The sequence below is a fragment of the Gymnodraco acuticeps genome, unplaced genomic scaffold, assembly GCF_902827175.1.
Source record: "Gymnodraco acuticeps unplaced genomic scaffold, fGymAcu1.1, whole genome shotgun sequence".
NCBI lineage: Eukaryota > Metazoa > Chordata > Actinopteri > Perciformes > Bathydraconidae > Gymnodraco > Gymnodraco acuticeps.
Window position 1 is genome coordinate 2,968,677 of NW_022991216.1, and position 136,047 is coordinate 3,104,723.

Below are 136,047 nucleotides of genomic sequence, written 5' to 3' on the forward strand. Positions count from 1 at the left end.
TCTATATGGCTCTGTTTGTTGATCCTGGTACAATGACAATCTTTTAAATTACTGCAACAAAAACAAGCCTCAGGGTTTGCTGCCATCATTCACTTGTATTTGTTTTGAATGCTTTGTGTAGTCGTTGTATTATGTGTGTACTTTTCAATTGTCGAATAAATTCACACATGGTCAACTTTGCAGCCCACTGGATAAAATGGTAACAATTAGCAAAAACATGTAATCAAGATAGAAAATGAACAGATACTTTAATCTGTTATAAATAAGGTCATACAGAAAATGTTTCATTGTGTGTGAATAGTGCAAATGTAGCCGTGTCCTGTTAAACTGCAGGGGTGAGAAGCCTCTCCCCCTGCTGTGTTTATTCTGGCCACACTTTTCTTCACAGACTCTTCATCTGATAGTTTGCCTCAGGTGTCGCTAACAGGAGTGCATGTTCCTGAAAACATTGCTCTCTGGGGTCACCGCGGCACGCACACCAGCTCCACCACGATACGGCTGCAATTTAAGAAGACAAAGGTGTTGTATTCAGAAGGAATCACAAAACTGACCTCCAGTTAAGGGCATCGGCTGCAGTAACACACACTTTGAATGGGAGTGTGGTTGTGAAACTCTCAGGTACATTTTAAATCAGATACTCTCCTCACAAGCTTTGGAAAGTGACCCAAAGATTGTGCACAAAGTAAATAAAATGAGCTTCTTCCAGAGGGCGGGTGACTTCTCTCTGCTTGATAAGGCGAGGGTTCAGCTGCAGCTTCCTCACATCGGCCCTCATTTATCAGTATTTACCATGGTATTTACACAAATGTGTGTGTGAGCGTAATCTGATCAGGTGACAGCAGCCTTCTATTTATCAAATATTTGGTGGCGTTTTCCGCTGTAACCATGTGTTTGGACTCTTTGAATATCAGAAATCATGTCAGAGAGGCTGAAAAATGACTCGTCGACGGAAGAGATGGAGGTATAATACATTTTGTTGATGTGAACCAAAATAAACAATAATTATAAGAAAGCAAAAAAGAACAAAATGTAGGAAAAGGGTGTATAAACAGGGTTGATTGATATTTTAGAGTTGAGATATTATCATTTATGTGATAAAAGTCAACAAGAGGCTTTGATAACACACTGATGTTTAGCGTGCAAACAGCTGAGGATGATTGTTTTTTGTATTTACACAAAATAAAATTGAGGAGGAATAAAAGGAGCCATTTTAGTCGTGATCCCAGCTGTTCCTGTCATTCCTTATGTTTCTACAGTTTTCCTACCTTCCTGTTTGTTCCCTATGTTTCCCTTGTTGGCTCTGATCTAGAATGCTGCAGGGATGAGTCCAAACACATTAACAAGTTAGCATTTAAGAGCTTCCTCTAAAAGTCAATGGGATATTGAATGGGAACCGCTTTATACTCTTATTTGTTTAGAGTTCCTAACTAATTGAAATTACCCAGAAGTGTTTAGTGGCAGCCTTGATAAGAACCTTTAAAATTAGAGAAGCTATTAGAAAGTGCTTCCTTTCTTATCTCCTTTTAGCACAGAAAAGGAAATGCTGTCACACAATTCCTTATGGCAGCAAAGTGACAGACCATTCTTAGTTGAATTAAGCATCTATATATCCTTTTGTACTGAGGAATTAAAAAGAGAGCTGTAATCTATAATCTTTTGGACAGGAAACTTGAATTATATAGCATTTAGTGTGTCAATGTATCCTATTTATGCAAACAAATTGAGGATATGACACACCCAAAGAAAACATCTGTCCGCCAAAATGTGGATTTTCACAGCAGCTTGGTTGACTTCTGCTCGGTCCTGATGATTTCTCCTTTACATAAGTCCTTCACAAATCAAGGGAAAATATATAGGACGTAATTGATGCTTACTATTGGAACACAGCCTTTTTGTGGGCGCGGCTCTTCACTCCGGCTGCCAATCAACATGCACACCTGCAGCTCATTAAGCTCCTGCAGTATAAAAGCCCATCTCTACCTGCCAGTTTGTTCAGTTTGCCAGCATCTTACCAACAACTCAGCCAAGCTAAACTATCTAACTTTTGTTCTACCTGAGATCCGAGCCCGCTGCCGCCCCATCACCTCATCAGTGTTTGGTAAGGAGAGTTGTTGCCACTCACGCATGCGCAGTTCGTACGTGCAACTTGGCCGTCGGCTGAAGTCTTTGCGGTGTGTTCTAGTGCGACACATGGCCAAGACGCAGAGACGCGAGGCGACGCAACAGTCGTGGGTCTGTCTGTGTCAGTTCTTTGGTGTCAGCTTGGTGTGTCCGGGCCTTTAAACTGTTTCCTGACCTTGTCCCAGTTCTGCTTTTGGGTCCAAAAGACACATTACAATCTATCCTGAGGGGCAGAAATGTCCACAATACATTTATATTGAATGTTTACAATATATATTATTTATATACTGTATACAGAATATTTCATCTATTAGCTGTCAAAACATTCCAAGCCAAAAAAGTCAACCTTGTGAAAAGTCAGAGGATCAGAGGATAAGGGAAGGAAACACTGAATGAAAATGATTTCATGTATTTATTTGTGTATGCGTACAGGGCCGCCCCTCACGCCAATCACGCAGGCTGCATGAGGCCCCGCCTTGCGCAGGGGGCCCCGCCCAGAGGGCCTCAGCTGCTGTGCGCAGTTCTCCGCGCAGTTCTCCGCGCACCCGCTGACACGCGAAAGTGAGAGGTGACAAGGGGAGCACGTCTGTAACCCGACACCGTTACAATGAATCGACATCTGACCAATCACGGCTTTGATTCGGCCACTAGTGCAGGTGAAGAGATGTCGGTGAAAAGACAGTTTCAGTCCGGCGCAAGCAAGAGGGAAAAAAACAAAACATGAAGAAACTAGAGCATCACTCGAAGGTGGGTTATTGTATGAGTCAAATGTACAACTTGCGAATGTATAAGTCAAATTGCTAATCGCCAATAAAACATCAGCTGCAATTCACGACATGAAGAAGGCAGTCTCTGCAGAGCATACAGGCTAATGGAGATGCAGTTATTTCCAGCATTCTTTATTTACCATTCATTCCAGTATGTTATGCCTTTTATCTGCTAATGTACAGGAGGAAGAGTAATAAACTGTCTGCAGGGCCGGCCCTCGGCATAGGCAGTATAGGCGAATGCTAAGGGCGCATCGACCCATAGGGGGGCGCCGAAAATTGGGGAGAAAAAAAAAAAGTTCGAAATGTATTTTTATTTTTTATTTCATAACAACACAGTTTCCCGATTTTGGATCAACAAAGTAAATCTTATTATCTTATACTAACAGAACTACGCCTATATTGCGTACAGCGCCCATAAACTATGGCACCCCCCCCCCCAACTTAAAATTGAACTGCCCCAGCCCCAGTAAAAACCAGAGGTTTGTGTGAAATTGTTCTTTTTTTGAAATAATGGTTTTAGTGTGCAATTATAGGTTTTGTATTTGTGTTCATTTAAAATAAATCAAACTCCCAAAAAACGTACACAGCTTCTGTGTGCTTTTATTAACATTGGAATTTACATTGTAAGCGGCCGTGGGGGGAGAGCTTTAGAAAGCTCTCGCCTGAAAGACTGAGAGGCTCTGATAACCTCAGCTCAGTGAGGTAAAGGCACACCTTTATATGAACATTATAGTTATAAAAAAATAAGAGAATAGGTGAAAAACAGGTATAAAATACTATATGACAGTACAAAAAAGTTGTTATTAATAAAAAAGAATACAGTTTGAAAGGAGAGTGATTTGTAAAATATCCATAAAGAAAAAGAAAATCTGCTTACAGTTCTGTTTCATATCGTGTTGAGAGATGTATCCATAGATCTCCTAATGCTGCTCTCAAAGTGCACCAGATTGATGCTTTTAACTTCAATATTAAAAAAAAAAAGTCCTCCCGGGGGTGCATTCCCCCGGACTCCCCTAGAGGAGGTGAGTTCCCCCCCCCCCCCCCCCCCCCCACTTAAATCATGTTCAAATGGATAGGAAACTAAATACAGTTGCACACATCTTGTGTCCATATCTTTCTGTTTTGGTGGTCATTTCTGACTTTCGCGAGTCATAGTGAGTGTCTGCATTTGGCCCTGACTGTCTGTCTAGTTGGCTTGCATAACAGTTAAAGTTTACGGCCTAAAAAACATGGAGCATTTGTTCCCCTTTTATTCATTTTTATGTCAATTTGCACATTTGATGGTGATGCTCAGCCTCTCCCCTTAACTCCTAACAGTCATCATCATGTCAACCACAACACAGAGAAATACGGATAGAAATGTGTGTAGTTGTTGATACATTGCTGACAGAGGGAACTACATTTGAATACAGATTTAAGAAATATAAGTTTTTTTTGAGCATGTCATAGGCATGTTTTGTCTTGACTATATTACAATAATAAAATAATATAGTATTTATAAAATTAAATGTTTCACTCCTGTCGGTTGGGGGCCTCATCTCACAATGTCGCTTGGGGCCCCAAGTTGGCCAGGGGCGGCCCTGTATGCGTAGATACTTATTTTATTTGAAGTATCTTTGAGTACTCTTTGAGTGAATTAATTATAAGGATTATTGTTATTAAACATGTATACAAATATAATATATTAAACAATTATATAAAAACTCATAATAAATAATAATTCAAAAATAGTAAGTAATAGTTAGTATAAAAAAGTTGATAATATTATGAAGTATTCATTGACCAACATGGCCTAAAAATATGATTTCACATTAGCCAGCTCATTCTGAAAAGGAGGCCAAAACATTATGATTTAGGTGATCATCATTTAAGGCTGTAAAAATAATGACATAAACAAAGTTGATGAATATTGGAAGTACTAATAATCAGGGAGCTCATCTGTCTCTGTTTACAAGGTAACACATCTGATTGAACAGATTGAAGTTAATTATCAATAACATGATATTAAGATAATTAGCCCAATTATCTGTTTGTAATTACTCTAGATCTGTTGAGATATTAGACCTGTTTGAGAGCAATACACGATCAAAAGATGTTCACGAGTACTTTTATATATATTTTCATGTCTTACATCCATATGCAAGACTTTAACAGTGGAGACATGAGATATTAAACGCCTACGTAATAAAGCAGCCCTTGAATTGAAGTGGAAACTAATCTTTTAAATACTCAGATTCAGCGAAAAAATATTAATATTACCATGTAATCCTCTGTTCAATATTTCACATTATGATAGATGTGTGGATTTACAGATTTGATCTAGGTTTAAGATGTATATTCTGACATTTATCTTTGTTCACTCAGCAGGAAACTCGTAGGTCTCTCCATCTATCAAATATGTGCTTAAGAGAGTCTGCAGAATTAGCAGGCACTTGTACTTCTACACTATGATGAACTGTAGTTTAATATTGTCAATATCACAGACTGTTTTGTATCCAGCATCTTGCATATATATCTCTGCGTTATTCTACCTAAGTATCATCTATTTCCTGTACCTTCAGCTTATGAAATGATGCAGTGTAAACACGGCTCCACTGTCAGAGATGGAGTGAATCAACGCTGCCCTCATGTGGTGCCTTTTTCTTTTAATTTTCACCAAAAAACATTGGATTTGGCTCAAATACTTTCCATCTGCTCGCTAAGGCTTGATACACTCGGTTGGGGATGTTTCGTTTATGCTCTGATGATGAATCACTAAAAGTAAGCAACACATTCACAGTTTGATTCTGTGTTTTCTTTAAGTAAACTCATCTGTTCTGAATCTAAATAATTATTTCAAGTCTCTATACACTAGTCTTTCCATACCCTGCTGCTCTTGTCTTCTCTCATCTTAAAGAGCCTGTGACACGAGTTTCCCCCATCATCCAAACCCATCAATTTGAGTAAATATTGTCCCCTTGAAAACCGTTACTGAACTGATTTTGGATATTTGTACTTTGATAACTATTAATCTGCCTTTCAATGTTGACCATTTTCTGGATCTTCTCGGGGATTCTTCAAGTCCCGCCAAATTACGTGTGACGTCATTGCGAGCACAGCGCTCCAGCTGCACCGTTCAGGATCTCAGCATCTGCATGTAAACGTACGAATCTGTTAGAAGTTTAGGAATTAGGTGCGTCAATATCGGCGATCATACGGTCATGTAGTGGTGGAATGGGACTAAAAATCATCCCGGGACTCTCGACCGGCCCACTTCAGTACCGCTAGTAAATTGTCAACGGGGGGAGTGGGGGATGTCAGGGGCGGCGGGTGCTGTAGATAGTAAATGTAAATATGTAAATATTTGTGTCACTGCATCCTGGTAAAATACAAATATAATGCAATGTCTGTGTCTTTGACATTAGCGCTGCCAGCCACCTGTGCCCTGTACTACGAAGCCAGTTCAACAGACCCTGGATATGTTTGAGTAACAAACAAACTAACAACAACAAACTAACAAACGAGATCTCGCTAAGCGGTCCTACGACGCCATGGTTATCAACTCGGTAAATCAAGCCAGGGTTTCTCTCTCCAGCTGAGAGCGCGTTCACGTCTAAGACACAAGTGGATCTGACTTTAATTACATTTGACTCGAGTGTTTCGTCAACATAATGTGTTGCTAAAAATAATACTTCTGCATACAGTCCAGTGCTGGAATTGGGCCGGTACTCACCGGTACGCAGTACCGGCACTTCTGGTTCTGACCCATGGAGTACCGGCACTTCTTGCTCAGTACCGGCATGCTGGCGGTACTCCGGTACTCATGCACCGTGCCAGTACTCAACACTCTCCCGCCGTTCTTATTATACATCCATATATATATATACAGCCGCCCGGTACTCAGTAGATGCGTCATGAGGTGCCGAACGGACATTCTCATCGCTCTAACCGCTGGAGTTTCACAGCGGCTGTCAGCTGTTTACTCCTGTCATTCAAACAGAACGTGCTGGAGAGGGGGCGGGGCTTATCTTCTCCATGTAAATACTGTGGTGGAAACGACTATGTCAAAATTAACCTATTTGACCGTGATTTAATAGTAATACACGTTTCAAAATAATAATAATAATAATAATGCCGAAGTAACAACATACTGAAAACTGTTAGTAAAACCATGTTTTAATGCTTTACAATTGACATACCTAGATGCACGTGTGTTGTGTTTATGCAGTGCAACTCCCACCCAGTGCGTGGCTATGTAGAGTGATAGAACAGAGCAGGCACGCCCCCGAGAGAAGGAAAGCAAGTCACGTCACAAATTAGCATTTCTAAAATGTTAGCGTGGATTAATAAAAGTGCAAAAAGACAGCGGTTGTCGCCGGAAGAAACTTCAAATACAGAGAATGCTGTGCCTGTGTTGGAAATTGTGTCTGATGGGGAGCTTTCTTTGGTTGATCCTCCTGCTCCAAGTTCTAGTGCATTAGCATTAGCACTAGCTCCGCCGCCTCCTCCAGAGCCTCTAACGTTAGCTGCTGCTGGCGCAACTGCCACCACCAACACCGGGCAAAGCGATGCACCTGACTGCTGGACAACGGACCAGGTGCAATATTTTTGCAAGACCAATGCATGGCTCCTTCTTAAAGATAAGAAGCTAGGATGTCGGATATGCAGAGATGTCAAATCTTTGGGAATACACACTGGACAAGGACTGAAACTGTCAACTGAATGGGGTGAGTGTGCAGTGTCTCATTTCGGTGTTGACAAGGGCAAACAACAAGCTAGCCTGAGAAAAAAAAATCAAAGAACATAAAGAATCACAAGCCCATGTAAAAGCTGCTGACATCCTTACATCTGCTTCACGTGAAACTATTCAACATCAAGTGCAGTCTATACATCTGAATTAGACACCACTATCAGAGTTTTTCGAACGGCATATACAATTGGCAAACATAGCCGGCCATTCACAGACATGCCAATTGATTTGAATGTACAGAAACTGAATGGGCTGAACGTGGGCAGGGTTTTGCACTCCAATAAAACCTGTGGTGAAATCATCGACCACATAGCTCATGAGCTGAAGAAACAAATGGCAAAAGACATTACAGAAAACCAAAGAAAACTCTGTGTTTTGGTCGATGAATCTACCACTATTAGTGGTAAAACGGTGCTTGTTGTGTGTCTACGCTCAGCATTAGCTGATGCTGAGCCCGAAACGTTTTTTTGGGAGCTGATCGAGTTGGATGGAACAACGGCTGATGACATCACAAAGGCGTTAATGGAGTGTCTTGGAAGAGATTTTAACGAGGACTTTTTAGGTCAGTGTTTCGTTTCTTTTGCATGTGATGGGGCTTCAGTCATGCTAGGGAAGAGAACAGGCGTTGCTACCCAGTTGTGTAGTAAATTCCCAAGCCTGTTTGTGTGGCACTGCTCCAATCATCGTCTAGAGCTGGCAGTTGGGGATGTGGTCAAGGAGGTCTCAGGGCTCAATCATTTCCAGATCTTTTTTGACAAACTCTATTCCTTGTTCCATGCCTCCCCCAAAAATCAGAGGCAGTTAGCGCAGTGTGCGCAAGCAGTCGGACAGCGTCTCCTGGTGATAGGGCGTGTTTTGTCCATCCGCTGGGTGGCTTCAAGTGAAAGGAGCGTCAGAGCAGTCTGGGAAAACTACCGAGTGCTTCATGATCACTTCACAAATGCTGCAAACGACACGAGCAGGGATTCCAGAGACAGAGCAAAGTACAAGGGCCTGGATGATGTGCTCACATCTGCAACGTTTGTCAGCAATCTGGGACTGATGTACGATGCGCTCACAGAGCTCAGTGACCTCTCTCGGCAACTCCAAAAAAGAGAGATGACACTGCCTACAGCAGATAGGCTCTTAACTCGAGAAATACGAGTTTTTGAATCCATGGTCACCATGCCTGGCCCACACATGACTACAGTTCATACAGCTCTAGCTGAGAAGTCCTTCAAGGGTGTTGCCCTGCGTGAGAATGGCAGGCTTGTACAGATTCATGCAGGTCAGTTTTTCCGCAGTATGGTAGAGAATCTGAGACACAGAATGACTTCCACAACCTCCTATCATGTCAGCACAAGAGAAATCCCATTACATGGCCGGGAGGCCCGGGACAATCAGCTAATCCAGGACATGAAAGTTATCCATCCTGGAAGTTGGCCTGAAGAGGAGTTAGACGTACAGTATGGGGACGTAGAGGTGCTACGTTTGTGCGAAGTGCTGAAAGTGGACAGAAGAGAGACTGTTCAGGGCTTTCGCGAATACAAGGAAACCAGGGCATCCCGTACACCTGCTGCCATGGAGCCTCTACTGAAAGCAGTCCGAACCATCGCTGTCTCCACTAGTGAGTGTGAGCGGGCATTCAGCTGCATGAACGATATCCTTACTGCAAAAAGGAATGCTCTCTCTGTCAGCCGACTGTCCAGCCTGGTTTTCATTAAATGTAATGGACCATCACTAGGACAGTTCAATCCGGAACAGTATGTGAGGTGCTGGCTGGCAAAGGGAAGGAGAAGTGCTGATGAAAGAGCCTGTCCAGCTCCAGCCCCTGATACTGATGTCCCCAAGGCCTTCTGGAGCCTTTTCTAACAATGTGAAGTATATTGCAAAGCAGCTCACCCAGTGAGAAGACTTTTGGCATAATGTGCCGATTTGTACAGATCCTGGAGATAGAAGGACTTCAGACCAACCAGGGAGTTATCTGATCAGCTTGGTGTTCAATGTAACTCTTTACCATGGCTCAGACTTTGTTACTTGCAGTTACAGTTTCTCATTTTAGATTGTGCACATTTTGCATTTGTTTTTACATGTTCTTTGTTCATGCTCTTTATCATTTTTCTGAGTTGGAAAGTTAGATTGCATCATAGTTTACTTTATACATATTTGTATTCTTCAGTGGTGAAGTATATTGCAAAGCAGCTCAGCCATGTGAGAAGACTTTTGGCACTTTTTCGTTTTTCGTTTTCTGAGTTGGAAAGTTAGATTGCATTCAAAATGTACAGAAATACTTAATTTTGTTAAAGCTTTTTATAAAAAATGCTTCTGACCAGAGCTTTGTTTCCTTGTCATTAATGTTGAACACCACCAGAGGGGCTCTCACCTGAAAGGTCTCTGCTTCATGTGTCTTCACCAGAAGATCTAGACTTTGATTGCTATATTTTCAGTTAATATTGACCTTACTGAGCTTTAGCCATATCCGCTGCCTATCATAAAAAATGTTAAGTACAGTGAACCTTTCTAAAATATACAGTAGTAAAGAGACAAACCCACCAGCATTATAGTAGCCAAATTCTTGTTTGTGGGCTGTATATATAAAATTGACTTGAAAAAGTTGCTGATTTTAGAGTACTGGCACCTTTTTCATTCCAATTCAAGCACTGTATGTGACACTGTAAGTGTTGCACGGCCAGATACGGCTGGAGAAGCTGACTCAGATAAGGAAATATATGATATATTATGATATTATATGATCGATGATCTGATTGATGATGTAATATGAATGATAAGTGTGACACGTCGGCGTCTTCTCTGTATTTCCTTTATCCTGTAATATGACTTGAGAGATTTAAACATCGCACACTGAGTTGATCTCTTTTCTATAGACGCCGGAGGCGTAAAAAAAGTTATTTAGCCGTCCCAAACCTGAGCCTCACGCGCCGCCTATGGGGGATGTGCTAGTGACTTATCCGACCGGCCCACTTCGGTACCGGGCCATCGGGATTCGTCCCGATGGCCATTCCGCCACTGCACCCAGCCCACGTAAACTGTCAACGGGGGGAGCCTCGCTGCGGGGAAACGGTGGACATTCTTTCACACACACATATGGGTTTTGGGCCGAGGGCGACACCGTACTTCCGGTATCAACCATTTCACGCGAGGTGCATACAGAATAATTATAGTCGATTGCCTTAATCAATATAGTCAACTCTAAAATACCACATATATGCATTGGCATGATAATATTATTGTGACAAGTGGGGTATTCACCTGGTGTTTCCAGAAGATAGACGTAGATGCAGCCAAAATCGACCGAAGGCCACTTTTGAGGGTCGTAATTCCATACATTGTACATCCAACAACCCACATAGCTATAGTTTACGCTGGTAACGACCTAGAGCACACCCCTCAAGTCCAGAGATGTAATCCGAAGACATGCAGCGATTTCTTCGGTCGTTAATTCAGAAAAAAAACCTAGTGCGCTCTGCCTGGCAACATAAGCTAGCTGTTTATATTAGCATTGCCAGGATTTTTGCACCTCCAGAAAAATTGCGTCTTTATAAAAAAATATATGGCGCGCGTTGCATTGTGGGTAGCTGTGTGAAATAATAGTTATTAACGTGCCTAAACTCAGTAATTCACCATTTCTACGCATGACAACACACTTTGTCCGTGTTTGGCTCTCTCGCCGCACAGTGAAGCGTTCCCGCATTGACGTCACTTCCGGCTTCCCCCAAAACTTCAAAATGAGTCGAAGGAATTTCCCCGCGATGTTCGAAATTATTGATATTTAACGGAACGGTATCGCTTTTTCTTTTTTAAACTGACGGTTCGAGATTACTAGTAGCCCAATATTTCATTGCACAACAGTTGTTGGGATGCGGTCACAGGCTCTTTAACACACCCATACTTTTCATTTCTCTTCCTATTTTCCTCCTCTCACTTTCTATATTCTGGTGAAACCTTTTCTGACCTCCTCCTGTTTCTCTGTTCACCGAAGAGTCTCAGAGAGATAGTTTGACACCCTGCAGGAATGCAATTACCCTTAACCCTTCACCTAATTCTCAGCTACGCTTTCTTATTCCAGTGACTCTGAATTAAAGAGGACATATTAGGGTCATTCTCAGGTTCATGTGTATTTTGAGTTTCTTTTATAATATGTTTCAATGCTACAATGATCAAAAATACATAATTTTCTCATTGGTGATTGAATATACTTGTAATCACCCTCTGTATGATGAAACATGTTTTGTTTCGGAGCCTTTCTCTTTAAATCCACCTCCCAAAAAAACCATTCTGCTCTGATTAGCTTGCAAGACGAAATGCAAAGTTGGTTCTCAAACACTGTGTTGAGACACTCAGTTGGGGGGTGATATATTTTGATGACATGCATGTGACATAGACAAGAGCCAGATCTGAATCTCATGTTATCTCATGAGGCAGCCCACAAAAACTGACATTCTCATTTCACAGTTTGTGGGTTGATGATCACTCTAGATACCCAGATATCTGTGTAGAAATACTGTAAAGGTGTTCTATGATATGTCGTCTTTTACATCTTTGTTCAGGTGACTAAAAACATATTTCTACTATACTTTGCAGCAAAAATGATCCGGTGGATGGTAATGTACCCAGAAGAGTGGGGTTTATCTGTCAAACAAACTGTGTTTTCTTTATGTTCCTAATGTTAAGATTTAATTCAACTTTAAAAATCTTCCTATTTGAACTATCTTTCCTAAACTTAAACAAGTAGGTTTGTGCGTAAAACCGATAAGCAGTTGTGATTGTTTTCAAAATGTTACTTTTATGTTGTTTTTATGTTTTTCACTTAACCATGTGAATGAGAGATACTAATCTGTAAATCTATTAGGCTGAATGCCACAAATAATAACACTGATTAAATCATCTAATCACATTTAAAAGGTGTGTTAAAAAACATGACAGTCTTCTTGTGAAACAATACAGTATATCACGATACTCACATCAATAGTTTCTCAAAAATAACGACCTTCCATTTGAGAAAATGGGTTAAAGGGCCATTTTAAAAGGAAACCAAGAATACCCACTGCCTGCAGGTGGCCTCCTTCCCCCCCCCTGTCAGATCATTAAATCCTTTAATTGTCTTTAATCTATAACACCTCTAACTGCCTGACAGGAATGTTTCACCTCCTCACACAAATGCTTGTCAAACCCAATTAGTCAAATGTAACTCCTGCTCAGAAACACTGATACCTCCTCCTTGTTGCAGCTCTCTCTCTGAGAACATCCTCCACCACATTGTGAACCTCCAGATGTTCAGTGTTGACCTGGGCTCTCTGGGAATTTATAAGAACAAAAAGACGCACGTGAACCTCAGCAGAGACAGTGAAGCTGTAGGCGCGTCTTTACATCCTGAATTTACAAGTCAAATAGCACAGCCCTCTAAACTTCATTTCCTATGTCTTTATGGCACTGTCCAAGGTTTATTTCGTTCAAACTAAAGATTGACATTTCTAAAATGTCGTCACAAATATACAGTCAAGCTTCATTTTCCAAAATAGCTGGATACTGTAGTTTGAAAGCTAAGTTGGAAATGCTTGCTCGCTAAGATGCCTGCTATATATTAGATAACAGCACCCGCAATAAATCCACTTTATTAAGTCCACATTTATGTCTGATAAGGTGGACTTTGTTTTGTAACACACTCGGGAGAAAATTGAATGAATTATGAAACTTTAAAGGTGGGGTATGTAATTTATTTCAGAAACACTTGTTATATTCCATGGAATGCTCTTAACATCCCGATAGCAATGAATACATTAAATGCTTTGACAAAAAATCCATAAAGAAATGTAATCTGTGGAAGCCGTGGCGCTGTAAAAAGCACGACCAATCAGCTGAGCCGGCCCGGCTAAAGTAACTGGATGGCCTACCTGCCTGTCAGCCTTCCATCTGTGCACAAACTGATCTTGTGCCCTCATTGGTCATGTGCGCGTTCATGTGTGTTGGAGGAGGGGCTCTGTAAGGAAGTGGCAGATTCTTTCCGGTTGTGTATTTTCAACTTCCAGCGCACTCGAGCTGATTTCTCCAAAATTACCTACCCCACCTTTAAGGGTTTAATTGTGCAATACTTTATTTTTGATAACCAAGTCATAACCATTTGGGTGTCTGGGGTGTATATCAACCTAAAAACTGTGATATACAACAGCATAATTATTATTTTATTTTGTGGGGACCATGGGATTCATCAAGCCATTCAGATTTGGCTTCCCTTTCGATGTCCTACCTGTTAGGGAAATAATTGTCCTAGACTCCTAGATATGACGTACAGGACCAACCCTGACGTCTGTTTACCTCCTTTAAGGACACAGGCTGTTTCAGCCAATAATGTTATTGTTCCATTCTGTGACCGGTCAATACTGGGTCACAGATGGTCTGTATTGTGGGTACACTGGGACACTTCCTTCTCTGTTGTCTGAGGACTCCAGGGCATGACATATCCAAGGCCATAAGTGGCGGAAGCTGGTAACTTAGTGTGCCCAAACTATTGTTGGAGATTTGGAGGGATAACTGGTCCGCTTTTCAAATCTCCGCGCGTTCCTATGAAGCTGGTTATAATACAGGAAGGACTCCATATCTACAAAGTAACCGTTAACAATAATCTACTTTAATGGCAATATGACAATGCAATACAATCATTACAATACAACATGATATATTACAGTTATATTGCAATGCTTAAGGAGTAATGCCGGCTTACTCCTGCTCTAGTCCGCATACTACAGAGCTACTTTCACCCGAGGGCAGCATGTGAAGAAGAGGCCGAACGCCAGGGATCCACCGGATATATACCAGAGTAAGAAGGAGGGGTTTGGTGTTAGGTCAGCTGGTCATCTTTTCAGGTCATCTCATTGGGAGACGCAACGCAGCAGGAAACGCAGCAGGAAACCACACAGGCTCACTTTACAACCAAAGGTCTCAAGGCCTGCATACCTACACCTCCCCCACAGAGCCATAAAACCCTGTTTACTCCAACCAGCCCAGAATGTTTATAGCCATTTGTAGTCCTTACATTTATGAAAGGATAAAACAGAGAAATCAATATAAAACACAAACACAGGTATTGTTTGAACAGTATTCACTTAACTGCTACTATTGATAACCACCAGAGAAACCCAAGGGACCTCTCTTAACATCACAACCACTGTAGCTCGTTCTAAGTTGAATGCAAATCAGGACATGCTCTCACCTTCCCCCATCTTCCTTTGTCCTCAAAAACACATGTCAACAGGCCCCAAATGCAGCTCACAGTTTTACCCAAATTATTCCCATTTTAAGCTTATCCATAGTTTGCTAACATGAATAAATACAAATATAACTCTACAAATCCCCCTTTTTATCTCCTTCTCCAGAGATAAACTTAGACAAGGCATTTTGAAATATACCCACGGTCATTCTTTTCTACTGTGTCCGTAAATCCATCCGAAGCTGGTATTCAGAGTACTTGAAACCTTCATGGAGACCGAACACCACTTTCCATGGCAGTGAAGGAACCATGAGGGGGTAGCTGAGTGCTAGAATCATCAGCCCCCCCCCCCCGGAGGAATAGCCCACAAGGACAGCTAATAGGGAGGGGGAGATGCAGCTTGCCCTTCACGGGTAGAACTGATCAGAGCGAAGTAGACTCCTCTGCTGCGCCGTCCTGGCTTGCCGTGTCTTTGTCCACCCAATCCGCTGACAGCAGCTTCTGGGCTGCCTGCTAGAGAGATGTCTTCCTCCTCCTCGTCCTCCGGCCCGCTGATGGCGGCTTCCGGGTCGATGCTGTAGAGATGTCTCCAGGGTCCTGCTCCTCCAGTCTGCTGCTTCCGAGTAGTCCACGTCTGCCAGGGCCACGTCCGTCCTGATGTCGTCCCCTGGTCCTAGTAGGTGGTTTCCCCGCCGCACACTGGCTCCCGTGGTACGAGCTGTCCCCCTTTTCTCCCAGGCAGACGGCATAAGAGGTCCGCTGGGTCACTCGGTCGGGGTCGGAGAGCCTGGGGTTGAGCCACTTTGTCCTGATGACTTCTCGGGTCCCCCTTTTGGCGCCGGTGACCTGTGTGGAGAAATCTGATACAACTCCCTCAAGCCTACGCTCAGCTGTTTTGCCCCACTTGGAGCCTCTTGGTGGGGTGTCTTGAAACAACAGCCGTCTGTGAACAGGTTTTCTAAATTAATTGTAGACCTCCTATCTGCCAGTGCAGCTTCAGAATCTTAATACTTGGATTGTGCCAACTAAATAAGAACCTCAACATCTTTAGGTAAACTAAATAACATATTTCAATAGCTCTGAATTTCTGACAAGCATCTGTGTTTATTTTTAAATGAAATCCTATTTAAAATCCAAATATAATATGAACTGCTAATGTTTCTGGTAAAGAAACACACTAATGTTATGGATTCAAAAACAACCAAAATCACGATGCTAACAAAGTGAATGATTTCCTGGTGATACTGCTTCTACCTGTCAGTGCTTAGATATTATCACGCTGAAAAAATGAATACAGAATTCCAACAAACTGTCATCAAATGTCTTTCTATTATAAATTTAGATGAAATGTATATCCCCATAATGACCTAAACAATAAAGTATATGGCTTTTACTTCTTTACCAGGCTAGTTACATGATGTTGTCTAAATTAAATTCTGTCTCAATACACTACTATGTTTTAGCTTTAACTGTAATATGTTCTTTCTACATTTCAAACCTCAGTTACTCTAATGTCTGTTAAAATATTACAAAATTGTTTCATTATCACAGGTCAACTTCTTCGGTTTCACAGTAGCCCCTTGGCCACTGCTTCTTTGTTACCTGTTATAATTCAAATCAATATTTAGAAACATCTCAACATTCATCAAACAGTATCTTATCCCCAGATATGGAGCAGGTTAATTACATTCAATGCTCAATCCTTAAAAGAAAAATGTAAATTGTGAATTTTACAGCCATGTTGACATTTATACATTATACTCACTCCCCCTTTTTACACATGAAATCATGTGTAACAAACCCCTGTAATGGGAGGGGAACAAAAACTGTCAGGTAATTGGTTAGGAACATAACGAACATTATTATCATTATTTCCATAGTGAACACTTCAGTGAAAAGAAGTGTTCCTCTCCGTCCTTCAGGCCTAAAAGAAACAGAATCTTCAGCTTTTACATTTGCAAACCGCCAACTCATGTGAGAGTAAAATATCACATGTGCGGTTTCCCCTTTTTGTGGAATTTTTAGGAAACCTCTCGTTTCCCTTGGAGCTCCAAAATAATATGTTAGTCCAAAAAACATGCTTGGTTAGTTATCGTTTTAGAATCATGCAGTTACACTGATCACATGCCGGCATACATTCACACTCACACTGTCTGGTTGTCATGTCAAGTTTGGTCAGGTTCACCCCAGAGTCAGTCATCCACAGTGCCTTGTCAAGTTACACTGTCGGTCAGGGTCAAAGGTCAGTTGGTCTCCGTCTTTTTTGGCCATGTGTCGTGCTCTGCAGAGACTTTGACATTTCAGCATAGGCCAGTATCCTTTGTCTACAAAAATATGTCACGATTTCAACTATAATTTTCAAGATGATTCTCACTTGTCATTGGGACTTCCGCCTCCCACTTTTCCTGAAACTTGGTACAAAACTCACTTCCTTCGAGTACCACTACTAATTAAAATGTCTAATGATCTATTTCAGAAACTTTTGTACAATAACTATTATCTTGAGTCAAAACATTACTAGGATCTGTGTCGCTCTGCATTTCATAGCTCATTATAATTCTGGTCTACTTAAAAAACGATGTTAAACTCTTTAGCAGTGTGTGGAACCTTGGGTGTCCGAACATGCAACAATTACTCCCTCCTTTATCAAGGATTTAAAACCGAAGTCTGGTAATAACTATGCCACAATGGTGAAATCAACACTTTAGATTGGAATTTAATATGTGGCTTGGCACTAGCCATTAATACAAACAAAGATTTGTCCTATAGAGTGGTTCCTAAAACTATCCTTTTAATGGTGATCAATATTGTAACCAATGAGATCACTACTTTATTCACACGTGAATAAAAATGTCTTAAAGAATGAATTGTTAACATGATGAAAATATTGAAGAATATGGTTCTACTCTGTCAGTGTGTTTTAGGATGATTATCATTTTACTTTAATAGTTTCCTCTTTACTGCTATTTTTAATTTACCAAATGATTAATAAATCTTTCTGTCTTTACGTATTTATGAAGTTAATTCAAGTTATTTAAATGTGCGTTTCGTGAATAAGTGTGTTTATGTGTAACTCACTCATTCCCGTTCTCCTTTTCTCCTCCCCTGGTTTTCTCAAGCCGTGACCCCGGCCTCCTCACTTCTAATCGACCATGCCAACTCCTCTGATTCTGTCTTCTCTTCAGTCCATCAGCTGTTGAATCCATCCGCTGTAACTTTTGTAGGCCGCCATTGGCCCAGTCACATCTGCAGCCCCATCATGCCACTGTTGTTGCACTCCTCCTTTACAGTCTCTCTGCTGTTTTTATGGAGGGCGGATTCTGCTCTCATGTCCTGTCTGAGGGGCTGATGAGAGTATCTCTCTGTATGTCAGCATGCTGGTTTGGTTCTGGATGCCACAGGTGGAGATAGTTCTGGCTGCAGTCTTGATGTAGTCTTGTTGTTGTTGTTGGTTCAGCTCTGGTTCTCTGTCTGTACGATGGAGAAGGAGGAGTCTCCTGTTGGGTTAGGTCTCGTTGTCTGCTTGGAGGGTCGGGATCAAAGCCTTTCTAACTCAGAGGGGGAGTCCAGGTCCCGGTACACATTACCTATAAGAAGTCTAGCACACTGATGTTAAATAAATCCAACCCTTTCCACTCTGTCTCTTTCTAATCATACTATCTGTCTTAGTTGTTAAATGCCATCTAAACAACATAATTAATGTCTACTTATGATATTACAAAAACTAACTCCAAAAATTGTCTCATCCATTGTTACATATTTACCCAACACAACTCTGAAATACTTACATGTTTCCAGCATCACATATTCCACACACTATGAAAGAACATCTCCATATCTTCTCTCATTTTAAATCCCACTGTTACTTCGAACAATAGTAAACCTGCAGAGCACACCAATCGGATCACAGTAATGAAATTTGAATCAAGTGTAGGCCTATGTCTTCTTTCTGAACATTTATTTATATTGTCTACATTTGCAAACAGTTCGAGTGTAAAATGTGTTTTGCACAATGTATTTACACTCTACAGATTCTTGAGTTTACTCATCTCCTGTTGCTGTCGTTGTAAAAAATGTTCAATCCCTTATTGTTTTGTACCAGTTTACCAAACAATACCGGCCAGCAATGTAATGATTAAACTCTAAGCTCGCATAAGTTTCAAGGGTGTGATACCCCCTTTCAGCCACTAGATGGCAGCAGCAGAAGTTTCAAGGGTGTGATACCCCCTTTCAGCCACTAGATGGCAGCAGCAGAAGTTTCAAGGGTGTGATACCCCCTTTCATCCACTAGATGGCAGCAGCAGAAGTTTCAAGGGTGTGATACCCCCTTTCAGCCACTAGATGGCAGCAGCAGAAGTTTCCAGACAAAGGGAAACGCTCTACCTTGGTTTAATATATAACAGACCTCTGGCTTTAAGCTTTTAGCATTGGTCTGTTATTTAAACCCCAGTTTTAAACGGCGACTCGATCTGATATATCGAGTTTTCAGGTTTTGCCGTGCAGGATTCAAACCTCGCATTCACACAAACTGCACCATTTCTACGCCACTCAGGAATAAACACCTGCAGATCCGCGCCAAACTGCTCTATTTTACGTCACGCAGGACTTTCGTCTACCTGTCGATCCACGTTTACGTTTTGTATATAACTTTCCTAACATAGTAAAATATGCATTGTATATTCCATTTAAACTATAAAAACACTGTGAAACGCCTACAGACAATCCTAAAGTTTTAGCGTATCCAATTACAGACAGGCGACTTTCATCGTCTGCTTACCTTATTTGCAGAGTTGCAGAGTCCTGCTGATTGTCTGAGATGTTTGAAAGCGTCTGAATTCTTCCTCAGCTTCGTTATCTCTAGACGTCGGGTCACCATTTTGTTGGAGATTTGGAGGGATAACTGGTCCGCTTTTCAAATCTCCGCGCGTTCCTATGAAGCTGGTTATAATACAGGAAGGAATCCATATCTACAAAGTAACCGTTAACAATAATCTACTTTAATGGCAATATGACAATGCAATACAATCATTACAATACAACATGATATATTACAGTTATATTGCAATGCTTAAGGAGTAATGCCGGCTTACTCCTGCTCTAGTCCGCATACTACAGAGCTACTTTCACCCGAGGGCAGCATGTGAAGAAGAGGCCGAACGCCAGGGATCCACCGGATATATACCAGAGTAAGAAGGAGGGGTTTGGTGTTAGGTCAGCTGGTCATCTTTTCAGGTCATCTCATTGGGAGACGCAACGCAGCAGGAAACGCAGCAGGAAACCACACAGGCTCACTTTACAACCAAAGGTCTCAAGGCCTGCATACCTACACCTCCCCCACAGAGCCATAAAACCCTGTTTACTCCAACCAGCCCAGAATGTTTATAGCCATTTGTAGTCCTTACATTTATGAAAGGATAAAACAGAGAAATCAATATAAAACACAAACACAGGTATTGTTTGAACAGTATTCACTTAACTGCTACTATTGATAACCACCAGAGAAACCCAAGGGACCTCTCTTAACATCACAACCACTGTAGCTCGTTCTAAGTTGAATGCAAATCAGGACATGCTCTCACCTTCCCCCATCTTCCTTTGTCCTCAAAAACACATGTCAACAGGCCCCAAATGCAGCTCACAGTTTTACCCAAATTATTCCCATTTTAAGCTTATCCATAGTTTGCTAACATGAATAAATACAAATATAACTCTACACTATCTAAAGCTATCTTATCAAAACATGTTGATGACTCTCTGTGGAACCAGTTAAATGGGCTGGCAAGAGAGAGGCTCTCCAGAATTGACGTGGCAACTCTACCGTGAAGTCAGAACCTCTGGCTCTTGGACTTGTGATGTGAATCCTCCGGCCGTTACTCCAAATAAACCATCAGTGTTTGACATCAAAGCTACTGCTCCTACCGTGTCTCCTTCCTGAGTCGGTGACTCCCACTGCATTGCTACACAGAAGTTTCCTCTACACTACCTAGGCTCATTCAAATATACCACCTCTCCTCACGCAGCTTTATATATTTATACTTTTGCAATGTTGGCCATGTCCTTCTCACAAGCCGATCCCATAGCTGGATACAGGTTTTCAGACAGATGTTTGGAGAGAAAGAATGTGCTTTGAACATATAAACATATTGCATGAGACAACGATTTGCCTAATTGTTATTGTTTTATTATTATAACCCTTTTCTTATATATAAGTATGAACCTGAAAATAAGTATAAAACGTGCTCTTTAATGAAGGTCTAACTGGTCGACTTTTCATTCAAAATGTACCAGTAATCTCATATTTGACCACTTGATTACACTTTAATTATATGGCCTTACATTTGTCCATAAGTACCTCAGACAAAGCATACGAGAGATTTAAAATCACTGGGAGGACCACTAATTTGAAAGTGTTTTGCAGTCGGTTTAATTTAACAGCAGACTGTTGTCTTCCCGAGGTCATGATATATTTAAAGCAGCAGGCCTGTGATCCAGCCCTGAGTTAATGCTTGTGAAACAGCTGTAAGGAGCTTCAGAGGCGCACAGATGAATATGATGCAGTCTAATCTCTTTAGCTGTTAAAAAGAAAGGCCTCCTCATGTAAATCAGAGCGGGGAGTGTTAAAAACGTCTCCTGTAATAAAACTAAATGCTCTGTGGTAAACTGAATAAACCGACTTTCATCTACACTCCCATAAAACACTCAAACTCGTTTGTCATTTAAATTCTGTATATTGTGAGGACAAAAGCATCATGCCTGTTTCCTGACGCAGAGTCAAATGCATGTGGATAAAAACGTCTTTATTATCACATAGAAAATAACTTCTGATTGAATCATTTTTTTTCTGATGCTTGGTCTGTTTGCTTTCTGTGTAGTTTTGGGATACATTCAGTAAAGTGGCCCTGAGAGTCAAAACATGCTGTAACATTTTATAAATAAAAAATAAGGGAAAAACAACAGGATTACAGATTATTATTAAAACAGTATCTACAGATTGTTACAGTAACTACTTTTCATTAAGACATGACCATTTCTCAACTTTAGAATTGGTCAAAAGTTCAAAAGAAATCTAACATACCTATTTATATTCTCTTTTTTTTATTTTTTTTATGATTATGGTGACATTAATTTCACACATGCTAAATGCTAAAGTCTCATCACATTTTTATTTAAATCTAGTAAAACCTATGAATTTACTGAACATTATTTACTATAAATAACTCTTCTGGTCATAATCCAAAAAAGACCTGAGGCTAGATTCATGCTATATAATAGATAATTATTAATATCAGTATAATTATAATGTATAAAAGCTGATCAAAGTTAATAACAATGATATTCTTATAAAGTATTTGTTAAACATAATTTGTAAAATATATATATAAATATTACAAAGACGTGGTTTTAAAATAAATAACCACATGGGGCGACAAACTAATCTTTAATTCTAACAACTAAACTAAACTTGAATATTATTATGTATTAGGGGATTTATTTTGTTTTTCTTTTTATCAAACATCCATTTTATATATTATATATTATTAATGTCACATTAGGATATCCTAAACATTTTTAAAATAATATAAATTAATTATGATAGATGCAAGATGTGTGAGGGAAATCATACATGTTATCACAGTTAGAAAAAGCTGATGAATGCTTATGATTGTAATTACATTTGTGTTATGCTAAAATTGTTTATGGTTTTGTGGGAAACACATATCATTAAACATGAATGATTACCATTGCTGCATTGAATTGCTGTTAAACTCATGTTGGGTGTTTTACTTTATTTAAAGGTGTGTATGCAGTTGATAGAGGTTTAAAAAAGACACTATGTTTGTGAACAGGAGGATTTGAATGGTTCTGCAGCAGGAAATCCTCCCTAATCGTTTGGAAATGTTCTTCCATCCAGAAACCAAAATGAATGTTGGAGCCAAGTGTGTCTTTATGAGGCTGAAATGACATCACATTAAGAGGATTAAAGCTTCATCTGAGGCATAATGATGTCAGAGCCAATCATAAACAGACAAAGAAACACTTCCGGACAAAGAGAATGGGAATTATCTTCATGCATGATCCATTTCGGTTTTGTTGCATATCCTTTGGCGTCATATCAGTGTTTACTACACATGTAGTGCTTGGAAAGACAGGCTCAGAAGAGTCGTTTCAATGCTGATTGTTGTTGGGGGATGAGAATTGTGGGAAATAAACATTTTAGATGTAGTGAATAATGCATTGATGTGAGCAGCCTATTTCATTTTCAGTTTATAAATTGTAAGGACCAGTCAGCTATGTTAAATGTGTCTTCCTTTTCTTTTTGGTAAATGATGTGTACTGAATAGATTTGACCAACATATTTTAATAGATAATTTCAGCGTGTTTTAAAAAAAAATACTCCATGTTGTGTGACTTTATGACTCCAAACACAAAAAGGGCACACCTCAATGATTTGGATTTCTGTCCACCTTTTAGTTCAGTTTTTATATGAAACAATCTGCATTTTTTTCAAATGAAATCTCTTGGACTTTTTTAATGGCTTACATGATGTGTGACTTTATGACTCCGTATGAAAACAAATATGTAAACACATTTTTCTTTTTCTATTTCATCTGATTGTTTTAAAGTAAAAATCAAAACTTTTCTTGGGAATGTTTTAAATAGCTTCTATATTATGTGACGCTAAGACTCTGTAAAACTACCCAAGACAAGTAGGCACAACTTTTTGATTGGATTTTGAAAGCTAAAATCATCTCGAGGCATAATGAATCCAATCATATGCAGACAATGAAATATTTCAAACAGTGTGAATTAAATTCATGCATGATGGATTTCAGTTTGGTTGCACAGCAGACTCAAAACATACTTTTAATTGTGGATTGAAACAGTTTATTGGCGGAATATGAATAGACTAAGTAATAGGCTACATGTTGTTGATGACTATGTGTTCATGTTCAGAGTAAGTCAGATGAGAGTCATCTGATGAGTCACAATAAAAAGCCATTGTACTGAAAAAGGCCAAAGGTGAATAACCAAATGAATCCCCCTTGTCATGAGGTCAGCTTTGATCAACTATATATATACTATATATAATGCGAGAAACCCTTAAAGGTCCCATGTCATGCTTTTCCGGTTATTAACCGTCCCCTTGTGTGTTATGTAGCTTTTTCTGCATGTCACAAACCCTCAAAGTAGGCTACACCCTGTAGCGAGTAAAACTCTAACACAGAAAATACCTGTCTATGCTGCCCCTGCCTCGTTGGAGATTGTTTGCTTGCTCCTCCAACAAGGCGTGTAGGACAGAGAGTGAATACACATAGCCTACTTCAGAGATGCTGTATGAGAAAACCAATGTGATTTTGGAACATTGAACAATGTAAATCTATTCTAGTAGACCTCAACAATGGAATTATGATCAGTAGAAATGGCCATGACATGGGACCTTTAAGGTCCCAGGAGAGAACACATTTCAATATTTTACAAGAATTTCTCAGACAGTGACCGACCTTTGAAGTCTTTTGTATCACACAGATAGGCCTTTAATGAGTTAAACTAGTTTCCTGGTGGAACGAGATGTGCCTGCCCACTGAGTTTGCCTGCGTAAAGCAACACGATCAGTAGAATTAGCATTTCCTGAATAGGTTTCTGCTCCAGTATTGTCTAAATTACTCCCATTATGTGCAGTTTCCACAACCGCCAGATGGTGGTGAACGCGAGAAAGAAATGACCCAGTTTACTCCAAAAGCATCATTCACTGATGAGGACAGTGCATCTACAATGATACCGGAATTCAGATGTTGCAGCCTTCACAATAAGAGTTACATCATAAAAGCACAACACAAGGGTATTATCTGTTTGTGTCCACTTCATTACAATTCCTTTGCACTGTTTGTGTTTGTTTCCAAATGACAGATACACTTATATACAGACATTGTATGCTGTTGGTTATTGTGGCTTTATATATATATATCAACCTGTGTTTGCCTACTTGTAACAGTCCAATGTTAATTTTATCTACTGTTTTTTTGTTTTGTTTATATATATATATATATATATATATATATATATATATATAATGTAATTCTATTTGAGGAAAAAGCCCCTTGTGACAACAAATAAATAATATAATTAAAATCGAATCCCTACTACTACAAGGAAAACAATCAGGTATTCTTTATGACATATAACACAAATATAAAGATATAAATATTTGCAATGTCAAAAAGCAACATTCATATGAAATATATTGAATGAAACCACTGTTAAAACGTTACAAATATTTCCAAAGTCTTGACCTTTGACCATTGCTAAAAGTGTGCTTTGTTCCTGTAACCTAAAAATATGAAAATTGATAAAATGAGATAAGATGGACCTTTATTCATCCCCGTAGAGACATTCACGTATCGTAACAGCAGCAGAAAAGAGAAAGAAACACAGATAGTAGGCCCTACACATAATAAGAATAAAAGTAAACAAATTGATATAATACAAATAAAACATGTAGGCCTATTAATGCACGAACGAGAGATGGTACTTGCACCATTATTTCTGTACCAGATTTCCGGACTCAAGACCAAGCTTAACAGTTGTGTGGCATTGTTTTAATCACGTTAAGTATAGTAGCCTATTTGGTAGTAGATTGGTTCATGACTGTAATAAATTGAAATGTTATCATTATTTTTTATTATTTGTATTTATCAAAATTACTATCATTTATTTCACTATTTTTTACTCAGCCAATTTTGATTCTGATGTTGGTTTTTTGTGTAAAGAATGGATAGAGAACTTGAAAGACGAAAGTATAAAACGGGTCAACGGTTTGTTTTGAAAAGCTTAACCGGATGTCCCTCTTATAATTGTGTCCGTCTTGACACCGGTACCTAGTGGCCCAGTGAGCCCGGTCTCTGACGGAGAACAGAGTATCGCCCCGGCGGACAGCAGCGGTAGCCTTCTGGCTCGGATATTTTTTCATTTTCTGGATTTTTTTCCCCCACACACAAACTCCAGGATGCCTTCAAATCTGCAAGGTAAAACACAAAAGAACAACAGCGGAATGCTTTATTGTCTGTTTCTCGGGTATTAATGTCTGCTGCTAGCTTGAGTCTTTACAATAGAGCATCAGCAGGCCGACCCCGACTACAATACGAGCTAAATCCTAATTAACCAGCATGCAATTAACAAAATGTGCTTTTTTTTCACAGGAGGGAAATCCTTTGGACTGTTAAAGGAGCAGCAAAGGGTAAAACTGGACGAAATAAACAAGGTACGCATAGTCCTCATATCTCCATGTGTCGTGTCTAACGTCCTCTCTCGGGAATTTGAATGTAATGAGCCTGCATACACTTGACTTGGCATTGGCCTCTCTTTGCACTGATGTATCAAGGCAGTTCGTGTAAAAGGAGTCCCCTGAACGCCACACAGGTTATTGTATTACTATTTTATTGGAGCTGGTAATGCATTTGATTGATTTCCCGCTGCAGTCTTGTGGCACTTGTTGAATGGCTGACACACATGGCATTTCCCTTCTGACCCCGTCATATCGATCAGTTGTTCCCCCGTGTTTTGTGGCTCCTCTGCCGGGGAACAGGTGTGTGAACGAGCCCTTTGTCTCACATCAGGCCTCGCTTGCTCGGACTCCTCCACACTGCTCTCCTCAGATTAACTGGATGTCTGTATAATCTCTCCCTCACTTTGATGTCATCGCCTCACATGAAAAACCAGGTCGCATCAAGAGGGCAGCCTGCAGCGCCTGTCACATTCCTGCAGACACACACACGCGCACACACACACACACACGCGCACGCACACACTCTCAGTTCCTTCATAGATATTCACCCAGTTATTGTGAATGTGTACATCTCTTAGTATAAGAGATCTAAAAAAACAGTTCCTGGGATTAAATGCTTGGTTTTTATAAACTGACATCCATGGGGGGATTATGAGAGATTGGGTTCCAGGGCGCAAAGACCCCACCACATACAGAGTGTATAGATGTTTAGCCTCTTTTTAATGTCATTGTGTGTCTTGTTGTAGATGTTCCGTGTCAATTTGTACTTTTTGTCTCTTTCTGTAGTTATTATGGGTTTCTTTTTCCCATTTGATCGTCATTCAGTGTGTCCTGTACTTGTTTTGTGTCACTTTAGTTGCTCTCTGTCTCGTTGTAGTCCTTTTTGTTACTCGTTGTAGTTCTTTTGTGTCAATTTGTAATCCGTTTGCGGTTTGCTGTAGTTATTTGTGCCTCTCCTTGTTCGAGCTGTTCCCTTCTCATAGATTTCTTTTGTCACTGTTAATCTTTTTGTTGATACATGTCTGAACTTGTTTTGTGAGTCTCTATTCTGTCCGGTTGTTTTGTGTCAGTTTTTAACTAGTTTGGTCCTTCTGTAGTTTTCCGTTTCTTCATAGTTGTGGTTGTTTCCCCCTTTTTATTGTTGAACTTGTGATGCGCTTTTTGCAGCTTTGTTGCATTCATTTTTGTCCTCTTTGTAGAATCTGTTTCCTTGTGGTCATTTGTATTCTCTTCCTGGTTGGTACGTGTCTCTTCGAGTTACACTTTGTGAACTGAAGGCCAGGGGGCCCCTGACACTTTGGACCCACGGTTCAGTAATCCGTCTATGTACATTATATTGACCTGGGTGCATATGTCCAAGTGGATCCTGTTGGGACTTCACTTAGAGTCGAAGCACTTTTATCTACGAACATGGCATTTCATTGGCTTCCTTTTTAAGCAAATTCCCTGTTCTAGCTCCTCCAATGTGAATTTGTAAACGTTCTTTCTATCGGGTTGGGCTTTGAGTATTTGTGATGGACATCCCTCAATATCTTCTGATATTTTATAACCCAAAAATGTATTCAAATCCTTGCTTGGTTTGGTTCGCGCAATAATAAATAAGGCTTTATTTTAAACGACAATAGGTCCTAGAATATGACCAGAGCATGGGTCTTTCTTAGGGTCATTGTCCAAACAATATTTAGATTCATGAACGTTACTGTTAATATGACATGAGTAATACTGGCTCAGCACTCGATCAAGATGCACTGTGACTGTGAGAGGACATTCCTTCATGTGGGGGGGGGGGGGGGTGTGTCTCAGTAGTGATTCAGCAGGCTGAGTCAGGCGTCTTTGATAAACATCCAGTTGTGGCGTTGCCGTTTACCCTCCTCACCCTAATGACATGCTTGACTGACACGCAGAGGTCAGTGCAGAGAACAGCCTCCCTCTCTCCCCTCCTCCCTCTCTCCCCTCCTCCCTCTCTCCCCTCCTCTCGGTGAGGATGGAGGCTCACTCCCACATGGCAGATTGCATCATTATCATTTCATTACGATGGCTCCCTGCAGGCTCTTTCCTCTTACACCCCTGTGAGGTGTTCCACTTAATGAACATAAGTAATGACAATGTGAGGGGGAAGGACATCTTAAGACTGTGAGTCATCATTCCCAAGACACTTTTGACCGAGTAGTGTAGGATAGTAAGGCTTTAATGTGTGCGTGGGCTTGTTTCATTTTTGTGTAGTTTGACTAAAAGCATATTGAAGTTTCTTGGAGAATTTAAGAAATGTGACAGTTTTTTAAAAACGTTGTATCTATTGACCTGGTTTGTCCTACATGTACTTTATACAAATTACAAACTCGTTTATTTGCATACAGTATACATAAAACAAAACAAGAAAACATGCCATGATCCTTCCTTCCTGCAGCAGTCAGATTTTAAAAACAGCCCCTGGTAGACATCACACAAATACAGACTCCTACAATCGTGTGCTGCACTAAACCTTTGTTTGTGGTGAAGGAAAGAACAAGTCTGTGGTTTTTCAGGGGTTTCAGTCAAACTTGTTTTCCTTCCTGATCACTTTCAGTGTATTCACCCCTTTTCTCTTTTTTTCAGGAATACCTGGAAGACCAGAAATACAGGGATGAAGAAGACCTGGCGGAAAAGTTGGAAGGTCTCAAAAGTAAGTAAATCCCCTCCGTCCCATCAGTAGTTTCAGTATCTAAGTATTGGTCTTTGTGAGGGTGTGTTCCTTTTTCCTGGCTTTTGTCTTCGCCTGAAAATGTGTGTTTGTTGGCAGTTTGCACACACACGAGTCTTCAGCATTTTGTTTTTCTCTGTGGGAAAGACGGACTGCAGAGATTTCTGAGAGCTTTGCAAGGCCAAATCCTCCGTGGCCCTGCAGGAATGTGCAGGGGCGTTCCTCTGCTTATTGTTACAATATTCAGAAATATGCTGGGTAAACGCATAGCTCCTGGGGATAGAAAACATCACTGCTGTGAGGAGATAAAAGCGGGAACAAAAGGACATGATTTGCCAAAGATCTCCTCCCCATTGCTCTGATATTACACATGTAGGCTCTGGGTGCATGTAGAGAACAAAGTATATTATCAGCGACATAAGGCTTTTTAAAAAACATTTTATAGAGGGCATATGAGGAACATGCCAACTGTCCTACTTATAATCTATGCTTGCTGGAGGAAATGGAGCAGCAATATATAAACTGAAAGAGGAACTGACACCCAGTTCCCTTGAGGATCGCTCTTTTTACTTTCTGTCATTCCCCTTCTGTTTCATACTGTTCCACTTAACCAGAGGTCACTAAACACAGCTTTTAAACACAAACCAAATCACATCAATTATTCTCATGACCATAACATTTATAAACATACCCTACTTTAAGGGTCAAATTACTTTTTTCAATTATTCATTTTTGTTTTATTATACAGGGTGTCCGCGGGGTCTTAAAAAGTATAAAAAGTTCATAAATCAATTTAGCAAAAATTATGGCTATTAAAAAGTATCAAATGGCATTTTCCAAGGTATTACATTTTGTAGCTTGTTTTCAATAAGTATATAAATTAGGGACGCTCCGATCGATCGGTCACCGATCGAGATCGGCCGATACTCACACTCCACCGATCGATCGGTGCTCTCTAAACATGCCGATCGCGAGAGCCGATCGCATGACGTAAAATACATGACACTTTTCTCTGTGCGCGGCAAAACAAGCTCGCCAAAATGGCTTCACCGGTCTGGCAGTATTTTAAGGTGTCCGAAAAAGACAGTAAAATAGCGGAATGCAACGTGTGTGAAGCAGAAATCCTGCAGCTCCGCCCGCTGTGACGGAACGGTGAGCGGAGAACTTGAATAATGTACATCATTTGAATGTAATAATTAAGTTGATTGTTGTTTTTGGAAGCGCCAGTGAATGAGCCCCATTAACTGAGTTTTAAACATCACTTTAAATGGAAGATCGGTATCGGCCGATACTGATTTCGGCGATCGGCCCCAAAATTGACGATCGGAGCATCCCTAATATAAATGATCCAAAGAGGTTGTATTCTAAAGTTTACCTGAATGTAATCATTGCGTAGGTGTGTGATTCTGTGTAGTTTATTTATGGCATCCCGTTGGATTTGACGTCATCTGAACTAGGGCTGAACGATTAATCGATTTTAAATCAAAATCGCGATTTTAAATTATGCGATTATCAAATCGCAAAGCCTGCGATTTAAACAAAACAAAAAAAAATCTTTTTTTAAACTTTTTTCTTGTGTGTCAGTCATCCACACCAATCAGAAGTGCTGTGCTCCACATGTACCAGCCATTGTTAACCAATCAGAAGTGGCCCATGATAGAAGGTGATAGACAGATTGATCCAATCACCTGCCAAGTATTTTTGAAAGTGCCTGCCCTTTCCAAACGGCTTCCAATGGAGCTCTCCTAGATGGTTTGGTGAAACAAAGCATCCGAGTCAGGTTAGTAATGCTCCATCACGTGTTTCTATTACAGGGTGAATCTTAAACTGAAGCTTGACTTTAAAGCAACCCAACGGAAGCTTCATGTAAGTTTAGTTCTTTCACTCGTAGCTCAAGCTGCGGGGGTGCTAGAGACGGGAGTACGTTGATGCGACCTTCCTAGCCGGAGATATGAACGTAAGCGTTAGAACGATTAACGAAGCACTTTTATACCAATAAAGGACTGGATTACCTAAAGCCAGTTGAGTAGCACTTGAAATGTTTGGCTCTATGAAACCTGATATACTTATATGATTCTGTTTTCTTCAAGGTTGTGTCTTCCTGGTCGAATGTACTTATTGTAAGTCGCTTTGGACAAAAGCGTCAGCTAAATGCAATGTAATGTAATGTAATATGGCCGCCTTTTACAATAAACTTCCGTTGGGTCGCTTAAAAACAAATATCGCAAATCGCAATCGCAATATTTGTCAGAAAAACATCGTGCAGCCCTAATCTGAACAGGAGATCGCACGCTCACTGCTTGAAAGCGTGCGAAGGTCCGTTAAACAACATCGTTATGGGGAAATGCAAGACTGCGTCCAAATGGTTGGAAGATAAGGAGGAAGGACAATCAATACTGTATATAGTCAATGTGAGGTGAAGTGTGTCACCAAGGTAACCGGTTAAAACTCGAAGTGGCGATGAGGTCTTAAAATGTGTGGAAAGGGTCTTAAAAAAGGTCTTTAAAGGTTTTACATTTGACTTCAGGATTCCTGCATATACCCTGTAATATGAAGGATGCTTATCGGGCTGTACAATTCGGGACAAAATAACTAATTTTATTTATTATGACTGATATTGCGATGATTGCGATATAGTAAGGGGAATGATCATTTAAAACATGTTTTATTAAAGGGGTCCTAATATGCTTATTTTCAGGTTCATATTTTGTGTCTCTACTGTGACATGTTTAAAGGTCTTTATTTTTCTCATACTGCATTTCTTTTCAGTATGACACACTCCAGGAAAGGGAAAACCCCAAAAAGCACAACAGGGCCTCCTTTCAAATAATCATGGTGTGTTTTTGTATGGCCATACTGTAGGATCAGTGTCTTTTAAAAGTGTGGGAAAAAAGTTCATTGTTTATTATCTGTTGGCCGGGCAGGGGAAGTTATTTCAACTATTTATCACCAGGGTTTGTTCTATTTCATTAAATGAAAAGCCCCTTCAAATGATATCTGCCACAACTGTAAGTATTCAAACTTACCAGCAGACATCTTTATGATGTCAAACAGAAGCAGATCAAAATCAAAATATTGTCATAAAATGGCTGTTATGTATTTTGTTACATCCTCTGCTGAAGGAATTTTGGTCAGGAGGATACGTTAAAGACATTTTAGTTTGGTCGAGCCATTTTCTGTCTGCAGATGATCAACAGGCTGCTCTGCGACAAGTGGCCCACTCAAAAGCTCGCTGTGTGTTTCTGTGTAGATGTGTGTGTGTGGAGGCCCCTTTCTCAGAGATTTTGAACAGGGTTAGCATTGTCCTGTCCCTCTCCCCTTGGGTTAACACAGTCCTCTCTCTTCCTCCCCAACACACACACACACACACACACACACACACACACACACACACACAGAGCTTTCACTGTGCGACAGAAATCAGTGTAATCTGACTGAAGTGGTCTTCTGGACAAAAGAGAATACTGAAATGTAGGAAGAAGCGGGAATGTTTCTTTTTGTTTTTTAAAGATAACCACATAATGAACTTAATAGGAATGCCTAAAGGTTGATTATGAGATTAGTCAAATGACTCCTCTTCTCTTTTGTCAGTATTGACTTAAAATTACCAAAATACATTGTAGTAGAGAACATATTTCCCATTTAAAGATTGTTTGACGAGCATCCCCTTACAAAGTGAAAATTTTTATAACACGATGGCTTGTGTCCGCTATTTCTTTAACCATCATTCAAAACCAGGCTAGCATGTTTCCCTCTGCTTGCAGTCTTTATGCTATGCTAAGCTAACTGACCCCAGCTCCTTATTTATCAGCAGATACGAGTGTGGTGTCGGTCCTCTCGTATAACTCTTAGTAGGGAAGATAACTAGTTTTATTTAAACACGTTCCAACTATTCCTTTAAGCTTAATGGCCATCTGCAGGAAACTTACATTGTTCTTTGCACATTTTTAGAATCAGGAAAAAAGTATTGAGTCTGTACAAGAAGGCTCCAAATGCGATTCTTACTTTCTGAAAAGTTGCAATATTATACTTCATTAATGTGGGATCTTCATAAGTGTTTTTTCTGCAGGCTAGTAGCACCAGATTTCATTTGTGACTGAGAGAGCAACATTTGTATCCAAGTCTTAAAATTGTCCAGCCAAGCCTTTTTGGTTTCCTTCCTTAGTGCTGTGTTTGAACTCTGAGTTCTCCTTTAACTTCCTGACCCTCTCACTCTAATATGTCTCCGATGTCAACCCCACTCAGCTGCTGACCACTGACAGACATCCAAAACACACACACAGAAAAACACACCTGTCATCATCAGCTGTTAGTGCCTGTCCTTTTAGACACTGAGGTCTCTGTTAACACTTTTGCTGACATGTAAGATGCCAGCTGGTGATTTGTTTGTTTAAATGTTGCTGAAGGCGATGTGGTGTGTGTGTGTGTGTATAATAATCTCTTATGTGTGTGTGTTTTGTTTTGCAGATAAATATGCCGAGTTTGACCTGAATGACCAAGGAGAGATTGGTGAGTTATAGTTGCACTAAAACAACAACAACTGTACCAGATAACAACTGTCAGCTGACCCCTGTGCAGCGCTGCATGAGGGAGCAGTAATTAATACTGTGTGTGTTGGGGGCTGTTCGGCTGTGCACAGGCCTGTAACAGGCTTGTGTGTCATGTTTGTTTCCTGTATGTAAAGTAAGACAATACTGTCCACCGCTGTGAGGGTGTTCCTGAGCAGATGTGAGTCGGACATGATGTCTGTCTGCAGGTAGAGAGAAGCTGCCGATTGTCCTTTATGTCAACTTGCGTTGTTTGTAGCCACGTTAGCGGCTAACAGATGGTAATGTCAGTTGCTTGGTCCCCCACTGTGGTCCAATCTGAAACATCTCAACAACTATAATTAGCTTGCATTAACAGTAGGTGCAGATGTCCATGCTGTCCAAAAGATGAATTTGAAGTACTTTGGTGATCCCTTAACTTTTATCTAGTGCTTTCATCAGCATTTAAATTAGAGTTGGGCAATGCAGTATGTTAAAACTTTCCAACTGATTGATGTCGGAACAACAACCAACAATATATATTTCATGTATTTGGGAAGGTTTGTGTAGTTTCATCTCTGTTTTCCAGAGGTAAGTTCAATATGTTCCCCAAGCTTTTATTTAGTATTTTAAAGTAAACAAAACCAATCTTCCTCATTAAACAGACAAATACAACCAAACCCCACCTGATATCAAGTTTTTTATTTTTTAACCATACTAAAACTACATTCTTTCCATTGTAACAACTGAGATGTACATTTTTCGACTCTTCCAGGCCCATATTAGTTCTCCACGTAATGCAGAGTAAACAGAGCATGTGTGGAATTACTGATGTGCCCATTCAAAATGCTTAAGATACATAAAACTAAGCATTTCGATAATGTTGTGGTTTCCTTACAGTCCAATATTTGTAAGGAATACAGATTTGCGCCTTGATAAATATCTAACCTGGTGACTGGTCCTCCTCAGATATGATGGGTCTAAAGCGGACGATGGAGAAGATGGGGGTCCCGAAGACCCACCTGGAGCTGAAGAAGATGATCGTGGAGGTGACGGGCGGCAGCAGCAACACCATCAACTACAGAGACTTCGTCAAGATGATGCTGGGCAAGCGCTCAGCGGTGCTCAAACTGTAAGTAACTGTTTGTACACACTTGCAGAGTTAAGGCCTTTACACAGAAGAAGGTTTTTTTTGTCCAATTAATCTTAACAGCATTATATTTTTTCTATAAGTATTTAAGTCTTGGTAGCTTTTACACTGAACGTGAAGAAAAGCAAAGCAATTTTTCGTCGGGAGAAGGTTGATTTCTTCGGATCATTTACACCCCAGATTAAGGCATCAAGCAGAATGGACAGTACATTAAGAAATGCACTATAGTGTGGCCAAGTGTTACGAGTTTCCTCTATACTAATTTGGATGATGAAAGTACAACACAGGATCTTGGTCCAAAACGTACCATTCTTTTCCACGCTGACAGCGGATCCACTCCTTTAGTTCTTTCCTTTCACAATAAAAGCCCTAAACTTATACTCTGCGTTTCTGTTTTCCAGAATCAGCTCTAATTAAAGAAAATCAAGTAAATGAATGATAAGTCCATTTTTATCTTAAAAATGAACTGCCGTAAATACATTTGTCGGCAATGGTTGTAACCCTCACACATTTGCATCACATGCTGTATGAATAGTAGAAGCTTAATGTTTACAGGCGAGTATTTTACATTTCCTTGTAATACATTTGTCACACCCCCTTTGTGTTAAATGGTGTCTATAAACCACCTGCTGCTGCATTGTGGGTCTGTGTGTGTAGGATGTGAATCATGTGTCGTGTCAGCCGATTGTTTCCTCCTGCAGCAGGGGATACTGGGATGACTAATGATGATGTCACTAACACGAGCTGCGTTAATCTCAATGGCAACAAACCTATCCATAGTCAACCCATCCTTATCCTGAGCTGGGATCAGGAGCTTAGGTAACTGATTACAGCGGATTAACCACTGACAGTCCAGGGAGACACGTTTAATATTTTTTACCACTGGAAATATGGACCACCAAGCCCCTAAGTATGGTGGCAAAAGTACATTCTTGGTGAATTTAGGTCAAAATGTATATAGAAAAGGCAACTTTAACAAAGCCTTCCTTAACTTGGACACTTTAATAGTTAAAAAAGGAATCAACCGAATGAAAATAAGTGTATTGTTATTATTATATGTTCAATTATGTATTTAAATGGAAAACTTACATTTTTGTTCTGTTATTGTCTCTTGTTTTAAACAACCCCACAGTAACATAGGACAAAAACACCAAATAACCTCAAATTCTGTCAAGCAAATTCCACTTTTACAATAGAAATGAATAGCTATAGTGGATATGGTATATTATTTCCGTTCTCACGCGGGTTAGTGAGGTGAGTCTAAGCCTTTTTAAAGCAGCCTTGCATTGAGTCACACTGAGAGAGAAAGTGTGTATTTACTGCAGCATGTAGACAAATCCTCATAATCCCACAATCACCCAGCAGAGGAAATGCATAACTTTTCTGCCTTTGTCCTTTACCATATTTCGAAAGTGTATTCAATAATCCCCAAGCCTCTATTTATAAGTGTTTCATCCCCTCCCCACCACTCCAGTCCACTTGGTAGCTTTCTAGAAGATAGACCCTGTATTTCAGAAATAAGCGGATGTCTGTCATTAATTCAGTTTGTCGAAGCATTTTTTAAATAGCATTGAAGTTAAAAGAGGATGAAGCAATGCCCCTCTCAGAAATCATTACCCAGTTATTTAAGATGGACCCTGTATTTCAGAAAAAGTCTGTTATTGAATTATTTTTAACTTAAAGGGGATCTATCATGCAAAATGCACTTTTTGATGTATTTTATACATAAATATGTGTCCCCTGCCCTGTGTGTCAGGGAACTCACAAAGTATCAGAAAATAAAACCCTCTCTCTTTTCCTCCGTACCCAAATCTCTAAAAACGGGGGTACAGCGGAGCTGATCCACATTTGTGTCCGATATGACGTAATATCGGAAATGTGGACCCACGGCACTATCAGAAACGTTGCTATCAGAAACAATGCCTGACGTGTTTTGGACGTAATATGGTCTTTGTTTACATTAGCAAGCATCGCTAACACTCAGAGCTAACCTGTACTGGAGAGAGTATGTGTAAAAAAGCAGGAAATACAAAAAGGAACTCACCTTGTGGTAAACCCGCAAGAGAAAAAGCATTTGAGCTCCATACTGTTTAAGAAATAATCCTTGATGTGGTTTGGAACATGATGGCGTTTCATCACTGCAGCATTTAGCTGAGAATCTGGGTAGAATTCTGAGCAGGAACAAGCTCCCCCTCCTCTTTTTTTAGTTTTCAAGCTAAGGACCCGAACCTGCAGTTCTCTAACAGGCCTGAAATAGAGATTTTTATATATTTGTATATATCTGAGACCCATAATATAAGCCTAAAAATAGCATGATAGGAGACCTTTTAAATGTTTCTTTTAAGAAATCATGAGCCAGTTATTCAACTTAATCCACAGACTTTACTGACAGCAGTTTAACATGGGGACTATTTTCTTTATACCCAACTACATCCGTCAAAGGTATCACTGCGCTAAAGGAAGGCACATTTCTGTTGAGTTTTAGAATTGTTTTGGCGCTTTGTGCAAGAGGCCAATTTTGTTCAATCAAATTTAAGAGCATTCAACAAAATCTAAAATTGGATAACTCACACCAAAATAATCTAGAGGATTGTGGAGTTGGCTATCTCTTATAGATCCACTGTACTGAAACATCACAAATGGTATATGAAAGAAAAGTAGATTTGAGTAAGCTTGTATTGGCTACAAACATGTTGTAGTGTATGAAATATGTACATGCGTAATCATTGATCTGATTAGGAAAGGAAACATTGGTTAAAGGCTTTCATAAAGCATCCTGCTGCTCCCCTCTCTGATATCTGAGTCTACAAAGCCTCTCTTGTGCGCTGTTTTTGTCTCCAGAGAGTAGAGAGGGGGGAGACGTTGAGGGGACAATACGCTCTAGAACAGATATATTTGTGGCATTTGGCACGGCAACAATTGATCTTCTTACAATCAGAGGAAACTGATTGAGGTCAGCTCCTAATTTCGGTCCAGTTTTTTAACTTCTTCTTTTGAATAGAGTTTATATTAGTGCGATTATGTAGGCAGGACACTCACTCACACTAGTTCTTTTTTACAAAGACTTCCATAATATGAGCCTTATCGTTTTTATATTTTCTACAAGCATTATCGGTTAACGGATGTGAGGGATCTTGACTAAAAAATCTAAATCCTGTATGTAGAGCTAGGCTTTATGAAGGAGCTCATGTATCACAATATTTATTTTTTTCCTAACTTGTTTACACAATGATAATTTTCATGAGTAATGTGGATTTTATTGACTAGTCAATAGCTAGAGGTGTCTGGTAATATCAGAAAAGGACTTCACACCTACTACTGTCCAGAAATAAAAAGAATAATCCAAGAACAAAAACAAAATAAAACCTTGCAGGGGATACAAAGGAGCAAGGGGCAAGTACAACGAAGACATAAGTCAACTATATACATTTAAAATAGAGTAAGAGAATAATAACAGAATGTACACTTTGATTTTCCAAAACAGTTGATTTGAGTTGTTTGATAAATCAGTGACTGGGGGGGGGGGGGGGGGGCTTTGACTGACTGCAGGCAGCTCTGTGTAGCAGACACCAGCAGTGTGCAGGAAAAGAAGAAGTGAGAGTGTTTGTGTCGGGCTCTGAGTCGCTGAGTGGCCGTTTCGTGGTCGGGATCATGGCTCCTTAAGAGCTTAGTGGAGCTTTGCAGAGTTTTCCAAAAAAGGAAATTAAAGACAGGCATTCGCCCTGAATAGCTCCCGTCAGATCACTCACTCCGCTGTGTTCAGTCTGAACCAGCATTCCCCTCACTCCCCTTTGTGCTTTCCTTCATTCCTTTCCTCTCACTCAGCGCTCACACACACTGTAGCTGTGGCTCTGTGTGTATTCTCTTGCACATCCTGCCTGTATCGTTTATACTTGTCTTTTTCACATCCTTTTACTACGGCCTTCTTTATATTTTACTTTCTGTATGCACAATTCCATGGTGCTGAGGGCATTAAACAAAGTATTTATATCTCTGCATGTTTAAATACATACTAGTTTCAGTGGATTTATGAAATAGTCGGTTGATAGAAGCGTTAAGATAAGATATTACTTTATTGATCCCAGTTTGGGAAACGTTTGTTGCAGCAGCATAAAAAGACAAGGCATTGTACAATAACAATTCAAAGACTAGAAATAAACAAGTACACATAGTGAATTGTTGCTGCTCTTTTTACTCGTGTGTGCTAATTAACCGATATTTCTATAGATCTTTGACTTTTTAATATTTATTTAAATTAAAAAATTGTGATCAAGGAGCAGACAAAATCACCCAAAACCATTTGAAGACGTCAAATGATGTCCGTTTTTTTTATGTTATTGACCAAATGATAAGTCTAATAATTGTATAAAAAATATATATAAATTGATAATGAAAACTAACATTTGTTGCAGCCCTTACTTTAATAAAACACATACAACAAATGTCATCACATTGAAAAACATGAAATAAAAAAACAAGAAATTAGCATCATGATTGATTGCTTTTATTGTGAGGTTAATAAGAGAGAAATAAGTAATCAACCACTTTATATTAATAAACATCTATGTTGGAATGAATCGTACAGTGTATGGACAATGTGTGTTCTTTTAAAAATTGCCAGTGCGTTTGTGTTTTATTTGCTAATGAATGCATTTCTCTCTCCCTCCACAGAGTGCTGATCTTCGAGGACAAAGCCAACGGCGGCGCCTGCAAACCGGACGGCCCCCCCCCCAAAGCGGGACATTTCCAGCCTGCCTTAACTTATATCAGAGTGCTGGTGGAGCAGAGGGACCGTCGTTGTCGTCGAGTCGTTCTCTTAACATGTGGAGTGTTGTGTTGTGTGGGACCAGGGATGGAGAAGTTGTGATACATGGTGTGTGCAGAGTGTTTGTTATTTTGGAAGAATGAGCCCACAACTCACTAAATGATGTTTGACTGTGAATATTCATCTTATTTTCCCTTTAATTGAAATGTAGCGTTGGTTAGTTGTGAATCTGCTTCATAAATGATATTTTGTAGTAAGTGTTTCATGGATACATTTTAAGGGAAGACTCCAACATTTTCCAGTTTTTTTCTTTCCTTGTTTCGTATTGAGGGCATTCATTTTAGTGAGGCGAGAGTAGGATGCTTTTGAGGAAGCACGAGGAAAATGAAAAGCAGTTTTCCGGCACATTTCCTGCACTGTCCTCACTCAGTGTTGTTGGATGGATTCCTGCCAGGCTAATCTTGGTCAGCTTCTCTCTTTAGATCAGAGATTAGGCCCAGCCCATTTCTTCGGGGTCAGAGTCATCAAGCTTTGGAGCCTAAATACTGATCTGGCATCAGTAACTAGGTTATCATGGCCACCTCATGATCTGAAAAACATTTTTTCTAGACTGTACTGCTATGCGTTTTTAACATTCACTCACTCGTTGGGAGAGGAATAAGAGATCATGTTGACCATGTGACTTTCAGTTTCAGTGTGTGGCTTGAATAACAGCAAATCTGACTTGTTTTTAACATCTGTAAGGCTAAAGCACAGGAGTTTTGGAAGGAGTGTGATTTAAAGTCACACAAATAAAAACAAATGTACATAATATACTACACTCAGTACAATCATATTCTTTCCAAGTGCCTCAACCTGAAGATACTGTAGAGCTCAAACAGATTACAAAAGGAGGGAGTGCACAGTTCAAGCAGTCCTCTTAGCTTACTAATTCAAGAGAACAGTGAAATAATTGTAATTTCTTAGTTTTGATGATGTATGTTGAATTATATTGACATGATGTTTCCACAACATTCTGAGTGAAGTGTTGTTTTTTCCCTTTTTCTTACCAGGATTTTATTTTTGTAACATCCCAGAAAGTGTTTAACCTGTTTAAGTGATTTAATGTTTAGTTTACCCTTCATTTTTCTTGCAATGCATACATATGTTATTTCTCTTTGTTTTAGGTGATTTTTTTTTCTCCCCACACTTCTTTCATCACCCCTCTGTGATGGGTTCATTGTCCTGTGAAATGTGTGCCTCAGTGTTCCCTTAACTCACTTACTGTGACTTTGGTACTTGTAGTATTTTTTTAACCCACTTAAAAATGTCTTAAACTATTATGTCAATTTTGTTTTCAGTTTGACAGATATATCACATCTTTTAATGTTGTTTAAATGCAAGTGTTTGCAGACACCAAAGGAATTAAAGTTATTCTTACACTGGCCTGTTAAGTTCTGAATTGTTTTTGAGATCTATTTCAAATTATTTGCTAATTTTGAGTCTGAAAAAAAGACATGTTTTGTTAAATGGGCAAACATGAGTGTCTCAATTGTGGTTAAATATAGTTTTGTATTCACTAGTAAACATCAGTGATTTTCAGAACCGTTGTCCCTTTTGTGTTTGTATGAGGAGATGATATTCTACATTCAGAGGGAGATTAATGTATTCACGCTATTTGCTGCAGCCTCCAATCTTGCATATAAAAGAAGAGTAAGACTCACAAATAACTCCATAGTCATAAAGACTGGCTGACCATGAGCTTACATACAAACTCCATGCAACAAATGCTTGGCTTTTGGTGCGGGTAAATGTATGAATGCATTATCACAATTGCATAAACATCCACCAATGTATCTAATGGCAGAATTATAGTGTGTGATTTTTGACCGACTGGTACATTTTGTAATAATGCTTTGATTCCATATATGTTGCTATCATTAACTCCATGGCACTTTATGTACATCTGTATGCACACCTCAGCAATAACATGTTTTAATGAAAAGTCACTAACTGCTAGTGCAAAGTAAACACTCACTTGTTTTATCTTCTGTAAAGGCCATTCATATTTATGCCATTATGAGAGCAGGTGCTTGAGGGTAGAATCGTGTTGGTAAGCAATAATGAAATTAGCATGCTTACTAGCGGGTCCAGTAGGATCAAAATAGAAACCTCTGCAATTAAAATGATAATTAATCGTTCATGCAATAAGCTGCCAGGACCTTCTGTGTGCACAGTGGAATAAATAACAGAGGGACAGTGCTGCACATTTGTTTAAGGAAGGATAATATATCCAGCTAATTAATTACACTGAGCCCTGGACCAATGTAATCTGCTGTGTTTGTATTAATATAACGTTTACATCTTTAGACAGGATTTTTGAAAGGATGTCTAATTACAGGATTCTGCTGCATTGCTGCTACATCAGACCATTTCACTCCCTTTTCTCTCACATAATACTATTTGTATGTTTCTGTTCATCCTCAGTCAGTGTGCTTGAGCAGATGTTGCACAATTGTTTCTCACCATTGACCCACTTGCTGTTTTTATAGCTCCAGAACAATTGCCAGGTATGGCTGATCAAAGTACTCAAAAGGTGTGTCATTCTGTATTAATGCTCCTTTATGGTCTATGGCTGAGTGGAACCTGAAGGCAACAACACTGCAGGGCATTTTAGGACAGGACCTCCTTCTCCTCCTCCTCCTCAGTATCTGCTCACATGAACAAACACTGCCATCTACTGTTGGCTCAGAGTCAGGACATGACTGAGATGACTGGTAATGAATGAAGACTGCTGATTTAACAAGATATGGAGAAAGAGATAAAGACTACTTGAAATTGATTTATGAAAATTAGAAGCTACATTATCTCCTTTAGTAACACAAACTGCCTGAATTGAATAACAAATATATCATTTTATGAACTAGGAGGGATAAAGAAATCAAGCTTGAGCTGTGGGCCTCCAATAAGACCATCACCAGAAGAAAATTACAACAAAATTATACACAGGTATAAAACAGTGGTAGATGTAAGGTGTAATTAGGCCTATTTCCCTCATATAACGGTGCAGTCGAAAAAGCGGTTCAGAGAAATTGGGACACATTTATTTTAAAAGAGTGAAACAAATAAAACGTAGGAGTAGTCGTAGTAGTAGTAGTAGTAGTAGTAGTAGTAGTAGTAGTAGTAGTAGTAGTAGTAGTAGTAGTAGTAGTAGTAGTAGTATAGTAGTAGTAGTAGTAGTAGTAGTAGTAGTAGTAGTAGTAGTAGTAGTAGTAGTAGTAGTAGTAGTAGTAGTAGTAGTAGTAGTAGTAGTAGTAGTAGTAGTAGTAGTAGTAGTAGACTAATAAAATAAACGTTGACTCAGATTGAGCCAAGACGTTTAACTTCTTTTAACAGAAATCTTGCGTGACAAACTGAAAGTGTGGAGTTTAAAGTAAGTATTATTTTGGAAGTACTGAGACTTCAATGAAAGACACAATTTGAGTTGCATTATGGGAACTGTAGGATTCAAGCGAGGTGTATGTGATAGGCTGTTTTGAGTTACTTGAAAACCTTTTTGAACTTGAACACCATATCTAACCTTTGACCTACTTCCTAAAGTAAATGCAAAAAAGAAAAAAACTCTGGATTCATCGTCAAAGAACATCTTAAGCAACTCTTCTTTTCTCATTAAGAGCCGAGCACAACCCTGACATGGTTGGTTTGGGGGTTTTGTATGTATGGCTTCCTGACAGAAAAAAATCCTTTATTTTTATCTTAACCTGACCAAGTGTAGTTGTTACCTAAAATGAAGGAGATTTCTACCTAAAATCAGACTTCTTCCATGTGCCAACAAGCTCTATTTGAATCAGCAAGATAAAGAAGCAAGCACAATATATCGCCAGTGAGAAGACTCTGGGTGATCACATCTGCAGGTTTTTTTGTATCTAAAGCCGTACAAAAATGTTTTATTGACAGACATTGATTGGCCTACACTTCTAAAGTTCCCACCTGATACATTGGAACATAAACAGAATTAGATATGCATGCACTTTATTGTAGTGATGCTAAATGACTTCTTGTGTCCTCAAATGGGGAAGTCTAAAACGGTTTAATCTAATCAGTATTCTTAAATCAGAAAACATATAGAGAGAGCAAAGCACACACACACACACACACACACACACACACACACACACACACACACACACACACACACACACACACACACACACACACACACACACCACACACACACACACACACACACACACACACACACACACACACACACGTGTACACCAAGTGTCATTGAGCAGGACTTTGGTACTATGTTAATTCCTACTAAACCACTCTGGGGAGCCATGGTTACTTTTCACCAGGCCAGACCTTCTTTAATAATTGCTCAATGACTGAGTGAAACATGTATTTTTCCAGCCTGTCCATTGTGTTTGAGAAAATAATTAGGGTATTTACTGTTATTTAAGATATCCCTTAAAGTGCAGAGCTTTGCTGTTCTTTAGGTGATGCTTTGTGGCTGTGTGGTCATACTATTACTGTCACTGATCAGTGCTTTACATCCTAACAAACTAATTGTTATTCACCATGTGTCTCACAGTCTTCCAGGCCATTAGATACAGTATTTGGTTCAAACTCAAGAATCATTGAGACCCAACAGCAACTTTTAGCTGCCTTTGACTTTCTGGAGATGCACAGAACAAAAATAAGTGATATATGTAGGATATCCAAGAAAACACAGGGAGTTCATGTATTTTAAATAAAAAAGTAATACATTATGTAAAAACAAAAGTGAAAGTGAATAGTGTGCTGGACTTGGAATCAGGGGGTAGCATGTTCGAGTCCCATTGCAGTCAGCATGTCGTTGTGTCCCTGGGCAAGACACTTCACCCCAAATTGCTCCTGTGGGGATTGTCCACAGTACTGAATGTATGTAAGTCACTTTGGATAAAAGCGTCTAACAATTTGACCGGTCCTGTTTTAACTGCTATTACATTAACACAAAAACCATTAATCATCACCAAATGTCATCACCCTTTCAAACTGTAAATATTGTATCAGACTACTGGTATACATGAACAACTGCAGTAAATATACAAATAATAGACACTGAACGTATTGCGTGTGCCAGGTGTGATCCATGTGGGGGGATGGGCACATAAGAGCGGGAAATGTGTCAAATTGTTCTCTGTGTGTGTGTGTGTGTGTGTGTGTGTGTGTGTGTGTGCGTGTGTGTGTGTGTGTGTGTGTGTGTGTGGGTGTGTGTGTGTTACAAAGTTGACTAAATCATCAACATTTCAATGAAAGTGGTGATCAGCAATTTATTATTTGTAAATGTCTACTGTGAAGGATAGGCTATCACAAAGCCTTAATGCAATCGAATGTAAAACAAACAAGTTATGATTGATGGAAGTAGTAAATCGGTCAGATTTGACCCGAACACAACAGAGGGTTACGTTAGTATGTTGATGGTATTACGTTTGTACTTTAACTTCAGAATACTTTTCTGGACTTTTACTTGTAGGCCTAACACAGTATTCCTACACTCTGGTACTTCTACTTTAAGTTAAGTATAAAATCTACTTCTGCACCTCTGAATATTTAAAAATATGATTCTGGAATGGGCCATTCTGAGTACTTCTGGTAGCCTACTTTATATATATTTTGATGCTTAGTTATACGTTAGTACTTTTACTTGACTTAAAATATAAAACCATACAATTGTTAATATAGGCGTTTCAAATTGTTCAAGTTAGAACTTGAAGGCACCATACTACGCCGCCTACGCTGCTGACGAATCGCGCAGCAGCCGCGGCGCCGCCTCCCTCCGTGTGGAGCGCAGCCGCCGCTTGAGTAGAGAGACGCACACAGCGGAGTCCGGCCCATCTCTGCTCGCAGCTAGCTAACCCCGCAGCAAGGCCACTGCGGGAAGATGGCGACGGAAAAACAGAAAAATGAAGGAAGAGTTAAAATTGGACATTACATTCTCGGAGACACACTCGGAGTGGGGACGTTTGGAAAGGTTAAAGGTATGTCTGACGGTCCTGACGTCTGTGCGTCCTGCCAACTGAAAGATGGTGGCTGTTAGCTGTTAGCCGCTAATGTTAGCATGCTAGGAAAAGGCTAACTTGTCGCAACGCCAGAAACTAGCTAGCACACTTGTTGTCATCTTAGTTAGCTTAACTTGTGTGTGACAAACGTGGCGATTTATGGGTGCTTTAGCTGCAGTTTAAAGCATACAGCCACACAACACAAGTTGTATGACATAAGTATTTTATTTAACAACATAATCAGTCAGCGGTGGTTGCGATGCGAGCTAGCCGGAGAGCCACAAGTCGCTTGTCAAGACCAAGACACCGGGAAGTAAACCCCCCTGACTGCTGTTAGTTAATATGTCTCAGTGCCTATAAATGAGTACCATTTAGCTATGCTGATTCATATCGTTTTTTGTATTTCTTTTATACGTAATATGTTAAAGTTATGCAGTTCTGCAGTCAGTGCTGTAACTAAGTACATGTTCTAAAGTACTGTACTTAACTATCATTTTGGGGTACTTTTACTTTACTTGAGTATTTTTGCTACTTTGTACTTCTACCCCACTACAATTCAGAGTTAAATGGTATACTTTTACTCCACTACATTTATTTAATACATTTAGTTACTTTGCAGATTTGTATTAATAATGTGAAATATAATCAACACATAGGCTATGGGTTGTGTTCTCTGACACTTGGTGAGTTCCCTGACACACCGGGGACACATATTCATGTATAACAGACGTACAAAAGTGCATTTTGCATGATAGGTCCCCTTTAAATAAGACATTAGTTCCACCTGGAGTAAATCCACAAGCTACCCTGCAGTATACAAAGTCATTAAAACTAGCTGCACCTTTACCAGCTTTGAGAACACTTTAATGCATCAATAATTATACTCGTAACAGTTGATATGTTATTCTGTAATAGACCAATCTGCATAATTAGTACTTTTAGTGGAGCAGAGAGAGGAGCTGTGGATTATTGTTATTGATGAATGCATCATTGTTTCTTAGGGTCAAAAACACTAAACTCACAACTTAAAATGAAAGTGTTTAGTTTATTTAATAAGATAAGTTGCAATTTGGTGCTAGATATATAGAAGGGGGGGGGGGGGGCTCCGTTGGCGGGGTGCAGAGCCCCTCCAAGACAATGGTAGGGGAAACACTGCTATTTACCTCTGAATTGTAGTGAGGTAGAAGTACGAAGTAGCCAGACATTGAAATACTCAAGTAATGTACTAGTGTATCGAAATTGTACTTAAGTAAAGTAGTAAATCTACTTGGTTACTTTGCACCACTGCATTATGAGTTATATTTGCCATTCTAATTAAAGACAGATTAATGGGTTTTCTTTGGTTGGGGAGGGTGCAGTGCAAACCCTGCAACTTGTACGCCCAATGTTGTCACTCCAGAGGGCGGTACGGTTAGTCAATACATAGCTTTGCTTGTATCAACACTTATTGGTCTTGCATATCAATTGGACTTACTCAAATGTTCCATCTTAGAAGTGCCTCTGTAATGGACTGATGTGATAGATAAAAGGCTCTTCTAAAAAAAACACTTCTGCGGGCTGCTTTCTGCTTCATCATGCAGGGCATTGCGTCTCCTAGGAACAATTGATTAAGCCATAATATACCTAAATGAAGTAAACCAGCCAGGCACTGACACAACAACCACAAGCTTTTTCATTTTACAGTCAGTTAAATCTCAGTGAGTCATCTCTGCACTAAGCGTCTTGTTGTTGTTAGAAAGAAGACCACAGTCTTTGGTCTTTGATTATGGTTTTGCTTACTGGAGACATTCATAGTTTGCTTCCAGCACAACTGGTAAATCAATAACAGCTGTAAACTAACTCCCACTTCTTTGCACAATCCCTTCAGATGTTATTTGGTTTTTCTGTATTTGTCTGTTGGATTGTTATTTTAAGATGTTTTAATAGTTCTTGGTCTTTAGAGATTTGTGTCAAACTTAAATATATAGCCTATTACTTTATATGAATTAGGTAATGCAATCACAAAAAAAAAACACTTGGACTTGGAAGTTCCCCTTATCTTAACAGAGCATTTAAGTGACTTTTAGCTCATGGTTTTCATTTTCAGGCCCACAGCTTCATTTTGGTTAATTGTCTAACTGTCTCAGCCTCACCCCCAGATGCAACAGGCTGCTGCTCTGTGTATTCTGTGTAAAAAAAAAAGAGCAACAGTTTGCAAAAACAATTATCATATCAACTTTATATAAGGCTATGATATATAATATGTCAATGTTGTTTTCACAGCTTGTGTCTGCGACACCCAAGTGGTACAATTATAAGTTACTGCAGGTCTAAAAAGTCTTGCATTGTTCTATAACGATGCTCCTTAAATTCTTAAATACTTTTATACGTCCTGGATTGTAATTGCATTTACTCATGTATGTTCATTTTGTTTTTATCCTGCAGTGGGTCAACATGAGCTGACCAAGCACCAAGTGGCGGTGAAGATCTTGAACAGGCAGAAGATTCGCAGTTTGGACGTGGTGGGAAAGATCCGCAGGGAGATCCAGAACCTCAAGCTTTTCAGGCATCCTCACATAATTAAACTGTAAGTCCTAGATTACACTCTGCTCGCTGCTCCATAATCCCCCTGCCGGTACATTAAAGCCACCCACTGAGCTATTTTCAGGCGTTACCCTGTTAAGCCCGGAGCCCCCGCCCCCGGGGGCTAAAAACAACAATATTCACAAAACTGTGTCTCAGGGCTTCTTAACCTGTTGAGCCTCACGGCCCCGCGGGCGGGGGCAAAAACGCAACATCTGCAAGAAACAGAGTCTGAGGGCTTCTTAACATTTAACAAACTATGTATGTGTCATACCCACTTAACGGGAAGAAACTCAGCTAACTGACGATACGAACCATTTTTACCGAAACAAAACACAAGTCTACTTGTGGTACTACTACTACTAATAATACTACTACTATTATTACTACTACTACTAAATGAGCCCTGTGCGAAAAAATGCTAGTTTTTTTTGGATTCCTAAAGCTTTTAGTCTGCTATCCCATCATTCAAGAGTGGTTTTCACAATAAGTAATGTTTTGTTTTTTGGACGGACACTATCATTTACATTTCTTTACTATGTTCAATCTGAATTTACTTTAAAATAAAAAAAATCGATATTGATTCTGACTTTCCTCTATCCAACTCACAGGTTTATCATTACTTTGAGAAAACAGATTATTAATGTAGCCCGTTTAGAAGGGAAGATATAGTCATTTGTTCTGGGAATGTCATTTTCGAGCCTGAGACCTGAAAAACAGACTCGGGGCTTAACAGGTTGATGGAGTGTTTTAGAAAACACCCCTATCCCAGTCTGCGTTATTGCATCCTCCCTGTTGACCTTTCATGTTAATATCAAAATTGCTTTATCATTGTTTTTCATGGAACTTGCTGAGAGATCAACTACACTCAAATGTATTATTCACTGAGGGTGCATTCACTATGTATTTACAGAACCCATAGGTCTGTATTGAGCATTGTAATACAGCAGGAAATAATAATAAACTCCATCTTTTATCTGATTGTTTTAAAAAAGCTCAGGCACTGCTGACAACATCGACATGTGTTGATGCAGATTGATACATGACAGCGTGATGTTCATGTTTCTTTCCAGGCCCCCTCACTGACTGCATGGTTTTGACTGAGTCATTGTTCAACCTCACATGTCCAAACTGACTGCGACAGTATTTAGCGGCCGGCTCATTACACTGTTAGTCAAGCATGTATTGTAAGCACATCAAGCCTGCAGTAAACACTGTTCATTTGGAAACAGGAAGATGCTCTGTTGAGGTTACACTGCTGCTGAAAGAGACACTAATCAGTACTTCATACTAGCTATTTGAATGTCCAAACAAGCAGCAGAGGACCAAGGCCAAAGCCACAGGCTTGTCAAAACGACCATGAGGTGTGTCTTATTGCCTGAAATACCATCTGCATGTCCTGCATGCACAAGAATGTCAACGCCATTGAGAGAAAGAGAAAGGGGAGATCACATCTTTGACAAACACTCGGGCTGAGGGCATGGCGTTGCCTGTCTAGAGTGAATAATGTCAAGTGAAGCAATACAACACATTACAGCTTCATTTGGTTCACAGGATGTGTGTAGTGATTGTGAATGATTAGATGAGCAGTTAGTCAACATCTGTCACATCTGCTAAGTTGCATTTCTTGTTGGCTGTACCACAATCCCTATTGTCTTTACCTTTGCACGGACAATGTAATGATTGGAGATTACACATGAGACAGACACTCTTATTCTCAAATATCTAACACTGTCACCTTGTCATGACTTTGATTTAAGTCGTTTTAAAACATCTCTATTCAGAGCTACAGGGATTACAATGCTGCTGACAGAAATGTCAGCTTTTAGCTTACTCTGCTGCTTGATGTTGACTATGAAAATCACAGGCCTCTTAGCCAGTGTAGTGTAAATAGAGAAAGGTATGATGGGTGCTATTGTTGATTCTGAGGTTCAAGAATTTCTAGCTAATCCCTGCACTGAAGGGATTGGTTGCTGTCCAATAACACATTCTTCAGTCACTTGATCAAGTTTGAACTAATGCTGCTGCAATACAAGTTATCTGAAATACTCTAGAGGGTTGATGCTGTACTTCATACCTTGCAGCCTAGATAAAACCACAGATGTGCTGAGTCATGGATGATTTACATAGTGGTATATGTAGTAAACATATATGGATGTTTGTGTTCTTTTGGTTTCACGCCAGACGTGAGAGACATGTCAATACGTCGCCCATTCGTTTGCCATGAATTCTCCGGACAATAACACTGACTGTGTAGAAGGTAGTTGGCAGGGTTAACTCTTTTGAATGTACTTGAATTCTTATTTATAGCTCTACAGGGTAATTACTGGATGATTTCTGTATTGCAGTACATGTGTAAAAGGGCCTTTGGGGTGCTCTCACTCCTGATGTTTGTTTCATGGGGCCCAGTGAAGACAAGCATGAGATGCTGCAATGAAACGGGTTCATTAATTATGTCATACGGTGTCTTCATTTAAAGGAAGAGTTTCATTAAAGCAAGGCATAAATTACCAAGATATTCTATTTTAGCCAAACTGCTGCATTGTCGTTTTACCTTACCTAAACAAAAGCACACACATGGGTCTAGATCAGAGTCCTGCATCGGGTCGGGTACCCGCGGGTACCCGACGGGTGACCCGCAAAAAAGGTGATTCGCGGGTGGTATTTTTTTCAAATGCTTTTTTCCGGGTTCGGTTCTGGGTAAAACAAAGATGATGCGGGTCGGGTCGCGGGTATTGCATAATAAATATATTAAAATAATAATAATTTAGTTTAATGTTTAAAATCCTCAGACCTCTCCCCCGCGAGACCGCGCATAATCATAACCTCTGCAGCGCATCAATCTGCTGCATTCAAAATGGCTGAGCTGAAGCTCTCTAGCGGAGAATACAGCATTTTCAATAACACTTCCTCAAGAGCGAAATCCAACGTCTGGGAGGCTTTTGGTGTCATCCTAGATGGAGGAAATAACCAACATCCCACGCTTTTTGAGACAAATTTGCAACTGCGTGTGTTAATAATTGCACGTTTTCACTGCTCATAGGCTATGCGGGTTCGGGTCGGGTTGCGGATCTTGTGCCGACGGGTCGGGTCGGGTTGCGAAACTAATTGGCAATATGTGCGGGTAGCGGGGCGGGTTCGGTATTGCACGTCGCGGGTGCGGGGCGGGAGCGGGTCTTGAAAATCAGACCCGTGCAGGACTCTGGTCTAGATTAGGGCTGCACGGTATTGAAAAAACTGACATCGCGGTTTTCCCCCCCCCTGCGGTATATATTGCGGTTTTTTTAACCTGTTAAACCCCAAAGTCCCGGCGGGTACTTTACTTTTTTTTTTCACGACAGTGTCTCAGGAGATCGTAATATTTAAGAACCTATTAATGTGTTATACCAGATTAATGGAAATAATCTCAGTTTACTGACGATACAAACCATTTTATACCAAAACAAAACACAAGTCTCATAAGAAGCATCTAAATGACCCCTGAGCGAAAGATGCTAACGCACTTTGGCACAGAACTCAAGATAAAAGTACCCTTATTACTTATCGTAGCTGCACTTACAAGATATCCGATTAAAGCTGAGGTTCCACAGATTATTTAGGTATATAGTATCATCACTGAGTCATCCGAACTCGGACAGGGGAAGCAAACACAGACATCACAACACGTACCTTTACGTAGCTTCGAGGGGAGATGTCTCACCGTAGCTGTCAATCTGATCAAAAGACGTGTTCAATGGCATTAAAACGAGAAAGAAAAAACGCGGCTGAATCGGTTAATCCATAGGTTTTTAACGTCTCTGTATAAAAAAATGATTTAATTTATAATCCATAATTCCATTTTTATGTAAATATCGCAGAGCAAAAGTTAGCTGCTAATGGTAGCCACCAGAGTGGCTGCTGCTTCCGGTCTTGGCGATGCGGAAGTCTCTCACACACACATTACCAAATAAGGACTGTGTGATTTCCCCTCGATTCCATTGGCTCTGACGGTCAGAAAGAGATGTCACATGTCAAAATCCAGCAAGGTGGGCCAGAGATATGGAAAATCCACCCAAATGGAACCAAAAGAGTTTTTTTTGTGCTAAATCTGTCTAAAAAGGTCAAATATCAGGGGAAGTTCTACACACACCAACACATGAACAAATAAGGAGTGAGAGTGACGACGCGTAGCCCAAACCGGAAGCTGCATACCACCAAGGTGGCTACCATTAGCAGCTAACTTTTGTGATCCGATTTTTACATAAAAATGGAATTATGGATTATAAACAATTGCTTCAAAGCCACATATACATTATCAACCTATGGATCAACCGATTCAGCCGCGTTTTTTCTTTCTCGTTTTAATGCCATTGAACACGTCTTTTGATCAGATTGACAGCTACGGTGAGACGATCTCCCGTAAAAGCTCCGTAAAAGATACGTGTTGTGATGTCTGTGTTTGCTTCCCCTGTTGCGAGATCGGATCGCTTAGATACTATACTTAAATAATCTGTGGAGTCTCAGCTTTAATCGGATATATTGTATGTGCCGTTTCGATAAGTAATAAGGGTATCTTTATTTTGAATTCTGTGCTAAAGTGCGTTAGCATTTATTAAAAAAAAATGAATAAAACCGCATGTCCCTGCGGTGTGAATACCGCGCATGCGCATACCACGGTTATCGCCATGACACGGTATATCGTTCAGCCCTAGTCTAGATATACTTTGTGTTCATTTTGTTGAGACATAGAGAAATATTTCCTCTGGCCACTTTTCTTTTCTTCTCTCACTTATTCCACAGTTGCATACCAAATCAGGGATATTTATTTTTCAATTTTTTTTACAAATGATGAAGTAATTGGAGCAGTGTTACATATGTAATTGTTTATGTCCCACAAGATTGTCATGTTGTGTTTCTGTCTGCAGGTATCAGGTTATCAGCACCCCGACTGATATCTTCATGGTGATGGAGTATGTCTCAGGAGGAGAGCTATTCGACTACATCTGCAAAAATGGAAAGGTAATACACCATGATACTGGAAAAAGTCTTAATGTCTGTTTTATGGATGTACCATATTTTCTTTCAGTCTTTCCATTTTTTCATATATAGCAGATGTTGTATATTTTATAATCAGTGAGGGTACCAGATCATAAAAGTGCATTATGTACTTTTCAATGTTATTGCCAGCTTTTGGTAGAGATACATCAACCTGTCAACCAAAAACCAACGGCGGCTGGAAAAGATATCGAAGCCCGACAGGAAGTGCTGCTTAGTCAGCTGTGATGTGCCAACTGAGTCACAGAGAAGATCACACCTAATGGATAATTTCTGCTTTGACAGTTGGAGGAAAAGGAGAGCCGTCGGCTGTTTCAGCAGATTATTTCAGCGGTAGACTACTGCCACAGGCACATGGTGGTGCACCGGGACCTGAAGCCTGAAAATGTGCTGCTTGATGCACATATGAATGCCAAGATTGCAGACTTCGGTAAGTGAGTCTCATCCTAAACTCAGGTCTTCACAGGTGATTACGTTAATGTTCAATTTAGGACACACGAGTACAGGACTTTGTTCACTAACTCGAAATGAAATGCACAATAAAAAGGCTAGGGAGCAATGTTTTAATGAGCAGGTCCCCGTTTTGATCGGCATCATATGTAGAGATAAACCAATCTAATATGCCTTAATGCGATAAGGCTGATACTGACCTTATTATAACAGTGAACAACTCTGTGCAGGACTATCAAACATGATGTCAGATGGAGAATTCCTGCGAACGAGCTGTGGTTCTCCAAACTATGCTGCTCCTGAGGTCATCTCAGGAAGGTAATGTTTCTATATGTCATTGGAAGGTGATATTGACTCGGGACTCAAACACTCTCCTACTATGTTGCTAAGAAGTTGCTTTCATGATCAAAAGATTGTTTATTTTTCTCATTCTCAGGTTATATGCTGGTCCAGAGGTGGATATCTGGAGCAGTGGGGTCATTCTTTATGCCTTGTTGTGTGGGACGCTTCCCTTTGATGACGACCACGTGCCAACACTCTTTAAGAAGATCTGCGACGGGATCTTTTTTACCCCGCAGTATCTCAACCCTTCTGTAATAAGCCTCCTCAAACACATGCTGCAGGTGGACCCCATGAAAAGAGCCACCATCAGAGAGATCCGGTAAGCCTGACGTGATTTACTACAAATCAAACTATTTCTTAAACCACCTTATCTATATTAGTCCTACTTTCAGTGTAGCATTCACAGTATGTGCTGTGTTTAATACAACAAATATGGTGTCTTTCACAGAGATGATGATTGGTTCAAACAGGGCTTACCAAAGTACTTGTTCCCTGAGGACCCCTCCTACAGCAACAACATGATTGACGACGAAGCCCTGAAGGAGGTCTGTGAGAAGTTTGAGTGCACAGAGGAGGAGGTCCTCACCTGCATATACAGCCGCAACCATCAGGACCCCTTGGCCGTCGCCTACCACCTCATCATTGACAATCGTCGCATCATGAGTGAAGCCAAGGACTTCTACCTGGCGTCCAGCCCTCCGGACTCTTTTCTAGACGACCAGCTCCTGACCTCCACTGGTGCCACTGTGTCCGGCATTGTCAAGCCCCACCCCGAGCGAGTGCCCTTCCTCTTGGCGGACACTCCCCCCAGGCCTCGCCACACTCTGGACGAATTGAACCCCCAGAAGTCCAAGCACCAGGGAGTAAGAAGGGCCAAGTGGCACCTGGGCATCCGCAGTCAGAGTCGACCCAACGACATCATGTCTGAAGTCTGCCGGGCCATGAAACAGCTGGATTATGAGTGGAAGGTAAAAAAGAAACTAAGAAAGAGGACACAAATAAACCTAAGAGAGTGCTTTCATTGTATCTTCACATTATTGTAAATAACTATTTGTCATATGAGACTTCCTTTTTAAAAAGATTCATACAATCATTGTTTTATTCACCCTTTGTAACGCTTGCAGGTTGTGAATCCGTATTATCTACGTGTGAAAAGGAAGAATCCCATTACTGGGATGCAAACCAAGATGAGCCTTCAACTCTACCAGGTGGACAGTAGAACCTACCTCCTCGATTTCCGTAGCATAGACGGTAAGTTACTAAACTATTTTCTATCAGTTACTTTTCCTAAGATGTGAAGCTTTCTGTGTTTCATATTAAAGAACAATTATCAAAGCTTTGGAACTAAGAAAAAGTGGCTTTTTGTCTAAAAAGACAGTTCACCCAGAATCAAAACACATTTTCCTCTTACTTTTAACATGTATTTTTGTGTTGCTTTAAGAACTGCAAAGGATTGCCTTTGAGTCCCATAAAGTTTGAGAGAATGCATTTATACGTCTGATACTTCCAATACTCCAATAACTTAGACCGAAACAATCTGAGACATTAAATAGCATGAATATACCTTATTTTTTACTTTTCATGAAACCTGTACTGTTAAAGTAGAAACATGTGTTCTTTAAGCCCTGATTTCAGCTCCCTGTATCTAGGTAATGTTTACCTGGTTTCTGTCCTGTGGTATGCTGTGTCAGTGTAAACTTTATCAATGATTTACTACGGGGTTGAGGGCTTTAGCCCAGTCAGTGTAGGTGTGCAGCGGTGCCTCAAAGGCAGAGATAAGAGTGTTGTTATGAGCAGTATCATGGTGGCACAGGCATGCTGTGTAAAGGGCATGAGACTACATTTTGGCCCCAAGTCAGCCAAAGAGTTAATGTTTAGCTGCAGCTGTAACTGATGGCTTTATGGAATTGAAGGCTGATTAGTTTCGACATTAGAATTAAAGCTTATGAAGCGCCTTAGTAACCGATTTGTTTCAGCGCATGCCACATTACTGCAACATGAATTCCAGCCGGGTCATAACCCTTCTCTCCCCCATGTCTCGAAAATGATAGAGGCCCTATTGTGCTTTTCCCTTTCCTGTAGTGTGTTATAGGTTGTTGTGCATGTAAACGGTCTGCAGAGGCTAAAATTCCTGTGTTCCCTCCAGAGAGAGTTTCTCTCCCACATACTGCCTTAAATGCCTCCATTGGACTCCTTTGTTTACTTCTGACATCACTATGGCCGTATCTCATTTCCGAGATGCCCCTCCTCGACTCCTATCCTCGTGTCTAGGGGTCGACCTATCGAGGCCGATATTCCACATTTGACAGATTATCGGTATCGGCTTTTTTACCGTTTTTTTTGGCTGCAGTCACCACTGTTCATGAGCAATGTCCCGCCCACAGCGCTATCTGATAGGCTATTACTGAAGTGTCAATCAACACTGAAGATTTTCCGGGCTGCAGCCAGCCAGAGAGGCGGGACCTTCTCAGATTACAGGCAGGTGCGAAGAACACAGACAGAGGCAAGCAGCAGCAGTGAGCGGTGTTTCGAAGGTAAATCAGTTGAAAGCCGAAATTCAAGAAACATCCCAATCCCCTATGCCGAAGTTGCAAAAACACAGCGATCTTACGATCCAAATACTCCAATTCTATCAGTTTCCCAGTTACAAAGGGACAGGGGGGGGGGGGGGAGTGGGTAGCGTCTCACAGCGGAGAAACTGTGATGCGCTGGGACGGCTGCTAGTGGAGCCTCGCAGCAACTCTGCTTTCTGCACCACAATCAGGTGCTGCTGAATTGGGACTACTAAATGAGTGAGACTCAAATATCAGAAGTTCAGAACAAGTTTTAGTAGTTTTTATTTTTACTTTACTCAGGGTCACAGAGAGGAAACCAGTTTTAAGATGTTGAAAAGTTAATTAAACATAAAAAGGCATTTCATAGAAGTTCTGTTATTCTACATTTTGACATCAAGATTTTCTGATTTTACTGCAGATGTATATCGGTTCCAAATATCAGTTATCGGTCTCCTTGATTACTAATAATCGGTATCGGCCTTGAAAAAGCCATATCGGTCGATCCCTACTCGTGTCTTAGTCCCGCCCACAGGAGATGCAAGCGGAGGAACCGAGGAGAGAGGAGGGGAAGCAGCAGGCGGTTAGAGAAATGAGAACTCCTCTCCTCTGAGCGGTCATTTTAAAGAGACGTCCATTAATGATGACAGGAGGCACAGCAGCCCTCTGTCTGATGGACAGATGTGTTCATGACCACTTATATATTTACTTTGATTCATTCACAGTGCGGTATAATGAGACAATAACAGGCTACAGATGTGGAGACACACACACACACACACACACACATTTATTAAATATTTTAGCATAAAATAAAAAGCTGTTTGCTCAATAAAGTCTCCCAACAGCCTACAACCTAATTACAACTATGTATACCTAATGTTTCTTTCTAAAGCAGGAAAGATATTCAACACATTAATATATTAAATGTGTACTGTGGGTATAGATCTTCATATGGAATTAAATCAAATTGTTTTTTTGTGTGTGGATTTAGTATAACACTTGTTTTGTCTTTTGTTATTCAGATGATATGGTGGAGACCAAATCTGGATCTGCGACCCCTCTCCGATCTGGGTCTGTGGGCAACTGCCGCAGCACTCTAAAGAACGATGTGGAGGGGGCAGAAACTCCAACCACGTCTATCCCTGTGCCCCTCGCCAAGGCCGCAGAAAGCTCCTTAGCCTCATCGTTGACTTCATCCATCGACTCAACGGGAGGGGCGGACACCGCGATCGTCCCTCGACCGGGAAGCCACACCATCGAGTTCTTTGAGATGTGCGCGAATCTTATTAAACTACTTGCACGATAGCTTGCAAAACAATCGCTAGCCTTTTTTCCTCTCCGAGTGTCTTTATAGCAATAAGCATGCAACCGATTCATGGCTCAATTCATCCGGGCTGAGGATGAAGTGATTGTTCCATGGCACTGACGCAAGTTAGTGTTCCCTAAACTGAAGGGATGTATACTGAGCTGCCATGGAATGTAAGGGGGTTATATGGAAAAGTGAAAGACGAGCTACTCTAAAGCTAGGACAGAACAACATTAAGGAGGGGGTTTTACAGTTTCCTGATCAATTTAAAAAGCAAATGTCCACATCCCAACTATACATATATACGCAGTTGATTACACTGAATTGTCTGTACTGTAGCCAGGGAGCACTGCTTTCCAATACAAGGAACAAGATCAAGTTTTGGCCTGCAGAGAAGGAAGCCACGCGTTGGGGGTGGGTGTTTTTAGGTGGCAGTCGTAAAGGATGCAGGATGCAGGAGGCACTTTAGCACAAGTTTCTTTAATTTCCTGCTGCTCTTGTTTTCCTCTCGGTGGGGTTCAGAGAGGTGGTGCAGATGTATGGGGGCTCTGCACTGGCTATAACAAGGGCTGTCATGCCCATCACATTCATTGGACTCTGAAGAAGTACAACGACCCCTTTATTTCTGTCTTGTGTCAGGGACTAAAGAATGCTTCATCAGATTTATGTTTAGTCTTTGGAGTTGTCAGAGACTAAATTGTCATGGTTTTGTCCTTGTTGTAAAAAATTGAATTTGTCTGTCCCCTACAGTTTTATATATAAAGACGTGAATATATTTATCAGTGGACGGAGTATTGCTTCTATTGGACATGGATTTTTCGTTTTCTTTATTGCATCAAGATCCGTTGCTGGATGGTATATATTTTCCTTTTTTACTGTCTGGTTTTTAAATCAATATCACAGCTCTGTTTCCTTCAATCACAACTATTCTGATACTTGATTGTCTTTCCATATAAATATAGCCTGCTTTTACCATTTAAGAGGTATTTTGCCATGACAGTCAAAATCTAGAAATATCATTTTCAGTGTCATTAAAACGGCAAGTTGAGTTTTGACTTTTTTTTGTTGTATTTTCTTTTTCTTATTTTTATTTAGATTCATAATTAGGATTTTTAAGTATGATTACTGTGTGAAATGCCTTTTGCCTACATCCAATTTGTAGATGCCAATCCATTACAAGTGTAGAGGCCTTGGGGCTCAATTTGAAAATGATAAGTAGCAATTACATGCAGCGCATGGCGATGTCTGATTGGCAGACAAGCAGGCAGCGCATGGCGATGTCTGATTGGCAGACAAGCAGGCAGCGCATGGCGATGTCTGATTGGCAGACAAGCAGGCAGCGCATGGCGATGTCTGATTGGCAGACAAGCAGGCAGCGCATGGCGATGTCTGATTGGCAGACAAGCAGGCAGCGCATGGCGATGTCCTGATTGGCAGACAAGCAGGCAGCGCATGGCGATGTCTGATTGGCAGACAAGCAGGCAGCGCATGGCGATGTCTGATTTGGCAGACAAGCAGGCAGCGCATGCGATGTCTGATTGGCAGACAAGCAGGCAGCGCATGGCGATGTCTGATTGGCAGACAAGCAGGCAGCGCATGGCGATGTCTGATTGGCAGACAAGCAGGCAGCGCATGGCGATGTCTGATTGGCAGACAGCAGGCAGCCATGGCGATGTCTGATTGGCAGACAAGGCAGGCAGCGCATGGCGATGTCTGATTGGCAGACAAGCAGGCAGCGCATGGCGATGTCTGATGGCAGACAAGCAGGCAGCGCATGGCGATGTCTGATTGGCAGACAAGCAGGCAGCGCATGGCTGATGTCTGATTGGCAGACAAGCAGGCAGCGCATGGCGATGTCTGATTGGCAGACAAGCAGGCAGCGCATGGCGATGTCTGATTGGCAGACAAGCAGGCAGCGCATGGCGATGTCTGATTGGCAGACAAGCAGGCAGCGCATGGCGATGTCTGATTGGCAGACAAGCAGGCAGCGCATGGCGATGTCTGATTGGCAGACAAGCAGGCAGCGCATGGCGATGTCTGATTGGCAGACAAGCAGGCAGCGCATGGCGATGTCTGATTGGCAGACAAGCAGGCAGCGCATGGCGATGTCTGATTGGCAGACAAGCAGGCAGCGCATGGCGATGTCTGATTGGCAGACAAGCAGGCAGCGCATGGCGATGTCTGATTGGCAGACAAGCAGGCAGCGCATGGCGATGTCTGATTGGCAGACAAGCAGGCAGCGCATGGCGATGTCTGATTGGCAGACAAGCAGGCAGCGCATGGCGATGTCTGATTGGCAGAACAAGCAGGCAGCGCATGGCGATGTCTGATTGGCAGACAAGCAGGCAGCGCATGGCGATGTCTGATTGGCAGACAAGCAGGCAGCGCATGGCGATGTCTGATTGGCAGACAAGCAGTCATTTTGCCCACATTCCCTTGGAAAAAAAGTTTACATATGAAACAGGTTTGTGAGCTTGGATTTGTGAAGCCCTTCCTGGTCGATTACATTTGGGATAGAAGAAAAAAATATCACACGAGCATTTAGATCATAAATATATGTGGGGGTGAATTATATTTGATACAAAAAATGTCATACTACTCTTAAGCTCACAAAGTTTAAGATATGTATTTAATCACAAGTTTGATGCATCTCCCTCCATTTCCTGTCCACTGTCTTAAAGTTTGCTGCGGTTTCTGTTGTTTGGCTGCCATATTGTCAGTATACTGTTAATCGGGTTTATGTCAGAAAAAGTTTGAATGCAGTGCTGGTCAGAATTATTGGCACTTTTTGCAATTGTAATGGTTGGAATCGACTACATATTTTGACAGTTTTCATTCACAATAACTTCATTAGAAATTCACAGATTATTTTAAGTGTTTGTATCACCAAAAAAAAGAAAATAATTCACTATAAAACACAGAAACATCTGATTGTTTTTGCCATATTACGTCAGTCCTCAGTTACTGCTACCATCTTTTAACTATGGTGCGGGAAATAGAAAACCAGTAAACTGGTTTCTAATAATATCTTCATTTTTGTCTTAATTCAGCTAAACCAGGTTTTAAAGAACTTTGCATGTTCAAATTGTAATATCAGACACTTTTTAAATAAAAGAAACGTTACATTATATATGAGTTAAGAATTGTAAGCAATTGCTCTGTTTTCAGTGTTTAGCCCTCCAAAGCTTTAAAACCCTTACAATCTCATTTGTATAAACACTTTTACATTCAAGACATATAATGTAACACAAATTGCCAAGAGTGACAGTAATTGTGATCATCTTGTTTCTCCTGCTGTCCTGTGGGGCAGGTTTGGACTGAAATATTTAGTTGATATTTGACCTTTTATGTCTCAGTTTTAAGACTTTCTGATAAACAGTGATCATGGTAAATAAACACATTATGTTCTTGGGAAGTAAAACTAAACATTTTAGTTTTATAGGGCAGTTGCAAGTTTTGCCTACAAGACTTTTCATGAGTTTTGTAGGAAAGATGGATGTGTGAAAGCGTGACCTTTTTCGACAGTGTCTGGAGTTGTGTCCCAGTGGACTGTTATCAGATGAATTCTGTCAGTCTAATAGTTTGGACTGCTTCAAATAAATATTATTTTTGTTTGGTGTGTAAAGGGACCCTACCAGATTGACCAGTGTACATCTGAATGGACAGTGTTGAAATCATTTGTATACACAACTGCCTAATAAACTGCTAAATTGCACACAAATGTGTCTAGTGTTTTGCAATTAACTTTTTACACTAGAATGTTACACCACAGTCATTAAATAAACCGTTTTCTCAGTGAATGGAATGTTAATTACTCAGACTGCAAACAGGGAATGTCTTCTTGTCAGGAGAAGAGTTTGAACACCAGCGGGGAAGACTTTAGTAATCTGAAATACCACCGATTTAGGTTAAGAAAGACTTAATTTTCATCCAGCTATATTAAGTGCAGTACAGTACATATATGAACACAATTATGTTTTCCAAAAGTATAAACAAATGAATATAATATATAACAATATATGCACAAACAGGTATTGAAGAAGATACAAGACAAGATACAAACATGCAATACAATAAATAAAAATGCAATATTACAAACATATAAATAGTTTTGCAAAAACAAATTACAGGTGGGGGAAAAAACTGTGTTAACAAATGTGATCATGTGCAATAAACAACAGTATGGACAGTGGCATACTGTGATAGAAAGCAATGATGAATTAAGATTAAATAAACTCTTTTATGGCTAAAAAATGTTAAGTCATCCATGTGTTGCCATCTAGTGGGGAAACGGAGAGTCAGTCCTGTCAGATCTAAATAACATTTCAGTAACTGCACTTCCTTAAATCGTAAAAATAATTAAATGTTATAGTATATCAAAGTATTTGTAGGTCAGCTGAACTTAGTTCGTATTTATAATTCAATTGTTTTCCGTTACTGGCATGCTAGTAGAGTAGTAGGCTACATACAAAATACGGTTTGTGTTTCTTTAAGAGACGATGTAAACATTCAAACAACTTCCGGGTCACCAAATATGGCCAGAGGTTAGCTTCCGTTAGCTTGTCAATTTTAGCCCACGGAAAGCTGTAGACGTTTGTGCGTAATTACTGTTTTTAAAAAAGAAATTCAAATGTGATATATCATGTCAAAACAAGATAATTGTGTGAGCAAATGTACTTAGATATACAAATGTGTGGCGAATGTTAGCTAGGTTATTATAGCTAACGTTAGCTAGCCTTGTTGTGACTGCCATGGTGGTCTTTAGTTTTATAACGTCACTTTTTTAGTATTTGTTTGTAATATTTGTTAGTTATGTAACTGTCCTTAAATAGGATATACATATAACTGTAGCAGCTAGATTGCCGGGTAAGATACATAGGATATGTCATGGTAAAATTATGCTAACATCAAAAGCTAGTTGGTTTTACGATATTTCAAAATAAAAGTTTGGACTTTCCTGTACATATTTGATACTGTTCATATGAGATAATAGTATATCTGGGCATATTGTTAGTAAACCCACTGTCGTTTCCCTGCAGCATGGCTTCATTTGGCTGGAAGAGGAAAGTTGGTGAGAAGGTTTCAAAGACAGCTGTGCAGCAGTTTGTGGCTGAAGCAGAGAAGCCAGAAGATGCTGGACCCAGGAGAGAAGATGAGGTGGACTGGCTGCACGCCATCAAAAGACGGAAGGAGATCCTGCTGGAGGACTGTGCAGCCAAGAGCAAGAGGCTGAAGGAGGAGGGGGCAGAGCTGGCTGGGCACGGCAGGTGAGCCATGCTGAGGGTTAAAGCTCATCTGTGTGCACATCACAGTCAGTGACAGCTTTAAACAGGGGTGGAAGAAGTACTCAGATATTGTACTTCATTAAAAGTAGAAGTACCAGAGTGTAGGAACACTCTGTTACAAGTAAAAGTCCTGCATTTAAAATGTTACTCAAGTAAAAGTAAAATAACTGGTTATTCAGATCGGCCCACTGCAGCTAGTTTGAATGACTTTGTATTCTGCAGGGTAGCTTGTGAATGTACTCCAGGTGGAACTAAAGTCTGATTTAACACTTGATTATAGTTCACATCATTAGTCAAAATCTGCAACGTAACTAAAGGTATTTAATTAATGTTGTGGAGTAAAAGTACACCATTTAGCTCTAAATTGTAGAGGAGTAGAAGTACAGAGTAGCAGCTTGAGTAAATGTACTGCCAGTGGTTAGTTTACACCACTGGCTATAAACAATAACAGTCAGACATGCAAACATTCTTTATTTGTACAACTTCTTTATTTAATTCCTATTGTACAGAGACACATACATTTGACATGGGCATGTTAGTCGTTGGTGGGATTAGTTAGGGTTTTTCTCAGTATGACTCCAGAAAAAATGCAAAGTGAGTTGGTTGCTTTGATAACAATGACAAGTGGTGAACAAGTCAGTTAGTCATTTGAAAGACTGTGTGCCAGTTTTATAAGTTACACCTTGAATCATATGTTATTCTATGATACTGAGGGGCTTCCTGTGTGCGTGCTGTGGGATTCTTGATGTGGACTACTGGATTTGATAGGAGGGGTTTGATCACGCTTAATCACTCGGTACATATAATGTGATTAACATAGCCAGTGAACCATCAGATCCCCATCTTCTGAAGCAGGATCTGCTCAAGACGAGCTTTAAGGAGACTTGCTCTTTCTAAAGGAGGGAGATTGCATTGAGGATAACAACACTTCCAGCTTTTGCTATGTTTTTGTTGATCATGCAAGATAGACTTATATTTTACAAGAGCTCAAATAACTATACATGTGATGTTAGAAATCTTCCATGGGAGGGCACCATTGTACAAATCGCACAGACCCATCAAACAAAACAAATGGGTTCATACTGGATGCTTATCAAGTTGGTATTCCGGCTTATAAATGCATATTGTTATTGACTTTTTTAAATTGGAAATGTTAAGTTATATTGATCTGTTGGTGGATTTTAAAAATAATGTCAGCAATGCTCAGCTTTATATTGTGTGACTCTGGCAAAAAATCCCTCTGCTTCCTTTGTATACATTTCCAGAATGTTCCAGACACACATGCACGGAGAAAAATAGGCCTAACACTGTAATCTGATATTCCTCCCATGATAATTGACCTTTTTAGCCCAAGTCAGGCCCATAAACTCCCCTCAGTCGAGGATGTAATGCTGTTGCCCTTAGTGACTGCCTGTAATCGTATAAGTGAGGAGAAAGTGGATTTTGCCGGGGAAGTGATGTCCTGCTGCTCCGTAATGGCTGTTCTGAGGTTTGAGATGGTGTCTGGTCGGGGACGTCAGCCAGGAGCTCCTCTAAACACATTGACCTCTGATGTCAGCCGTCATTACCCAGCTTTAGATGCTCCTGATGTAATGAACTCTTTTACCTTTCTTTGAATTGCCTCTCGTTTTGTTTGAGACCTATTTTGTGCGGTAAGAAAAAAATGTTTTGCACGTTTTTTTAGTGAGAGTTTCCCGTTTTAAACTACATGGAAAAATATCATAAACTCTCTACATACCAATCGCAATATTAATCATCAAAATGCATTTAAAACACTTGAAATCTCACTTAAACACATTGGAACCACCTTACCTTACCGTTTGTTAAGAAACTTGTTTTACTAAGCATCCTTTTAAAGTAATCATCGAAATATATGAATCATAATCTTTAGGTAAACCTGCAGAGATAAATAAATAAGTAAAAATAGGAACATTATATGAGTCTGATCTTCTATAAATGATTATTCCTGTATCTTTTATCAGGCTTTACTTTTCACTTTATAGCTGTGAAAGGGAGGCGTGTGGCACAGTGGGTTAGTGCGCTGATCTTCGAATCAGAGGATAGCAAGTTGGAGTCCCGCTGCAGTCAGCATGTCGTTGTGTCCCTGAGACACTTCACCCCAAAGTGCTCCTGTGGGGATTGTCCACAGTATTGAGTATGTAAGTTGCTTTGGATAAAAGCGTCTAACAAGTAACACGTAATGTAATGTAATAGCTCTGCCATGATAGCGGCTTTTTCTTTGTATTCAATATCATCAGTTAAGGTCAAAAGTAAGCCATGCATTGCAAAACCCTGCCTTGTTAGCCTGCTTTCTTTCCTTAGAAGAAAAAGCAGGTCCGGAGCAATGTTTGGGATACGTGGGAGTTTGGTGAGACAGCAAGTCAAATCCTCATCCAAATGTTACCAAATATTTTTGCTGACTTGCAGCTGTCATGCTGAGTCATTTTTCTGACTAAAACTGAGTTTGAATCATCCAATGGGACAGCTTGTTTTGTTTAGAATAGGTTACTAGTTTAGTGTTGTCAACATAACTATTTGGGATGTTTCCTCCTTTTGAACAGCAAAGCATGAAATCATCATTATACCCTAACCCTCTACTTATTTCATCACAAAACATGCTGCAAAAATCTCAATTTATTTCACATTAGCTTACTTTTCCTGAACTATATAAGATCTTTTTAACCACTGATTGCAGGCGTTAGTGTATCTTCTCTCTCTGCCTTTACTTTGACTGGTATACAGAGATTTGATAACAGTAGAAGAGCCTTGTATAGCTCTCACGCTCATGTGTATTGCTTCATTTCCTCACATGGTTTTGCAGCCTCACATGTCGGTAAGATTTCCACACTGCTCTAGTTCCATTTCCTCACTCCTCTCTCGGACTAAATATCAGTTCAATGTTTTCTCAGGCTTGATCCTGCTTCTGGCTATTATCTGAGTTGTATCACTTATCAGTGTTAAAGGTCTCATTGTGTGGTTCTAATTGCTTTTAATGTCATTCAGGATATCCTCCTATTAAACATGAGGGCAGACATGCTGTATTGTTAATAATCATTCCATTCCCTTATCTTTATCAGGCTACTGACAGATTCTTCAGTCAATATTGACTTTAGGAGGAGCATGTGTCCTTTTGAGTGTGTTAAAACGGGACTATTTCCTCGTAAAATACCAATACAATTGTCAACCTTTATAAACAAATCAATCAATCAATCAATGTTTATTTATATAGCCCAATATCACAAATGTTACATTTGTCTCAGTGGACTTCACAGTTTGTACAGAATATCAGTATGACAATACGACACCCTCTGTCCTTAGACCCTCACATCGTACAAGGAAAAACTTCCGAAGAAAACCCACAGTTTAAAGGGAACATGGGAGAAACCTCAGGGAGAGCAACAGAGGAGGGATCCCTCTCCCAGGACGGACAGACGTGCAATAGATGCCGTGTGTAAATTGAAAAGATAATACATTTGCAACATAGGTAGTCCACATGTTTGGAAATGCATGTGTGTATAATAGGAAGATGAATCCACGAGGATATCCATCCAGGACCTGTGATCCAGGACCACAGCCACGACTCAAGATCCAGGGCTCGCGATCCAGGACACAGGACCGCAGGATCATCCATGACTCCGGATCCCGGCGTATATAGACACCAAAAAGAAAGACATTTGGGGAAGCTGGGTTAATCGGAACATGAGAGTACACAGGTATAGACAGAGAGAAGGAAGAAGTAAGATGTCCCCCGACAAACTAAGCCTATATCAGCAAAACTAGGGGCTGAATCTAATCAGCCCTAACTATAAGCTTTATCAAAAAGGAAGGTCTTAAGCGCACTCTTAAAACGGATAGGGTGTCTGCCGCCCGAACACAAACTGGAAGCTGATTCCACAAATATGGAGCTTGATAAGAAAAGGCTCTGGCTCCCATTGTACTTTTAGAGACTCTAGGAACAACCAACAACCCTGCATTCTTGGAACGCAATGCCCTAGTAGGACAGTAGGGTATAATGAGTTCTTAAGGTAAGATGGCGCCTGCCCATTAAGGGCTTTGTAGGCGAGAAGAAGAATTTTAAATTCTATCCTGTGTTCTATAGGGAGCCAGTGTAAGGCAGCCAGAACAGGAGTAATGTGGTCCCTTTTCCTAACTCTGGTTAGTACACGAATGCTGCAGCATTTTGAATCAGCTGAAGCGACTTGACTGACTTCTTGGTACACCCTGATAATAAGGAGTTACAATAATCCAGCCTTGAAGTAACAAATGCATGCACGTTGATGGTTTGGAAGAGAGAATCATTGAATTTAATTGTTCAAGGTTTATGGCTGAAAAGCATTCTAGTTTACTATCTAGTGTAATATTAGAACTTACGTTTCCGGGAGCTGTTGATAACACTATACTGGTCAAAGGCAAGAGGTCATTAATTTTGTTTCTAAGAGTAACAATTTTATCGTTAAAAAAGCACATAAAATCATTACTACTGAGTGCTATGGGAATAGAAGGCTCAATCGAGCTGTGGCTCTCTGTCAGCCTGGCTACAGTGCTGAAAAGAAATCTTGCATTATTCTTATTCTCATCTATTAATGAAGAGTAGTAGGCTGCTCTCGCTTTACGCAGTGCTTTCTTATATTCATTGAGAGTAATATGCCAAATTAAACGAGATTCTTCAAGTTTAGTGGAACGCCATATCCTTTCAAGTTGTCTCGACTTTTGCTTTATTTTGCGGGTTTCGGCATTATGCCATGGAGCTAATCTATGTTGTTTTATTTTCTTCTTTTTCAAAGGAGCAACAGAGTCTAATTTTATTCGCAGCGCATCTGTAGCACTATCAACAACATGATCAATTTGGGGTGGTGTACATTTTGTATACGTTTCCTCCCCTACATGCAGACATGCTATCGAGTTAAGTATTGGTGGAATCTCTTCCTTAAATTTGGCTATAGCACTAACAGATAGGTTTCTGCTGCAGGAGGTTTTGACTAATGCTTTGTAGTCTCGTAACAGTACTTCAAAAGTTACTAAGAAATGGTCGGATAAAGCAGGATTAATCTGCTTAATAGATAAATCTATGCAACACAGATCAGAAGACCACAGAGGTGACAGGATGCCGTGTGGCCTTTGCCCAAATGTATGCAAAACCTGTTTACAGAAATCTCACGAACAAAGTGACTGCGTTATGTTCTCCTGGATAGAGTTTGATGTGTTCAGCTCAGTGTGTGTTTAGCTCTTGTTTACTGTGCTGCCATTCTGCCAGACAGGTGCACGGGTATTGTGGAGTATGCTTGCAGCTTTATAGCATAAATAAGCGTATGTACACTACTCTTCTAGGAGCCATTCCTGCTTTATTTAATCTAAATGTCAAAAGAACATTGATTTGATTATTTGAGTGAAAATGATGAATGAAGTGCACAAAGGTGAAACATTTACTTGAAGGTGACTCAGCCATCAGCTTTTGAGATATTATTTGCAACAATGAAATGACAGGAGCAGCTTCTCTAACATGCAGCGACAGATATCTCCAGGGGAAAGGGCTTCATGATACCCACTCACAAACACCTGTTGTGTTACATAACATATCAAATGTCAGGGCGGGGACAATCACACTGAGTGTCGAATTTCAATTCTGTTTCTTGAATGAGTCGTGCTTCAGTGCTGCTTTATCCAAAAATGGAACTTTGGCCTGAGTTCACACAAAGCCATGTTCAACACGATGTAATGCAAGATGTCTGTGTAGGGCGTTGGTGGCTTTGGGCACTTAAATCATAAGCTTTTTTTTTTTTTTACAAAAGCAGAATTGTGCTGACATGAACTCATTTAATAACCGACAGCTGCCGATTAAAGCGTCCTTTACTTAAGTAGAGCTTTACGCTAGAATGTAATTCTATTAAATCTAATTTTATGGGAGCATAGTCAAGTGTGCAGACTCTTTATTTTTAATTGCCGACAAACATTCATACACTATTACTCATTCAAATGCATGTGTCTTTAATAATACAACACATGGCGGTGTACAACAGCATTCATAGGTAAATGTTTATTTTGATGCTAAAAACCTTTTTTTTATGATTAAACCCCATGTTGTGTTTTCTCCAGGCACTGGGAGGCCATTAAGAAGTTGGACGAGGCGATTGAGCTGACTCCAGACAACCCGCTCCTGTATGAGATGAAGTCTCAGGTATGATTTAAATCGAATGTTGATATTTACTATTATTCTCACCATACCCTGCATACACATCATGTCTTCCATCTCAAGTCTGTTTCAACCCATTAAGTTCTAAAGCCTCTTTTTTATTCTACACGTTCTTCTACCTTCTATATATATATTCTACAAAAAGATGTCATTACCCATAATGCAATTAAACAGTGGACAATTGTGTTTGATATGTGAGGAAACGTGAGCCTACCCTCTAAGCAGCTAGACGTCGAGTGAGGTGGTTATTATGGTCTTTAACCACATATACGCAGGATGTTGCTGCCGTTTCCTGTCACAGTACAAGCGTGCCTAGAATGCGATGCCGTCAAACAGCTGCCTTTTTAAAGTACTAAGGTAATCAAGGCGGCTTTTTAATCACACCAAATACAGTTTGTTTACCAGAATGTAACCAATCTGTTTTTGAGTAAACTGAAAGAGGCGGCATGAAATCCTTCAAAGCTTTTGAATGCTTTACAGCACAAAGTCACAGAAACACTTAAGTGGATTCTTTTTAGGAGATTCCTCATAAATAATACAACATATTCAAAGATTACATTTAGGCTTGGCTTTGATATTATATTCTGTAAAAAGCAGTCTTTTGTCATGTCACTTGTTGGTGCGAGACACTAGGTCAATGTCATTTTCTTAACCTCTCCTCTTGAACTTATTCTGTACATTCTCAATTTGTTTAACTTAACATTTCAAGAGAGTTCAATCATGCATATATGGAAGGATATAAATATTGACCTGTTATTCTGTTTATCGCCGCAGTTAGGGTTTCTAGTTTTACATCTGCGTAGGACGATATATCCGACAGGGGTTTCCTGTTTAGGATATTCCAAGCAGTTAATGGCCAACACATGAAGTTCATCAGTCACTTCCAGCCACTCTGCTGATAACTGACCACTTGTTCCCTTCATGACCTTTGGTTTGGGAAAGCTACTCTCCACCAGCATGATGTGGATGCACTTCCCATCCCTGTCTTAGTACTCTGTCTGATCATTGATCAGCCATCATGGCCACATAGACCCTCTTCCAGCTGCCACTGTGGAATGCTTTTAAGATAGAGAAGTCAATATGAGCACAGCGATGACAGAAATGAACGCCTGCAACATGTTTCAAACAGCTCTCATGTCTTTACGCTCCTTTTCCTTGTTCCTTTCTCTGGTTACTTTCACTTCCTCGTCTGTTATTTAGCCATCATTCCTTTCTTCGATCATAGGCATCTTTGAACAGACACACTCGATGATTTCCGCCTTCATTTACTACGACTAACCCAATGAAATCTCTTGTATGGCCATAACCAGTGTATGCCTAATACAATATAATCCATTACAGGATATTTGAGAAGGAAATCATTAGAGCACCAGGCCTGGAAGCCACCACAAAGGGGAAGAATCCTCCTCATGCTACAAATGAATTTAAGCATGACAAAAGGAAATCTGTTTTTCCTCGTGTGTGTGTTTGACTGCACATGTAAAGCACATCTAGCATATCAGTGTCCATTATGAGGCTGACAATAGGCCTGACCTCCTCTTGTTCCCATTACTGGCCCAGATGACGAGGATGGTTGCACGGATGCTGGTCATGTACCTCCCTTCGTCACTTTCTTTCCATTGAACTCAATCAGTATTGTGCCACTACGCCCACTGTGTGTGTGTGTCTGTTACAGCAGACTGTTGTGCACTTCCTGGCTACATTATAAAGGATTTCAGCTGATGGAGACAAAAAAAAGTTGTAGATTGTGTTGTAAGGTCACGAGGTTCTTTCCGTATATTTCATCGTGATATTCATCTTTAATATCTTCCTTTGGTATCCTTCAGAGACACTGCAAACTAACAGTTTAACCGCTCTAATACCAGTTTGGTTCTCAGTGTTCAAACTGATATTTATGAATAGAAGTGGCTTATGTTGTTTGACTTTTTAACAAGCCTGGGCATCAAGGCGACTTCTACACATATTGTGCTATTCTTTCATCTTGCAAGAAAGACTTTAAATACATAAAAGTAGGGCAATATATCAATTATATATCGATATCATGATATAAGACTATTATCATGTGTTTTATGTTGTAATTTCATGACATGGCTTAGTGTCGTTTCCTGGTTTCATTCAGTTATAGACATTAAAGTAATTATATAGTGATGATTATTTATTAAAAAGTCTAGTGAAAGCAGCCGTGGTCTAACGTACTACAAATTGAGGAATTTGATGAAAAATAACATTATATTGGCTTTTCTTCATATTGCCGGCCCCATGTCAGAGTTACTGCTCCTCTCTTGTTTTAGGTCTTGTTTTGTTGCTTCAAAGTGCACTCGTGTCTCAGAGGAGGCTGTGCTTAAACCAAATGATGTATGAAACTGAGAGGATATGCACTCTTTCAGTCATGAAACATGTATGCATGATTTTCTTCCAGAGATGGAAACAATACAAAGTTGTTCGGCACTTATGTGACAGCAAACTCCATTACTGCCAATAATGAATTAAATAGCCTTTCGTCCCCAAATAGTTTTCACAGCTTGTTATGCAAATGATTTTCTTAATAGCTTTTTTCTTACTTGACGGTAATGCAAAATACCAATTCCAGGTGAAGGTGCATGCATTCAGCTACTGAGAGTCTGAAGACATTATGATTCATAAGACAAGGTTAAAGAAGGGAATTAACTATAAGTAAGTAAACTATACAAAGTCATCTTGTGACCATGACTCTGCAGTTGATGTATTCTGTGCTTTATGTTCAAATAGGGAATTGGTTGGGGAACAAAAACAAAATCACCCGTCAGTTTCAAAGGTGACATTCTTTTCTCATTTGTGCAACTAACAGTCGAGACTGAAAGATGTCTGTCTGAAATGATATAAATATGGATATACAATTATGAAAAACAGCACCAAAAAATCACATTTGAGGAGAAAGAAATATCATTTTTGCTAGAATACCAATTAGTATTGTCCTCAGGTGCTCACCATCCTGCAGGAGGTGTTCCCTGCAGTGAAGGCAGCGGAGATGGCGGTGAAGTTGCGCCCCCTGTGGTGGGATGGCTGGCAGACCCTGGGCCGAGCTCAGCTCAACCTGGGAGAGGTGGACCTGGTGAGTATTGATGCCACACACACACACACACACACACACACACACACACACACACACACACACACACACACACACACACACACACACACACACACACACACACACACACACACACACACACACACACACACACACACACACACACACACACACACACACACACACACACGAAATGTAATTGATCGCAAACGCTGTCAAATTGCATTTAAATTCAGGTCCTGTATGTACATGCAAATACCAGATGGAGGAATGTGTTAGTCGTGTGGGAGGACGCAGAACTTGTAACAAAAACGACATTCCTCTGTTTACAAATGACAGATGATTGTGTATGAGTGTATCAATTGTACAGCTTGTTAGAAAATCCTGTTTGGTGATGTTGCTCCATTACAAATATTCATATTAACATGAAAAGAAAAGATGTGGCAGTGTACTTCAATAAATAACATTAATAGATATCTAAAAACGTTTGATACCGTACTAATATAAACCCATTTTCTTTCATGCAAACACACCAGATGTCATGCTGGCACTCTTAACTGACTGTTGCCACATGTCCTCAGTAGTATCGTTAAAAGATGCGTTCTCGTGTTCAGACAATCACTTATGATCGTCCTTGGAATAGCTTTGAATGTTTGATTTTGCAGTGAACTACACCTGATAGTAGCCGCCTATCAATCAGTTGGGTGAGGGGCTGTTAAAGTACGTCAGTTATTTTCTGTTGACTTTTTTCGGCACTTTGCTCCGAGATGTTCCTCTTTTTAAACTCACGCCCTCTCGCCTCGGGCTTGGACGATTGCTTAAATTACCGAGAACACGCCGGGACCTGTGGGTGCAGGAAATGTGCAGAACTCCTCGTTCGCCCGGTTAGAGCCAAACAAACAGGCCTGAACTCTGAAAGCCTTCAGCTACAGGCGCTGCATGTCCCTCCTTAGAGCAGGAGACCTGTCCTACGGCACAGGGACAACAATGGAAGCGTTGAAAGTTACCTGAGCTAAAAACTAAACACACCTTGTTGAATAATGAAGCTGTTGGGAAGGAAGGTGAAAAAAAGGGGACATCTATTTATAGCGAGACTTGTTCAGTCAAGTTTTAAAGCGTAGTGTGCATCAACGCGCATTGATTCTCTCTTTTCAGGAGTCTTTTCCTTTTCTGGAAAGCACCCAAATGAAATAAGCATATAGCTTCTGATTTTGTTATTCCTCACGTCTCCTAATGTTTTAAAAACATTGCAAACTGTCATCATTGCAGCTCCATCTCCATTTATCTCTCACTATTATCACAAAGGAGCCGGTTGATCTGCCTGTTGAAGGATTCCTTTAGAAATACAAACCTGATGCAACTGTGGTCTGTACAAGATGAAGCCTGTTGTTGTTTTGAGACAATTCAAAAGCCAGAAATCTATTTGAGTGTAACATGTCAAACTGTTTTTCAGCAGGTTATTCATGTTAGAGGTGAGGAACGTTTGACATCAAGTTGTACAAATTGTTGGCCTTTAGTGAGGTTCCCATGAAGAGCTTTATACGGAGGCTCAGCTTCTCATACACTACTCAAGTAAGCGTTTAGTGGCTTGTTTTAAAACAAAATGACTTATTGAAGCTGATCTTCTTCATTGAAACAGCCTCATGATGTTGGAACTAAACGTCCTTGTGTTGTTAAAGCTTGGGTGAAAGGTCTCTTGGGAAATAACAGTTTGTTTTGGTGATTACATTCTTGACGTGTGATGCATCAAGCACTCTTCCTCAGCCAGACTGGTACCACAGGTTGGACATGTGGGATTTGTTCTGGGGATGTCTTACTGACTGATTACCTTTTCACAATGGGAGTGTGTCAGTGTCGCTGGGAACAGGTGCAACGCTGTCTGTAGACGTGTGTTTTCATCTGTACACAGCGTGCCAGGGGAAGATGGTTATCAGGGCAGATTTGATGGATGTGTATCGACTTAGATAAAACCAATAAAGTGTAGATCCTTTATTTAATCTAGTTAAATATATGATGTCTACCTCAGACTGCCTTTATCACAGTCCAGGCTCTTCAGTCAGAAAAGTGTGTGTACATTTAGAAAACACTAAGGTTAGTAGATTCTCTAAACTCCGACTCTCTTATCTGCAAAAAGCATTCATTCACTAAACAAATGCCAAGCGAGCAGCAGATCTTCAATGAACTGTCTTTGACCTCATCCGTCAAAGATTAGTGTTATCATTTCACTTTATGAAAATGAATTCAGCATTTTACCCCTAATGTTTTTGATAAGCAGTTCATGACCAACAGCAGTTCTTATCACCGTTTCTAATTTGATGAAAAGTCAAAGTACTTTAAACCGAAAGATTCTTTAATACAATGATTGATCTGTTAGCATCAGGTTAGCATCAGGTGTTGCATTCCCTCAGAAACACTTTTATTAAAGAACATCTGACTTTGAATCAAAGTCACTGAGCGCCTTCAGAGCCTCCGAAGACACCGACATGTTCTACAGGCTTACACACTTCTTTGTCAAATGTGTAGAGTGCTCCTTTTAAAGAAGCTGAACTTTCAGTGTTATTCAAGTTATATTTACATTAATAATAATAACATTGTTTGTGGTAAGTGGCTTTCAATATGGGTTTCCAGTCAGTGTTATTCAGGTTATTGTGAACACTCTTAGGTGGATTCAGAGTTGCCTGAATCTGTGAGAACAGGCTTGAGAGATTTCAGACTTCTGTCAGAATCAGTTTAGGAGCTAATCAGTGGCCTCATAGAGCATGTAGGGGCAGATGTATGTCTCCATGTCACAGCACGGCGTCAGGTCCCAGAAACCACAGGAGGCCGTTTGTATTCCTCTTTTATCGGGACAATCATTTTCACATTGATCTACACATGCACAGTCAGCTGCGAGCTATTGACGTCTCCCTAATGAAACCATACATCTGTTTAACGTCTCGCTCTGTAAGGCAAGGCAAGGCAAGTTTATTTATATAGCACTTTTCAACACAAGGCAATTCAAAGTGCTTTACAAAAAATGAAAGAGACAAGCTGACAAGCTGATGAGGCTCTTTCAGCTCCAATCTCATACCATTCATCTGTGACAGAGCAGGGCAGAAAAGGGCCTGAAAACAAATCCAGATGAAACATTACATTCCAGGAAGAAATAAAGTGACTTTTTGAATGATCCTCCCTCAAAGCTATGTGTTTGAACCCTAAGCTCACCTGGTGCTTGTCCCTGTAGGCCGTGAGGTCCTTCCAGGTGGCGATCCACCTCTGCCCGTCAGAGCGCTCCCTGTGGCAGGAGGACCTGGAGTGGGCCTGGAGGTTACAGAAGCAGGAGATGGCAACAAAAGAGAAGACCCGACAAGAAGAGGAGACCAAAAACCAGATCCTTAACGCCCCGGAGCTGAAGCAGGACTTTGATTTTGAGTCGGATGAGGTGCTGGCCGCCTGCGTGGCTGTTGCCGAGCGACAGACACGCTACGAGGAGCTGAAGAGGACCACCGTGGTCATGGACGCTGAGGGGAATATAAAGAGTGTACTCACTGGGGAAGGGGGGTCGGAGGAGCCTTCAATGGACACGTTTGTCAAAGCAAGAGGACTTTGATTTCGTTTCAGCATCAATTATTGTCCTGGTAAAAAAAAAAAAAATTCTGAAGAAATGATGCGAACTGACAAAGTCTGCTTATAGGTCTATATATATCAAATACAGTTGACTTCTCTTATATAGTTTTGATCCTTTTGATGTGATGGTTTTAATGTGCATGTAGACTTTTGACATGTTTTGAAGCGGTCAACGCGTATCCTAGCTCTGTGTGTTTCCTCTGGATAACACAATAACTCATTCAGCTACTTTACTCTGGGTCACATTAGCGTCTGAAACAGGACCCTTCCCCTCCGTTGAAACGCCTATTTGCAATTTGGGATTCATTATAAAATGTAGGCACAATTTCTAAGAAAATTGACAAATAACAAGAAGGAAAATTAAAGCTCCAATCCAAACTAATTCTTAGAGCTAAAGCAGTGAAAAACTGCTAATACTTTAATAAAGAAATGTAATTAAACATTTGCGTGAAATTGATTCATCTTTCCAATCAAGTATCCCGCAGTATTAAGGCATATGAACACAAATCTAGTTCCTATGTTAGTTTAAAAATTAAGATTTTCTTTTTTTGTGAGGCTCTGATAGTTAAATGTGAATGACTTGTGAAGTGTTTGTTTCTGAAAAAGAGCATGCATGCTCTGCTTATTGTCAACAAGTGTATAAACCTGAATAAAAAGGTGGAATAGTTCTCTGTGTTTCCTGCACTTTTCTTTCCCTGTTTTAGTCCTGTGCTTTGTTCTTTGTTATCTGGAGATGAGTTGCAAGATATCTACCAAGGTGGATCCAATACCAATATTTAAAGACCTTGATTCATAAAAAAAACTTTAAAAATACTTTTAACAGGGTTCTTACGGTCATTAACAACCTGGAAAAGTCATGGAAATTCAAAATGCTAATTCCAGGCACTGTTGTAGAAAATAATATTTTTCCCAAAGTTTTGGAAAAGTCATGGAAATGTAACTAAAGTTGCATCAAATATAATTAATATTTTAGCTAATCGCCGAAATAGTAATACTATAATGATAATAAATACTGTATAGTAATGAAACGTAAAATGGCAGTTATCTGACGAGGTGTTTTGCTGGTGAGAGATTTGAGTTGCTTCAGCGCGTAGAAGCTAGTAAGCCTATTTGATTTGTTTTAGATAGGGACAACATGTTTCATATGCAGACCTTATTTTCCTGTTCCATGTTCAAATAAACCATTTTCAGTGGAACCGCTGAGACAGTCATGTTTTTGGTCATGGAAAATTAGGTAAAGGTCATGGAGAAGTCATTGAAAGTCATTGGTGGAAAAGTGTATAAACCCTGATTTAAATATCCAAAGAATATGGTTAGACAAATACAAACAATGTAATAATAAACGTCTGCTTTTAGCAACAACTTACTGCACTTTCTAGGAGGATTCATGCATTTTCTAAAAGTTCAGATAAAGAAATCCTCTTCAAACACTTCTATATAATATCCTACAGAGAGGAACAACAAGACCCCCCTCTAAAGGAACATGTATAAGAAGACAAAGCACGAGTTAACCACAAGCTGCTCTCCGTTTCCTTTCTCAAAGACTTAAAGTGATTGTTTCCATTGAAATGTTCCAGAAATACTTCATGATAACCACAAAGGAAACATTTAGTTACTGCGAGATCTTAATAAGTTTCATTATTAGGTCTCTTACCGGGAAACACAAGTAGAGTTACGGCTGATCAATGTGTGATTCCGATTGATCACATCTTTGGGTCTGTTCAGAAGGAAATGTTTTCTTTATGATAATTATGAATGTACACGTGTTAATAAAAAAAAAATGAATTCCTGGAGTTGATAGATTTGAGGATTTGGATGACTGATCGTGTCCATTTCAGCATTGTCTCACCATGTAGAAAGTTATTGATGGATTGGTTTGTTTGTGTGCTATTCATGCAAAGTGTTGTAAAAATGCATTTGAAATGAATGTTTGAGAAACACGTGGGTTTGCTATCCTGGCTCCAAGATGGTGGAATGAGCTCCCCATTGACATCAGGACGGCAGATAGCTTGCACATCTTCCGGCGCAGACTGAAAACTCATCTCTTTCGACTCCACTTCGAGCGATAGAACTATTAACGAAGCACTTGTATACCAATAAAGGACTGGATTACCTAAAGCCAGTTGAGTAGCACTTGAAATGTTTGGCTCTATGAAACCTGATGTACTTATATGATTCTGTTTTCTTCAAGGTTGTGTCTTCCTGGTCGAATGTACTTATTGTAAGTCGCTTTGGATAAAAGCGTCAGCTAAATGCAATGTAATGTAAATAAGACATTTCTGTCTCACTTCCAGAGCAGTTGAAGTCTTTCTCAGCTTTGTAGGGCAGCGTAAATATAGAAATAATTGAGTTTCTGTAAAAAGGCCACAAGAAGTCCCGAGATACAGGTGCTGTGGGAATACCTCTAAAAAAAGGTCCTTTAAGGAATTAAATCAAGTCAGAAACTTCTTGTCATGGTGAAACGTATTTGCACCAAAGTAAACTGGACTCCTGGTATTGTACATGCAGAAAAGCAGCTTACAAAGTTTCTGTACAGTAATTACGATACAAAGTGTTCACTTTGATTTTGTAAATTGATATCCGTCAGAGACAAAGAGAACACATGTTTATAATGACCTATAGTCACACCCTCACCTGTGGCATGCACCCATTATCGCTGACGCAGCAGTTGGTTTCAGAGGCTGTTTATTAAGATGGATGCTGCAGATCACCTGTGTGTGATCAGGGTGTGCCGGGTGATTTCAGGTTAAATAAACATGAAGGGAGAGTCCAGCTGCTGAGAGTCAGTTTGAGCAGTGCATCAGAGAGACGTGCATACTAAACAAATATGACACGTTTGACATTTTAAGTGAGGGAATCATTTATTTGCCAAATGTTGAGTATCTGTGCTCACCAAGCCTTACTTCATCTACTTTACAGCTGCTTGTATGATGCTCAGAAAACATTAGGGCTGTCCTCCACTAGAGACAAGCACCACTTTGAAAATATTGTGTTACCAGAGATGTGCTTGCACATTTCTTCAAAATATTGTATTTGGCATGAAGATTTTTTTTTAAATAATGCATAAACAAAATAAAGAAATCAAGTATATTATGTATTAAAACAATTAAGATAAAGGCTAAGCATACTCAGAAGTCAATGGGTAAAAAAACTGTAAAATACAGTGAAATTGACAATTAAAATGAGATCTGAAGCTGTTTAAGATTAAATAAATAAACCTGATACAACAGATTGTCTTGCCTTTAAAAGGTACCAGCATCCAGTTGCACTCAGAAAACACTGATATATATCTTAAAGTTAAAAGTGTGAAGACAAAATAAGAAAACCCCCACACGGCCACTTCAAGAGTTAAGTGAGCCAGGAAATAGGATGTTACGCTAACCATCCCATAAAACATATAAATCTAACTTCAGTTTAAAACCTCAGCTCACCCTTAAAACTATCCTTAAGCAAGATATAATAGCTCAATACTGTAGGTATTTCTAAAAACGGTCATTTCCTGGAATTGTCTTTTTGCTCTTTACTCCATTCCTGAGCTAAAGGCCGCATGATGAACACACGCTGCTCTTTGAGTGGCATCTTCTAAATGAAAGTTGATTGTTTTCACAGGCCTCAGGGCTTTAAATGTCACATATGACTGCCGTTAGCGGATGAGGTGGAGAATGAGCTTATTTCCCAGAAGAGCTCCTGTTTTCTCCTCACAACTGTTCTGTCGATCACTATTTCCCGAGAGACTCCCCAGCTTTAGCAGCTTTCTGGGTCTGAGGTCAGCGTTCTGTTTTACGGGACATTGTTCTCAGAGGGAGGGTCAACGGCTCTGGGAAGCCTCTGGACGTCGGCCATGTTGGATCTGGAAGCCTTCTGCAGGGTGAGGAAACCATCTGTCTGCAGGTGAGCGGCCTGTGCCATCTGAACTGGATAGTGGTTGGACATGTGTTGAAACAATCAGTGCGTTAAGAGATTGAAGAGAAGAAAGCTGATCTGCATGTTGTCAGATGCTGAATGGCACTGACTGACGGGCGGGCAAAGGAACATGTTTTTGTAGAGCATTGAAAACATGCTTACATTTCACTTGGAATGATCTTCTGTTTTTGCTTAGAAATAAATAAGCAGCGCTTTTACGTTATATTATTGTTTTATGTAAATCTTTGAAGCGCTTCTTTGCTTTTCAGTAGGTTCATGTTACATGTTTTCCCCTTTCTTGAAGTGGTATAGCTTGTTTGCATATGAATGGTCTGTAAAGGCAAAGCATGTAATCAAATCACAGAGAAGGAACACAATACAATGGGCCACTTTAAAGATATGCTCGCCTTCCATTCATTCCAAAAGATCAGTATTGACTTTAATTTCCATAATCAGTCCTTTCATTGAGCACAGATCAATATTTTATTTCCGGCCATGATTCAGCGATGAGGTTGCTATCGGAAGCCTTTTCTACGGTGAAATAGATGTGTTTTCTGTACAGAAAGGGCAGTAACTCAGGATTATTCTCATTTTCGATTAACTTTCAGATTATTTCTCAATTAATCAGCTATTCTTTTGGTCTATAAAATGTCAGAAATGAGTGAAATGCCCATTGTTTTGTGTTTGCATGTCCAGAAAGATGTTATTTATATATATAAAAAACATAGAATCCTCAAATTTATATATAATTTAAAATATATATATTTGTTATATAATAATATAGATATCCCTATTCTACTCTAAAGCACACTAACTATTTATGATGCATATTTTAGCTTAATATCATATCAACTCCATTCACTGTCGTACTAAACAACACCAAAAAGAGTGACACAAATATATTTGAATATTACCAACTTTTATTTTGGTTTATTTATGAGTTTGTTACAAGATGAGTCAACATTTTGCAGGTCAATTTAACACCAGCTGCTGCAATAACAACAACTTTAGCATTGAAATATGAACATGGCATTTATATCAATCTTTATAGCAACAATATAATGAATGCCACAGGGAAATCCAAAAAGGCAAGACCTTTAAACTCATCAGAGAGGAACTTAACAAAGTCATCAGTTTTCGTTCCCTTTCTTAATTCCCTCTTAGATGAGAGGAATTGCACATTACATTAAGGTGAAAACAAGATGGATGAATCCATGCAAGGTAAAGGGCTGGAAAGACTGAATGTACACATAGTTTTCTTTAGGAGTCCGGCTAACATCATAAAGTGTCTGCATTGTGGAAAAGCCCTCAGTGTAGCTGCCTTTTGATATGAAATGTAGGGGATCATTAAAAGTTATTTTGAGGTCAGAGCTGATTGGTGAAACCCAAGACCAAATTGTTTGCAAATGTTTCTAAGTACCTTAAAAAAACGGACACATTCATCTTCAAACCGATTTAAAATGGATCAATCCCATCTCGACCTTCTCACAGAGAAGACATAGAATACATATAATAAATTAACATCATGGATCACTTTTCACATTTTGTACATGTTTTACAGTCATGGTGCAGGTTGTCCACTCAGCCTCGCAGTGGTTCTACAATTCAAAGTGCAACAGAAGAGCTTGTCTACAAAGTCTTCTGGTTTCTTTGATATAACTGTTGTGTTATGCAACGTTTTAAGTGTGTTTCGTAGAAAGATATGACTGAAGATGTATACATTGAGAATGAGTATTTAGTTCAGTTTTACATCCGTCAACAGCAGCCTGCAAGATATTCAGTCTTCAGATGCTTTTCCTTTCTTTGCAGCGCTCCTTATGAGTTCTTTTCCCAGTGAGGAATGCTTTTTTAGAGGTCATGCTGATAGTCATATGCATTTCTCCTGCGTGTTTGCGGTCTCGTCAGTGAAGGTCACATGCAGAGCCGGGTCCTTTGGGCACATAGGCAGCTCTTTCATTGGCCTGCCTGGCGCTCTTTCCTCTAAGTCTCTCGGCTCCAGCTCCCTCGGAGGCCCCTCCACCTCTTGGGGCCCCGTTAACGTCTGTGCATCTGGGGGACTGGAGCCTTCCTGTGCCCCCGCTTGTACTGGCCTCCCCTCGGCTGGGTACAGGAAGGTCTGCGAGGTGCTCACCCTTTCCTGCAGCTCTCGTGACACCATCGAGGGAGAATCTCGTGAGACGATGGAGGAAAGACGGCCGTCTGCGCAGCGGAACTGACCGCCGTTTCTTCCCCCCCGCCCGCCCATTTTGCAGAACAGACACTTGATTTTCTCCATCAGCTTGAGGACTACAGTCTTCCTCAGCAGGATGTAGATCCAAGGGTCCAAGATGGGGTTGACAGAAGCCATGCGGATGGCCAGCAAGTCTTGGTTCAACCCAGAAGTCTCTTCTGTCTGGTTTGTGAACAGCTGATTCACAAAGATCCTCAACTGTAGCAGAGAGAAAACAAAAATGCATTTAGGAACAAGCAACAACACAGAAATGCCTCTAAAGATGACTTCCCTTTCAATGATCTGCACATCATCTTTTTTGATTAATCATTTAGTCAGTCAGAAAAAAGTAAAAATGTCAAGTCTAGTTTCTAAAAGTCAATTACATTGCATTCATATTAAATACAAATGTATGAGTAAAATCATAAGATAGACTGGAGATTGGAAGTGGAAGAGACACTAAGCTAGCACCTACCACTAACCAAATACCCTAAAACCTAAACTAACCCTTATAATGACAGAGTTGTCGAAGGAGATCTTTTTAAGTCTTGTTTAGCTAAAACCCTCCAAAATATTTACTTTATTCTAATATAAGCTTTAAAGGCTTGAAATCATCATCTTAAGCATCATTTTTTGCCCATTTGTATGTACTTTAAGATTATTTTTCTGTCCATCGGCTGATTCAACAGCAGAATCCATTTAAAGCTTGTGTTTATTACAAGCCTCAACTTGTCTCCGCCTCATTTACAAGAATAAAGTCAATGTTTATTTGACATATTCCTACACGGTTGGCATGGAGCGGGTTGAATCTAAATACACACGAGGCTGAATGTCACTTCTTAGTAACAACAGCGTGGAGATGGCAGGAGGCCAGTAAAAACTGTTCTCATCATATTTCACCGTAGCACAGCCTTTGGCCTTTGGGCTTCCCCAGGGTCAAACTAAGAATCCTCTTTTGACAAATACAGTCACAACATGTTCGGTATTTCATCATTAAAGGAAAAATGTTCCAGTACATAGCCTTCAAATAATCCCTTTTGAACATGCCTCGTATGGAAGATGAGTTGTTTATCTGAAGTTATTGAGGGGAGAAGACAATAGCATTGGAAGATATTCACTGAGGCTGCTAATAATACCAGCTGAAGTTTAAAATGAGTGTAAAACACTTTGAGCTTCATCTCTTAATACTGCTCTATAAACACATTTATTATTTGTGATAACAAAGAAGGCTGTATATTTTGTCCACTCAATGTTTACAGAAAGCAAAAACGGGTTAGTTGGCACCTGAATGTTGTTTTAAGATAGACTCTCAACCTGTCCTTTACTTTGATCACTGACTTTGGCCTCACAGATGCAGAAACTAAGTTTACATGATGTCATTCTGCAGAAGCACCTGCAGGAATCTCACGCTCTACCCTGATCCTCTCTCTCCCTCAGGCCGAGCACTGAACTCTGATAGAGCTCAACAGAGCAAACTCTCAGGGACTGTTTGCAAATAACATGACAGTTGACACCAATCTTTTCTAAACCACACATTTGCTTGTACTAAAATGTATAATTAAGTAGATTTACTAAGTGCTGTTTTAATCAGTTTAGATGTGCTACCTTCTTTGACTATTTCCATTATAGGATATATAGAGTGAAATATTGTACTCTTACTCATGTATTGAGATAGTTCCTTCAAATCACAATTTATTTAAAAACCTTGACAAAAAATCTTGAAAATCTTCTTGGTATCAAGTTACCTTTGGTCTAGAATTAAGCCTACAGAAATGTCCCAAACCAAATGCTGTTTTTGTACAGCAAACAGACACACTATTGTTGTGTTTAAATGTGCACCATCTTTTTCATTTATATTTGTATTAATTTCTTGCTTGTATTTTAATGTGGTTGTATTATACTGAATTTTCTGTAAAGGCAAAACATGTGTCATTTTTACGCGTACAAATCTAGTGCGCACATGTAGGTTGCACACTGTGTCTGCTACAGTTTTACTCACCACTAAAGGTATGGAGCAGATGAGCACCACAGCGGAGGTGGCTATCAGCAGGATCACCATCTGGATCTCTGCCCCGGCCAACCGTCCGAAACTCCGCCTGCGCCGGAGCTCCGCGATGCGCCTCTGGTCCGTGCCCAGAGACGTGCGGCGGATGAACCGCTTGTGCATGAGGATGAGAGCCCCGCACACCATCACGTTGCATATGATGGTGGCCAGCACGATGACTGAGTTTACACCGGCGTACATTAAATTATAAGTGGCCACGGTTGTCTGGTTGTTCTGCCAGTCAATGAAACACCAAGTCCCCGGTTTCTGGCGCGTCACCTGCCCGAACCCCAGGCTGGGAAGTGCGCAAAACACGATGTTGGAAATGTAAATGGCCAAAAGAGTCAGCGCGGCGAGTTTTTGGTTCACGTATTCGTTGTAGAAATATGCGTGGTTTATTGCCAGGTATCTCTCCACGGACATCGCAAACACAATGCTGAGCTGCACCAAGAAGAAGAAGAGCAGGATGAAGCCGGAGTACTGGCACAGAGGCTCTCCGCCCGGCCACTCGCCCTTCACGTAGGTGGCGATGGTGACCGGGCTGGCCAGCAGGGTGCCCAGGAGGTCCGTCACTGCCAGGCCACACACAAGGGTGTAAAAAGTGGTCTCCTTTTGTTCCTTTCGTGATATCCGAAGGACCACGATTGCGATGACATTTCCCACCACCCCGAAAATGAACATAATCGCCGGGATGGTGGGCGCTTTGAATCCCTTCTCTGCTGCCGTGGAGCTCATATCTGCTGGAGTTTCTTTCACGGTTTCACACTAGGTTAAGGTCTCCTCTCACCCTCGAAGAAGAGGCACTTTCCATGAATGCGCATTCTCTAGGTTTTCCAACAAGAAGAAAATCCATTGCTTCCCTTTTACGCACAGCATTAGAACTCCACAATCCGCCAAATTCGCGATGAAATCAGAGAAATACAGAGGAGAAAGATGTTTACTCTTGTGGTTTGGGTTTGCAATTGATGCTGCGGGAGTGCGAGCCGCGCCTCACGTTATTGTCACTCTCAAAACTGACAGGGAAGTTTCCTCTGCAGCCCTGAAGGCAGCTCCTCCTCTCAGTCTCATCTAACCACTGAGCTGTTAGAGAAATAATGCCGCCACTTGCAGAGCCAGTACGTACGATGTTACAATCCTAGTTCCACTTCTTCATTATGACTAAAATAAGCTTGTTATTACCAACCTGACTCTGTTACTCATGTCAGTTGTCTCCAGGAAAGTCATAAGTGTCATGTATTTATAACATCAGTCCAGTGGTGGAAAATACGCACCCTTAATCAATGTAGGGCTACTTGTACCTAAGTTCCATTTGAAACTTTATTAAAAGTAAAATATCATACTTTTTTACACTTCATGTGTGTTTACTTCACTAATGAGATATTTCATACAAAACAACACCCTTAAAATGGTCCTTGTAGAAGTCCCTTATTATCAAGTATGGTCGGTACCACTTTACAATAAGACTACCCTTATAAAGGGTTTACGAATAGTTTGTAATTCATTTATTAATTAGGTTGTGAACACTTTATAAATCATTAATAAGCTTTTATAAGACATGAGATAAACAGGGCAACTGTGACCGGTTGCTTGCCAAATAGTGAGCCCACATTTATCTGTACTGCTAAGCCTTATTTTGGCTACTTAGCATACTTCATCTTCTTCATCAGCCAGCATCCTTTGTATCTGTTGTTCACTGAGTTGATTCCCCCCCTTCCATCTTGATGTTTCTTGGCATCTTTTATGACCATTTATTAATGAGTTACTAAAATAATATTTTTTTTTAAATATGTCGTGTAGTAATAGATTTATTTATTTTTCTTCTCAAGAGAGTACCAGAATATGTATTTTACGTTAGTATTTCAAAAAACCTCTGCAGGGGTTGGGTTTTCAGCATGTCAACTCTTTCACCTGTGGGGAAATTGCAGGATTGGCTCCAGGTCGCCCTTTTTATTTACTACAAGACAAATGTGCCTTTTTATTTCATACAGTTCAATTTGGATTGAGACAGGGAAATAATCTAACCCTCACGCGTGGCGTTTCACTGTCAAGGGGAGCGTGTATGTAATTACATTGCAAATACTGACTTGAGCCCCACCATGCACTGTATGGGTTAGCCCTACCATAGAATCTAGATTACCCAACAAAAATACTCTGGAGCCGCCACTGATTATGTTTATTGTTGTTATTTGTAGGGCTTTGTCCTAATATTTATTTTTGTTTTAAACTATGTTGAAAGATTAGTTTAATAGCATTTTTTTTATTTTGCTAATGAAAGACTGCGTGCGAGACTGGTTTTTCGCTGGGTTGAGTCGTGTGGGTTTTTGAGTGAGATGCGGCACAGCAGCCTGTCAGTTTACTCTTGCTAGGTTAGTTTGGCTATTATCATTTATATTTATCTGCAACAATGGATATCAGGAAGTGGTTCATGAAAGGAGTATGACAACTCAGCGCCAGATGCAGGCACATTAGAAGACATCAGTTATGTTTACCAACGAGCTAGCAAGCCAGGGACAAGGGAGGCTGGCAATCAATTATATTTTGAAGAGAAATTGACTCTCAGGCCGGCTCTCTCACAAACTCCTGCTCTGTGCGCAAGCAGACCGCTGCACATGCTCTCTGCCTCGCTCAATCTCTCTCTCTCTCTCTCCCTTTCTCTCCATCGCTCAACCTTACTCCACCTCTCCACCCTGTGTACGCTCCTCAAGTTTGCCTGCGTGCTTGCCCAAGTTGGCACAGCGTTACAAATGTGCCACACCAACCAATGGATGTAGCCTATAATAAGACCGTCAACAGCCTTATGGCAACCTAAAACCCCTCTGTTTCCGTAACAACAATTCACGAGCGCCTCCCTTTAATACCAGCGGTAACCTCCGGAAAGTCACCGGAGGAGTTAAAGGAGAGTGACAGGGAGCATGAGAAGAAGAGGGAGAGAAAGTTTCAGCCAGCTTGATCGATGGAGTTGGCTTCTAGTGGTGCAGTGACGCATCCTAAAACCCTTTTATAATCTATCGATTAGATTTATGATTCGAAAATTATAAAAGTAGGGTATCATGTTGAGATTATCCGGCTGAACAAAACGTGCATTTATCAAACAGGTTTGTTTTCCTCAGACCTTATTTCCAGGTATTTTACAAAACACTGTGGAGAAATCCCATTGCTTTTTGTCGAGGGAACCAGCAGCTTACTTCCTGGTTTTAGGACGCGTCACTGGCTGCACCTCTCAATATGATGCCAATATAAACAAGGTCTTCTGTCGGCTCTGTACATCAATGCCGACCTATGCTGACAAGTAAGTGAAGAGTAGACAATATAAAGGTATTGGTTATAGGGAAATGTCCCAGCAGTTTAGGATAATGAAGGTTCTAATCTAATCTATTACATAGCCATTACTTTTCTAACTCATAATGACAGGAAGGCAGAACAAGCATTATACTCATAATAATAGCAGACATTTTTTAACAATGTCCACAATATCATTATTTTAACAAACCAAATATGCCGTCTGGGGGTTCACAAACCACCTGCTGTGGTTTATGGTGCAGTGGTTGTACCCTATGTTACTCAGCACTCTCCTGTATGCCCTCCACTCATGCTACTTCCTGACTTAACATGCCGTCTAATCAGAGGGACAAGGTGGCATCTTGATCGTTTCTCCACTAGTTTCAACACTAGTCTCCGCCTTTTGTCTTTAACTCCCATCATTCCGAATACTCATTTATTCCTTCTCCAGGTATGTCCAAAGCGTCCACGTGCATACTAACAAAAAGTTAACAACAAAATGCACACAAATTACAGTACAAATTGTTGCACATCATGTTTCAAAATACCATACTGGTTGATTGTATAACATAATTTAAGGATAATTATACAGTAATGGTCCATATTGATGATTTTTTTTCATTTTCTTGTACAAGAAAGCCCAGTCTATGTGAAGTAAAAACTTCTTTGCAGCAATGTTGAGCCAATCATGAAATGAGGGAAACTGGATTCGCCTGTCAATACACTGATATTTATTGAGAGACAAACGGCCGGAGGATTAACAAAGCAACTCGCACTGTTCAATGCAAGCTGCCAAAATTAACTCTAAACACAAAAGACAGAAACATCTCTATATATCTTTTAAAGGAGGGGTCTAAACAGCCCGCCTTTTCCCCTAATCGATTACAGATGAACAGACAAAGAAACTCTGTCTGAGCGGGCAGTGAAACCCCCTCCTCCACACAGAAACTCATGTGAAGTTTCTCAGGTCAGCAAAGCATCAGACTAAAATATTCCTTTACAGTCTATAACTGCCGAACATAAGAACTGGGTACAGTACCTTCTCGCAGACACAAATACTCAAATAAAATAGTTTACTTTATCAGCATTGGTATTACCAATGCTTACTATTTATTTGATACCAATTTGGTAATACATTTAATAAAAAGAACACGGTTTGGGTTCGTTCTTCAGATATGACTGTGACGTTAACGTGTAAGCTCAATAATGAACTCCAGCTCAACCAACCATATTGTAATATGTATCTAAGTAATCATCTTGAAATATGACATTGATATTTGTAATATACACACATCTTATTGTGAGGTTAATTTCACATACAAGGCCGCTCTTCAACACTACGTTGACGTTAGCTTGTCTACATAATCGATCATAGCAAATTTAAATGAACCTTATCAATGCATACAGTTACCTACCTAATAAAATATCTCTCTAACTTAGAAGGAGGACCTTATTATACCAACCTCAAACAGAAGCCGTTTGTTCTACAGTATTATCCCACTTAATGCTTAACACTTCTCTATTACGTTTTTACTTGGAGGCTACGATTAGCATCGTTAGCACATATGTAGCTACCACTCGCTTACTAGTACATGTACTCTATATTCACAAATGACCTTCCTTATATATTAAATAAATCCAGTGTAATAATGTATGCTGATGATTCCACAATGTACAGTACAGCATCAACATGAAGTGAGTTAAACTATCTACTTAAAATAGAGATTAAAGCCATAGCAGACTGGGTCAACAATAACAAACTGGTACTCAACATTGCAAAAACAAAAGCAATGGTGTTCGGATCCAGACACATGTTAAGCAGCAATCCTCATTAAGCCTGACACTGGTCAGCCAGTGGAACAGGTAAACGAGACTAAGTTGCTTGGCATTGTTCTTGATTCTGGTTTACGGTGGACAAAGCAAATTGACAGTATCGTAACTAAAATGGGAAGGAGCATAGCTGTGGCGAGAAAATGTACAAAGTATGTAACACCAACCACTTTGAAACAAGTCATTCAGTCTCTGGTTTTGTCACATCTAGAGTACTGTCCGGTCATATGGTCATCAGCAGCAAAAACACATTTACAGAAATTACAAATAGCTCAAAACAAGGCTGCCAGACTAGCTCTCTACTGTTCGAAGCGCACTCATATTGGAGTTATGCATAGAAGCCTATCATGGCTTCCAGTTGAGAAACGTCTGCAATCTCGTGTTATCATTTTTCTAAAAAATTTCCAATTTAGCAAAAAAACACTGTATTTTTATGATCAAATAGTTTACACAAGAGACGAGCACGACCATAAGACTAGACAAGCTACATCAGGCCATCTACTGGCACCTAAACCCAGGACACATCTTCTGAAATCTTCTGTGTCTTATAGAGCTATAAAGGAATGGAACTCATTGCCAAACTACCTTACTGACACAGAGTCCAGAGCCTCTTTCAAGAAGAGATTGAAGGGCCATCTACTAATGACCATGTACCCTTGTGAGCTGTGAACCCTAATTTAATTTGATCGCATGTTGTTGATGATATTGGTGATGTTTTTAATGTTTTTAATGTTATTAATGATGTCAGGACTTATGTCCTAAATGTTGCTGTATTATTGTTGTATTGTTTTAAGTGTCGGACCCCAGGAAGAGTAGCTTTTGTCGAGAGCAAAAGCTAATGGGGATCCTTAATAAACATAAACATAAACATAAACCCAAGCCTTAACATTCATTAACGTTAGCTAACTAAAAACATAAGCCACACATAAATAAAGTACTCGAATTATCCCTTATCGCAAAACCGCATTCATGCACCGTCTGTTTTAAACGCGGAGCGAGTCACAATAGTACGATATAAGCATGAAGAATAGTCCACAAGGCACCAGCACAACAAACACGGCAGAGTTCAAGTTATGTTCCCCGGATGAGCTGAGCAGGCAGATCCCCTGTAGCATCACGGAGCTGCTAGCAGAGCAGAAAGCTAACAGCAGCAGTCACTGGACAGACCTGTCACTCAATGTGACCACGCCCTAATTTTTGCATAACTTTAAGGCTTAATATAACTTAAACAAATTATAAATGGTAGTAACTCATTAATAAATGGTGATTTGTTGAACAATTTACAAGGCTCCCTTTTGGCAGTTATAAATGTTAGTAACTCGGAAATGAATGGTCATAAAGAGATGCCAAGAAACATCAAGATGGAAGGGAGGGAATCAACTCAGTGAACAACAGATACCAAGGATGCTGGCTGATGAAGAAGACGAAGTAAGCTAGGTAGTCAATATAAGGCTTAGTCATCTTGCCAAATAGTGAGCCCGTGTTGATGTATGAAAACTATGTTAGAACTGGTTTATAAATGGTTCTTAATGATTAATTAATAAAGTGTTTACAACCTAATTAATAACCTAATTATAAACCCTGTATGAATCCTTTATAAGGGTAGTCTTATTGTAAAGTGGTACCGTCTGGTCTTTAATTCAGCATTTAATAGACTCCTAGCCCCTCATCTTCTCTATATCCAAGCCTGTTTTTTAATTGGTTAAATGATGTTCCCTTTATTTATCTTACATGTAGTGCAACAACACATTTCAATATATTTCACACAGTTTTGAATTAAAATACAATTTAATACTGGCATGTTGATGCAAGAAAACAAGAAAAACTGTTGTTTTTACAAAATGCATGACCTACTTGTACTTGTTATCTAACAATGGCATACAAAGTTCATCAACAAGTCAACAGACACAGGCGTCATCTAAATACTTTTAACTTGTGGTAACTGCACCTCTAACCAAACTTTCCAACCTTGCAAACAGTCCCCTGAGTCAACTTGAGACTGCAAAGTTCCTGTGCAAAAACATAAATGAATTGTATGTAAATGTGAAATACATCTAACAAGAAGTACACACACAACTTTAAAACATGAAGAATGCATCACCTTTAGGGTTCTTTCACTCAAGCAAAGACATTTTTTTAATTTGTCAGCATTTTGACTTGAAGGCAATCGTATTGTGATCAACAAAAACAGCTGCAACAGATAAATATCTCTAACAGTTTGTTAGGACACTAAGTCAGGAAGTTGATAGTGTGGTCCCTGCATCAAATCCAGACTAACTAACAAACCCATTCAATTATATGTGGCCTGTAAACAAAATGCTTTTGAGCAGGATGTTAGCGTTGTTATACCATTCTGGTGGGGAAAGTGCTGAAAATGTGTCACGTACACACTTTTTGTTGTTGTGAAAGGTTCACGGAGATCCCACTTCCTCTGACCCTGGGGTGTCTTTTTCTCTCGCACAAAAAGAAAGGAAATGAACACCCTTCATATACCTCTGAAAGCACAATATGTACATTTTAGCACACTGCACCACAATGAAATCATATATCATGCTATATTAAGCTTCACTCTTATCTTTCAATGGAGAGAGGTTTAGATTCTTCTCCGTTCTCAGTGAGACAAACTCCTTCTATGTGTGTTGTGTCTCCCTACTTGACTTTGGTACATCTTTCAACTAGCACTGACATTCAGAATGCATTTGCGGATGTGAAACAGTTTTTCTGTTGTGCTTTCAACATTACACAATGCTAATGTTACTGCTTATGGCGCACAGATGTTGAAACACAAAAGTAGTGCTGATTGCATCTTGAGTCTTGAAACTCAAAAGCAGCAGTTAAGTGATGTTACTGATTAAAAAAACGCATTTGAAGACATTTGCCTTATATTATCAGTTGAATAGCTTTAAAAACAATTAGTAATTGTACATTTGTCATGCTTTATATTGACTGACAATGACAACTGCAACTCCCTAGGTCAGATCAAAAATAGGAAAATCATGTCATTAATAGTATGCAAACAAACAAAATAAAAAGAAGGCCAAGTTACGAAGAGCTTTCCTTATTCCCATTAAAGAATTGGAATGAATCCTTTGCACGGTTATGACTGTTTATGAAATGTCTTTTGTCATATATTTAACCTCATGGTCGTGTTTGTTTAGTAGCAGCTGCCTTACCCCTAAAACAAAAGAGCCAACCAGGTAGTCCAGTCTGGTTTACACATGATGTGGCTTGGCAATACAACATGTAACTGTTGAGACATGACAGCTGGCAGCTGAACAAAAATCTGTAAACACCCAAGGGTGCAACACATTTCGATTATGCAAATCGAGAAAAGAGAAGGATCTAAGCTCAGGGATTGGTAGATGTGGCTCTTACACAAATTACTGAAATGATGTAGGTGGAGTAGTCTTTGCAAAGTTATGCTAATGGAGGATTGGCCTTCAGAAAAAGGAAAAGCCTTTAGTGTGCAACCACAAAACTATGCAGATGTGTTTACAGAGCGGCGCACTGCACCTGTAGTTTTATCAGATTTAGTTGACCCGTTCCCCTATGAATAATGCAAAACCGTTTCCTGGAGAGCCCATTATAGATTAGTTATTTTTGATCTTAATATTATTTTAAACTAGGGATGCACCGAATATTCGGCCACCGAAAATTATCGGCCGAAAATGGTTAAAAGGCCCTTTCGGCTTTCGGCCGAAAGGGTTTTAGCACCGAAAAAATATCACCGAATGTCAGAACAGGCTTACGTTGGTAACCTAACGTGTTGTTGTGATGACGTAATAAAGACGCGGCGACCATGCTCGCGGCTAGCTCACAGGGGGGGGGGGGGGGACATTGACCTTTGTCATCGAGATTGCCCTGAGCCTTTAACAAATCGTATTAAATAATCTGATGACAGATTGTAAACAGAATAGCTGAAATTTTAACAAACTAAATAACTCAGTTTCCTCTAATCATTAACCCATGTTTGTATCATGGAGTTAACTCCGTGTGTTGCTGCTAGCATACATAACACCTGACGTGGAAACGTTACTCGTGGATGGGGCTACAGAGCTACTAGAAAGACGGTCGAACCCGGTACATTCCTCCGTCTGCATGCGGTGCACTTTTGCTAAATGTTTAGACAAATTGCTCGTGCTTACATGCTAAACTCTTATTGCACTTATGGTAACAAGTATTCTCCACATCGAGACGGGTAAAGTTTAACCACACCACGGAGCGCGTTCTCTCCGCCATCTCCGCAGTGTGCTCCGCTGCATGTAGCAGCTGCGTGTGTGTAAACTGCCCCGCCCCCTCGCACACAGACGGGGGAGAGAGATCTCGTCTGATCGAAAACACATCATAGACGCATTTGTTGTCTTTGCATATTAGAAACGAGTTGGCGACACTAAGACTGCGATATAATGTTTTTTAGCAATAATACATGACATATATAAATGTACTGTATGCATTCAAAAGTGCTGAATAAATGTTTTATGGACCCATAATAGTGATTATTATTTAAGTTAAGTTTTGCCATAATCATGTCTATTTCCATAATCAGGTAGCTGAACAACATTGGTAAAAAATGTATACATTATATATATATATATTTATATTAATCATTTTCGGCCTTTCGGCATTCGGTTTTCGGCCAACTGTTTCCTATTTTCGGTATCGGTTTCGGCCAAGAATTTCCCATTCGGTGCACCCCTATTTTAAACCCTGGGCTACAGTTGTTTTGGACGCCCTTCACAACACAGGCTAAAAGGAACACTTTGCTCTTTTGTATTCGGAAATGCAGTGACGGAAACCATATGCAGTTAATATGCAAATCTATAAAGCATATTTTGTTAAGGTACAAGTACAGGATAAATACGCATGCTAATAACGTTGGCATACATGTGGTGAAAACCATGATTTAAGTCTTTCAAGGGAGTAGGATTTTTTTAATTTTGTTAAATGGTTTTCCTTTTAAGCCATGTTTTATGTAGTTGAATCCATTTTAGTTAACTTTACTGCATTATCTTAGAAAATGGCTACCTGTAAATATATACTTTGGTAACTGGATTTTAATTGTTGTCCTTAATTGTCCTCCAATTTTATGAAGGTTAAAAATATTGTATAGTTTTCAGTGTATATTTGCCTATATCAAGTTTGCTATTAGCTAGCGCTCCAACACATTGTACGTGATAGGCTAAGGGGCGGGACATCTCTAAGCGGTTGACCAATCATAACAGAGCCGGCCAGCTAACCAATCAGAGCAGACTGGGCTCTGGTTTCAGACAGAGGGTGAAAAGAGGTATGGCAACCTGTAAATATACTTTGGTGACTGGATTTTAATTGTTGTCCTTAATTGTCTTCCAATTTTATGAAGGTTAAAAATATTGTACAGTTTTCAGTGTATATTTGCCTGTATCAAGTTTGGTGAGAAAGTCGAATAAAATGTCCCGCGAGCTGCATTCAGTCATAGACTTGTTTGTTTGATATGTAGTGCTGTCCATGGTGCTGATCATATAATTGTCACAATATTTTAGTGACTATGTTTGCACTAATAACCGACTCGGACTTGTTTCCCATGAAGTCTGGGGTTTAACAGTGAGATAAGGCTTCATGAACTTACCATACTTTGTCTTTCTTATAAATAATAGGCTCAGTTCATTCATCTCCACTGAACCAGTTTTTAAGTGGCATCGTCAAGTTGTTTTAACACTTCAACCTGTTATTTCAAACTATTCCATACTCCATTATTGCATCAAAAAGTCTAAACAAAAATGACTCTTATTGCCTTAGTCGGCAAATAAAAACCAAAAGCAACAGCTACACATTATTCAATTACATTAAAATACACTTAAAGTAATTAAAAAGTCACATTTATAAAAAAAAGAAAAAACCTGAAATAGTTAAAGAGACAGGTATAAAAATACAAGGATACAATTTACAGAGCAGCATAAAATATGAATGCATTTTATAAGGGTTAAGATTGTTTTTATGAGTTTTATTAATTGGCTTAAGGCAACATATATGACTCACAGCTGTCTAACAATGTTAAGATCTAAAGAACATTTATTTAATTGTTCTAATATGTTACGCTTGAAACCCCTATCATTACTGAACTTAAATGGCCTTGTTTGTTCATAAGGAAATAATGATTGAACGAGAGAAATTCAGAAACAGTCCCAGCCTGGGAAAACAGAAATGTTTTCAGTTCCCCAGGGAAGCACCAAATCTACTACTCCTCCTAACCACCCTTGATCCCCCTCCCCAATTGAACTAAGGTCAACTTTTAGGAGTTCAATCATGTAATAAAAACTCATTTTCCTGGTGGTTTAGTCTTCCCCAGGGAACTAAAGAAAACACCATTAGGAAATGTACTGACTGCTGAAGTTTACCTCAACCCTGAGTAACATGCATTAAAGGGGCCTGGTTGTCCCTTTCCTGTTGTGGCTTATATTAGTCTTGTGCATGCAAACAATTAGGTACTTTTGGGCCAAAGGGTCTTTATTGGAGACCTTAGAGTTGAAAGGGGGAGACAGGGGGTCGGGATTCGAACCAGCTTATTAGGCAGCGGTGACAGCATATGGGCCGTTAGCTCTAACTAGTAGTGACATCACTATGTTTCACTCGCGCTTCTATTGGTTAGCACTCAAACACATTGTACATGATAGGCTAAGGGACGGGAGATCTCTAAGCGGTTGACAAATCATAACAGAGCCAGCCAGCTAACCAATCAGAGCAGACTGGGCTCTGGTTTCAGACAGAGGGTGAAAAGAGGTGCTGCAGCACAGGCAATATGAGAAAAATAAAGAGCTTTTTGAACATGAAAGCATGGAGACATGTCACAGTAGAGACACTACATACAAATAACCTGAACATTAGCGAAATAGCCTCTTTAACATGTTTCATAGTAACAGTGTAAATGTGCTAAACAGTTAGTACCACATTCTCCTTTTCTCTCCTACGAGTGGAGATCTGTATTTGTGGTTTATTTGAACTGTATGCATGTTTTGCTCTCACAGTGCCAAGCGTTTGAGAGTCCTATTAAAGCTAAAAGATCCTCTTTGTTCTAAATAAGGGAGCAGATCACTGCCAGGCAAGTCCCGATGTGTCCTCCTCACTCCTCTGTCATTGTGCATTCCCGCTGTCAAACTCAGTTAGTAATATGAATGATCTTTTAAAAATATGAGATTGCCAATAAAGATAGAAGGACATAAATCACTGTTTTTACTCCAGAAAAAGTCCTGTTAATCAAGTATCCCTCACAATCTTGAGGCATCGGCAATTTAACAAAATAAGAAATGCTTAAGATGTTCCTATAAAATGTATAAACATCTAATTATTAAGGTGTATTTGTGTAATTGCCACACACTCAATATGATCCTTTGGGAGATTAGGCTGAGCAGAAAGAACTCATAAAAAAACAGCAATACAGCCAGTGTGCTGTCCCCGGTATATGCAGTGTGTATAGCTTAACAGCAATATAAACTCCCTCCGCACACCAAGACGGGAATCCTTTGCCCACAGGTTCATTGGTATAAGGATGGTGTGAAAGATGCAATCAAAGGCATGAAGATGCAGATGACACAATAACACATTGCTCACAGAGCCATGCTTTGCCTATATCCTATCTAATGATCACCTGACACAACCATCTGATAATGTCATCCTGACTCTTAAAGGGACCATGACCAGGCACAAAAGGTACATACAAAATACCCCAAAAAATGCAAACAAGACTAAACTTAGCTGTATCAGAACAGTCAGTCACTTATGTAAAGTCACCAATTATATCAAATAAAACTGATTTAGATGTTTGCAATATTTCACCATTAAGCTTCATCCATCCATCCATCCATCCATCCATCTTCTCCCGCTTATCCGTGGTCGGGTCGCGGGGGTAGCAGTTCCAGCAGAGAGCCCCAAACTTTCTTTCCCCTGGCGACATCAACCAGCTCTGACTGGGGGATCCCAAGGCGCTCCCAGGCCAGCAAAGAGATATAATCCCTCCACCTGGTCCTAGGTCTACCCCTTGGTCTCTTCCCAGCTGGACGTGCCTGGAACACCTCCCTAGGGAGGCGCCCAGGTGGCATCCTAACTAGGTGCCCGAACCACCTCAACTGGCTCCTTTCGACGCGAAGGAGGAGCGGTTCAACTCCGAGTCCCTCCTGGGTGACTGAACTTCTCACCTTATCCCTAAGGGAGACACCAGCCACCCTGCGGAGAAAACCCATCTCGGCCGCTTGTATCCGCGATCTCGTTCTTTCGGTCATGACCCATCCTTCATGACCGTAGGTGAGGGTAGGAACGAAAATGGCCCGGTAGACAGAGAGCTTTGCCTTCTGGCTCAGCTCCCTTTTCGTCACAACGGTGCGGTAAAGCGACTGCAGTACCGCTCCCGCTGCTCCGATTCTCCGGCCCATCTCACGCTCCATTGTTCCCTCACTCGAGAACAAGACCCTGAGATACTTGAACTCCTTCACTTGGGGTAAGGACTCATTCCCTACTTGGAGTGGACAGTCCATCGGTTTCCTGCTGAGAACCATGGCCTCAGATTAAGCTTCATATGATCTGTTAAACATAACAAATGTGAATATCTGAAAAAGAGCCTTTTCATCCTGTCAACTTTTCAGACAACTTCACATCCTGTTTTCATGTAGCACTTTAAAGATCAAATGCAAAGCTTCCAAATATGCTACATTTTTATAGAAATGTTGTTTTTAAGACTGCCTGTATTTTTTATTTTATTTAAATCGAGATAATACACCCAAAAAAAAGCTTTTTATTGATCCAAAACTCGACCCAAAGCCGTCTGAATTTCTGACATGTAATTCCCAGCAGCCTCCGCGCACGTGACGTAATAGTGGCCAAACAGTCTCTGGACCAAACATCCCGACTCGGCAGTCTCGGTCACATGTTTTTCGAAAAGAAAACTGAATTAACATGGGTTATTGTTGAGCTTTTTGTTGTACGAACGGTGCGGGATCTGGGAGAGTTTTACATGCATTTCCCAAAGACCAAATCATCCGCAAAAAATTGATTTTTTTAGTGAATCGTGTTGGATGGCAACCGACAAAATGGAGCAAGTTGTGTTCTGACCACTTCGCGTGTGATGCATACGACGTTGATCCTGCTATCATGAAGTCTGTTGGTGGAGAAGCATTAATAGCACGACGGAGGCTGAAACCCGGAGCCGTCCCCACCATATTTCAGCACAAGAAACCACTGAAAGAACGAAAGAGCCGGGCGATGCAGAAACGCCAAAGAATTGAGGTAAACAACTTTTGATTAGATTTCAAAGCGCACGGAGCACAGCAGATAACGCAGATAACGGAATTGCAGTTTTATTGCTTATAGAGGTGGGCACCGTTAGATTCTGTGTCTTTACGATCATAAACAATGTGTTGGATGTGGAGCTAGGATAAGTAATAAGGGCGCTAGGAGTGATAGGTTAGCATTTTTCGCTCGCATTTTTAGCATTGTAGTTTATCTGCAGCTCATTCATCGCTCCTCCACTCATAACGGAAAATGTCGAACGTCCTACAGTCGGTGATGCAGACTTCTTCTCCCATCTCTTCCTTCACTTTCCCATAGTTGTGGCAGCACTTGTTTTCTCGGCTTGTAGGCATGGTCTGGCCGTTTCCACATCTACACCAATTCTCAGCACCCTCGGCCTCTTCCTCAGATGGCGAACTTGAATCATCGCCATCAGCACTTTCATCGGTGATATCAGGTGACGTTTCCTTGTATTTCCTCTTCGACATCAGAGGCTCGTATAGATATGGTTGGATGTCGACAACATACTCCAGATATTGGGTGGCCTCCGACTCAGAATCAGACATGATAGACGAAACTAAGTTGTACTATCGGCGGAAGCCGCTGCGAGCATTTTTCGCTCGGGGCTAATTCAGAGGCTCACTCAGAGCGCCTGGACTTTATTTTTCTAAACCTCTCTAAAAAGGTCAAATTCCACTTGTTTTGCATCAATCTTGATACAGGGTACTTATTATATGTTATAGTTTGGATTCCTAAAGCTTTTAGTCTATAGTCTACTCAGAATCAGACATGATAGACGAAACTAGTTGTACTATCGGCGGAAGCCGCTGTGATTGATAAGCCAGGTGGAAATATGTTTGGCACATCTGACGTCACGCGCCGCCATCTTGCGGAGGAGCGGCGGAGAAAATAAATCGTCGGACTTGGTGTTGGGGGTTGAACAAAATTAATATTGCGCATTGCCAGACTCATATTATCTCCGATTTTAATACTGCAATATCTTAGATAGTGTTGTAGCTATATGATTTTGATTGTACTGGCAATTATACAAAAAGCTTTGCATTTGATCTTTAACACTTCTTAAGTGATGCTGATAGTTAAACGTCAATATCACGATAAGATCAGATAGATGGTCACAGGCAGCAACATGTGACAAGGCGTAGTGTGATTGCAAATATTTCCCTGATGCAATAAGAGACGTAGACCAGTGTGTCATTACATTATATTTAGCTGACACTCTTATCTAAAGTGACTTACAATACGTGCGATCAACCACAAATATACATGTGTCATCTGCATAATCTTATGTTTACGCTTTAACCACAGGTCAATGTTGTCATGAAAGTGAAATCTAGTGATGATATTTTTTTGATTATTGCAACTGTGAGAACCACAGGAAACCCTCCTGTGGGGTGAATATTGTACAATAAATAAAGAAGTATGAGTTAAATTGTGAGCTGATCGAAAGCATGTTTTTTTTGTGGCTTTAACTATATATCTGATGATATTCGCACACTTTTATATTTAATTTAATTTGTCTAGGACACCATAGATACTATACTGAACACTTTAAAATAATCAGAATACATTAGAATGCTCTCTAATAGACCAATCTACTATACCATATATAAAAACACATAATTTATCCGTCTATGGATGAAATGCTAACCTTAAAACTGACATATTTGCCGTCCTTCCTTTATGCAGGCAAATATGTATTTGTTTCACAGTAAGATTAATGTTCAACACACCAAAAACCACAGCTAGGTTTCCATTAAGCAGCTAGGACTATTAGAAAAGTGTGTTGTCAATGTTTAACCATTTTAATGTAATAGAATGTCCTTGGAAGCTTGTTAATTTACTAATAATTAATAGTTGCAGTATTTTATTAAAAAAACAGTGATCACATATGGACTAAAGTAAAAACATTACCAGCTGCTTTCCGAGAATCTATATTTCTTATAAAACAAAGGAAAAAAACGAATTCCAGATGACTTTTATGTACTTTAGTCACTTATGTCCAACAGGCAGCTGACAAAATCTGGTTCTCCAGTAAAAATAACAAACTTGGATCCCTCAACACTTAAACTAATGGCTGCAGCAATAACAGAAACATGGATAAATTCGATGAGCTACTCCCACTCCTGAACAGATGTAACGTTTCTCAGCCGTGACTCATCGCATACCCGAACATACAGACTGTTCTCTTCTATCTTGACAACACATGCTTAAAACGAAGACCACAGAGTTTTATCTATGCCTGCTGCAATATGGTATGTGTGTGAGGGTGTGTGTGGAGATAAGACCCGGGAGTCCTGCAGGAAGCGAGCTAAAATGTCAACCGTCGCTTGTTTTTCTGCAGCGAGGGAATCCACATTAACTTCCTGAATAAAAAGGATACATGTGACAAGCTTGCATTTTTTTGTGTGTATGTACTGTTTTTAACTTTTCCCTTTTTTAAGACATTGTTTTTTAATAGGCCCCAAAGTTTCCCCCTCTCAATCAGTACATTCATAAAGAACCTCAGACACTTATGGTTATAATTATGCTCATCAGCTCCACACTCAGGTGCGGTTTTAACATAAGCTTTAGAGGAACAAGTCTCGACAGTTGCAAACTATTTCCCTCCGGCGGTTGGGAGAGCAAACATCAAGTGCTTCAGCGTCCTCAGTATCTGTGTGAGACTGAGAGGGAGACAGACAGGGAGATGCATTGCATAATTACCAAATTAAAATGCATGCCAAAACCGTTCATGCACCTTTCATCCTACACAAAAACAGCTAGGAGTTGTATGTGTTCACTTGACCTCAGTTCACCCAGAGCACAGCAGGTTCCTGTTGACAGCACAGTGAGGCGGTGACCCCGTCTGACCCTGCTGTTTACACTGCCGAAGAGCGGCTATCATTTAGTGACGTGCTTAAGGAGTGGAAAGGGTATTCCCCAAAAACTTTTCCAGACATTTCTTAACAAGTATTGTTATATGTGACATTTTTACAACTTTTAATAATGGGTGACTTGACTGTGATAAGAAAATGTAGAGAGTATAAGCAATTAAAGAGGACATTTCATGCTCATTTTCAGGTTATTAATTGTATTAAGTGCCTCTACTCTGTGACATGTCTCCATGCTTTAATGTGCTGCAGCACCTCTTTTCACCCTCTGTCTGAAACCAGAGCCATTGGTTAGCTGGCCGGCTCTGTCGTGATTGGTCAACCACTCAGACATGTCCCGCCCCTTAGCTTATCACGCACAATGTGTTAAGTTACATAGTGATGTCACTATGTTCCTGAAGTAAACAAAGGAGTCCAATGGAGCCTGGCGTTTCAGGCAGGGGGAGAGTGTGGGAGAGGAACTCCCTCTGGAGGGAGCACAGGGATTGTAGCCTTTGCAGACCATTTACATGCACAAAAACCTATATAACACACTACAGGAAAGGGAAAACCGTAAACGGGTCACATTAGAGGCACAAAATGCACATATTAACGTGAAAATTAGCATAATGTGACCTCTTTAATGCCAGGTCCAAACAGGGCCTTTTTACCGGAAATATGGACTCTATTGGGTAAAATCATTACAACAGTGGATTTGTCCTTTATATTTTGGGGTTCATTTCCTTGCTTAATTGAGCGGCAGATGTTGCTTCTGAGAAACAGTGAAATATTTACTTCCTTGTCTTTCAATGTCATAATTTAATGAGACAATCATTAGTCTGCAGCTGTGATCCAGAACCACACCTGTCCTCTTCTGCATTCCTGGACAATAAAATCTGCTCTGATGACGACGGTTGATCAACAAAACTCTGTGCTACCTGCAGTTAGACCTCTAAGAGATGTGCTTGTGTGTGTGCACATGGTTAGGTGTATGCATGTCTGCACACTTTTGTGTCTCAGGCACCCTGCAGGTTTCAAAACAAGATAAAATGGCTGCTTCTGCCCACCAGGACACAAAGAGACCTTTGTCTAAAATACCTGGCACTCAGCTTTAAATTAAGCACTTTAATTTCAGATTCTTTCCTCGGGCACTTGTCTTTCCACATGTCATCCATCAACCTGCAAAGTTCATCGGCAAACATGTGTGTGTCGATTGTGGTTTTTCTTTACTGAGTAGATGTACTCCAGAACAGGAAAGATAAGCCGTGCCTGATACAAAAAAAAGAGTACTTCAACTGTGTGCTTACTCCACAAACTACACACCTTGTTTGAACTCCACAAGATTGATGATGACCCTTTTGCATGACAAAAGGGCTGTTGTGAAACTATTTTAACTAGGGCCGGGACTCGATTAAAAAAAGTAATCTAATTAATTAGAGGCTTTGTAATTAATTAATCGAAATTAATCGCATTTTTAATCACATATAAATATTTGACCTAAGAACAGTGAGAAGCAATTTTTTTCACATGGATTTTAGTATACCATTAGGCGCATTCACACCGCAGTACTTTTCCCACAAAGGTTCATGAGAACTCTTTGAACCTGGGGGTGGATTAGACAAATGAAGCCGCTGACGTCACTTCTTCTTCTTCTGCTTTGGGTTTACTGGCAGGCCGCAAACCACTTCACGGCGTATACTGCCGCCCAAAGTCCCCGGCCGGAAGTCCCCGGAGTTGGGGACTGGCTTCAGTAGAAGCTGCTGGAAGTCCCAGCAGCCTTCCGAGTAAATCGCCAGAACGCCGACACCTCCTCATCTCCACCGCTCCCATGTTTTATTTTGTGTTGCCATAAGTTAGTCTCTCTGCGTTTCTGCGCTGGGCTAATGCTAATAATGCTAATGCGAGGATAATAAAATGGCGGCTTCACAAAACTTTTTGGGAGTTTTACGGGGCGTGGTTTGCAATCCGCCCAGCCAATCAGAAATATAGCTCTTTTCTCACAAGAGAGCCGCTCGAAAGTCCCTGCTAAAAAGGTTCTCATTAACTAATTTTAGTACCGGCTCTTTTTGGTGTGAACGCGATAAAAGAGGCTAACGTCCACGCTAGCTTCCACGCTAGCTGCTATATGTTTTGCATTGAGGTGATACTTGAGGCTTGATGTGCTGCGGTGATATGCGAATTCCTTTTTGAATAATTTGCACACAACCGTGCTCTTATCGACGCTTCCATCCGTCCGTTTTTTTAAAACAACATTTCCCACTGTTGTTCACTGTGGTTTGTTGTTGTCTGAAGTCATGAACGTTAGTTGGTGCTCCAGTATAATCGGTACGCCTGAAACTCATCCAGTGAGAAACGTTCCGCGGTGCAAAAATAAGTGCGATTAAAATGCGTTAATTTTTGTGTGATTAATTAATCTTAATTAACGCGTTAAAGTCCCGGCCCTAATTTTAACTAATCAAAGAACTATTTGTTATTATATTTGAGAGGCTTGTGTTACAAATGATTGTTTATCTATTTGTTGAACATGTATTTCAGTTGTGATATCTAAAGCTGCAGTGGTTTTACATAAAGGTCACAATGACGAAATATATTTGAGCTGCAGGCAGATGGAGGCTGTGGTCTGATGGTCAAACTGGATAAAAGATCTCGGTGCATCCCCTACGAAAACACCTCATCGTGTGCGTATTATATCATTTCAACTAACTTGAGTTTTCTCTACAGTACCAGCTCTTTGAAAGGGAATACCTAATCAGTTTAAAGGGAAATGTAGACGATTAAAGCAATACATTCCACATGTGTGCAATACAGTACTGATTCAAAAGGCTACATTTACAGATGCAAATCTGTGTCTGTGTGTGTGTGTGTGTGTGTGTGTGTGTGTGTGTGTGTGTGTGTGTGTGTGTGTGTGTGTGTGTGTGTGTGTGTGTGTGTGTGTGTGTGTGTGTGTGTGTGTGTGTGTGTGTGTGTGTGTGTGTGTGTGTGTGTGTGTGTGTGTGTGACTACAGGATATGTCTGTATAGTGAGATTTGCCCTGCCTGCTCATAGAAGCGTGTGTTTTTTGGAACAAAGAGGAAAGTTCTGGCTCTTTCTACGACCTCTGATCTCACATCCTGACACGCAGGTAGGATTCCTGTCCATCTGGGTGAAACTATGATCCTCTGGGCAGGCATCCATCTTTGACACCCCCTCAAACCAAAGGAACAGTACATAGGTAAACGTTAGGACAGTGTGTTCTTTGGGCTGTGTTTGTCTATCAATCACTCAAAAATGGCCGTGTTTTGTTTCCTCGCTTGATGCCACTTTCAACCAATCCTAGAGCAATAGGTGACACAATTTGGTCGAACAAATCTGATCAAATAGGAATAAAACAAACATCTTTAACCCTGTTTCAACATTATATCTAATTCCATTATGACTTGCTTAAATGTGACATGAATTATTTCATCTTTAGCATTCTTTTTGTGGATGAAATGATGTTGTGATATACAGTTTTATTCCCCAGTCCGTCTAATCTGGAGCCGTTACCAGTAAAAAGTGAGAGGAACGAGTCCCAGAAAGGAGGAGATGGATCTAGAAGTTGCCGTGAAAATGCGGGAAGGCAAACGACAAATCACTTTCTGTGTCTGAATGAATTTAAATTAGCTTTGCTGGAAAAATGAAATTAATTAACTTTGTGCCAAAAACATTCCTTGGGCAGTGCTGTGTTTTAATTGATCACACACTCAATGATTTCAAGCCAGTATCCTCAAAAGGCCAGTGGACTTATACCTCCAAAATCTGTATGATCTTTAAAATGTACTATGAATGCTTATATCTCTCCCTCTGACAGTGCAGACACTTTTCTGCTTGCTCTGGCCTCTGCTTACTTTTTTATGCTGATTTTCTATTTTTCTTTTCTGAAAACTTCGAGCAGCAGCTCCTGGACATTATCTTATCACTGGGACAGTTATTCTTTGTAAATAGACGGAGGATTTCAGCCATATTTCAATATTTTTACGACGACCTCAGTCTTACAGTAGCGTGGCCTAGCAACAGCTAAAGCCTGGTACTGCATGCTATTCAGCTTAAGCTAGTTGGCAGCAAAATGCCTCCGTTCTCTACAGATGACTTCCACAAACTTCTACAGAAGATAGCCGTGCTGGAAATGAAAATGCAACGGTTGGAAGTTAACGTGGAACTGAATGGACTATGTCGTGGGAATGACACCACTTTACCAGTGTTGCAAAATAATGGACAAAGGCATGCTAACTCACAGCTAGTTAGCAGCTACAAGGATTCCAAGGAACAGGAGGGCTGTGTACCGGGTAATACATCTACAAGTGGTAGTCCTCCCTGGAAATGTCTGGGTGCAAGGCCTAAGAGTAAATCATTTCCATGGGATTTGGGAGGACGAACAACAGGCAGAGCTCAGCACTCTGAAATCTGTGATGCGACCGACTGGCCTGCATCGTTATCACCCAGGAAGAGTGCCTCTTCAACCCCTAAACAGCCGTGGACAGCTGCTAAAGGGAGAATTACAAACAATTCTCCTAAACCACCAAGTGTGCCAATCCAGAACAGATACGCTCCACTGACACAGAACCGGAGATCTCTTTCTGATGACCTGGATAACCTGTCCTCTTCACACAGCAGGGTAAGGACCAATAGCTACTCCAAAAGTAAAAGGCTAGAGGGAAAGCTAACGACTGGGCCTGAAACTCTGATTGTGGGTGACTCTGCTGTAAGAGATGTAAAAGGTCTGTGTAGTAAGAACAACACCAAAGTACTCTGTTTTCCCAAGGATGTGGTCTCTGACTTGGCTGAGAAGATCCGGCATTGTGGGGCTGAACATCAGACTGTGAAGAATGTGGTACTGCACATTGGAACAAATTATGTTGTGAAACAACAGTCAGAAGTGCTGAAAACAGACTTTAAATGTCTGTTGGAAACTGTCAGCTCCCTAAATGCGGAGGTGTCCATCAGTGGCCCTCTACCGCCAGTCAGAAGAGGAGTGGAGAGATTCAGCAGATTGTTTGCACTGAACACCTGGCTTTCAACTGTCTGTACTGACCATTCTATCCATTTTATTGACAATTAAAAAAAAATCTGGGATCGCAGACATCTTTTTAAGGCAGATGGAATTTGCCTGAACAAGTCAGGAGGAAAATTGTTTAACATCTTCAACTGCCTGCATCAATCTGTTCCCTCTGCCAAGGACAAGCGGCAAGAGGAATCAAAACAGGAGAAAGACTCAACACATCGCGCAGAAAACCTTGAAGAAGTATCACTGCACCCGCCTGAGGAATGTTCTGATTATGGGAGACCTATGACACAAATGGAGGAGTGTCCACCACCATTCACCCCCCCTGTCAACACCTTTGAGGATACTCTTCCTTCACACCCCAGCTCTCTCTACTCTCCGCTCACCCTTTCACCCTCGCCCACCCCCCTGGAGATTGATGAGCAGATGAAGGAGATACAGAGGGTTGGCACCAAGTCCTTCCTGGAGTTCAATGACCGCAGCATGAAGGCGATACGCAGGGTTGGCTGCATGTCCTTTACCCCCGCCCCTCCTCAACGTTGCCCACCACAATCACCGAAGCATAGACGCGCACCATCACCCCCATCACCATGCCTACCACAATCATTACATTACATTACATTTACATTACATTGCATTTAGCTGACGCTTTTATCCAAAGCGACTTACAATAAGTACATTCGACCAGGAAGACACAACCTTGAAGAAAACAGAATCATATAAGTACATCAGGTTTCATAGAGCCAAACATTTCAAGTGCTACTCAACTGGCTTTAGGTAAGCCAGTCCTTTATTAGTATAAAAGTGCTTCGTTAATAGTTCTAACGCTCAAAGTGGAGTCGAAAGAGATGAGTTTTCAGTTTGCGCCGGAAGATGTGCAAGCTATCTGCCGTCCTGATGTCAATGGGGAGCTCATTCCACCATCTTGGAGCCAGGACAGCAAACCCACGTGTTTTCGCCGATGGGAACTTGGGTCCCCCTCGCAGCGAGGGCGCAACGAGTCGTTTGGCTGATGCAGAGCGTAGTGCACGCGCTGGGGTGTACGGTTTAACCATGTCCTGGATGTAGGAAGGGCCAGATCCATTCGCAGCATGGTAAGCAAGTACCAGTGTCTTGAAGTGGATTATAGCAGTTACCGGAAGCCAGTGAAGGGAGCGGAGGAGCGGAGTGGTGTGGGAGAATTTAGGAAGGTTGAAGACCAGACGAGCCGCTGCATTCTGGGTGAGCTGCAGAGGACGGATGGCACATGCAGGTAGACCAGCCAGGAGGGAGTTGCAGTAGTCTAGGCGTGAGATGACGAGAGCCTGGACCAGAACCTGCGTCGCTTTCTGAGTCAGCTGGGGACGTATCTTCCTGATGTTGTAAAGCGTGTATCTGCAGCAACGGGTTGTAGCAGCGATGTTTGCAGTGAAGGACAGGTTGTTATCTAGGGTCACACCCAGATTCCTTGCAGTCTGAGTCGGGGGAAACAACTCAGGTGCCGATGTTGATTGTTAGGTCAAGAGTGGGACAATCTTTTCCCGGGAGGAAGAGCAGCTCAGTCTTGTCAAGGTTGAGCTTGAGGTGGTGAGCAGACATCCACTGAGAGATGTCAGCTAGACAAGCAGAGATGCGTGCAACGACCTGGGTCTCTGAGCGGGGAAAGGACAGAATTAATTGGGTGTCATCAGCGTAGCAGTGCTAAGAAAAACCATGCGGGCTAATGACTGATCCGAGCGAGTTTGTGTATAGGGAGAAGAGGAGGGGACCAAGAACAGAGCCCTGAGGGACCCCCGTAGTTAATTGACAAGGGTCGGACTCAGACCCTCTCCAAGTCACCCTGTAGGTACGGTCTTTCAGGTATGAGGTGAGGAGGGAAAGTGCAGAGCCTGAAACTCCAAGTTTTTGGAGAGTGCGAAGGAGGATCTGATGATTCACCGTGTCGAATGCAGCAGACAAGTCCAACAGGATGATGACAGAGGAGAGGGATGCAGTTTTGGCAGTGTGCAGTTCCTCCGTGACAGCAATGAGAGCAGTTTCTGTGGAGTGACCTGCCTTGAAACCAGACTGGTGCGGATCCAGAAGGTTGTTCTGATTGAGATAACAGGAGAGTTGTTTAAAGACAGCGCGTTCAAGTGATTTAGACAGGAACGGGAGGAGAGAGACAGGCCTGTAGTTTATAACATCAGACGGGTTGAGAGTGGGTTTCTTCAGGAGAGGGTTTACTCTTGCCTCCTTGAGACTGTTTGGAAAGTGACCAGAAGTTAGAGAAGTGTTGATGAAATGGGTGAGAAACGGTAGAATATCAGGAGCGATTGTCTGAAGGAGGTTTGAAGGGATAGGGTCCAGAGGACAGGTGGTAGGGCGGGCAGAGGTAATGAGGGTAAGAACCTCACTTGGAGAGAGAGGGGAAAAGGAGGTAAGTGTGTTGGTGGAAGGAGGGTCTGTTGACCCAGCGGTGAGTAAAGGTGAGTCAGAAAAAGAAGAGCGAATATCATCAACCTTTTTTTCAAAGTGGGTAACAAAGTCGCTTGACAGAAGTGAGGAGGGGGGAGGAGCTTTTGGAGGGTCCAAGAGGGTGGAGAAGATGGAAAATAGTTTTTTAGGATTGGAATAGGAAGATTGGATCTTATCTTGAAAGAAAGTGCTTTTTGCCTGAGAGATCGAAGCAGAGAAAGAGGAGAGGAGAGCTTGATAGGTTAGGAGGTCGTCACGGTGTTTGGATTTCCACCATTTCCGCTCTGCTGCCCTAAGGACGGTTCTATTAGCACGCAGTGCATCATTTAGCCAGGGAGCAGGAGGGGACTGACGAGCCTGCCGAGATGTGAGAGGACAGAGCGAGTCCAGAGTGGATGAGAGAGTAGAGAGGAGAGTTTCTGCAGCAGAGTTTGGAGGCAGGAGTTGGAACGAATCAGAGGAAGGGAGGGCTGAGAGCACCGACGAGGCAAAGGTAGAGGGGGAGAGGGAGCGAAGGTTACGGCGGACAAGTGCAGGATGGGAAGAGATTAGTTTGTTATGTTTGGAAAGGGATAGAGAGAATGAAATGAAGAAGTGATCGGATGTGTGGAGCGGGTTTACAGAGAGGTTAGAAGTAGCGCAGTTCCTTGAGAATATGAGATCAAGGACATTGCCAGCTTTATGAGTCGGTGGGGACGGAGACAGTGAGAAAGCAAAGGCGGTTAACAGAGATGTTAGTTCGTCTATCTTCCCCGTCTGGAGGTTGAAGTCTCCGAGAAGTACAGCGGGAGGGCCAGTTTCAGGGATGAGTGAGAGGAGATTATCTAATTCCTCCAAGAAGTCCCCCAAGGCGCCTGGTGGACGGTAGAGAACAACAATGGTTAACTGTATAGGATGGGTTACTGTGACGGCATGGAATTCAAAGGTGGAAGGAGTGAAGTTAGGTAGCTTGAAGAGGGAAAAGCTCCATTTGGGAGAGAGCAGGAGACCAGTGCCACCTCCTCTGCCAGTGGGTCTGGGTGTATGGGAGAAGGAATATGCAGTGGAGAGAGCTGCTGGGGTGGATGTGTTGGATGGAGTAATCCAGGTCTCAGTGAGAGCAAGGAAATCCAGAGACTGCAGGGAGGCGTAGCCAGAGATGAAGTCAGCCTTAGGAACAGCTGACTGGCAATTCCACAGGCCACCAGAAACTAGATGTTGGATCTCAGTGGAGCACGTGGGATAGACGAGAGCAGGCCGGTTATATCGATTAGGAGATACACGGGGCCAGTGATAATTGCGAGAAGACACATGAACAGGAATGGAGAAAATACACATGATTATAGCATGAGGGGCTAGAAAACTAAAGAAAAGATAAATAAGACACCAGCGCAAGCAGAGTAGGATTTGCCTCCTCTTTGCCTCCCTCTTTGCCTCCCGCAGGACTCCAATGTCTTTGTCAGTCTTACTCCCGCAGGACTCCAATGTCTTTGTCAGTCTTCGGCTGTCTGACGCTGAAGCTGACGCTCCAGGAAAGAGCTACCCAAAATGGACGCCTGATTGCTCAGTTCTCACAGCTGTAGGGCCACGGCCCTCTAATTAGTTAACTATCTACAGCTGATGGGCGACAATAGACTGGCCGTGCCTATATTAATGCAGGCTTGAGTGCTGAGACCTGTAAAGCAGGTTTCGCCTGAGCAGATCTGAGATTTAAAATCTCTCAAACGCGATTTAGCCGTTTAAGCTACAATAACAAATTATACAGAGTCGAATAAATGAAACAGAGAAGTCTAATTAAACAAGAATATAACTTACAGTGGTTGCTGCGTCAATAGGTAATGTCGTCACCGGGTCCAGATGCACACTGAGTTCATCAGATTTTAAATGCGGTATTTAAATGCTTTTTAAGGTAAAAAATGACTGAGTCACGCGGTTATACTTCACGCTATCAATAGACTGGCCGTGCCTATATTAATGCAGGCTTGAGTGCTGAGACCTGTAAAGCAGGTTTCGCCTGAGCAGATCTGAGATTTAAAATCTCTCAAACGCGATTTAGCCGTTTAAGCTACAATAACAATTTAGTTATTCGAATAAAGTCGAATAAATGAAACAGAGAAGTCTAATTAAACAAGAATATAACTTACAGTGGTTGCTGCGTCAATAGGTAATGTCGTCACCGGGTCCAGATGCACACTGAGTTGTCATCCGGACCAAAACTTCCTCCCCCCCCCTTCAAGACAGCATCTGCTGTCTCCGAAGCCTGATAAGAATGTGTGTGTACAAAACGCAAACTCTAACTTATATGTGCTGGGTCCAGGCTCAAGGGCATATGGCACCAGGCACGTGCACACATAGACATCAAAGTGGGCTTGAGCCCCTGCCCTTTTTCTTCCTCCAGAGAAAGTGCCCTTTCCCCCCCCTTTTTAATTGTTTTTTTTATAAATGAATATATATCTGCAGCTGTTTGCGCACAGTTTCCCTTTCCAAAAATATATTGATTTAATACAAAATTAAAATATCAGGTTGGGAGATTAGAAGTTCCGTAGCTCTCCCTCCCTCCCTCCACGTCTCCTGCACAGCGGTGTGGACATCGGCAGTCCCTTCAGACAGACAGGATAGCAGCACCTCCCACTTTACTGTTCCATGTTATGCCGGCTTTTCTTGGCTTATTTTGAAGGTGAGTGGTGATGAACAAATTACTAAACTGCCAGTGCCTTGAGTTTACAACTAATTAGTTAAAAGACCATAACAAATATATAGTTAACTAAGGCTACTAGCTAATGGATAAGTTAGCTCAAGGTTTAGCTAAGGCAATTTTTCACGGGCATACAGGCTAATGTACTGTACTCAAGGGAAAATAGTGAAATGTTTATCTAATAACGTCATCACAATCGCCACATTGATATGCAAATCAGGCGTTAACTATAGGCCTAATTAAAATGCGCTAATTTGCATGCGGTTACCAAGGCATTGCAGGTAGAAGGATAAAACACATCACCTCACAACTTCCCCAGATAGTTACGTCAAGTCAGTATTTTCCCCTGAAATGTTATGTTTATATATGCAGATTAGCTTTAAATCTAGCCTATAGATGAATTCAGACATGGTAGTAAAACACATTTATATGCGTTTCTTGGAAGTTTTCTTTCCATTAGAGTGAAAGAAAATATGGAAGCAAAATAGACCAAAAATAACAAGTACATGAAAAAACTATATGTTAGCCTGTAATGTCCTTAAACAGTAACTTCATAATTGTGATTGTTGGCTGCTCATTTAATAACTATGATTTGTATTAGTTTGTTGTCTGCTCTTGTGCTTAGTGAATACTAAAGAAGACTCTCTGTGTTAGCTGATTATTTTGTAGAATTCTGTTGAGTATTAAACAATTGCGTGAGTGTGAGGGTATTAAAATTAATTGGTCAGTAAGTCAGAGATGTGCAACTATATTTAACTTTTTGTTTTAAATTTTTTTTTAATAAATGATTATGGGAAGTGCCCTTTTTCTCACTTGAGCTCCTGCCCCCCAAAATGTCTGTGCACGTCCCTGTATGGCACTATCAACTCTTTCCAGGACAAGGCGGGGCCCTGCCTGCCAGTAGCTTTGCCGATATCTGTGTTGATAGGTAATAGATTAGGAGCGGTGAATCAGCTTAGAAACAGGAAGCGCTCAAAAGTTTCTGTGAGTTTATCAAATTTAGAAGTGATTCCATGTCAACCACAGCTTGCCACAAAGAATCTGACTGATAGTGTATTTAACAAACTTAAACTAGCTTTATTAAATGTCAGGTCTTTGGCAGGTAAAACATTTTCAACCTGTTTAGCCCCGAGCCTGTTTTCCAGGTCTCAGGCTCGAAAATGACATTCCCAGAACAAATGACCATAACTACACTTCTAAAAGGGGAACATTTATAATCTATTTTCTCAAAGCAATGATAAACCTGTGAGTTGGATGTAGAAGAGTCAGAATCAATATAGATTTATTTTTATTTTAAAGTAAATTCAGATTGAACATAGTAAAAAAATGTAAATGATTGTGTCCGTCCAAAAAAAACACCCTTGAATGATGGGATGGTAGACTAAAAGCTTTAGGAATCCAAACTATAACATATAATAAGTACCCTGTATCAATATTGATGCAAAACAAGTGAAATTTGATCTTTTTAGAGAGATTTAGCAAAAATAATCACTTCTGGGGTCATTTGGGTGGATTTGACCTATCTCTGGCCCCCCTTGGTCGATTTTGATGCTTGACATCTCTTTTTAACCGCTAGAGCCAATGGAATCGAGGGAAAGTTCCATATACACACACACATTACCAAATAAGGAGTGAGAGTGGCGCGTAGCAAAAACCGGAGCTGCGACACACTCTGGTGGCTACCATTAGCAGCTAATATTTATTCTCCAATTTTTGCATAGAAATGGAATTATGGATTATCAATAATTTTTTCAAAATGACAGACACATTGGATTAACCTATGGATTAACCTTCAGCCGTGTTTTTTCTCGTTTTAATGCCATTGAACACAACTTTTGATCAGAATAACAGCTAAAGGTGAGCATATCTCCGTGTTTTGCTACCTAAAGCTACGTCGTGTGTTGTCTGTATTTGCTTCCCCTGTCGCGAGTTCTGATCGCTCAGTGATGATCCTTATACTTCTATAATCTGTGGAATCTCAGGATGTTAGCTAAGCTTGTTTGTGCAGATCCAATAAGTATATCGATCGATTTATACCTAGAGTTTTGTGCTAAGTGCGTTAGCATGTTTTCGCTCAGGGCTCATTTAGACCCTTCTGGTGAGACTTGTGTTTTGTTTCGGTAAAAATGGTTAATATCATCAGTTAGCTGAGTTTCTTCCCGTTAGGAGGGTATGACACATTCATCGTTTTTTTAATATTAAGAAGACCTGAGACACAGTGTAGTAAAAAGAAAGACCCGCCAAAGGGGTCTTTGGGGCTTAACAGGTCAATGATTTTATCACTGAGCACAATCTCGATTTTATGTTTTTAACGGAAACTTGGATTGAATAAAAATAACAGTGCAGCTGTTCTTATCGAATCAACCCCTCCCAACTTCAGTTTTATGAGTCAGGAAATAATGCAAAAGAAAGGTGGTGGAGTTGCTATTTTGTTCAATGATTCCATTCAATGCAGGAAGACATCTTATGGGAACTTTGCTTCTTATGAATATGTGGCCCTTCAGCTCAGATGCTCCTCTCGAGCTCTGTTCCTAAATATGTATAGACCCCCCAAATACTGTGCAAGCTTTTTTGATGACTTTACTGAACTGCTGTCTATAGTGTGTATTGACTTTGACCGTCTAGTCATTGTTGGTGATTTTAACATCCATGTTGACAACCCCCAGGACAGAGGGGCTAAAGAACTGTTTTGTGTTATTGATAACTATGGACTGACTCAGCATGTGACGGAGCCCACACACAATAAGGGGCACACTCTGGACTCAATTATCTCAAAGGGTCTAAATATATCTAAGGTTGTGGTGACTGATGTTGCACTCTCTGATCATTCCTGTGTTTTCTTTGAGAGCTCTATTTCTGTTCACAAAATGTTCGAATAGAGGTAACCACAAAGCAATATTTAACTGAAAATACTAGGGAAATGTTTACTCAGAATTGTTCTTCCACACTTTTCCCTGCTAACATCTCAGTAAATGAGCTAGTAGATCATTTTAATTAAAATTTTTAAAATGTTATAGATGCCATTGCTCCAACTAAGGTAAAGGAAGTGACTGGCAAGAAAATATCTCTCACCGTGACGGCCCGTCCACACTACAGCGTCTGCAGCGTCTGCAGCGTCGACAGCTTCAATCTGCCCATTCACTTTGAATGGGGTGACGTCACGTTGCCGCTTTTTTTCGCCGAACTGAATTGTGGTTAGCAGAGCGGTCCGTCTCGCGTCAGAAGTTGAACAATGTTCAACTTCTGACGCCGGAGACGCCGGAGTAGCCAGCGCCAGCCAATCAAATCCCGTTTCGGAAAATCTGACAGATCAAGCCGTAGCCAATCAAACCGCGTCTAAGCTGGGAGAGATATCCCGCCGTTCATTTCTATATTTCAAAAAAAGATGGAGGAGAAACGAATTATCGCCGTAGCAAATCACCCGGTTTTGTATGACCAGACCCTCTTCACCTACCGGGATACAAACCGGAGGAACCAGGCATGGAGGGAGGTGGCAGAGACAGTGGGTGAAACTGGTAGGTTTTCGCCTGTTTGGGGAGTTTATATATATATTGCTCCCATAAAATCCACGGGGGTTTTTGCTTTCTGTGTCGGGGGCGGGAGATACATGTGATTGGTTGTTGGTCGCGGTGCTTGAATAAAATCCCCAAACTTCGGACACGCCCAGCTCCAAGCTTTTTTTGAAGCTGTAGTGTGGACGCTCCGTGAGAACAGAAAAAGTGTCGAAAAGCTGAACGCAGGTGGCGAAAAACAAATGTCCAGGTTCACTTTGAAATCTATAAAGAGAGACTTAGCTTTTATCATTTGGAATTGAAAATTGCCCGACAGTCTTTCTTCTCTGATATCATTGCCAAAAACAAAAACAACGCACGTGCCTTGTTTGGTACCGTCGACAGACTAACAAACCCCCCAGTGTCAGTAGCCTCTGCATTTCTATCCACCAGGGCGTGCAATGAATTTGCCTCCTTCTTCACTGACAAAATTCAGAAAATCAGACAAGCAGTCAGTGCCTCTGCATCAGGTACAGCAAATGTTTTGTCTCTGTGTCCACTTAAAATCTATTCAAACACCATGACACAATTCCATCAGATTAATGATAACAAACTAGAGGACATTATACAACTTCTGAAATCCTCCACCTGCTGCCTTGATATTATTCCAACAGGGTTTTTCAAAAATGTTTTGCCTTGCATGGCCTCAGATCTACTTCATATAGTAAACAAGTCTCTTCACTCAGGTGTTTTTCCACAGACCCTGAAAACTGCAGTCATTAAACCGCTCTTAAAAAAGAATAATCTAGATGCTTCAGTAATGAACAATTACAGGCCCATATCAAACCTCCCATTTCTAGGTAAAATCATTGAAAAAGTAGTTTTTCAACAGTTGAGTAATTTCTTGCATTTAAATAACTGTTTTGATGTGTTCCAGTCAGGATTTCATCCAAACCACAGCACTGAGACTGCTCTTGTTAAGGTCTTCAATGACATCCACTTAAACACAGACAATGGCAGAACTTCAGTGTTAGTATTATTAGATCTCTGCGCTGCGTTTGACACTGTTGACCACAACATATTACTAGACTGACTGGATAACTGGGTGGGACTTTCATCAACAGTTCTAAATTGGTTTGAATCCTACTTAAAGGACATAAACAACTTTTTTTCTATAGGTAAATATAAATCTGAGTTGACTAATATGACATGTGGGGTTCCTCAAGGCTCCATCTTGGGGCCTCTTCTCTTTAGCATCTACATGCTACCACTGGCTCAGATAATGAAAAACAACAACATAAGTTACCATAGCTATGCGGATGACACCCACATTTACATAACCATTTCACCAGGAGACTATGCTCCAATTCAAACACTGAGTAAGTGCATTGAACAAATCAATGACTGGATGTGTCAGAACTTTCTCCAATTAAACAAAGATAAAACTGAGGTAATGGTTTTTGGAGCCAAGGCAGAACGTTTAAAAGTTAGCGCTAAGCTTCAGTCTGCAATGTTCAAAACAACAGATACAGCTAGAAATCTAGGTGTAGTCATGGACTCTGACCTGAGTTTCAACAGTCACATTAAAACAGTTACTAAATCAGCCTACTATCACCTAAAGAACATATCTAGGATTAAAAGACTAATGTCACAGCAGGATTTGGAAAGACTTGTCCATGCTTTTATCTTCAGTAGACTCGACTACTGTAATGGTGTCTTCACGGGTCTCACTAAAAAATCTATTAGAAAGCTGCAGCTGATTCAGAACGCTGCTGCTCGAGTCCTCACTGACACTAAGAAACTGGATCACATCACTCCTGTTCTGAAGTCTTTACACTGGCTTCCTGTGTGTCAAAGAATAGATTTCAAAAATACTGCTGCTGGTTTATAAAGCATTGAATGGTTTAGGCCTACTGCTAAATGATGAACCATCCAGATCTCTCAGGTCTTCATGGACTGGTCAGCTTTCTGTCCCCAGAGTCAGAACTAAACATGGTAAAGCAGCGTTCAGTTGTTATGGTCCAAATATCTGGAACAAACTCCCAGAAAGCTGCAGGTCCGCTGCAACTCTGACTACTTTTAAATCCAGGCTGAAGACGTATCTTTTTGCCGCTGCTTTTAATTGAAACTGAGCGGTTGTGTTTCGTTTTTGGTTAATGAACATTTGGGGCTAGTAACCCCAGGGAATCAGTGTCTGGGGACTTTGTCCTGGCTGGTTTTCTCTGTGTATGCTGCTCGGGACGTATGTGCCATACAAGCGTACACAGCTCATGTTCGGAGAAACCTTAAAGAAAGGCATCAGTAAAGTTGTCACAGTCTGCTTTCTCACTCACCTATTTTCTGCATTAACATTCCTTAGTCACCTGGTAGTCACACCCTGTCTCTCTCTCTCACTCTGTTACACCCATCAGCTCCATTAGTATTTAGGCCCACTTCACTTTCACCTCAGTGCCAGATCGTACTTTGCAGCATGCCAGTCTTTCCCGCATTACCCTCCAGATTGCTCTCCCGGTTTCGACCCTGCCTGTCCCTGACCAGCCTGCCTCGCCTGCTCCGTGACCCGTTCTGTACCTGCGACTCCCGTCCTGCTTTCTCCTGGAACCCTCGCCTGTCCCTGACCAGCCCTTTGCCGACTATCTGCCGTTTTGTCTCCTACCAGCATATTGTCTTCAATAAAGCTGGTTACCAACTATCCCTGGTTTCCCGTGTTCTGCATTTTGGTCCTCAGCTCGTTTGTGACAAAAGTGGAACTTCTGTGTGAACTATTCATATCTTAAACTGCACTGTACATTTTTATTCATGTATTTTTTTCTTTTAATGTTTGTTTTGTATCTTTGCTTTTTAATGACTGTTTTTAAATGCCTTTTTCTGAATGTCTTTCATTTTTGTAAAGCACCTTGAATTGCCTTGTGTTGAAAGGTGCTATATAAACTTGCCTTGCCTATGATTACAATATTATACAGTTGTACAAATATATATTAATAAAAAAATTGCGTAATTACAAGTGTCACCTTTAATATCTAGCAATCACCCATTCATTTATTTTATATTAATTGCTGCAGCTTTAAAGCAAATGCAAGTATCCGTATGCATGCCTTTTTATTTTCATGCATGATACACCAAGAATGAAAATGACAAATCTCATAAACTAAGCAGTGAACAACCTATTATGCTTTAAATTATATCTATAAGTCCATCAAATAAAAAAAAAAAAATACATTGCTGACATTTTAACAAGACTAATGCTTCTTTTGTGAGCTTTGTGAGCTGATGTTCTTCTCCCATTTGAGGCACCATCATCGCCCAGGACCTCAAATGGGAGCAGAACATCTGCTCCCTCATCAAAAAAGCCCAGCAGAGGATGTTCTTCCTGAGGCAGCTGAAGAAATTCAACCTGCCAAAGACAATGGTGGTGAACTTCAACACATGGAATCCATCCTCATCCATCACCAGCACGCTTCCAGGACCCTGGGGCGGGCAGGGAAGATAGTGGCAGACTCCTCCCACCCTGGACACAAACTGTTCACCCCCCTCCCCTCTAGCAGGAGGCTGCGCTCCATCAGGGACAACATTTCTCGCCACCTGAACAGTTTCTTCCCCTCCGCTACCGGCCTCTTAAACAAGGCCCGGCCCCCCCACTGCCACTTTACCTCAGCCACTCTATAGACTCTATGCATCACATTAATGCACACAATGCACAACAATATTTTGTATTACAGCTGATTTTTATTCCATATTTTATTCCTCTATTCCATTCCATTGCAATGTAAATACTGTTATATTTTACTTTATATTCATTATTTTTAATGTTTTCTAGTTCTCTACCTGTGTTTTTAATTCTTGTTTTCATGCAAATTCCTCGTACGTGTAAACCTACCTGGTAATAAACCTGATTCTGATTCTGATTTAAATTAGCTTATTTTGCTATCTAAGTGATAGTGATTAGTGATTTGTGGTTGCAACAAACAAGAAGAATAATCATGTTTGCTTTTTTAGTAAACTGTTAGTCACCTTCTTCTGAATCCTAGTCAGTCCCTCCCTCTATAATCCTGCGGTTGTACTTCTGATTGCTTGTTTATTGCTCATGGCTTAATATGAAAAAGAATGTAGTCCCGAAGGCTTCATATTACGTAAATTCTCATGTTTTAGGATTTGTTTCTTTTGATTAATACATGTTTAACTTCCTTATAGTGACTATGTTGCTCAAAACAGGACATTCATGCTGAAATGAAACTCCAATTTGACATTTAAAGAGTTCAACTGCAACGAAATTGCTGAGGCTAACAAGGTGAATAAAAAGGAGCGGTTACAGAACACCCACAGTCTGTGGGGGAAAAAAAGACAGTTGAATCGTCAGATAGATGCATGTGTGATTATTTTCATGTGTCCTCTTCAGAACATGGGGGCGGTTGGGACCTGCAGGCAGAGTGACGAAATATGTGCAGACACAAATAAAGCACTTCCTGTTTGAGGTGGGCAGCTCGAACAGGCGGCTTCCTGATCCTCACACCAGCCCAGGTTCAACTCGTAAAATGAACAGAAGATGAAGAGCGAGGCTGAGCAGAGCGTCATCCATCCTCATCACTGAGGCCGATTTTACAAAAACAAGCAAGTTAATTCAAGAAAAGGGCAGGAGGCTCTGGTTCTGCCTCAGTGAAGGTGGACTGGCAGCTGAGTGGTGCGGCTTCACGCTCCATCAACAAGTTCTGAGCTCTTTCAAAAACAGAACTGGCTCTCCCTTCACTTAGGCATGATTGCAACATTATACAAGAAAAACACGCTTCTTTCTGCGATTTCTGTTGTTTTAAACTCGAGCGCAGCAATTACAGAATCCACAGAACAATAATCGCTGGGTGGTTTGATAATCCATAAATTGTTCAAGTCATTTTTCATGCAGAAACGGCAAAAAGGTGCTCATTTCAGGTTCTCTGATATCCAAATTAGATTAATGTTACATCAAAATGAATATATTTGGGTTTCAAACAGACAAAAACATCACCTTGGAGAAACTGAGATGGACATTTCTCACGATTCCCTGACATTTTAAAGACCGAGAAATTCTATTGGTGATACTTAGCACAGACATTAAAAGAAAGAAAGATAAATAAAAGTTAATGAAGGTGAACAAAAACAAGCTTTCTAAGAAAAACACATTTCACGTCGAGTAGAAGAAAGAAACTGAATGCTTTTTTATCACTACTAAAGCAGTCGATATTAAAAATGATATTAATTGCAGCCTTTTTTTTAAACATATACACTGTTTGTGTATATGCTAATCTCCCTGCTGTGCTTCAGCTACATGCATGTCTGAGCTCATAGAGACTGAAAGTCTGCAGAGCACCTACTCGTTCTCACAGTCTGTTGGAGTTCAAATGAACAGACTGAAACTGTGACACAAGTTTCACCTGCTGAAGATTACTTATCTGCACACACGTAAGGGAATAAGACAGTGTAAATTAATTCAATTACACCCCATATACTATTTTATTCCTCTTGTGTAGCTTTGCAACACATACAATTGTACACAAAATTACTTTGACATTTGTAAATGTCAAACACAAGTGTAACTAATCAGCATTAGTGCCTCCTGTCAACAGGTACATGGTTCCTGCATTGTAATCACCTGACGCTTTTCCTGTCATGACAGGTCACAATGTTCACTGAGAAAGGACTTGAGAAAAAGGACAAGAGTATTTTGATTTCTGTCATGTTCACACACGTGGGATTTGAAGGCTGCGGCAGATATGTTAGTGAAAGATTTTTTATAAAAATCCCACGTGGGGGGAGTTCCGTTTTGATGTATTGAGCAAAGGTTTCACATCCCTGTTTGCAGTCGGATCATGAACTTTGGACCTTTTTTCAGCCTTCCATAACACATACTTGAAGAAGAAACAGAAAACGAGATCTCCTCACCCCACTCATTAACTAGCACAGGTGAATTAAATTAAGCTGGTTAGTGGCAGCCTTTAAAGCGTGTCCTTTAGGGGTGTAACGGTTCACATAAGTCACGGTTCGGTTTGTACCTCGGTTTGGGGGTCACGGTTCGGTACGGGTTCGGTACAACAAGAAAAGGCAAAAAAAAGTCCCAAATGCTTAATTCCAGGTTTGTTGTTATTTATGTTTGAACAGTAGTGCAAGTTTCAGTTTAAAAATAAGGAACTCTGACATTTTGAATAATTAACTTTATTAAACTGTTAAAAACAAACCACAAACAGTACCACACACACTCAGATGGCCATATTATCTATAATGGCTGATGTCAAACAAAAAGGTTTCATCAAGCTGTAAAACTAAAAAGAATGTCTTGAAAATATGACATCATAAATAATAACAAAGTGTTTCAAGAGCGCAAAGTCGTTGAAAAACATATGCCAAAAGCTTCCGTTATTTATTTTGGTCTCTCGGCTCTCATGTCTCTTGGCTTCTAAAACAGCGGGGATCAGCTGTTGAACTGCTGTTGTCTTTTGCCGGGCTCCGGTGATTGGCAAATCTGGGTGATGCCTTCTGATATAATTTAGCATGTTTGGCGTGTGTTACTATTAGCATACCGCACCGCTGTCGAACAACGGCGACACACCGTCCTCGTCCGATCCACCACTCGCACACTTCATCGTTATTGTAGTCCACAAGGAACCCGAAATGTTCCCACACAGCTGATTTAAAAGAAGCAGGTGGGTTCTAGCTCCTGTGTTATCTGAAATCGCCATACTAACTTTTCTTCTTCTTGTATTTTGTTCGTTTTTGCTGTTGTGTTTCTTCTTGTTCTTCATTTGTTGTTTAAGGGCGGCTGGCAAACAGCTTTTAGGCGCAATACCGCCCCCTGGATTATATATAGTGTAGTGGATACTGCCCTGAATGACACTTTTTTCCACTCGTAAAAAAAAAGGCGTATTCGTCGTGTGACTGCATGTGCCGAACCGTGACGTCCGAACCGTGACGGTACGGGACGAATACGGATACCGTTACATCCCTAGTGTCCTTTGTTCACTCCACTTACTTTTAACGGTAGAACTAATATTCTTCTGCTTTCTGTGTCCCCTGCACCTGCCAGTTACTGTATCTTCCCCTTTTCAGTGTTGTGACTCCAAAGCAAACACAGATTTAAGATAATGATAACGTTGATAACAAACAGGATGAACAGCAGTAGGGAAAGGAACTAAAGCAGCATGAAGATTTGACTGCGATGTTTGGTTCCAGTTCAGGCGTTACAGCAGCCATGATAAGATTTTCATCATGAAACAACACATTTATATCTCAGAAAAAAATATTAAAACCAAAAACATAGGATACAACAACAAAAAATATTAATACAGTGTTTCCACATTCCTTCTACCATCTCATCTTGTGTGTGCACGCTTCAACTCATACTCTCCTCACCTTAAAACCCCTCGTGGAAAGACTCATGTTACACCACTTTGGATATTGTTTGACTTGTTGGGGAGTCCTTAAGTTAAAGAGGCCCTATTGTGCTTCTTGGGTCTTTCTCTTTCCTGTAGTGTGTTCTATACTGTAGGTGTTAGTGCATGTAAATGGTCTGCAAAGGCTACAATCCCTGTGTTCCCTCCAGAGGGAGTTTCTCTCCCACACACTCCAAAAAAAATGGTCTTGTCTTTAATAGCCTATATGACTCTTTTAGATAATATTACTACCATGCGAACTTTTCCCAAGTCCTAAGAGAGACAGTTTTGGGCCTTTTCATTTTTTGGGCAGTTGCGAGACAACATTCCTGAGCCCTGTGGCATGTCTGTGGGGCTTGGGAATCTTCACCAGATATCTTAAAACAATGAATAATATAAATAAATGTCTCTTTACACAGGGTAAAAGGCAAATATGAAAAGTGTCCCTGTCAAAATGGCTGATATTCCTAGTAGTTCCTAGTGCCAAGAATGTAAGATTGTCTGTGCCTTATCACTTTTGTTCTAAAAAATCCCAGAACCATTGCCCACAAGCCCCCCGACCACTCATTCCCCATGCTCTGTTCCCGGAAAGACCCTCACTTTATGGCTGCTTAAGGTTATGCAGTGATTTGAAGTAGTTGTGGTCAGCCTTGCCAATTGGTCAGAGCCTAGGATCTGCACTCTCTGGTTCCATATTTAGTATAAAATATGCCGCCTTGGAATACCGCAGTGAAGTTGGTTTTAAGTTTGATATCCTGCAGACTTTCACTCCGAATCCAGTGGCGTCTTGCAACTCAGTTTCACAGTCAGAGGAGGGGAAATGTAAAGCTTTACATAACATTATCAGAATATGGACCAAATCACACTTAAAAGGACGTAAAATGTGAAAAATAAGGGAGACAAGTTTTAAATGGAATCACTGCTTCCAGCATAGGAATAGTTTTGGGCACATTACGCCCTGTAAAAACCTAACTTTTGTGTTGATTTAATGTTTGTAATATGGAAGAAAGAAAACAGTCTAATGAGGCTGATGCTGTTATACGCAGATATATGACCACCCACTTCTGCTGCTTCAGAGAGTCTATTGAAGGGGATGTGCATGTTTATTAGCAAGAGTGGAACAGAAATAATTGCTCCCTAAAAGGCCTTTAAAACAGATTCATTCATAAGCCTGACTTTATAAATGCTACAAACATAATGGTAATACGACAATGGTTTGTTTGCATATTATTTGTCTTCAAATGAAACAGCTGTACGCCCTGGGCAGTGATGGATGCTGAACATTTAGTGCTATGCAGTACTGGATTTGTCCACATGTTGTTTTTTCAGTGTATTCTAGGTCATCTAAAAGTTGATATAAAGAATACATGCCTGATGATTTAGCTTTAACATCTGTAACATTGATCATAGAAAACATGAAATAATGCTATTTTAAAAGTATTTTCTAAATAGTATGTTTCTATACGTTCTTGTGGTGCCAATATGAATCCAATCTTTACTAAGTGAAAAATGATGCAAACTTAGTACAGCCAAATATTTCTGTGTTAGTCAGTGATTGTGGAAAAACCAAAGGCTTAAAAATACAAAAAAGAATATTAAGAGTAACAGGACATTTTGAGCTAATTGCTAAAGTCAACTTCAGATTACTTTATTGTTCATTACATAAAATGGAACATTTCTCTTTGGCACGGGTAAATAAAACCACTGTCACCAAACCCAGCACAACACACAGTTCAGACTGAATCACACTGTTGTTCAGCAGCTCTTATACCATGTGTATCACGGTGGCATTGATACCAGCTAGAGCAGGGGTGGCCAACCCGCGGCTCTCGAGCCGCATGCGGCTCTTTGCCTAGTTTCATGCGGCTCTTCAGTTCATATCGAATTTTATGTGTGAGTTTGGGGGAGAGACACTGACTCCTGACTAGTGTTGCACGGTGTACCAATACTTGAAAGGTACCGCGATACCCTGCCGTTAAAAACGTTACGATTCCTCCGTTTCATTAGTATCGGTACTTTAAGAATGACGGGGAAAAGTACTCCGGTGAGAAAGCGCCGTTTTAATAAGAGCCGTGTGTGTTCAGCGCTCTGCTTCCACTCCCTGCACTGCAGCCGTGCCTGCAGTCCCGCCCCTCTCAAGCACGCTCTAAGTGCCTCCCCTCTCTCGTGCACGCGCTAGCTGCCAGAGCATGTGAGAAAACGAGAAGCATGGCTGCAAGTGGGAGTGCAACTGCCGCTGCGCCTCGGCTTGTTGACAAAAAAGACGCCAGAAGCGAAATTTGGAAGTATTTGAGCTATATCTCTGACAGTGAGGGCAAGCCTACGGACACCACGAGGCCTGTCTGTAAGACATTTATTAATTGTATTTAATACGAATTCTTGTCATTTATTTTATTTATTGTTCTCATTGTTTAAAAGTTTGTGTTATGGTTCTGGTGTGAAATAAAGCACAATAATTACATTTAAGACCGTTTCCCTTTTTTTAAGAAAATATCGAAAAATAATCGGAATCGCAATTCTTGACTTGGTATCAAAACCAAAATGTTGGTATCGTGACAACACTAGCTACTCCTGACAGTTAAACCTGATATTTAGTAGGTCTGTTAAGTATTGAATGCTGATAATTCTGACGTAATTTGGCCGGTCAAAGTTGTTTGGGCTCGGATAAAATCGCTCCGTTACTTTCGTCCCGTGTTATGTATGTTGTGTATGTGTGGTGTCAGTATGAGAGGATGACAGCGCGTATAATTTTGATGTGGCCCAAGAGCCAATCACAATAATACCTGCGATGCAGTGAACCAATCACCTTTGAGGGGGGGGGGGGGAAACCTATCGTTGATTAAACATTATCCAGTGTTTCCCCTACCATTGTCTTGGAGGGGCGCTGCGCCCCGCCAACGGAGCCCCGCGCCCCCCCTGAAATTCAAGGTGTTTAAAAAAAATATATATATATAATTTTTTTTTTAAATATATATATAACACCAAATTGCAAATAATCTATAACTACTGTCACTTTTCACATTGAACATGTGCTCTTTTATTAAATAAACTAAACGCTTTCATTTTAAGTTGTGAGTTTAGTGTTTTTGACCCTATAAGAAACACTGATGCATTAATCAATACCAATAATCCACAGCTCCTCTCTCTGCTCCAGAGGATTTAAAAAATATATATCCCAATGCCACAAAAATGCATCAGTGTCGTGGTTGAAATCTTGTCTCCAGAAAACAAAAAACTGAAACAAGCGATATCAGTGACTGTGTGTTTGATGTGGCTCTTTGAAGTAACATAGAAAAAATTTGGCTCTTAACCTCTGACTGGTTGGCCACCCCTGAGCTAGAGGTTTGCATGTATTTGGCCACAAATGATTTTCTCAATATGAAATGTTGACATAATAATGGTGCAAGGTAAAAAAAAACGTCATAGCAATTCATCCAATAGTTATTCGAGACACATCAACCTTATTTATGTCAACCTCATTGATGAAAGAGAAAAAGATGACTTCTTTGGAACATGAATTCCTGTACATAAATATCCTTCCAGAAGTTGTTCAGATTTTTTTGGCCGAAGAAAGGAACCATTGCGGTTGTCATAGAGATAGGCCGCTATAATGTGGATAAAAGTATTGTGACGGCTACAAGTGTAGAATTTAAAATAATGTAATATTTGTGAGAATTGTAAGTAGACATTAGGACGTTTTTATTCCAGGAATGATGCGCTTGCAGTATAATGAAAAGTATTCAGTATTGTTTGAACCACAAACATAATTCATGGCGGCACCATCTGCTGAATATCAGTTTCAGCACAATCCAACCCAAATGGTAATTACTGTGATTTATCTTATCAACCAGTCTTTTTCATTCTTGTGCCATATCCTTCTGGGATTGCTTAAGTGTGGAAAAGTCTCAAACAGACCATTTAAAGCAGCTGCAACTTGTATTAACAAGAATTCAACTACAGAAAAAAAAGGATTTCTGTTTGAGTTCAGGAAAGGGTAAAGGGAGGTGAAGAGGATATAATGATGATACGTTTTTCTCCGGAAAAGGGGAGCAAATTAATGCAACAAGGAGGTAAATTGTTATATATTGGAGAGAGTAGACTGATCGGGTTTATTTAGCAGAAAATAGCACTTTTAATCAAACCTTTGGAAAGTACCCGTTTTCTCCATCTATCAGCAATCACTTTCATATGGAAACACTCGTTTTCTTTCGACAGTAACATTACATCCACATACCTTCCACCTAATGGACCTTTGTAGAGCTAATTTATGCATGTTTGCAGATTGGTGGTGGGATGATCAAATGCTTTTTTTTGTTGCTATGATAACCATGAGAGGGAATGCATGCCTCACATTTATGTGACATAGAAAGGATGTAGGTGGGAAGATACGGTCTGGAGATGAGCCATATAATGAGGAATGTACTGCAGAGATAAAATCACTTCTGGTGAAATAACCTAGAAATGTAACTTATTCCGACATGTTGAAACACTTCTTTCCATGTTTGTTGTAGTTTGACATCGATGTGAAATCAAACAAAATAATGTGTTCCTCTGAAAACATTAGTGATTGCCAAATCAAGATGCAGACTGTGTGGGAAATTATTTACAAATGGATACTGTTAACATTTAATTTCCAACAATGTTGTTCAAATACAAAGTAACCAAACTGCAATATCACTGCAGAAAAATCCAGCTATTTATTTATGATCATATTCTTAGACATTTTTAGGGGCATCTTTTTCTGCTTTGAACCCTAAGTAATTATGACTGTTTACAATAATGAGAGGAACATAGTGGCATAAACATTTAAAAAGCCTTTTTTTTTTTACAACATAGACATGCTGCGCTGACATTGTTTTAGTTTTTTCTTGCAAAGGTTTAAAACTGAGTGAAATTACTTGGTAATATCATAATTGGCCACCATGGCAAGAGCTTTTCGAATTCTACAAATGCTGAGGAACAGTTCTTCAATGCTTCCTTTCTCATCTCCTTAAGCATGGGAACACTCACAGGACCATTTTATTTACCAAAGGAAGTAAGATAATGTCCTCCCACAACTTCCTTGTCAGCTAATTTAAAAGCAACTCCCAATTCATCCATTAATAACTGCTGGCTTTATATATGTATCAAGCTTCTCATAGCTCTCCACAAACAAGTACAAAAACAAATAAACTGGGGTGGGATGGCAGTATTTCTTGGTTAAATGCATTTCAATCAATCAATCAATCAACAACTTTATTAATCCCGCAAGGGGCAATTGGTTATGAGCAGCAGCTTATGTCATGAACACAGGCAGGAACATACAGGAAGAAAACACACAAGACACCCGGGAGCACAGATGTGGATCATTCCAATGTACACTAGAAATAGTTCACAGCATCACAACAATAAATAAATAAATAATCAAGTTAAAAGCCTTTCAAGAATTAAAAAGTTTGAGTGCAGAAGGGATGAATGATTTTGAAAAGCGATAGTCTTTAGAGCAGGTAGAGCATACCTTCGCCCTGATGGCAACAGACGAAATGTGAAAGAACATGACCTGAGGCCAGAATGCTCTCTGCTTTCCGCACAATCTGCTTTCTGCACAATCTGTTGGCTACAGAATTCATTTCTGCAGTCTTTTCCCCAATACCTTTTGGTTTTTGTACAGATAAAACATCAACACCATGCTTTACAGGTGTTGATCTGCACATTCTGTTATTTTCCCCCCTGTTTCCATTCTTTATGCTAAGCTAACCGGCTAACCCTCTGCAAGAACACAATTATGCATATTACAGTACAGTAAATTATTTTCCACATGTTCTATCACCAGCACAAATATATTTTCGGAGGAATCTTATATATTATTGTCAGTATAAAGGTATTATCTACAAAAAAGTGTTACCAGCAGCACTTTAATCACCCTCATATGTGATATTAAAAAGGAGTGATCGTTGCTAAACCCTGCAGCAGATATAGTGTCAGTTATGCTGGGCTACTGTTTCTTGTTTCCGTGGGAGTTGAGCGGCATTTTGCCTGACCCCGGCCGGACTACGTCTGTGATGCAAGCCCCTGTCCCCTCCTGACCGGGACTAAATAATGACTGTGTGGTCTGTATAAGTAAATGCTTTCCCAGAGAAAGGGAAGACACTAAAGTCTACATCTAAATCCACACATGTGTGACTTCTCCGTGTCTTAATTTTTGTTTTCATTTCTTCATTTGCACCGCTGTCTCAGAGGAGTGAGACTCTGTGGGATTGTTGAGAGAGCGTTTAGTTTCCATCTCTGTGAGAGGCTCTCTGCCATGTGTAATGCCCCTGGAATGACAGGACAGCTGTATTGCAACAACAAGTCCTTTAAAACTCTTTAACACCGTGCACCACATGTTGTCTCTTTACATTGCAAACACAATGCCCAGACGTATGTATTCAACTGAATGTGTTTTACATCTGAAAGCATCAAGCTGTTTGGTTTGAGATGTCGGAAACACATGCAGCTTCTTCCAAGCAACTGTATTTCAAAACCAGAGATCTGCAAACCATCTATGCAACATCATCAATGAGATACTAAACAGCACATGTTGCTGGAATAAGACAAATGGGGAAGCAATTGGGATGTTGTTTTAATCTTTTTTTATAAATGCAATATGCAGAAGCTCAGATCATATCGCTTGTGATAGGAATAATGGGGGGAAACACAGATAAGCCGTCATTTATTATAAAACCCTATAGTAATTATCTTCTTGGCTTCCTTTTGAGACTAGATGGGAAGTGAGATTAGATATTTGTTGACCGTCTTTGCACGACAACATCTCGCTCCCATGTGACGTAGTGATGGATTTCGCCCAGAAGATTTCAAAAACATTCCCAAGCATGCTTTGTCCTCTTGGCCTTCTTTAAAAGCTGGCTTCACTTGGTTTGGTAAACACTGTGCCCAACAACCGCTGTGTGCTTTGAAAGGAGATTAGGCCAGTCACAGGCTGGCAAACCTGTTGGCAGAAGAAACAAACACTGAGCAGGCCTGAGGAGAACACACTCTGCACACACACCAGGGCTGTTTGAGAAGGAGAGACCAGAGGACATACAGAGATTAACCTTTCAAGGCATTGAGATGAAATATTGAAAAAAGCAACAACAGCGATTTACAGGATCAAATACTTTACATGCATTACCATTAAGGACAGCAGCTACCTTTGCAATGTACAGTATATGCATGAGGATTGGGAGGGTTACTTTAAAGGGGCCCTCTTCTGCTCATGTTCAGGTTCATATTAGTATGTAGTGTCTCTACTGTGACATGTCTCCATGCTTTAATGTTCAAAAAGCTTTTTTCTCTTACTGCCTGTGCTGCAGCACCTCTTTCACCCTCTGTCTGAAACCAGAGCCCAGTCTGCTCTGATTGGTCAGCTGGCCGGCTCTGTTGGGATTGGTCAACTGTTTGGCGATGTCCCGCCCCTTAGCCTAGCACGTACAATGTGTTGGAGCACTAGCCAATACGAGCCAGGTGTTGTTACATAGTGATGTCACTATAATAATAATAATAATAATAATAGATTTATTTTGTTAGCGCTTTTACAGGTGCTCAAAGACGCTTTACAGATATAGTGAAAAGAAAAGAACAACAAATAAATATATATAGTTAAAGTCAAATAATACAAAAACAATCACACATTAAAAGCCAGATTGAAGAGGTGAGTTTTTGTGAGTTTTTTGAAGGTGGTGAGGTCAGGGCAGTCTCTGATGGGTTGTGGGAGTGAGTTCCAGAGGGAGGGGGCAGCGACGGAGAAGGCTCTGTCCCCCCAGGTCCGGTGATTGGGGCGGGTGGGGATGGATAGGAGGTGGGCTTCTGATGAGCGGAGGCAGCGGGAAGGGGTGTGGTGGTGCAGCAGGTCTGTGAGGTAGGGGGGGGGCCTGATTGTTGAGGGCTATGTGAGTAATCAGGAGGACTTTGAAGTTGATTCTTTGACGGACGGGGAGCCAGTGGAGGTTCTGGAGGACGGGAGTGATGTGGTCTCGGGAGTGGGTGTGGGTAAGGAGGCGGGCAGCAGAGTTCTGGATATGTTGGAGTTTATTGAGGAGGTTGGATGGTATGCCGTAGACGTAGAGGATGCTATTGCAGTAGTCGAGTCGTGATGTGATGAATGCATGAATCAGGGTTTCAGCAGCAGAGGAGGAGAGTGATGGGCGGAGACGGGCAATGTTTTTGAGGTGGAAAAAGGCGGTCCTGGTGATGTGATTGATGTGGTGGTTGAATTTAAGCTGACTGTTGAAGATGACTCCGAGGTTGCGGATGTGAGGGGGGGGGGGGGGAGATAGAGTGTGGCTGTCAATGGTGAAGTTGAATTTCTGGATGTCTTTGGTACGGGATGGGGGGCCGATGATGATGATGTCTGATTTGGCACTGTTTAGTTGGAGATAGTTTGTTTGCATCCATGCTTTTATTTCTGAGAGACAGTTGGTGAGAGTGGAGTGTGTTGTGGGGGTGATGGTTCTGAAAGTAAACAAAGGAGACCAATGGAGACGAGTTTCTCTCCCTCTGGAGGGAACACAGGGATTTTAGCCTTTGCAGACCATTAACATGCACAAAAACCTATATAACAGGAAAGGGAAATACCCCAAAAGGTTAAAAGGCCTCTTTAAGGGATTCAGATGGCTTTCTATACTTTATTTAAAGGGTGGTGTTACTGGAAATACTTGTTTGTCCGTCCTGTAACTTTGCCATATGTGCAGCCATGTGTTTGTTTCTAGTTGAACCTTTTCGAGGACAACATTTCCAGTAAAGGCCACAGAAACTTCACCGCTATCATCAGCGTCACATCACTGAGTCCTGAGACCATGTGTGGTGACTGTATCATCAGATAGTCCAACAGAGAGAGCTCTCTGCTCACGTCTGCTTTAATCAGTCACTGAGGAAAATATTGCTCAATAATAATCAGCAGCATGACAGCTTGTTACTGATTCACCTGATGCGCGTAACAGTCATTAATGTTTGACAGACTTTCTCATGTGTCGATATGTGGCTTAAAAAACAGGAAAAGACACATTACTGTCATTTCCCTGCAAAAGGGAAAGGGCTACATTTGCATTCACAAACGTGAGTACGTTTTATAAATACTGCATGTCCTCCCATGTTCCTCCATCAACATGATGCTGCTGTAACCCACCTATTAGGAAAACCGGGGAAGTTTAGTGAAAGTCATGAATGAGTGTCAATATTTTACTTTTTAATATAAAATATATTTTAAGCATTTTAGCTTTGCTTGAAAACACTCACTGGTTTTCTTATAGCCCATAATAAGGCCACAACATTCTCTAATGATCTAAGCATTGAGAAAACGTTAAAACCTGTCTACATCTTAGCTTTTGTCACACATTAATGATGAAGAAAATAAGTTTTAAACAGTATTTTATTATACTTTTAGATTATTCTACAGGTCTTGTCTTTACAAATATCTAACTGTATACTTTATTAACAGTATTAATGATACTTTATTGTAGTATTAGTGCATAAAAAGGCAAGATAATGACAGTGATATGTTTTGGTTAAACCCACATTGTCAGATGTTGTGGCCACTTAGGGGCAGAAGAACAAGCTGTACACAGAACATTGAAATATGATAAGTTGATGAGCTCAGCAACGTCCATATTAGGTTGGATGTGGGAATACACTTCTCTTTATCTGATATTTAGTCCCCATTTACATAGTTAAGTACAATATGTAGGGATAATATTGCATTAGGGTGCCTGTTGCTCCTTTATAAAAGTATACTTGTATTAAAAATGGTCCCTTATTATTATATGTATAGTTGTATCAGGTGCAACAGCAGCATCTTCTCTGCCAAAGTGAACTTAAGACTGTGTGGGAAACAGTCTTTTTTTCTAAAGTTTTGTGATAAAACAACAGACAATCTTCAGGATTTCTTCAGAACAAATCTTTTTCAAATTCATAAAGACATGTATTTTAAGTAAACTGAAGATAAAACTTTAAAACTACATACAAATAAACAGAAACATTAAAATGAAATGTACAAAAAGAGCCGTTGATGACTGTTATTGTCACATTTCATTTTGGCGCCAATAAGCTGTAACTATTGTGAAAGCACTCCATTTTAAATAAATGAACATACTATTTCATAGAGCAGGTCAAAATGAAGTCAGGCAAAGCAGTGTGTGTGGCGTGTGTGTGAGCATGTGTTTGGAGTTTGGAGTTTTGGATGAACATCAGTGGACCTGGTGCTGGATAAGGAACAGTTGAGCAGTAATGGAGGAGAACAGCATAGTTTGGAGAGTCTCCTCTGAACAGAACGACATGTTCAGAGCTGACCAGGAAGGAGCGCTCTGATAACCAGAGAAGCCTCTGCCTTCCACTGGGAACAGGGAGGGCTGCATTTCTACATGTTCCCTTAATGGGAAATACTCAGTTGATTAATTATGTTTTCAAAGTGGCCCTTTTGATACCACTTGATTTATTATTAATAGCACATACACAATAACCTTCAAACAGACAGTAGAATATGCAAACAAAGTCCAAAAGCCTGAAGGGAAACAACATACTTTTAGATCAAATGAACTAAATCCAATTTTAAAAAAAATAGATTTAAGACGAAGAGAAATGAAGCTTAGCGCAAGTTCAGACAGGAAGACCTATCACTCCGTATTGCACGTCATGGCAATACTCGCACCCTATGCATCTAAATGACAGGGAGCGCCAGCGCCACTCCTCAGCTAACCTATCACTCCCCTCCATTTACAAGCCTAATCATCGCACCTGTTAATCCCTCTATATATGCTCTCCCCTTTCCTATCAGCTGTCTTCCAGGTGTCAATGCACAAGCAGCAGCAGGGCTTCGTCCCAGCTCCAGGCATTATTCATCAGCTCCGCAGTCTTGCGGATTAAGCTACAGGCGGCGTCCCCCAGTCGGCTAGCGGTTCCAGCCGGCCGCCCCGCAAACCCGGACGCGGGAGGAAAAGACAAGGAAATCGGGCTCCACGGAAGTTCCTCCGGCTAATGGAAATGGGCTACTTCACGCAAACAATTGACGCACGCCTTCAGTCTCTCAAGAGGGCATCACTGGCATCAGGGCCGCTCAAATGCGGCGCTTCCGGCTTCACGCGGAACGGGTCCTCATCGCATGCGAAGCTTTACCCATTCAGGCTTCAACCACAACCCCTCCTGCAGGCAGGCAGGGCGTAAGCTACATCCCATTGAAGCTACTTCCTCCTGCGCCTCACCTCTAAAACAGGCGTCAGGGTAGCGCTGGCAAGAGGCAGTTGCAACAAATTCACGAGATGTTTCGTATATCGTTCAGTGTTTCCCACAGATATGAAATATACTTGGGCGGGTGGTGGCAAGGGGGGGGGGTGCGCGAAAAAATAAATAAGTTTTAACAACATTATTTATTGACTTTTCATTCCGGTATAATCATTTTGCGCAAAGATGGCACTGTTTGTCAGAGCACTTCATCCTTCTGGGATTTCATGAAGAACCGCTCCAACGCCTGTGTGTATGGGAATGGCTCTGGTGCTGGTCCATTAACTGCCAGTGTTTCCCACAGATCTGAAATATACTTTGGGGGGTGGTGGTAGCGGGGGGGGTGGAGGTGACGTGCAACAACATTAACCTTTCTGTTGGTCGCTTGTTACCAGACCCTTCACGCGATGGCAGAGCGAACAGGTACAGGTACAGGCAGGGTCCATAATGATAGCCCTATAGTTTAAATCTACTACCCACACATGAACATATGGAAATGGGTTACTATTTTAAAAAATAAATGTATTTATTAATGTATTTAGGAACCTATCCATGTGATTTTTAGTGGGGGTCGACCTCAAATCCTCTAGGGGGGTTCAGGGGCATGCCCCCCCCGGTAAGATTTTATTTTTTATTTTGGAGTTAAATGCATCAATCTGGTGCATTTTGAGGGGAAAATAAAGAGACTAGATCTATGGAAACACCTATATTTAACAGAACTGTATACATTTCAATAATCATAAAATCAAGGCCATAACCAATAACATACCATTTCCAATATGAAAAAAACACTGAAACTTGTTTATTAATTTAGTTTTGGTTCATTTATAGTTGTGAGTGTGTATGTGCTCCTGAATCAGCCTCTCCTGTCTCCCTCCTCTCCCCCTGCTCCTCTTTGAGGCAGCAGCAAAGACTAGTTTTCTCTCAACAAGTTTTAAAAGTGTATCTTACCTTTTTTCACCTAGTTAACTTTTTATTTATTTATTCATGCATATTTTACTAATCACATTACATTTCATTTAGCTGACGCTTTTATCCAAAGCGACTTATAATGACCGATTACAGGGACATTCTCCCTGGAGTAACTAAGGGCTAAGTGCCTTACTCAAGGGCACACTAGTGGTGGTGTTCCTGGCGGGATTTGAACTCACAGCCTTCCGATCTTCAGCCCACCTCACTATCCATTAGACCAATCACTACCCTCTCAAATGGAAATATGTGTTTACATAAATGGTGACCACACCGTTTGAGACCCACTGAGAACTTAGACTAAGTTAACTATCTAAACACTCAGAGAGTCCTTTACCTCACCTGAGCTGAGGTTATCCCGAGCTTGAATGACACACAGAGACCAATCAAGGGCTTTGATTTATGATCTGTATGACAGTGGCCATGTCGGCAGGCCACATCATGTGGACAGCCAGTCACCCTGTGTGAGGCAGGCCACTTAACAGGCCAGAAGGAGGCGAGATCAGAGCAAGGGAGCGAGGGATCATTGTCTACAAGTTAATCGATCGCAGATGGCGTCGTGGTCACGGACGAATAAAAAAAATATATATTAAAAAAAAAACTTATAAAAAAAAAAAAAAAAAACTAAATGGGTCGCGAAATATACTTGGGCGGCCGTTAATATACCTGGGCGGCCCGCCCAAGTATAGTCTATGTGTGGGAAACCCTGTCGTTATGACATTTGGGTCATGCCGAGTGAGATCGCTACCCCTTTAAGAGAGGGGTGTGGCGCGTGCACGTGTGCGCGGGCATGGTATGGTAGACCCATAGACTGTATATGTAAATGGACGTAGGGTCCGTGACGTCACCCATAGGATTCTGCAGAGTTGCCGTGAAGCCCTTAGTAGGCGGAGTCGGCCACTAACGACTCGACGGTGTCGTCAGAGTCTAACTCCCGCCTTCTACCGCCTTCTCCAAATAAGGGCAAAGAGGCGGGACAGGGCGGGACCTGCTGCCAACGAGCGTGACGTTCGAGTCCTAGCTCAGGCTAAGAAGCTAAGCTAACATGCTCTCAGTATCAATCGAATGTAAAACATGATTGATGAAAGTAGTAAATCGGTCAGATTTGACCCGAAGACAACAGGAGGGTTAATGCCATATTCACTTAGTAACGCATGAACAACTTTTACAAATATTTCTATATAGTCTGTGTTGGTAAATGTCATCTAGGTTGCACATTTCCTGCTGAAATACATGCATACCAAGTCACTGCGTGGCACTTTGGTTTTGATAAAACAGTGTAGTTCCACTATATAAACGTTACATTCATAATCAAACGAGACAATCTGCAAGATAATTAGCTATTTGGTATTATTCTTAATGCTTGTCATTCACACGTTAATAAAATAAAAATAAGTACCGATACATAGCAGAATAATTGTGGCGGTGTTCAGCTTAATAAGCCTTGCTCAACATCATTTATTTAGCTAATACTACAGCGGGCTGCAGGCGAACCAAGTCCGCGTTACGATGCATTCCTTGATCTCCAGTTATAACGCCGGACTCCGCCGCTGGCCGAAGCTAACGGAGCCCCAGGGTGCTAGCTACGGCCGCCGGGACGCGCTAGCGAGCTAGCACCCTGCAGCCCCTTTAGCCCCTTTAGCCGCTTCGGCGGCGTGGACTCCGGCGGCCCACCCCTTTTAACATTTGCTCCCGTTTAGCATTATGGGCGTCATAGCCATAGAGTATAAAAGTCTTACCCAAGGCTGAATCATAAACTAAACTGTATATATGTATAAAGGGTTAC

At 40.6% G+C, this 136,047-nt stretch overlaps 4 protein-coding genes across 5 annotated transcripts; 3 read left to right on the top strand and 1 right to left on the bottom strand.

The window, feature by feature from the left end:
• The first annotated feature begins 2,079 nt into the window (after nt 1–2,079).
• On the top strand, nt 2,080–40,813 carry aif1l (allograft inflammatory factor 1-like). Its single transcript, XM_034238987.1, is given in 8 exon segments — nt 2,080–2,098; nt 25,706–25,848; nt 26,023–26,084; nt 28,704–28,770; nt 33,256–33,297; nt 34,284–34,446; nt 39,136–39,187; nt 39,189–40,813. Coding segments are annotated over 7 exon segments (441 nt in total). The 5' UTR covers nt 2,080–2,098; nt 25,706–25,829; the 3' UTR covers nt 39,225–40,813.
• A 4,199-nt stretch (nt 40,814–45,012) lies between these two features.
• On the top strand, nt 45,013–58,564 carry prkaa1 (protein kinase, AMP-activated, alpha 1 catalytic subunit). Its single transcript, XM_034239003.1, has 9 exons — nt 45,013–45,234; nt 47,680–47,821; nt 52,722–52,815; nt 53,137–53,281; nt 53,532–53,619; nt 53,738–53,962; nt 54,092–54,611; nt 54,768–54,894; nt 57,221–58,564. Exons 1-9 carry the CDS (start codon nt 45,138–45,140, stop codon nt 57,502–57,504), a joined length of 1,722 nt encoding a protein of 573 aa, XP_034094894.1. The 5' UTR covers nt 45,013–45,137; the 3' UTR covers nt 57,505–58,564.
• A 3,443-nt stretch (nt 58,565–62,007) lies between these two features.
• On the top strand, nt 62,008–76,323 carry ttc33 (tetratricopeptide repeat domain 33). Of its 2 annotated transcripts, none has more exons than XM_034239010.1 (5): nt 62,008–62,100; nt 62,544–62,771; nt 68,883–68,964; nt 71,939–72,070; nt 75,273–76,323. In XM_034239010.1, exons 2-5 carry the CDS (start codon nt 62,545–62,547, stop codon nt 75,636–75,638), a joined length of 807 nt encoding a protein of 268 aa, XP_034094901.1. In that variant the 5' UTR covers nt 62,008–62,100; nt 62,544; the 3' UTR covers nt 75,639–76,323. The 2 variants fall into 2 exon arrangements, with proteins under 2 accessions (XP_034094901.1, XP_034094902.1); XM_034239011.1 differs by lacking the exon at nt 62,008–62,100 and adding an exon at nt 62,149–62,167.
• Nucleotides 76,324–80,458: 4,135 nt separating this feature from the next.
• ptger4b (prostaglandin E receptor 4 (subtype EP4) b) lies at nt 80,459–85,189 on the bottom strand. Its single transcript, XM_034239005.1, has 2 exons — nt 83,767–85,189; nt 80,459–81,986 (listed from the first exon to the last, which is right to left on the bottom strand). The coding sequence occupies exons 1-2, from the start codon at nt 84,544–84,546 to the stop codon at nt 81,426–81,428; spliced, it is 1,341 nt and encodes a 446-aa protein (XP_034094896.1). The 5' UTR covers nt 84,547–85,189; the 3' UTR covers nt 80,459–81,425.
• Nucleotides 85,190–136,047: the final 50,858 nt, after the last annotated feature.

What these genes read in the sequence shown, in the direction of transcription:
- prkaa1 (XM_034239003.1), top strand. Translation starts at nt 45,138, where the DNA reads ATGGCGACGGAAAAACAGAAAAATGAAGGAAGAGTTAAAATTGGACAT. An exon ending in CATCCTCACATAATTAAACT is followed by an intron (nt 47,822 to 52,721) that starts GTAAGTCCTAGA and finishes TTCTGTCTGCAG; the next exon opens with GTATCAGGTTATCAGCACCC. An exon ending in CGATTTCCGTAGCATAGACG is followed by an intron (nt 54,895 to 57,220) that starts GTAAGTTACTAA and finishes TTTGTTATTCAG; the next exon opens with ATGATATGGTGGAGACCAAA.
- ttc33 (XM_034239010.1), top strand. Translation starts at nt 62,545, where the DNA reads ATGGCTTCATTTGGCTGGAAGAGGAAAGTTGGTGAGAAGGTTTCAAAG. An exon ending in GAGCTGGCTGGGCACGGCAG is followed by an intron (nt 62,772 to 68,882) that starts GTGAGCCATGCT and finishes TGTTTTCTCCAG; the next exon opens with GCACTGGGAGGCCATTAAGA. An exon ending in ACCTGGGAGAGGTGGACCTG is followed by an intron (nt 72,071 to 75,272) that starts GTGAGTATTGAT and finishes TTGTCCCTGTAG; the next exon opens with GCCGTGAGGTCCTTCCAGGT.
- ptger4b (XM_034239005.1), bottom strand. Translation starts at nt 84,546, where the DNA reads ATGAGCTCCACGGCAGCAGAGAAGGGATTCAAAGCGCCCACCATCCCG. An exon ending in TCTGCTCCATACCTTTAGTG is followed by an intron (nt 81,987 to 83,766) that starts GTGAGTAAAACT and finishes TCTCTGCTACAG; the next exon opens with TTGAGGATCTTTGTGAATCA.